This window comes from Mustela putorius, unplaced genomic scaffold (assembly GCF_011764305.1).
Source record: "Mustela putorius furo isolate JIRA1106 unplaced genomic scaffold, ASM1176430v1.1 tig00003909_pilon_pilon_pilon, whole genome shotgun sequence".
NCBI lineage: Eukaryota > Metazoa > Chordata > Mammalia > Carnivora > Mustelidae > Mustela > Mustela putorius.
Window position 1 is genome coordinate 9,727,303 of NW_025422057.1, and position 141,543 is coordinate 9,868,845.

General features: G+C 49.4%; 1 protein-coding gene and 1 long non-coding RNA gene across 17 annotated transcripts; one reads left to right on the forward strand and one right to left on the reverse strand.

Annotated features, from left to right (window-relative positions):
* Positions 1 to 1,536: 1,536 nt before the first annotated feature.
* On the forward strand, positions 1,537 to 104,748 carry FGFR2 (fibroblast growth factor receptor 2). 16 transcript variants are annotated; one of them, XM_004751806.3, is made up of 18 exons: positions 1,537 to 2,001; positions 5,951 to 6,242; positions 29,111 to 29,377; positions 30,294 to 30,371; positions 40,497 to 40,666; positions 51,735 to 51,858; positions 67,246 to 67,436; positions 68,760 to 68,907; positions 72,379 to 72,575; positions 81,609 to 81,760; positions 84,649 to 84,770; positions 87,044 to 87,154; positions 88,849 to 89,039; positions 95,552 to 95,674; positions 96,213 to 96,283; positions 98,044 to 98,181; positions 99,741 to 99,846; positions 103,055 to 104,748. In XM_004751806.3, exons 2-18 carry the CDS (start codon positions 6,074 to 6,076, stop codon positions 103,217 to 103,219), a joined length of 2,523 nt encoding a protein of 840 aa, XP_004751863.1. In that variant the 5' UTR covers positions 1,537 to 2,001; positions 5,951 to 6,073; the 3' UTR covers positions 103,220 to 104,748. The 16 variants fall into 16 exon arrangements, with proteins under 16 accessions (XP_004751863.1, XP_004751862.1, XP_004751864.1 ...); XM_004751805.3 differs by lacking the exon at positions 68,760 to 68,907 and adding an exon at positions 70,139 to 70,283 and having other exon boundaries at positions 72,379 to 72,581; XM_004751807.3 differs by lacking the exon at positions 68,760 to 68,907 and adding an exon at positions 70,139 to 70,283.
* A 19,570-nt stretch (positions 104,749 to 124,318) lies between these two features.
* LOC101685493 lies at positions 124,319 to 130,092 on the reverse strand. Its single transcript, XR_199351.3, has 3 exons — positions 129,827 to 130,092; positions 129,139 to 129,252; positions 124,319 to 127,093 (listed from the first exon to the last, which is right to left on the reverse strand). It is a non-coding gene; the product is annotated as an uncharacterized LOC101685493 (long non-coding RNA).
* Positions 130,093 to 141,543: the final 11,451 nt, after the last annotated feature.

The window sequence follows — 141,543 nt, forward strand, 5'->3', positions numbered from 1 at the left end:
CTCTTTTTGTGACCCCAGGTCTGACAACTTGAATAAGGTATTGGTATGTTCAGAACCATCCGGGTATATGAGCGGATCCGGCTGTGTGGCTGTGTGAGCAGACTGGTAAGATGTCAGTTCATGAAAAGACCTCTGGACCGATCCAGGTGAAAAGACTTGACCAAAAACATACGCCAGCACTTGGACCGATAATTTTGGTTGAGAATCTATTCTTTTTGCTGTCAGATTTCCAAAATAGAATTTCACAGCCATTTGCCTGAAGCATGTCAATGGATTTGATACTTCCAGCATGTAAGTCATTTCATGAAAGTTTTCTGTGATGTATCGTGAAGAAAAATTATTTTCTCATGATGCGTGGCACCTTCAAAAAAAATTTTTTTTTGTAAATGTTATTGAAGTGTGCTACGTCGGTGACCCAGGAGCAACTGCATTTCTCAGTGCTGGAAAAGTCGATTTTCCAGGTCAGTTTTGTACTCACTACTCCATCTATCTTCAGGCCTCAAAAGCATTCTGAAGCACTTTGGGGTTTAATGACCTTTTCTAAAGAAAAATAATTAAGGTTTTTATCTATATTGTCTTGGACTTAAGCACAAAAGCTTAGGAGCTGGATGAGTGGGGAGGAGAGAAAGTGTATTAAAAAATAAATTACCCCATTGCCACAGCCTCCCGAGAAAGGTAAATGGAAAACATGAACTTAAACCAGGTGCAGCCTGGCATTTAGTTGAAGAATCTGATTTTGCGGTTGAAGAATCTGAGATTCAGGAGGAGGAACTGCTTTGCTCAAGGCCACACAGCTATTTATAGCAGAGTCATCTTTAGAATCTTTCTAATTTCTTTGGATTACTCCAGATATATATTACTAAACAACACTTTTTTTTTTTCCCCTTTGTCGTTGCTGTTTTTGACTTTCTTGAGGGGAGGCCGGATTCAAAGTCAGGCTGTGCCCATAAGCGGCTGTGTGGCCCTGGGCCAATGACTTAACCTCTCTGCTCCTGTTTCCTTACCAGAAAGTGGGAATAGGACTTTCTGCGGGGCGTTGGGGCCAGGAAAAAAATAACCTGCTCAGCGTGTCCTGCCCAGAGGAGGACCTCCAGAGATGTTGGTTTCTTCCCTCACCGCGGCTGTTTTGCAGGACAGAGAAGTGCAATGTCCTGCAGACCTTCTCATCCACAAGTTTCAGTTGCATTAACCCCCACCCCCCCCACCGCCCCGCCGCCCCCACCGCGCAGCCGGCAGGCAGGTCGTCATTTGTTTTCTGCCTGGAACTGAAACAACCAACGCGATCAGCCGGCGCGCCGTCGGTCTGGGTCCCCGGGGAAGGAGGGGGCGGTGGCGCGGGGCGAGGCCGTCGCCGCACCTCTCGGGGCCGGCGGTGGCCGCGGTCTCGGGCGGCTCGCGGGCGTCGGGAGCCGCGCCGAGTCGGGGCGGCCGGGCGCGCGGCGCTGATTGGCAGAGCGGGCGCCGCCGTCCAGGAAACGGCTCGGGTTTCAGCGGGGGCGTGACCCGCGGGGAGGGGGCGGCGGCGGCGGCGGCGGCGGCGGCGGCGGAGAGCGCAGCCGAGAGCCGAGCGGGCGGGCGGCGGGTGCGGAGCGGGCGAGCGAGCGAGCGCGGCCGCCACAAAGCTCGGGCGCCGCGGGGTCTGCGCGCGGCGTAGCTGGCCCGGCGCGGCGACTCTTCCCGGGCTGGCGGGGCCCGGGCGCCCCGAGGCCGCGGCTTTCCAGGGCGCCCCGAGCGTTCGCAAGTTGCGAGCAAAGTTTGGGGGAGGAGACGCCGAGCCTGAGTCCTTTCTTCCTCTCGCTCCCCAAACCCGAGGGCAGCCGGCGGGCGTCATGCCCGCGCTCCTCCGCAGCCTGGGCTGCGCCTGAAGCCTCGGAGCCTGGGCGCAGGCAGGACCCGAGGACCGCTCGGTTTCGGAGTTTGCCCCGAGTTCGTCGCTTGCTGCATCCCGACTCGCGCCGGGCGCGGGGACAGACCGGCGGCCGAGGAGCGTTGCCATTCAAGGTAATCGCCGCGTCGGGTGCCTCGGGGAGCCTCGCCCGCCGGGGAAGCTGGCGCCGTGGGAGCGCGGGACGCCGGGTGCACCGTCCCCCGAGCGGAGGGCGCGGGGGACTGGCACCGTGGAGCCTGTTCCCCCTCCTCCCTCTTTGGCTGCGTAGGTGATGGGGGAGCCGGGTGCGTGCTGACCGCGGCCCCTCGGGAAGGTCTGCCTCTACTTACACCCCATCCAGATGCTGACATCTGCCTTTGGCGCTGACACCCCCTCCCTGTCAAACTCCGGCCGGCGCCGTTCCACGGGCCGGCGCGATCCTCCGACCCCAGGGCGGTCAGGCGAGTGGCGGGGCTACCTCGCTGGTGGTTCGACCCCGCGGGTCCGGGGTTCGGAGGGGCATCGTCGGGGTGCCTCATTCCGGGGTCTGGGGGGCGCTCGCCTGTCCCATCCAGGCCGGGGGTGGGCGGATGGAGACCCTTCCCGGGGAGGGAGCCGCTGGATGGGACCGGCGCCCTCTCCATATAGGGCTGGCTATGCTCGGGGGGTGGCACCTTGGGCGGGTAGGCCGCTGGGGTTCCCCGGTTTCAGTAACCGGCGCCCCTCTCCCGCTGCCGCCGTCGGTGCTGGAGGGAGCGCCCCGCGCCTGGGGCTAGGGGGCGAACTGGACCGACTTTTCCTAGCTCGCCGCCTGCTCAGCCGGCAGCAGCTCGGGGGTGTCGAAAGCGCCGGCGAGTTCTAACTTGCGCGCCCATTCTTTCAGCGCCGGGGCCGCGCCGGGGAGTCAGCCGAGGGCCCTGCCAGGCGCTGGCTCCCACCCTCGCGGCCACAGGGCCAGGCTTCGGGGTCCCGGCCGGGCGCGCCGAGTCGCCGCCGCTTCCTTCGAAGCTCCGCTCCCGCCAGACCCTTCTCCGGGCCTGCCTTCCTCCGGCCCAATTCAATAAAACCTGCCCTTAAAAGCAAACCTGCTTTCACACTCGGGGCACCCATTATGTGTTTGGTGTGAAACGCTATCAACATTTAAAACCCCATTGTCCCCCTGGTCCCAAATCCCTGTAAATCTTCCACTGGCCGCGACTCATTTTCATCTGAAAAGCCTGTTTAGTTTGAATAGAAAAGCAATCAGGCGCCCCTCTCCCTCTCCCTGGAATGTCAATTAAAATGCAGATTTCTCTGAGCTCTTTAGCGCCCCAAGAAGGGGGAGAAAAACAGGATATTCCAGGCAAGCAAATGAAAGAAATGCTACAATGGAACAGGGGCTGGTGGTGCTCAGGAGTTCCCCAAAGCTGCGGCAAGTTCTCACTGGCTTGCTAACATTTACCAGGGCATGGATTGTCGTCCTGGATCAGCCTGTATTTTGAGTTTTTTGAGATTTCTGTATGTTGAAGAATCTCTTCTCCATCCCCCCTTCCCTCACCCGCCCAGATTTGACCCCTGATAGCTTCCTCCATTACTCAGCTCAGAAGACAAGGAGAACAGTGGGGAGGCTTTGAGCTCACTGATAGGTCTGCCCCCTGGGGGGACCCAGGCATCCCAACCTTGCCTGGCACTGTTGACTTTTCTGATGTAGAATCCACCAGAAACAAAGCACCCAAGTGCTCAGCATGGGTTAGGCGGCCGAGGACAGATAAGCGCTCAGCGATAGAAGCTCCGTTAAGGTAGGACTGTGTTGGTTTGTCTTCTTGGAGTGTAGGGGGGGTTGGGGAGTATTTTGGTTAATTGAGCTCAACATGAACCTGGCATAGGGGCCACTCGCCAGCCAGGCCCCCTTGCTTGTCAGTTTGCCCGTCTATGGGGGCAGGCTTGTGTCCAGGTGAAAACGGACCAGGGGAGCGGGTGGCCACGGAGAGCCGTCCATCATAGGGAGGGTGACAACTCCTCCCTGGGCCCAGGCTGAGAAGAGAGTTCCCTTTCAAGGGGAAAAATAAACACGCTGGGGCTTTCACTGAGGCTCAGACTCCAGGAAGGATTATGGTATTGAAGGCAGGAAGCCGGGATTGTGGCCGCCAGAAGCCTGCTGGGCCTGTGTTCCCAACACCGAGCCTCGGGACCTAATTATCCTGCCTAGGAGGTCCCTCCACACTTGTGTCCACTCTAGTGAGGAGCTGTGCAGACCTGCTGCCTTAGGCCTCCGCCTTCCAGAGATTCGGGCAGGGGGCGGCCTGGGGCCTCGAGCTGGTAATGGCTAAAATTCGAGTTTCTCCTACAAGCCGATGGGATGAATGAATGGTGTGAGATTTAGCTGGTTTAGGTCACTGGCCTGTTTTCTCTGCTTGCAGCAAAGGAGGCCCCTCTGCGCCGGGACAGGTGTGTGATGAGGCCAGGGAAGCAGCCCAGGATGAAATCTCCTGCTAGGATTTAAGATTGTTTAATGAAGTTGTATCAGAGGCAGAACATTCCCATGCATTCTGGAAATGCTTAGTAAATCGATGAGAATGCTTGTGTACTTTCCTCCCACACGTGTGTAGAAATAGATACGGAGTTATCTTTTGAGGCTCTTAACTTCAAGAGGAAAGAAAATTGAGGGGGGGGGAACATCCTTCAAGCAAGCCTAAAATAGAGGGTGTGCTCACAGGCACACGCTTTTCCTTGCTTTTGCCCTGAATCACACCGTTTCATATGTGCTTTCTTTTGAAGCGGAGGTTTTCTTCTTTCCTTCCCAGGAACTAGTGCAGCATTCTCTTTTCCCATTTTAATCCTTAGTCAAGGCTAGCAGGAACAGTTTTTCTGATGTAGCTTTGGAGAGACTCAGGCAATGTTGAAGTCTCACATGGCAGTATTTGGAAACATCGAGTTGGCATGCCAAAAATCCAGGCTTTGGAGATTTTTATATTAAAGTTCTCACCCTTACAACTCCTTCCCGCCCCCCCAAAGTGAGGTTCGTTTGTTTCACCCAATCTGTGATTGTTTCAAATGTTCTCAAGTTTGTATATTTCGGTTGTGCACTTAGTCATGGAGGATAATGAATGCACTTAAAGTTATTTGGAATAGTTAAGCTTGGACAATTCTCTTTGCTTTTGGGTCACATGGGTGGCCAGACCAATGAGTGGAGCACCCTCTGTAATTTTTGAAGTCTTAACTAATAGGTTAGCCTATTGGAAGTTATTGGCCCAATCACATACCAGGGCAGTAATTTGCACATCACCTTCGTTCTTAATAAACACCTGCCTTCGCAGCCCCTCCCTTCCGTCACGAACCCCTGTGGGCTGAAGACAGTTACGGGGGGGGGGGGGGCTGTTGCGCGTAGTGGCAGTGGAGGGGGATTCAGGCTTTGAATGTATTGGCGGCTCCGTTCATTCTCCTGTAAGTGGCTGCTTGGTGAAAGATGGAAATACATTTCCGTATTGGAAAATGAATCCTGACAAGTGTAAACTGGTGGGGGCTTTCTGGTCGCCTTCCTGGGGTTCCCTTTATTTTGCTGGTCTCCTTTCTGGTCCAGTGCTACAGGGAGCCTGGGGCCAGCCACTCTGCTGCAGCCCCCGCAGAAATTCTGCACGTAGACACCTCCACCGTCCAGCTGTCTGAAGCCCCGTTGGCCTAAGAGAAGTTAACAAGGCGGGTTCTGCCAACCTGAGCACTGGTTAACTTGCTTTTGTAGTTGCCCTTGAAACTAAGGTCGTGTTGCTTCTGCGTTTTGAGGGCTGCAGAGGTGACAGTGGATGGCAGAAGAGAGTGCGCCTTGCCTAACCCGAGTGGCCGCCGGGAGCTGTGTCCTGGAGCTACTCCTTCATCTCCGTTTTTTAAAAGTCTGCTTTCTTTCGATCAGCCCGACATGGCCCGCGGGGCACTGGTCTGGCGGGAGCACCTGGGACCCTGAGGCGTGCGGCCCAGGCGTTTGCAGATAATGCCGAGGAACTGCTGGCACCCGTCCGAAGAGGCTGAGACACTGTTGTAGCCCACTTGGGTTTGCACCCGTTGGCCCTGGGGAGGATTTCACTGACTCGCCGACTCTGTCTCCCCTAGAGGCTGCAGCAGCTGCGGGAGCAGCGGCCAGACCGGCAGAGGCTGCGGGAGCACCTCGGCTCCGGAGCCCACCGCAGGCTGGAGGCGTTGCTGGCAGTCCATGCTCGCCGGCGACGTGTGCAGATGGGAGTGACGTCCACATGGAGATATGGAAGAGGACGGGGGATTGGCACCGCCGCAGCCATGGTCAGCTGGGCCCGCTTCGGCTGCCTGGTCGCGGTCACCATGGCAACCGTGTCCCTGGCCCGGCCCTCCTTCAATTTCGTGGAGGATACCACATTAGAGCCGGAAGGTAAGTTGTTTCCTCTCACCCTTCAGGTCACCAAGTTTGTTTGGAGATGTGTCTGGGGAAGTGGCCCTGAGGTCAAGGCCTGCATTGTAAGTGAGTCTTTAAGAGCAAGGCGCATGGGCTCTCTGCTCCCCGGCAGGTCAGAGATTGGCAACTCCCACCTCCCCCAAAGTCAGAGATGGCGGGAGACGCTTCCTTGCTGTGACACTGTGGTCAGAAGGGTCCAGTTTGGTGGCTTCTCGGTGTGTGCGTCTGTTTTCCTGCGCGGGCTGAGGGAGGCAGCCGGCCCTTCCCCTTTCTCCCCCGCCCCGGGGAGCTGTGGGAGGGGGACGTCTAGGTGAAGGCCATCTAGAGCCTTCCCGGCAGGAGCAGTCTTACTGGAGGGAGAGTCTTGCTTCGGATGTAAAGAACTGGCTATTTTCTGACAAAAGGAGCCGCAAAGGGAGATTGCCAACATCTGAAATGCTGACATTTTATTTTCATTGTCTAAGGAGAAAAAGAAGCTTCTGGAGCTCACAGAGATGCTTGATGGTTAAGTTTTTTTTTTTTTTTAAAGCCACTGTAAGTCCTAATACCTCAGCAATACGTCACAGAAGCTGCAAATTCTGTTTGAGGTGAATTTGTAAGTGATGGTACCTGGGTGTCTCCCACATCTGTGACAACTTCCAGGTCGACCAGGCCACACACTGGTGTTTCAGCTTTGGAAATTGAATTCTCAAGGGAGAAAGCCAGTTGCGAACACTAAGTGGGAGCGAATTACTCAGCCGGGCAGGTCTGGAACCTCTTTCCTGGGTCTTTCCGAGACGACAGTAGCCAAGCCCTCACTTGGGGCGGCATTGAAATCTGTCATCAGCCGAGAATATTGGTAGCTGAGTTATTTTTCGAGTGGTAATCCGAGAATAAAATGGCAGATCCCAGCACTCATCGCCACTTAATGAACCTGTTTGCTGAGAGCCCACCTGGTGCTTGCTTCGCTTTGGGGGCCTGCCGGGGTCCTGAGTGGTCTGGGGTCAGTTCAGCTGTTCTGGAAAAGCACCCGGGGCCACAGGCTGGCCGAGGACAGAGAGCCTGGTCAGGACAACACGGGGCGGAGGGCTGCATTCCTGCCTGAGGTGACCGCACTGAGAGAGGGGCTCCCAGTGGGACCCTCATGGAGGGATAGGAAAGAGCAACGGCTTTTCTAAAACGGCCCTGATTTTACCCAGAGCAGTCGCGCTCTGCCCAGATGCTGTGTCTCACACAGAGGCACAGAGGCCTCGTGAGAACAGGTGCGGTGACGTCACAGTAGCTTCTCGGGGAGAGGAGTCTGGCAAGAGTCTGTGTCTGTGGCACTTACAGGCTCTAGCTACGGTGATGAGGGGACAGCCTCCTTGTGACCTGTGCTGGAACGTAAGCACACGTGTGATTTGCAAAGGCAGTACCTTTCTCCAGGGCTTAAAGGGAGAGAAAAAGGTCCTGCTTTCTGAACGTCAGGGCTGTACTTCTTTAATTTTGCTAATAATTAAAATCGATGTGTTTCCTAATTGCTGGTTTTCCCTTGAGTACGAGGCTCAGCACGCAGCCAGGCAGCTGAGCCAGGATTTCCCACCCGATGTGCCCGGAATGGCCCAGGTTAGGAAGAAACTGTCATTTTTCATTTCGATTCTCAGGGCAGCATATTCTTGGGAGTTTATCTCAGCAGAAAGTGTAAAACGGTCCTGGAGGACTTCTTTTCTCCTCCTTAATTACTGAGGAAAGTTTAAAATATGCAGGAAGAATGAGGTGGGGGAGAGAGGGGCAGAAACCATGGACAGCGATAAAATGCCCCCAAAGGTTCTTTGTGTAAAAATTTGTCGCCAACAATGGGAGTATTGTTGAAAGCAGGTCTTCCCAACCAGGGTTCTGGGGCTGTTCTTGGGGGTTGGGGGTGGGGTAGTTCGCCAGTTCCCCCAAATTATAGGAAATACTTCGCCAAAGATGTTTGATGCATTTTTCTGGGCTCACAGCTTCTGTGAAGTTTGTGTCCAGGGTTGTGAGACGTTTTAAATGGAAGGCGCAGACCCGCAGAGGACTGGCTTTGGGAAAGCATGGGAACCCCCGCCCCTCTGTTTTCCTTCCTGCCCTCCCATGGTTTGATAAGGTGACCTTGAAAGGTCTTCATTAACGTTGTGTATGTTAACGTCGTCAGGAGGCTTCTGGTTCCTTACGTTAAGAGATCACCAGGACGTTTCAGCATCCCTGGGAGCAGAGTGTGGACAGTGTGTGGCCTGGTGTCTGCGGGGGACCCAGGACATGTCAGCCTCCTTGTGGCCCGAGAGATGGGCTCACGTGTCTGCTCTGTCCTGTGTGGGCTGGTCCTGCCAGTTGCCATAATGTCAGGAATCGTGGAGGCTCTTGGGGACAGTTGGGAAGAAAGTCACTCTGTCATGGAGAAGGCCCTTTGTGACTCCAGGCAGCCGTGTTTGCTTTCTGGAGCATCTGGGCCGCCCTGGTCTGTCCTGGTCTGTCAGTACCATGTCGGCAACCGATTTGAGTTCTTCCATTGCAGGTAGTTTTGCTTTAGGGTCAGAGGTTATTAGGAAGGTTATCTAATTCTAGATGAAAAAAGAGTTAGCTGGAAGCCAGTCGACTGACTGGGACAGCTCTAGTTTAGGCCATGGAGCCAGTCCCAGCCTGTCCCCTGTGGTTAGTGTGACTATACCTTTGGTTAATATAAGTTTAAGCTTAACCTTTTATTGCACCAGACCCCACCTTGGAAGACTTTCCAGTTTGTTAATTCGGAGGCTGAGATTAGATGAGGTCTGTTAGGCTGGACTGGAGGAAATCGCACCCAGGGAAAAAAGCGAGTGAGTTCCAGCAAGGAGCCTGAGCCCTAAGACGGGAGGATCCTTTGTACAACATGATCCTTTATCATCGTATCCTATCGTCCATCACGGGCCATTTGTCTTCTGGACACGATGAAGTAGAAACAAACAGTAGGGTTGGATCTACTCAGCTGGCTTGAGCAGCAAATAATCTCTAGGAGATTTTAGTTAATATCCCTGATTAAAAAAGAATATTTCCAGTGGGTCATTCATTGTTGTGGAGGAATGGCTGAAGGCTATAAATTCAGTTATTGATGCAAGGGGGGGGGCAGTCCTCAATGCCAAGTCCTGTTCTGTTCATTAATATTCCCATTATTTAAAGTAGAGTCAAGCTTGATTATCCCGGGGAGGAGGTGGCTCTTTCGAGTTCTTGTCACCTACTCTGGTTAATTAAGTCATTGTTGACATTAATGATATCTTTGTTTACAGCAGCCCAGTAGGAGCTAAAATAAAAGGGCTTTTCCAACCCCAAACCCCTAATTACTTTCCCACCCTCCAGAAAGTGTGATTCTGGAGAGCAACAACCTGGGAAGAATGTAGTTTTTCTTTTCTTTTCTTTTCTTTTTTTTTAAACCAGGTTTTTTTGGCCACCTTCTAAGAGGTGATGCTGTCCTGGACTGATGTGAGTTGGTCCAAAACTCAGTAGCAGAGTGGGCGAGTGTAGGACGCACATGGAGAACTTTCGAAGTTCAGATTTTTCCAGCATGGTTTAAGTTCTTTATTAGAAGTGTTGCAGATGCCACAACGCCAGCCACACGCATTTAATTGCAAGTTAAAAGAAGAGAAAAAAAAGAATGTGTCCGCATACCAAGAGTGATTGATTTAAAATAATCTTCTGTTTTGTATTATCTGCGTCTTTGTTCCTCAATGCAAGTGTTAATATTCAAGAGTCCACTGGACCTGGAGAGTTAGCTCAGGAACAAGGACTTAACTCTGGGTCAGTTAAACCAAATGCAGGCTTATGCAGTTAAACACACAATGAAGTACACACTCTTTATTAGTATATAAAGTATTTCACAATTCAGAGACAGAGAACTATGCTTAATATTACTTTGAGAGTGACAATTTGGCAAGCTGAGTTTCTATACTCGCTCACTCTGATCCAGATTCAGTGTGTGTGTGTGTGTGTGTGTGTGTGTGTGTTCTGCCCGTTTATTCTAACCAGCCAGAACACTTTGAGTACCTACTATGGGATGAACTCCCTGGCGAGAAGCCAGAAGCGTTTCTTTCCAAGTCCTTCTGACCCAGCTGAGGGTGAGAATTCAGATAACCAGAACAATCCAGCAGGTGATGTTTCCAGTATGAGACGGAAGGGCGTTGAGTCAGGAAGAGTCCTGTTCCCTGTTCATATTCTCCATAAAATGTATCCAGTAGCCTTGCAACCTGACGTCTTGTTTGGATGTTGACTTATCCAGGGTAATTGTTAAAAGGCTACCACCCCAGGGGCGCCTGGTGGCTCAGTGGGTTAAGCCTCTGCCTTCGGCTCAGGTCATGATCTCAGGGTCCTGGGATCGAGCCCCACATTGGGCTCTCTGCTCGGCGGGGAGCCTGCTTCTCCCCTCTCTCTCTGCCTGCCTCTCTGCCTACTTGTGATCTCTTTTTCTCCGTCAAATAAATAAATAAAATCTTTAAAAAAAAAAAAAAAGGCTACCACCCTTTCTCAGCACAGTCTGGCCTGATTTTCCATTTCCATGGAAGCTGCCTGATTTTAGTCTTTCAGGGAGAATGTGGGGAATCAGATTTTGGCCCCAGGCAGGAAGTAAAACTGGTGTGCTACTTGCCACGGTCCTGACTGGAGTCCTACTATGGTGACTTGGCTCGGTAGGCAACTCCGAAATTCTTTGGGGAAGTGTTTCAGGTGATCCCACAAATGATTCTGATGCAGGGCGTTTTCTGCTGCTGTACAGAAATTCCTGTGATCTTTATTATTTGTTTTCCTTGAGGAGGGTTGACTTTAGCCTTGGGTTTTTCTTTTCTTCTTCTTCTTTTTTTTTTTTTTATGATTTTATTTATTTGTCAGAGAGAGAGTGAACAGAAGCGGGAGGCGGGTAGCGGCAGGTAGAGGGAGAAGCAGGCTCCCCGCTGAGCAGGGAGCCCGATGTGGGACTCGATCCCAGGACCCTGGGATCATGCCCTGAGCGTCCCATGGCTCTGTATTCCTTTTTATCCATTTGCAGTGTCCACTTACTGAGGTTTAGCAGTGGCTGTGTTTTTTTCAGCTTTAATGGCATGGCTTGAAGCTGCTCATCATGCCTTTGCCTCAAGGCCTCTGACCTGCCCTCTCAGTGAGTTTCTTTTAACTGATGGTGACTACGTTAGAGGCTGTATGTGGCTGAACAGTGAGCCTGACGTAGGGGCTGAAACTTTGGCCTTAGCTGAAGGGGGGTGAGGGGAGTCTTGGTAATCATCCTTCAGCATCGTCATATCCAAGATGAGTAAATGCCTAAGAACACAGCCTGGACTTGTTAGAGGCTCTTGGACTTGAGATTTTAGTATTTTTATTTATCTTATTATTTTCCTATGTAAGTTCTGTTCCCGTCGTGGGGCTTGGACTCATGATGCTGAGATCAAGAGTCACATGCTCTACAGACTGAGCCCACTAAGGGCCCCGGACATGAGATTTTAAAGCTCGGTAAAACTCGTGTTCCATTTTGGGGCAACTCTTTTTTATCTTCCTGTGGAGGCTTGAGGCTTTCTGGCTGCTGTAGAGTCTCCACAAAATGGCCTCTTCCTTCTGCTTACCCAGGTAACCTGGAGTGACCCAGCTGGTTTAGCTCTGGCCTTCTTGAATTAGGGAATGTGTAAAGAAGGAGGTAGGGAAGGGAGCCTGAGGCCAGGCTCTTTAATGAGTCTGGTTGAACAAGCTGTTGGCCTCTTTGCTATAATGATCCTGTGTGTCTTGGAGATGCCTTCTGGAATGAACAAAGGTTACACTTTTCCCAAGTGTTTTTTTTTTCCTTTTCTCTACCCCTTCCTTGCTCTGATTTGTGACTACCTCCCACTTTTTAAAAAATGTTTTATTTATTTATTTGATAGAGAGAGAGATCACAGGTAGGCAGAGAGGCAGGCAGAGAGAGAGAGGCTGGGGAAGCAGGCTCCCTGCTGAGCAAAGAGCCCAGTGTGGGCCCCGATCCCAGGACCCTGAGACCATGACCTGAGCAGAAGGCAGAGACCAAACCCACTGAGCCACTCAGGTGCCCCCGTGACTACCCCTTTTAACAGGACATGATAGAGAACCCAAAATGGGTTTCACTGGGCTTCATTTATGTAACTTCAAGCTTTTACCTCTTCTATATTTGTGCAAAAGGGTATTTAATTCTCTGGACAGACTGGCTGCCCTTGGAGAGAGTATGTTATGTAAAATGGGCATGCTGTAGGTTTTCGGTGATTATGGTTTTGGGAAACTTGCACCAGGACAGAGTTGTAAGATGTTGGGTGTGAACTGTTGTCATTTATTCCACTTTGGAATACATAAGTAATTACGCCCCATTCTGGATTTTTGCCACTTCATGGGAATATTGTAAATTTCAGATTCTTTTTGTACTGAGTCAGGGACCTAGGCTGTGACATATTCTTTCCTTTAACCCCTTGTTCAGCTAAAGAATGGTAAATTCTAAGTCCTGTACGAATGGAATACATATATGAAATTTCAGGTTACAGTGAATATGTTTTATGAGGAGGTCAAAAAACCAACGTATAGGAAAGTTCTGATATATTCAGGATGAGGACAAGGTACATATTTATTTGTTTGACTTATGTATCACATTCCCTGGAAAGAAGGAAACTCAGGCCTGACCTCTGACACCAAGAAGTCCTATATGAATTGTCATATTTATTTTCTTTTTTTTTTTTTTTTGTCATATTTATTTTCTAACACCAGAGCTCCTGCTTTGTGGTACTAGGGTCTCTCTTTTCCACATGATTGTTCACTGTTAAGGATTTCCATACATGACCAGGTGCCAGGTGTCCTGCTTTAAGAATATGTAGACATCATGAAGGCCGTCTTGGCCTGTTGGGTGCAGAGCAGGGTGGAGAGGGGCCTTAGAGTGAAAATAAGGGTCATTGCAGCTCCTAAAGTTTTGGATTTAGCCTTTTTTGAAAACCCTGAAGCTTCAGATTCTCAGTTGATGGTGAGATTGCCTCATAGGAGTGTGGCTGGCGGTGTTCAAGGGCTTCCTCTTTGTTCGCCAAAGCTTCCTGGGTTTCCGCCAAAACGTGTTGCATTCTTAGCTGACAGGAGGTAGGTGTACAATTGAATTTGGATCCTAAATGTTCTTAATGTTTCAAAGTTAATATCACTCAAATCTTTAAAGACCAAAAAGCCCCTCTAAAATTAACTTAAAATTTTTCATCTATTCCCCCCCTCCCATAGAAACGAATAAAATACTGAATGGCCTGTGTTGTGTTTTCTGGAGACAGAAGGAACTTAGCCTTGGGAGTTCGGCAAGTCAGGCTTGAATCACTCTCCTCTACCTTCTGGGGCTGTGACCTTGGATAAGATAGATAATCTCTCCGAGCCTCCCTTTATCTAAAACGGGGCTGATAATGTCTCCGGGAAAGGGGGTAATATGAAGATTAAATGCAAATGGAGGTAGAGCCCTTACTGGAGTTCTTGGCCTAGGAGAGGTGCTCAGTAAATGCTACTTTTCTCTCTACCCATCCCTACTTCTTGTATATGTAAAAATATGATAAAGGATTTTTAAACATTTTTCAATTTTTTATTTTTTAAAGTTAGGCCAGTGGAAGTAGAGGGAGAGAATCTTTTTTTTTTTTTTTTTTAAGATTTTATTTATTTATTTGACAGAGAGAGAACACAAGTAGGCAGAGAGGCAGGCAGAGAGAGAGAGAGAGAGAGAGGAGGAAGCAGGCTCCCTGCTGAGCAGAGAGCCTGATGCGGGACTCGATCCCAGGACCCTGAGATCATGACCTGAGCCGAAGGCAGCGGCTTAACCCACTGAGCAACCCAGGCGCCCCTGGAGGGAGAGAATCTTAAGCAAGCTCCTTGCCCAGCACGGAGCCGGATGATTTGGGGATTGATCTCATGACCCTGAGATCATGACCCTGAAATCAGGACCTGAGCCGAGACCAAGAGTCAGACGGTTAACATCTGACTGAGCCACCCAGGCAACTCGGTAGAGGATTTAAAACCAATATTTCAGGTATATTTACCCTACCACGTATAATGATAAATCTTCTGATGAGAGGCATTTACGTTAATTAAAATAGAATGGGTGCTCTAAGCTATCCGACCCTTTTTATTTTTGTACGGTCTTTCCAAGTCTGGACTTCAGGAGTGTGCTCTGATCACCTTGCTGGTTGTAGTCCAGATGGTTCAGGGTTGACCTGTTTTTCCCCATTGAATATATGGGTGGCAGCTCTGCAGTCATGGTGGGACACACACTTCGTGGAGAGCCGTATATTTGGGCAAGGAAAGAGTTTTTCTTTTTCTTGTTGGAGGCTTTCAAAGGGTTGTCATCAGGCCCTGTGAAGAATGGTGGAGACCGGGGGTGGAGGTTGGGAGCGGGGTTGGGGTGTAGCAGGCTCTGCTTCTGTCCGGGCCATAGTATGTTACGGACATCCCGGCCAAGTCTGCCCAGTGATTTCCCCTGGGCAGCCTGCTGGGCTTTCCTTGGGGCTCAAGTAGTTAGGCTTCCAGAATTTAGGGAAGGGAGGGAAATTGTGAGGGGACACACATGACTGAGGGCACGGTGCTGAGCAGTCCTTAGCATGTTATACCCTTGTGGGGTCACTTGATAGGACCATTGGAAGTGAGAGGGGGAGGGGTCAAGATGGGTGGATGGGGTCATATTCTTTAGCCCATTCCTTGAGAGGATGTGGACGAAGATGGTACCAGGAGCTCATTACCATTTACTAAGTGCCTGCCATGTGTTAGATATGGTGCTACAACATACCTTGACCTGTATTATCTCTATCTAATCTTCCCCTTCCCCCCCCATTAATTGAGATACGATAGGCATAGAGCATTGTGTAAGTGTAGGGTATATAGCACGATGATTTGACTTATTTATATTATGAAATGATTATCGTAGTAACTTTAATATCCATTTTCTCCTATAGATGCAAATATAAATATAAATATATGTATGGGTCTCCTTGTGATGAGAGCTCTTAGGATCTATTCCCTCAACAACTGTCCCGTACACGACACCGCAGTAGTAATTGTAGCCCTCCTACTGTGAGTTACATGCCTGGTCCTTGTTTATGAACAAATGGAAGTTTGTCCCTTAGGACCACCTTCCTCTGGTTCCGCTCTCCTGCCATCTCTAATCTTAAGGACCCAGCTGATCCCAGGTGTTAACGCGTTGTCCCATTTTATGGAGGAGACTCTTGGCTGAGGCTCTTGGAGATGAAATGTTTCATCCAAGTTAGCATTCCTCCAGTTTAGCGTTGGCCCAGGCGTTTGGGTGAATTTATTGGTATGACAAAGATGTATCAGTTGATTCCTTCTCTTTCCTGAGTGGGAGGGTATTTTGTGGAATACTGTGCCGGCCCCTCGTTCTTTCCTAAATCTGTCATTGGACTCTTAAACATGTAAGGATGCTGCTGGGTGATTCTCTCTTCCCCACATAGCCACACCTATTTTCCTAAAGCTCCATGAAGAGAAGTCATGGGCAATAAAACCACTCCAAGAATGACCCCTTTGTGTTTCTTCTAGAATGGCCTTTGGCAGTATGTAGCGTATTAGTAAGGAGCTAACCCTTCTGCTCATTAGGGAGATGCTGTGAGTCCCAGTGAGCGACCCAGGCTCAGTCACCCAGCAGGTGTCTAGGCAGGTAGGGATGGCTGGCCTGGTATTTGCCCATTTTCTGGCAGTTTGCTCTGGCACCACGAAATGTTTGCCTTGTTGGTTGTCACTCTGATAGCATGTCAAGCTTTCCCTCAGCATGTCTGATTTTCCGTGGGGTCAAGACCCACCCGCACAGACCAGTGTGCCTGGGGCTCCTGCCGCCTGTGGTCATGGCAATGACAGATGCCATAGAAATGAAAGATACCTGGCCCTTATGATGTCAGAGACCAGAGAAGAAAAAAAATAGTGGGGAAGGAAAAAAATTAAAGAATGAAAGGTCAGGGGCGCCGGAGTGCCTCAGTGGGTTAAAGCCTCTGCCTTCGGCTCAGGTCATGATCCCAGCTCCTGGGATCAAGCCCCACATCGGGCTCTCTGCTTGGCGGGGAGCCTGCTTCCTCCTCTCTCTCTGCCTCTGCCTGCCTCTCTGCTTACTTGTGATCTCTGTCTGTCAAATAAATAAATTAAAAAAACAAAAAAAAGAATGAAAGGTCAGAAGGAACAATACCTAGGCGGCCTCTTGGCTAGGAGGGGCATCCCAAGGGGAGGAAAAGGCTGGGGAGTAGAGCATTTTGCAAGCAAACAAAGTTCATTTTGGGTGGTTAAAAGTAATTTCTGGGGCGCCTGGGTGGCTCAGTGGGTTAAAGCCTCTGGCCTTCTGCTCAGGTCATGATCCCAGGGTCCTGGGATGGAGCCTTGCATCGGGGCTCTGTGCTCAGCGGGGAGCCTGCTTCCCCCTCCCCTCTCTGCCTGCCTCTCTGCCTACTTGTGATCTCTGTCAAATAAATAAATAAAAAATCTCAGGAAAAAAAAAAAGTACTTTCTGAGCGGAGCTGCTGGTCCTGGAGTTCTGAATCAGGGCCGGTTTAGTCTTTCGGGCTCTGCACGGAACTTGGATGGCGACTGCAGAACGCATGCCTAGGGGTTGCGGGCGTTGAGAAGGGGGCGCTCGGTGCCGGAAGGAAGGTGTTGGCCCGAGGAGACCCTGCACTTTCCCTCTAAGCCTGGAGGCCCTGGTGGGGTGACCACTTGCAGAGCTCGGCAGAGACAGACAATCGTCTGCACGCTCTCCACACTGCAGCACAATCGACTTTGACTTTGTCCCCCCAGATATGGTTTTTGAAACCCCACTATGTCCTAGGCTCTGTGAGGATAGCGTTTCAAGCCAGAATCAGCCTCAAGTGAGGATTTTTCTGGCTACTCCCGATGAGGCAGCTTCCCAGGCCGCGCGTCGAAGGGAGGTGGGCAGCCACCCACCGCATCGGCCCTAGTGGGTACCCGCCAGATGTGCTGGCCAGGTGGCTTCCTGTACCCCTTGGGAACTGTCCAGGGCTTGGTCCCTCTGCTGGCCTCTGTCCATGTTCACTTGTCACCCAGAGGTGCCTGCCCGTAAAGGCGGGGCCTGTGGATGGGTGGGCAGGGGGAGCTCTCGGCTGCCCGCCTGAGGGTCTCTTTTCCATACCTGTAGTTGTTTATCAGGCCACTGGGGAGGCGGGGGTACCTGGCCTGGGTAGTGAACACCAATGGTGGGGCCTCCCCCGAAGACCTGGGAGTTCACATAAGACTCCCTCCTTTTCTTGGAGCGGGGTGGGGCACAGTCTTGTGTTCCAAAGGACAGATATGCCCTCCACAGCAAGCCAGGATGCTTGGGGGCCCAGCACAGCCCTTTCCAAGAGGAGATGTTCTGGTGGGTTTTGCAAGGGGCTTTGTCTAGAGAAGCAGGATCTCTTGAGTTTGTTTTCGGGAAGGTTTTTTATCTATGCAAAGACGTGGCTTAGGGCCTAGGAGAAAGGTTAGGGTCTAACCCTGCTGTCACCTTTCTTAATTTGGAATTTCCTGAATGGCTGTGGTTTCAGTCCTGGGGCACAGGATCGCCCAAGGGAGAATTGTGACACACACACGCGCGTGCACACACACACACACACACACACACCCACCCACCCACCCACTCCCGGGCTTGGACCTTCCTTTCACCATCCTGCCTTTCTTGGCTTGAGGGGCAAAGCCGGCTGGGGACGTGCCCCACCCACCACAGAGGCTCCCTTCCCCCACTGACTTAAGGAAACCTCTCCAAGAGGTCATTCCTACCCAGCTGCTTGCTAAAGACCCCTCAGGCTATGAATCTGTGCCTTCAGCCTGAGCGTGATTTCTGCCCCGGCCGGCCTGAACTTGCTGAGGCCTGTGTTGCTAGATCAAACCCATTCAAATGAGGAGGGCCATCTGTTTCCCAGTATCCAGCTGCTGTCCCTTCACTTGTAAATGGCCGAGATGCTGCTGGGTTGGGGCGGGGGACCAGTCCTGGGACACAGCTGCAGACTGAACAAGTGTTGGAGCTGGGGTCCTGCTGAGAGGAGAGAGGTCCAGCCCTTTAAGTCAACTTGCCATTGGTGCGGCAAAGGGCCCCGAGCTGAAGTGCAGGCGTGCAGGCGGCGGCTTGCCCTAGAGGAGTCACTCTTAGCCCGCCCTCTTTCCCTTTTCTTTTGTCCCTGGGGGCACTATTTCACTGGTTCTGAAAGTTCTTACTGCAGGATAGGCTGGGGGAAAATGTCACAGAGGATCTGGATGTGATCTGACCTTTCAGGGACTTGTCAGGCAGATGTATCCACTTGAGTATGTCCCTGTCCGGGGGGGGGGGTGGTGATCTGGTCTCAGAGCAGCGGTAACACTAAGTATGGAAAGGTGACTTGCGGCCCCTGAAAACGTGCTTCTGGCCTGTAGTTGGAAGGCCGGCTGTGGGACGTGGTCTCTGGAAAGGCCAGTTTCCCCCTTGCTGTAGCTTGGCCCCTCAAGCTTGGGGGATGTGCAGGGCATGGGTTGGGCCCCGTGCCCCAGGGGTTTGGTGTTCAGGGTTACTTCTGGCATGCTGTGGGATTGTGGTAAGACATCCTGTCAAGAGAACTCTGCTGGGGTTTCTGTGCCCTGCATATAAATATCAGGGACCCCTGATTTGTGGGATGAATGAACAGTAGATGCTATCTTAATAAGCCACAGGCCTCTTCCCTCACTGAAGTCATCAAACAGGTGTCATCGGTGTTGGTAACAACACTCTCAGGACGTTTAGTTCCATTTACAAACATTCCAGAGATCCCCACTTAGGTAACTTACACAGATGCAATGTGACAGATCTGCGCATTTGTAAGAAAACCCTGTCTTAAAGTCAGAGGAATGCAAATCAAGGTTCCCATGTGGTTGGGGAAAAAGAAAATCTGCTGCTCAGGTAGGATCAAGCTACAGCCCACAGGTAGGAGCCCAGGTCAGTCCTGGCTGGAGCTGCGGTAAGGGGCGCTTTTTCTCAGGTGTGCCCCCCACTTCAGGGCTTACAAAGGCCTTCCTAGGCAGCGTCCTGGTTTGTCCTCATGGTGACCTTGATCAGCAGCAGGCTAGCCCGGAGGTGTTTTTCCTGTTCTATAAACCAGGACTCAGGCTCCACAATGGGATGGGGCTGCCCACGTCAGTGTGGGTTCATCACAGCAAAACCGGGTCTCAGACTCTTACCCTTGGACACTGGTGCTGAAGTTCTTCCAGTGTGGGCTCTGGACCAGCAGCATGACCATGATCTGGGAGCTTGTGGGAAATTCAGATTCTCAGACCCCACTCCCTGAGGAGCTGTGTCTTAATAAACTGTCCAGGTGGTCTTTATGCAAAAGAAAGTCTGAGAAGTGGCGTGCTGATCCCCTCTTAAGGAAGGTCTGTGGGAGAGGGCGGGTGGGTGAGGGAGTGGACTGTACCCGGCTGTGTACGTACTGGGTGCACAGACAGAGGCTGTGGTGCCTTGGAGATGAGAGAGCAGTGTGGGCTGTGTTGATGGGAATCAGGAATTTCCACAGAGATGATGTCTGAGCTGGGCTTTGAAGCCTGAGTAGGAGTTTGCCAGGCAGAGCAGTGGAACAGGGTTTCCAGGTAGCGGAATGAGTGCCCATGAGAACAAACAAGTCTCGGGTGTGAGGGAGAAGGTGGAAAGCGTTCTGGGGCCAGGAACAACCAAGGCCTTAATGTGGGTGTTGTTCTCTGGGGTTTTCCCTGTCAGAGTGGGGAGTGGTCTTTGCTTTTTTTTTTTTTTTTCTTTTTAAGTCAGGGTCAGATTTGCTTTTCAGAAGCTTGCTCTGGTGGTCTGTGGTGGATAATCATAGGGCGGGCTGTGGCGGTGGGTTGGGGCCCTCGTAGAGGTCTTCTTGAGAAAAGGCTTGCCGTGAACCTGCCCGTGAGGTCTTGCCCTTGCTCTTTTCAGAGCCGTTTCAGAGGGAATTGGCCGCGGTGCAGGTGCGGGGCCCCATCGGATGGGAGGCAGGAGGGAGAAGCCGGGCTTCAGGGCGGACTTGGAGCTGAGTCACGTTGCGGGGTGATTCTATTCAGCAAGGAAGGGCACGTGCTGGTTTTGGGTGGCACGTCTGTAGCAGGGCAGCTGGAAATGGGAGCCCGAGAGCAGGGAGTTGAGCGGCGTTGACCTGGAGCGGGTGGGAAGAGCTGCCGAGATGGAGGGGAACAGAGGGCAGGGCAGGGAGCCCCGGTGCCGGGGTGGGATTTGGCACCTATTCGCAGACACGGGGTGTGTGGAAGGAGGAAGAGGTCCCAGGAAGCCAGGAACACCGCGGGGCTCTGTGGTTAGGAACTCACACATGCGCACGAGCAGAAAACAGAATGACACTGTAGGGGCGCCTGGGGGGCTCAGTGGGTTAAAGCCTCTGCCTTTGGCTCAGGTCATGATCCCAGGGTCCTGGGATCGAGCCCCGCATCGGGCTCTCTGCTCAGGGGGGAGCCTGCCCCCCCCCCCGCCTGTCTCTCTGCCTGCTTGTGATCTCTATCATATAAATAAATAAAATCTTAAAAAAAGAAAAAAAGAATGCCACTATAGACAAATAACACTAAACCACATGTTAGGGCGCCCGGAATATAGTAGGAGGCTCCCCTCTGCTGCGTTACGTCCCCAGCCTTCCATGCGGAGAACACCGGGTTAGGTGGCTTTCCTTGCTCTTGTGCTTTGTCCGCTGCCGCCGAGGAGCCGAGTTTCGGCTGGAAGGTCTGCCTTCCTACTGGCGCATCCATTCGTGTTTCTGCGGAGGGCCAGCCTGAGCTTGATGCTTTCCGCCCGCTCTCCGTTTTATTCTGTTCCTGGTTTGCAGGAGAAGAGACAGGAAGTGATGACAAAAGCTGAGAGGTTTGTTTCCGGGCGCACAGGTTTTAAGTGGCAGACTGGGTCTTGGGTCTGTTCTCAGTGTGTTCGCGTCTCCGGCGTGTCCTTTTCCGAAGAGTCACTGGGGCGGGGACCGAGATGGGATCAGAGCCTGAATGCCAGGACACCAGGAAGGGCCTCGGGGACCAGCTGTGGGAGTCCCAGGAGCATCTGATTAGGAAGGTGGCTTCACCCCTTTATACGAGGAAGAGGGCTGTGCCATAGTCAGGACTGGGAGGTGCTGAAAACATTTTGGGGGCTGATGGGGTTTTCAGAACCAGATGATGTGTTGATTTTAGAGGCGGTGCCCCTGCAAGGCCACTCCTGATCTTAAAGATTGTGTCGATAAACGTCCGGCAAATCCTGAGGATTCCTTCCTTCCTTTACCTCCTCGTGAAGCTTTGCGCCCCGGCCCCCAGTTCCCTTCCTGATACAGTGAGTGCGAAGCCTTCCCGTGGGGAGAGAGTTCCCAGGAGTCTGGGTCAGCCGGCAGGGACACCAGCAGTATGTCTAAGGAAGCCCTGAAGATCTTGAGAAGTGCCCCTTCCTCTTGTGTCTGACAAATGTGTTTCCAGAAGGCAGGGGGCTCTGGCGGCCAAGAGAATGGACTCCTTGTTGTATACTAGACCGGGGCTGTGGGCTACTGCGACAGAACTTGTGGGGCTGGTTTCTGCTTCGGATAATTTAATGGCTTGCTTGGGATATGCTTTTTGAGCAGAGGGGGCTGAGTTTGGAGGTTCTTACTCAAGCAGAGCTCCCAGGGAGTTGAGGCAGAGGGGCCTGTTTGGTGCCTGTGTCCTGGGGGTCCGGTGGACATTCTGCTGTCCTGAACGTGAGGGTTTGATGCAGGTATCGTGACCAGGGAGTAAAAACCCTCCTTTTGGTGTCCCCCTCCCTTTTGGAGAACGTGATGGGTAATATCCCGGAACGTCAGGATCAAAAGGAGGAGGAGATACAGTAAGACAGGGAGCGAATATTTCCACCTTTGGTCCAAATCTTGGGGGATAGTAATGACCCCTCAGATGGGCCTTCCTTGGCACTTGGCGGTTTCTCCAGTTTGATTTTCTCAGGGGCAACAGCATCATTTCTTTTCAAACTTGGAAAGCTGTTCACCATGGTTCTCAGCGATAGACCGAAATTATATGAGGGGTGTGCCTAAATATATAATTTTTAATGGTTACCATATTGAGACCATATGCCATTATCCCATCCGATCATGAAGCATGTGAGCCAGTCCAGAATTTCTGGAACAGGCGAGCTACTGTGGCAGAGGTAGCTATTAGCCGTTGTTACGGGCCCTGTGGAACCGACAAGGGGAGTTTGAAGCGCTGACGTGTGTCTATAAGACACCCCGACAAAGATTTCTCTTTCCGACCCTCTCTGGTCGGAAAGAGAAATCTGCAGCCTTTCAGCCTGGTTACGTATCTGCGTTCCGTAGCTTTGACTTCTGTGTGTCCCCCGTTTTCCTGCTGGCAGCATCTCTCGAGGGAGGGAGCTTTCGTCTTTGTGCTGTGCGGCCTATTTGCCTCTCCCTCCTGCCTCTTAAAGAACAAGTAGTGCCCCTGCCTTATAAGGTCTCCGTTTGATGTCAGGCTTTTCGTCTTCTGCAAGTCTGATCTTGTAGAGGGGAAGCTTGGAGGATGGCTCAGCCGAAACAGCCAGGTCTGCCGCCGCCGCCGCCTTCACCGGCTGTGTGTCTGCAGAGCTCCCGTAGTAGGGCCCACGGGGGCCGTCGTTTCTGATGTCACTGGGGGGTGGGGACCCTGGTGCCTTTATGTCTTCCCGGTGGTGAGTGTCGGTGCCAGGAGGGCCGATCTGGTGCCATCAGCCTCTGTAGTTACAGGAAAGTGGGCCATGATGCCCAGGTCTCCACTGTCCCGACTCCCTCTGGTCCTGCTTGTGAAAATGCTTCAGGAGTCCTGTGTGAGACGAGGGGGCTTAGTCGTCCATTCCTGTGGACAGAAAATTGGGTACCGGCCAGTTAAAACTTCGTACCCAGACCATGGTGTGGCGGCTTCAGGCCGTCTCCAAGACCAGGAGGGCGAGTGGAGGCTTACCAGAACGGACAGGATCAGCCGCCACTTACTTCCATGTGTGGCCCGCACTGTGACGCTGCAGTGTTCTGTGGCTGCTTCTGTCCCGACGCTGGCAGCCGCACGGCGGTGATGTTTATTTCTCTTGTATGGGGTGGTGCCGTATCTGGGAGGGCACCAGGAAACCCAGGCTGTTTTACTACTCCTGCCCCCGGGGCTGGTGCGACAGTTCCCGTGGGAGCCCCGAGCTGTGCCGAGGGGCGCGGGTTTGTCCCCGCACCCTGCCACCCGCCGGGCCTCCGCTCCAGGTCCACACCTGGGGGTCGAGAGTGGGGGATCTGTTTCCCCAGTTCTTGCTCTTTCTACCTTTTTAAAACCCTTTCTGGAGGAATATGTTTGGGGCTTGGGTGCCCCTGGGTATCTGAGAGGGAGGAGTGCGGGGGGCTGCCTTCCGGGGGCCACCCCACCGCATCCTCGAAGCCGGGGTTCCTGTTTCTTAGCCGTGATCACCTCGGCTCGTGAAAAGCCACCGTCCCGAGGAAACCCCAGCAGAGGCTGACTCTGTGCCGTGTGACGTCGTCGTCCTGCTGGCATAAGCCGCTTTGTTCGCCCGGAACAGTTTAAATCTGTCGTCCGCGCTCCGCAAGCGATTGGACGGGGCGAGATGTGGGCTTCCCATCTGTTCTCTGTTTGCACTTGGGCGCCATTTCAAAAACCACACGGGAGAGTTTATAGGCAAACGTTATAAAAAGTGACAGTCTGAATTGCTGCTATGGCTGGTTTGGCAACATACAGCGTTACCTGAAATAGCTTACTGTTCCAAACGCCCGCCCCGCTTCGGTTGTCCCCAGGCGGTCCTGCTGGTGACACTGGCAAGGGACCAGGAACAGGCGCGGTGAAGGCGTGTAAGTCATGGCCCTTTGCTGACTTTAGCGGGATGTCCCCCCCCACCCTCCCTAGCCCTCCCCAGGCCGCTGGGCACAGTCAGCCAGGATTTGCTTCCCTCGGCTTGTTTACCCAGAGGTCAACACTGGTCTGCGGCCAGTGACATCAGTGCAGTGTCACTCCGACGGTTCATGACCCCTGCCTCAGTTTCCTTCTCTGCCCCGATGAGGCCCCTCCGCTCCCCAGGGGTGAGGGCGCGAGGCCTTCCTGAGGGCAGTGGGGGGTGGCCCACGGCGGGGATCGCACAGACGGCATTCGGGGAACACCGCTGCGGGCGTGCCCGCTCTTCCAGTTCCTAACCTCCCAGTGGTCACTTTATAGAGAAGCAGTGAGACCTCCTGCCGCTGGCACTTCTCAGGGTTTGGAACTTCTGGGGAGAAAGTTGAAATTCACTGTGTGCGGGCGGGTCATAGAAAGCAGCACGGAGAGCCCTCCCCGGACGTCACCTCGCCCGCCTACCTGCTTAGCGGTTTTAGGTCACAGCGACAGTGCCCAACGCTAGTGTGTGTGTGCTCGCTTTCTCACTTCTTTGTGAACTTACATTATGAAAGACAGGCGGGGACATTCTGTGTCTGTCTGGGGACATCCCTGAAAGAGTATTTGGTGTGCAGCACAGTGGCTTCTGGAGCCTACCCCCATTCTGATTTGGCGGGATCAGATGAGGAACAGCGTTGGACTGTGCGTTCCACGGGGATGTCAGCCCCTGCTCTGCACAAGAAAGGTCAAAAGTAAGCTGTGGCACCCGAAAAACAAAACAAAACAAAACCCCAAATCCAGGAAATGTTAATATGACTATAAAAGGTATTGTTTAAATCTCCCCCGGGGAATACTTTGCCCTGTGTGGACGGTCATGTGTTAGAGAGTGGACCGAGCCACGGTTGGAGTCCGGGGACGGCCCTGGCTGTGTCCGTGGAAGTGGACCGACCTCAGAGAGGCTGCTGGAGCATCACTGCCGCGTCGTCACTGGTGTCCGAGGACTGGGGTGAGAGAGATACCAGTGCAGGTGTGGGCAGAGCACTCGGGGAGCGTTTTTGCCTGGCATGGGCAAGAAAGCCACCTGTAGGATTCAGGCACAGAAGAGAAACCAGCCCGGATTGGCCTCTTGGGGATGGGTGGGGACAGAGTGGCCCCCATGGAGCCAGCTGTTGGGGTTCCAGACAAAGCACCCATGTCCTTGGCACCTTGTCCCGAGGTGTCCGATGCCCGAACCCACAGGTGGGCAGGGTTGCTCCTGGGAGCAGTGGACCGGTACGGCATCCCTTCTCTCCCCTGCTCACCCCCCATCTCAGTCCTTCTGACATGCACCCCGGTCTTGCTGGGCCTCACACAGCCCGGGTGAGCTTTGTGTGAACGGATCGCTCCGGTGAGGGAGAAGCACGTGCTTTCTGAATGTCCCACTCGGTAGTCACGGTCAGACTCATGGTCAGTGAGGTGGCTTCATCTGATGGATGGACATCATTATTGATATCTTTGGGGGAGTTATTTTACGATCTTGGAGCTTATCACCTAACTGGGACACTGGGTGACAGTTTTGACCTGGTTTCAATGGGAAGAAAAACCACTTTTAGTGTAAGTCCTCTTCTGTGGAGATGGGAGCCCGTCTGTAAAACCGTCCTGTGTCCTGCGGAGATCCGCCAATCCAGGTTTTGTCTGAGCATCCTCTGGCAGGAGCGGAAGGAAGGCAGCAGCAGTGCCTGTCAGGGGCCCAGCGAGTTACAGGCGGGAGGATGAGGTTCCTGCTGGTCGGCTCACTGGGCCCTCCCAGGGGACACTGTGTTATCTGGGCCTTCTCGCTCGTCAGTGGATGAGGGGCCGGGGATGCGGAGGTAAGCAGGAATGGAGTGGACTTGGGCCTCAGGGCTCCATCCTCTTCTCGGGCAGGATGGTCCCCATTTATCAAGCAGCCCCTGTGTGTCCAGCCCCAAACAGGACACGGTCCCTGCCCTTGAGGCCTCCTGTGCCCTGTCCCTTCTACGACCGGAAGGATACTTGTGTCTTTGGTCACATGGTCCATGCCCCTGTGGTTTTGGTGAGCCTTAGTGGTTTCCATATTTCAGGTGAGGCAAAGGATTCTCAGTGAAAATGCTTTCCTTTAAAAACAGGGAAATCCTGGCTCTACCTTGGTCAGGGGAGAGATTTTTCTGTATCATAAATGCAAGTATCTTGCTTACCTTTTTTTTTTTTTTTTTTAAAGCAGTGTGCGTGCATCTCCCTGCCTGCCTGTATTAGGGACATCATTCTGACCTGAGGGGCAGGGTAGAGGCAGGCTGGCTGCATGGGTCCCATCTTTCCTGAAGAGAGAGGGGAACATCATGGTTTGGGTCCAGCTCCCCCTCGTCCGTCGTCTCTGGATGACCAGCTCTGACTCAGAGGAATATGCTGAGTGATGTGCGCATGAGGCCATGTGGGCCTCACCGATACTGATCATTTCATGACCCAGGCTGATCCCGTGTAAATTCACTCTAACGTTGCGGGTGCTTTTCAGTAATTATTGGTCGGTTATAGGGAACCAAAGGGCATCTGATCCTTGCTCTGACCAGCTGTGGAAGGGGTGGGCCAGCCGTCCTTTGGGACACTGTGGGCCCTGAGGGGCTCCAGGCTGCTGCAAGTGGGGCAGAGGCTGAGATTTGTGGCCAAACCAAAATAGTTTTTCTCCTCCTCTCCGCTCTCCTCTCGCCTACATGTTTCCTCCTTCCCCTTTTCTGCCCAGGCTTCAGAGTTCAAGGTCTCTCTCTTTGTCCTGCAGTTCAGTTGCATTAGGACTTGACCAGCCTCAGGAAGTGTGGCCTGAGGACCTCCCAGCTACGTTCCTAGCGGCATTTTTCAAAAGCCACTTTGCCCTTCACTCCCCAGGGAAGCCTTCCTCGAACAGCCCATTCAACGGGGCTTGGCAAACGTTTTGTAAAGGGCAAGGCTTTGCGGGACGGAGGGCATCTGTTGGGACTCGTCCGCTCTGCCATTGTAACAACTGCGGCCCCAGACAATACTTCAGGAACGAGCGTGGCCGCGAGCCAGCAAAACTCTGTTTACAATAACGGGCGATGGCTGGCTTTGGCCTGGGGGCCGCAGTCTGCCAACTCCCGCTCTGGGACGAGTTCCCCCCCCCCCCCCCCCCCCCCCCGTCTGTGCTGGTGCTGCTGTCTTGCTGGCTTGGGCTTCCTGGCCCTTGAGACCACCTCCCGTACTTTCTATTTTTGGCCGATTTTCTCTTTATTGCCGGTCGCCTCTGCTGTAATTAAGGTCCCACCCGTGTTGCAAAGGATTTCTTGCGCCCCCTTGCTTCCCAAGCATCCAGGCTAAAGTGTGGCCCGTGGTACGTGTTCAGCACGTGTTGAATGAGGAAAACAGATTTACTTGGGAGATGTAATGTGCCTGCGAGTTGGGGTTTTCTGCCCTTGCTGCCGGCTAGGTTTGTCCATGGTAAACCTGACTTCTATTTTCTTCTGTTTTGTTGCGGCTGTCCCTTTATGTCCACATCCTCTTCGGCGTCTGGGCCCGTCTCGGCACGTGTGCTTTTGGAGGTGCCCCTTTGGGGAGCCCTGGGCCTCCCATGTTGGCTGTTGATGGAGGTGCTGTGGAGAATTTCTAGAAGCAGAGGCACGCGGTCTTCCCTCCTCCTTCAACAATGGAACGAAGGCATGAAGTGACTCTATTCCCTTGTTACATGGGAGTTTGGTCCCGACTTTGCTCAGAAGGGCAAAACAGCTGCCTCGTGATGCCCAGATTTGGAGCCATCCCAGAGCTGGGAGGTTTGGGTTCCTGGGCCTGGGACTCTGGGTACCATTCACAGTTCCCATTGTGAGGGATGAAAGCCCATTCATGGGTCCTCGTGGGTCCCAGCCAGCAGCTCCGGCCTGTGGCTCCATCTCCCCTCTCCTTGCGCACGTTGTACCGGCCCCTCTTGCCCTGCACATCTGGTGCCGGCAGTCCTGGTCAGCACGGGCCCCTTCCATGTGTATGCCTGGAGGCAGGGCGGGACCCTCAGGCAGGACCTGAGGCCTCCGTCTAGACCTCGCTGTCTCCCCAGAAGACAGGACGCGGCCATGGCATCCGTGGTGCTTCCCCAGAAGTGGGCGAAGCAGGCAGGTGAACAGGGAGGGGAGATCCACGTCACCCCAGGCCTGGGGGACGGATGACAAGCTCCCACCCAACAGGATGGTTTGGGCCTTGAAGCATGAATTGGGTAAATGGGGAGGGGAGGGAGGAAGGACCCCTAAAGGGACATAAAGTTAGAGGCCTGAGGGGGCTGGAACCCAGGATGTGTCGGGGGAGCTGGCGGGTGGGGACGGGTCCTGCAGTGTCCGAGGCACGAGGCTCGGGTGCGCAACGCTCAGTAGGTTTGTTTCCAGATCGATTTGAGTGCGATATGGAGACCGCCTCTCGGACGGGCATTTTGATCTTTTCGGTGTGAAGAAAAACAGCGTGTTCCAGCTTATCCAGCACAGAGTTAGGTCTCCAGACCAGCAAAGCAATCTGAGCCTGAGAGTTTTGTAGAAGGACTCCCTTGTCTCCCTTGAGTTTGAGGCTATTTCATTGTAAGAAGCTCAGCTTTGTGACAACAGAGTCTAGCAAAAATAAATACAGGGGTGTGTGTGTGTGTGTACTTGTGTATGTGTGTGTAGGTATAGACACACAGCTGTGCAGTTGCCCTGAATGAAAAAAATGATAAAACACACATCCCTACGAATGAAAAAATGCCACAGGAATAGAATTGCCAGGTGTGGCAGTTGCAGGCAGACTTGGGACTGGCAATCGACTGAAAAGTTTTCTTATGATATCGTTCCATGCTGGGTTTCGGGTGTGTGTTTACAGCCGTCCAGCTCGCACAGACCCAGCAGGGCCGCTTCTGCTGGGCGCTTCCTGTGGTCCCCGTCTCGGACCCTCAGTCTGCTCTGTGCACCAGGCTGTCTCCTGGGTTCCCGGGCGTGGGCAGCGGTGAATGCCTGCCCGGGCCATTTGCAAACCAACAACAGCCTCTCCTGGGAATAAACGGGCCGCCACTGACCTTTGTTGGACGTTCACTCCTTTTCCTCCTTCCCATCTGTCTCCGTCTTCTCTCTCCTACCTTTCTGCAGAGCCGCCAACCAAATACCAAATCTCCCAACCTGAAGTTTACGTGGCCGCGCCCGGGGAGTCGCTAGAGTTGCGCTGTCCGTTGAGAGATGCCGCCACGATCAGTTGGACTAAGGATGGGGTACACTTGGGGCCCAACAATAGGACAGTGCTTACTGGGGAATACTTGCAGATAAAAGGTGCCACGCCTAGAGACTCCGGCCTCTATGCATGCACGGCGGCTAGGCCGGTAGACAGCGAGGCTGTCTACTTCATGGTGAATGTCACAGGTGAGTTGGCCCGCGGGACCTCCGCTCTCTCTCCTTTGTAGCTGTTTTGTGGGTCAAATCATATTGGATGAGCAAAGTCATAGCGGGAGCCGCTAATTGGATGCCACGCACAGAGCTTTATAGTTTGCTGTTGATCTGTTTCTGAAGTGCTTCCACGGGACCAGCTCGATCACAGAGGCTGGTCGTTAAAAATGACGGGATTCTCGTGTGCAAAGTAACATTTCCCTTCTAAGACAGTCCGCTCTTGTAGAAGTAAAAACGCATCTTCAACTCCCATTCCCCGCCTACCCTACCCCCCACCCCTGCCATGCGACTGGCATCCTTGGCATGTAGAACCCAAGATTGAAATTTGATGGGGGAAGATTTCTGATTCCTTTTATTAAAATGTGAGTTTCTCTCCTTCTTGATTTTTCCTCCATGCAGTTAAGGGGAACCGCATGGTCCCCCTTTGTGGCCGAGTTTAAAGGTTTGCTTTGAGAAGTCAGTGGATGGATGGAAGGCCACACAGGGGCTAAGTTGGGCTTGGGACTAAATACAGATTCCCTTCTTGAAGGGGATCCTGAGAACTGAAAGGTGGTGTTGGGAAGACTCTTTGGACGCATCACAACACAATCAGTCAATCTGTTGGGGACCTGAATGCTGTTTGAAGCTTAAAAATCTAGCTTCGATATATATCCAGCTTGACAGCATGTTTAAATAACGTGAAAGCAGAAAGCTTTGCGAATCATAATGCAGATCAACTGTCATCACGGAGAGAACATTTAAGCCATTAAAACCATCTTCGCTAAGCACGGTCTCGGACTCTTGCGTGGGCTCCCGGGTTGAGGAAGGCCCTCTCTAGAAGGACCGAGTTGTACGTGATTACAGCCTTTTGCTTCGCACAAACACAACCATGGCTATATTCTTTTGAATACAGATGCCATCTCATCTGGAGATGACGAGGACGACACAGACGGCTCCGAGGATTTTGTCAGTGAGAACAGTAACAACAAGAGTAAGTAGTGGCCGCCTCAGAAGGTTCCGGAGTGAGCAGAGCCTGGTGGGAAGTCCGGACTCTAACCTGTCATCTCGTCCGTTCTTCCGGATGCCGTGTCTGTCCTGCAGCCTCGCCTTTGCTCTGCTGTGTCTGCTCTCCCGACTTTCGAATTCTGAGAATAAACCATTGCTCCTGTACACCTTTCTCTACCGTTTGTTCTTTCTTACTGTGTCAGAAAGCCGCTCTCTCTGGAAAGCCGTCACGATTTTCCTTTCCTTGAGTTTCTTTTTCTCTTTGGTTTCTTACCATTTGGGGACATCACCCGAGTAGAACCGAATACCATCTTCTGGTGTCCTGGGACTGTGCAGGGCTTCACTCGGGGGTTCTCCGCTGGGGGGCTTCTCCTCCTCCTCCCTTCCCTGGGGACACTGGGCAGTGTTTGGTTGTCCCAACAGGGGGAGGAGGGATGCCAGTGCATCCAGTGGATGGAAGCCAGGGGGGTTCTGCAGTGTCCTGGACCGCCCGTGACCAAGAGGGATCTGGTCCAGGATGTCCGTAGGGCTGAGGTTGGGAAACCAGGGCCTTTTTAAACATTACTGCGTGCCGAGCGGAAGTAAGGGGAGTAGTGTGCCTTACTCTGCAGACCGATAGAGAAGGGGGCCGGCACGTGCCGTTTGCTTTGTGAAGGCAGTTAATGCTAGCAGTGACACGTGGGTGGCCTTGGTGTAGAAGCACGTGGCCTCTCTACCTCTGTCCCTCGGGCAAGTAATTTACCTCTGTGCCTCAGTTTCTTCAACTGTAAAACGGGAATAGACCCAGTGTCCATTGGGGTTAATGAGGATTTTGTTTGTATTTGAGTTTGTATTTGTACAGCGCTCAGAAGAGTGTCTGCGTTTGTTCAAGAAAGAAGGTAAAATAGAGCCTTTGTTGTCTTTCCGATAACACGGCTTGCGTGTTCCCAGAGTGATTTTAGACGGGTCCCCGGCATTCTTCCCTCGGGTGTTACATTCTACATTTTTCCAAAAGGATTTTCGTCAGTTTCATAAATTTAAAACAAGTCCTAAATAATACGACACTTATTAAAAGAGGCCCAGGGCTGTTTCAGGGAAGATGAGAAAAATTGAAACTGTCAGGGACCCGGAAGAATGTGTTAAGTGGGGAATTGCACTTGTCCCTGAGTCTCCTAGCAGCTTAGGCAAAAAGGAAAATATTTTGGTCTATAGTTTTCCCTGTTTCGGAAAAAGGCTTAGGGCCTGGACCACTAACATCAGCGTCATCTCTAACAACTTACCAGAAATGAAAATGGCAAGGCCCCACCCCAGACGCACTGAATTAGAAACTCCTGGAGTGATTCTCCTGTCCCGTGAAGAATGATAAGCTCTGACTTAGGGATTCTTACATGTCGATGTGCCTTGAGCAGGAGTTTGCCGTTAGAGCTCTTGTTTATAAAACAGTGGGTGAGTGAAACTGTCTTCTGCTGTGATTTGTACCAACCCTTTAACAAAGTTATTATTACCATTTAATAATGAAACTCTGGTGCATCAGAAGACATCACTCATTCCCTGTTATTAGTTCTTTGGCTCTACAGGGGAGGATACAAAAGAACCTGCTTTGGAGGTCCTGCTTTGGGCAGACTCTCTGCTGGTTGCTGGCTCGGGCAGAGCATCCCCCCCTCTGCCCCCACCGCATCCCACAAGGTAGAGAAAGGCATTATTCCTGTGTTATTGATTGGAAGTTAACGATTCAGCGAGCAAAAGGCAAAACTGCCATTTACTTGTAGATCAGTTGCATGTCGAGTCACAGTGCCCCTCTCCCAGTCCCCAGGGTGATGAAGGGGGCGCGGTGTTGTTTATAGCCCCAAGTGGGGCCCACTCTTGGGATATCGTCCCTGGCGGCAGCTGGGTTATGTTAGCATGATTGCCCGCTGCACTGTCCCGCTGAACCAAGTCTGATGGAGGTTACCTGCAATCCTTGGGACGTGGTACAATGTAACAGCAAGGTATAGGTTACGTAACAAGTAGACCGACTGCACCGACCCTCTTTCTGACGATTGGGAAGGATTACCTGTCTCGGAGCTCCAGGCTTTCCTCCTGAACACTAGTCCCAACTGCCCGGTGCCTGTGCAGACAGGCCAGAGAGTGGAACGCACTGAAGGGACGCCATGCCTTCACCCTGGGACCAGGCTTCTTTGTAATTAGCTCTCGAATGACACCAAGTCTGCCCCGCGATGGGTGCTGTGCAGTGATTAAGGGCCGGTGTTAGCTGTACCAGGGAGATAGTGCTGTCGGGAGCTGCCTGTGTTTGGTGCCTGTGAAACATTAGATGCGATTTAAAGTGATAGCAGTTCTTAGCTGGCTACTTGGCCTCTGCCATCTGTTAGTGTGATTAGGCTGGTCTGATTCACAGGCGCAGCCTGGGGCGGCGGAGATTAAGCAGCTGTGGCCTGTGTGGACAGAGGAATGCCATGGCCAGGGTAATTGGCAAGGCGGGGAAGGGGATGTTGCCATTAAAACAATTTTTTGCCACCTCCAGTGTCAAATGCCTGACCTGATTAATAGGGAAAATTGTCGAAGCACCGAATTCCATGCATTTTCAGCCACCTGGAAAACACCCGTGTGTCCAAACTGATTCCTCTGGTGCCTTTTGATTGTCTGGAAATGCCACTGGGGTGTGTTTGAAAGTTCCTCTTCAGTGAAGTTAACAAATGATGTTCCAGGGACCCTGGGCTGGCAGTCCCATTTCTGGGCTTGTCTCAGAGATTTTTTTTCCTCTCCCATTTTTGGGGTTGGTAGTTGTTCTGCAGTCGATGGCTTGAAAAATATATTGCAGGTCATTCCCTCTGCTGGTATGCTAGATTTTGTTTATCTAATTTGGGTGGTTAGCTGTAAGAAGGCGAGCTTATCTGCCTGGTGGAGTTCTTAACTTTTGTATGGAGTACAAAAAGCATGGTAGTCAGGGACAGTGGCAAAGATAAGCTCCAAATTAAGGCAGGATTGTTGAATTTTGGCCATGCAAGTAGGTCTGATTTTTTTATAGGGATATTTTGCAATATTTAGGTTGACCTTAACTCTCACAGCATCGTACAAGACCCAGCTCAGCTCAGAAGTGGGCTTCCCTATAGAGATTTCCTTGCTTACACAAGCAGACCGAGTGGCTCGATCTTGAAAGTTCATGTGTCCTGTTTTCTGGCATCATGGGCAGCATCGCATCGTGTCTCAGACCCGCCTTTCCTGCTAGACCACTTTGGGAGGCAAGGACTCGCCTGGATGTTCAGGGAATAGTTTGTGAAATTACAGTCCTCACATACGTCTTTTACGGGTTACAAGTGGTAATGCTCAGGTCTGGTCTGTGCCTTAAGAGGACAAGCTGGTGTTTCCCAAAGTATATCCCTTTGGAACCCTAGTCCAGAATAATTCTGTGCCAAGAAGGAGTTGGATTTTGAAATGAATTTGAAAAATACCTTCTCCTATGACCCTTTCTCAGAGACTTACAGTGTCTATCCGTAAGCATAATACAAACTCTGCAGCATTCAGTGATAAAACATCTGTTTAATTTTGGCTTTTCCCAGGGTTTTCCAAACTCACTGACCATACGACCCTTTTTAAAATCCAGCATTTATTCGCATCCTGTTGCCCACGCTTTGAAAATCCCTGCAATGGGCTGATCTGGTTGACCTGACTTTTCTCTTGCCTTTTAAGTCAAGTCCTTCCATCGCAGATGGGAAGGGCATTCTCAGGTCATATTTTAGCAGCTGACTAGCTGATGACCTCACACTTTACCATCCCTAGACGTTTCCCCGAGCGGAGCAATCCTGTGATGTCATTACAAGCTTGGCTGCCAGGAAATAACGCTGCTTACGTATGCCCTGTAGTGAAACAGATTTTCTCGCTCTGAAAGTTGTAATTTCAAATGCTGATTTTTGAAATGGATCCAGGTTGAGGGTTTTGAAAGGTTCAGAGTTTCTACTTCAGCAGGGAAAGCATAACTTAATTAGTCCTTGCCTCCTCTAGGTGCAGGTATCTTAATGGGTTATCTGGCAGCTAATAAGTAGACGTGCATGTCCATTTTTTTTCCTCGAGTGATTTTTATTACCTCAAGCAGGTGTTTAAGTGATTAATGTTTCTGAAGAGCTAGAGACTTAGTTCTCGGGAAGATCAGGATTGACAAAGTTCAGGTTAACTGCTGAACTAGAGAGAAGTGATAGCGAAGCATCTCGATCAAGATTTTTGCTCCTGGAGTGGTTTTTTTCTCTTGAGTGCAGAGAGACACAAGGCAATGTTCTTTCTTTCTTTTTTAAAGACTGTATTTATTTATTTGACAGACAGAGATCACAAGTAGGTAGAGAGGCAGGTGGGGGGAGAAGCAGGCTCCCCACTGAGCAGAGAGCCGGATGGGGGACTCGATCCCAGGACCCTGAGATCATGACCTGAGCCGAAGGCAGAGGCTTTAACCCACTGAGCCACCCAGGCGCCCTGACAAGGCAGTTTCCTATTTCAGTTTCATTCCTGTTGAGAGCCGCAGGTTCTCAGACTCTGTGTCAGGGAGAAAGGCAATGTTTTTGGAACCGGCCGGGGAAAATGAAGGAACTCGGCCTGAGATTCCATACTCCTTTCGTGCTTAACCTGCTGATAATTAACAGTTCACCGTCACCTTTGCTCTGAGTTTTTTACTTGGTAGAGATTATATCTAAGTTGGTAAATGTTGTGTTGCAGTTTCCAGGAATTGAAAATAATAGTAATAATAATAATAATAATAATACCCAGAGCACACAGCCTTCCTGAATTTTTTGACATTCTTTCATAATGAAAACCTCACCCTAAATTGGTTTGGGTGTTTTATCACAAAAACCAGGGATGGTGTTCTGTTTCGGAAGGTTGGGTTGAATTATCTCTTTCTTGGCCTCCCCTGTGGTCATCCAGCACAGCCAGTAAGTGGAGGGTTTTCTTTTGAAGGCAGATCCTAGAACTCCCATGGGGCAGCTGGTCTCCCAGTAGACTCAGGCATTTCAAAGGAGGGTCACTTGCCTGGCGAGTTCTAATGTGTTTCTTATCAAATGTGTCACTGGTCAGCAAGTTGTTGTTTTTAATGAGATTCTCCAATAAAGCCTGCCGACCCCATAACCACACGCTCACTTATGTCTCTGTATTTTGTTGTATTTGTTTTCTTCGAGTTTATTCAAAACTGAAAACAGATGAACCCCAGTCTCCTGGAGGACGGGGTTGGCGCTCAGAGACCTCCTCCCACCCCCACCCCGGTCAGGGTCAAAGCATTCAAATGTCCTGATTAGTGATATTTTTAAAGGCCCTAATTATAGACTTAAGACAGAGGCCTTAGTGGGGCTTTAGGGAGTTTGTGAGACTTAATCTAGGAGCTGAAACAGGCTGTGTTTTTTTATTTTTGCATCAATAAAAATACAGTTGGCAGTCATCAGCATCCATAGCTCACATAAATCTTGAACTTTTGACTTAATTACCATGGGAGAGTTCAAAGGGCAGCCTGGAGGGGTTGAAAGAGCTTTGTCCAGGGAGCTGGAGGCCTGGGTCTTGCCTCAGCCCGGCCTTGGCCATGCAACCTAGATCGGATCACTTGACCTTTCTGGGTGACATTGATCAGACCTGCCGTTGGACCAGACGGTCACTGAGGCCTCTTGGTACAGTGGTAATATGACTCCATGTTTTTCCTTTAAACTGCTGGACTGACTGTGTTCTCTTTTTGATTTCAGAAAGAAAGGAGACCATAAACTAGATGTCCATGTTGGCATACATTCTGGGGCATGTGAGGGCTTCTTGGGGAGCAGCCCATGTTTTCAATGGCACGGTCACAAGAAACCCTCTAATCCTACCGTGTGTTGACACGATCGTTATCTGCCTGGAATACCTGCACAGAATGTTAGGACGGGGAGGGACCTTACCAGAACATTCAGTTCAGCTCCTTCATTTTGTAGCTCAAGCTTTTAGCAGTTGTCCATCTTGTACATTTATCCATCTGTCTGTCAGTCCCTCCGTCTGTCCGTCCATCCATCCATCCATCCATCCATCTGTCCATTCAATAAACCCTTGAGTGCCTACTCCATGCGCTGAAGACGACTCAGGCTGCACCCTCCAGGTGCTGTACTGTGGCTGGTCAGCAGACCCTGAAGGGGATACATTTCAGTATGGAGCCATTCCGGTGACAGAACCACGTAAATGACAGAGAAGAGGCCTAGCGAAGGATATGATGGATCTTCAGTGCGGGATGGAGGTGGTGGGTGGAAGGAACGTTGAAGGAAGTTTCTGCGGGATTCTACATCTCTGTTTAACCAGCACATCTTAAGAGGATACTGCCCTATTAAAGTAAAATTCGAGTAGCATTTTCACTAATATACAATAACTGTTTCAGGGTGGAAAATAATATCGAGTATAGGTATCATATTCCTTGATGGAATGCCAAGCCTTGATTCCTTTACTTAGTTTTTTCCATGGGTTTCACTCTTCCTTTAAGCTCATTGTTCGTTTTTCTTTCATGACTAAGAGAGCATCATTCTTTTGCTACATGTTACATCAGAAGATCTGAGAATGTCAGAGCAGAAGGGACCCACCTGTCCTATAGGTCAACTTATTCACCTCTGACTTAGTGGAATTTGTTTCTCTGTGCCGTCCGAGATTTGTATCACCATTCCTTTTCTATGGATTGACTTTAAACTCACTCCTACACAAGTTTCATCTTTTATAAAGTTGTTGAGGCGATGTTTGCACTGAACACCTACTACATGCAAGGGCCATCTCGCTTTTGTAAACTGTTAATTCGTTCGGTGAGTTCCTTCTGCAAATGAGAGTTAACACGGTTCACCAGCCATGGTTTGAAAAAAGGAGCCTGGTCCTGGTCTCTCACCAGCTGCATTGTTGTTCTTGGGGTGTGTGTGTGTTGGGGAGTGGGGTGGGAGGAGATGGCTAGCATTCCCACGTATCCAGACTGCAAAAATGGCAGAAAACACCGAGTACAAAGTTCGCGGAGGACACGAGGCCGCTGATCAAGAAAGCGCAGTGAGGCCTAATTCTACAGTCTCAGTATTTTTCTAGACCTTCCACGTTCTTCAGTCTTCACATAAAACTAGTTTATTTCAGGAGGAACCATTATAAAATAATAACTCCTCCCCTCCAACATCATGCTCATTAAAAAAGTTTTTTTAATGTGTAAGCTGAAAATCTTAGAAGAAAGCCTTGTCACAGAAGCGTGTTGTCCTGTGTGATGTGAGTGGGACTGGGCAGAGTGTTGGGGTGGCCCAGCACTGCCCCCACAGAGAACCCGGAAAACTTGGCTCGACAGCTTTTCCGTCAAGTCACGGTTTTCAGGCATTTGCCGATGGAGCCCGAGACGTGTAGGTGATGGGTTTTGACTTGGTTGATTAGATTTTACAGTGCCCCGCCCACCTGGCATCTCTGTGACTTCAGGTGACAAGCCGGCTGCCCCTACCCTGCTTCATGGCCCTGCGTTTCTATTGCACGAGCAGATTTTATAGGTGCAGTTTTAACGATTGAAATTTTACCCCAGGGAAGTGGCTTCTTGCCAGAAATTCCAGCAAAATTCTTTGCACTCTTGTCCTTAAATTGTTCCTTAGGTGCCAAGACAAAGGTGCTGGCTGCCAGGGTGCTGTTGCCACAGGCCAGGCCCGTACGGGCTCATGTGGTCTGGGGCGATCCCTGTGTAAGTTCTTGCCTCCCGGACAGCTTTGCTCCGTGATTGGGGAACACAGCAACATTCCCAGGTCCTTCCACTGAATCCTACTTTTTAGCATTTTAGGGAACATAAAAATCCTGCCTCATAGAATTGAAACACATATCTGTTGGTTCCTTTTATATGGAAAAAAAAATAAAAAGACATTCCAGAGGACCAGCTCAGCCCTAATTGATGCTATCTCAAAGAGTTACTACATTAATATTTAGCTAATTCATATGAATAGGCCATTGTGTTTACTTAAATGACACGAGTATGGACACCTGACAGCATGAGGTATGCTTTTCATTTCGGTCAGATTTATAAAAGTCTTTGTGTAGTGACAAAGCTCATTATTTATTTTGTGCTCTTAATGGTTTCTTTTTAGTGGCTGTGGCTGTGGATGGATTTTTCTAAGTAAAGCTTTTAAAATGAAAGATTATTGAAATTGTTCCAGTAGATGCCAGGCCCTGGGAGTCTTGTGATGAATAGCAATCAAGTAGTCCCTGGTGAGCCCTCAAAAGAATGGGTGTGTTTATGGGCATTTGACACCCAAAGCCAAATGGCTACCGAGTTGCCTACTTATTGCAGATACAACTGGTTTCAAGAGGAAAGTGCGCAGCCCCGTTGTTCTTCCCTTGGCTCTCCCCCTGCCCCTGCTCTGGCCTTTCTTTCTCTGGCACACGGGACCGACCACCTCGGCTCTGCCTTGCCTGCGCGGTCTTGGCATTGTGTAGACACCATCCACACCGACGCTGATGCTTAGATAAACAAGGATAAAGAAGACTCGGCATGCCCTTGTTAAGAAATCTCAGCTCCACCTTTTATAGTCAGGTTTTAAGAGCAAGGGTGAGGCAAACAGGGGTAGGTGTTTTGAATGCACTGTTTCCCATTCCTCATTCTGTTTCCCATTTCCCATTCCTCATCCCCATGGAGTCTGGCTGTTAAGGGCAGGGGATTGTGACCCCCTCCCGGGAGCAGGCTGTGCCATCCACCGAATAGAGGAGACTTCTAAATCCGCATCAGAGACAAAACCCCTGCCTGGACGTGTTTGTTTCTGGTTTGTGAAATGTGTGTGCTGCTGCTCAGGCTGACCCTCATCAGCAGTAAACATGTTATGAATCAGGCTTCTAGCATTTCACTGTTCTAGAATGTTCTAGAATGTACAAGGCCCCCTGTTGATAGATGCTTTAGGGAGATTTCGGCTACCAGTTTGCTAAGACAGAAACACACACGTGAAAAGTTGAATAGCTATACGAGATTTCAGTGGAACTTTTGGGCCGTCATCGAGAAGGCAGCACGCCTCTGGCAAGGGCTGGCTGTACTGGACTCCGGTCTTGAACATCGGAGTGGTTGAAAGTATGGATTTTGACCCCTTGGAGAAGCTGGTTCTTACCAGCCTTGGAGAGTAGGGGCAAAGACAGTGGGCTCTGGAATCAGAGTGCCTTGCCTCAAACCTGCCTGTACCTCTTCCTAACTTTGTAGCTTCTCTGTGCCTCAGTTTCCCTGTCTGTGCACAAGGATTATAATAATGCCTTCTTATCAGATTCGTGTCAGGATTAATATGCTAAACATGTAAGAGTTTTTAGAGCTCTGGTTTTCAAATAAGCCCTCAGTCAGCAGTGCTGACTGTTGGCAGGCATGAAGAATTTACGATGGTATTCTGGGTCAATGCTGCGGTTCTTACTTAGATAAAATGTCCTTCGTTTGGGAATTTAAAAAGTTATCTTGTGAGTTTAAAGAATCACTTGTATCCATAACTTTGCAGGTCATTTAGAGGGCTCACCTTCATAGAACATGAAATCGATAGCCTTCTGTTAAGATTTTCCTGTTTAGAGACAGCGGTAGAATTATGGCATTCACAACCACTGAAAAATCATTGCTCATTTAAAAAAAATTAAAACGTAATTAGTGATAGGGCTTTTTGGTTTGTCAATAAAGTCCTGGGAAATTAATGATACCTTCCTGAATGATTTCTCATGTTAGAATGGTAAATTCTATTATTGATTGTCCCTTACAGCTTCCGTGGCTGAGTTGGCTTCGAGCACACCTTGTGTGTGTATGCGATCACTTGCTAGGTGTGGTGATTTAAAAGGATACATTTTGGAGGACTCAGCTGTTGTTAGTTACCTATGTGTTGACACTGTCCATGTAAAGTCGCATTTGAAAACATGATTCGCTGTGAATTTATACTCTGGGACTGGGAACAAGGGGGAGAAGTTACCTCAGATACTTTTCCCCTGTTAAGAGACACAAACTACCAAGCAGTCTCTCTCCAGGGACTTCTGCTAGGCCATCTGCTAGACTTCAGAAAATTTTTTTCCTAATGTAAATATTACCAGGAGATTTTTGAGCATGTCAGCTCACTCACATACAAAGTAACATTATCTTCCCTGTTATGGAAATGAAGCTCTCCTTCTCTGTACATCGTAATCTTGTTTTCCACCCCAGGAGCTCCGTACTGGACCAACACAGAAAAGATGGAAAAGCGACTTCATGCTGTCCCTGCGGCCAATACCGTCAAGTTCCGCTGTCCGGCTGGGGGGAATCCAACACCAGCGATGCGCTGGCTGAAGAACGGAAAGGAGTTTAAGCAGGAACATCGCATCGGAGGCTATAAGGTAGAATTTCAAAATGCTCTGTTTCTTAAGTTTTTATGAATCTCTATCTCTTTCTTTTTTTTTTTAAAGATTTTATTTATTTATTTGACACAGAGAGAGAGACCGCGGGAGAGGGAACCCAAACAGGGGGAGTGGGAGAGGGAGAAGCAGGCTCCCCGCCGAACAGGGAGCCCAGTGCGGGGCTCGATCCCAGGACCCATGTAGATCATGACCTGAGCCGAAGGCAGATGCTTAACTGACTGAGCCACCCAGGTGCCCCTCACGGTGGATATTTTAAAACCGTTTTCCTGGACTCGAGTGTACTTTTAAAAGCATAGTCCCGTTTGCATTGTTCTTTATGCGAGAAGAGTTTAATAATGGAAGAGTAGGAAGTTGGGTCCGTAAAACTGAAGGTGAAGCAGAATCGGAGAAGCGTGAGTATACTTGCCCCGTTTGAATGGGATGTGTGAGTATGGATGGACTTGGCCTAGACCCTGGGTATGAAATAGTGCGTATGCGGACAGGATGCTTCCGTGGTGACAGGATCTCTTTCCTCTGTCTGCCAGGCTCTGGAGAGCCCATCACAGAAGCTGTAGTCTCCTCACACCGGGGGAGGTGAACCTTGACAGCCACCTTCCTAAAGAGGCTTGGAAATGCCTGTTCAAGCTCTTGTTCATCCAGTCAGTGATGGGGATGACATCCTTGGGGGCAGGCCCATCTGAGGTGCTGGGCAGAGCACAACCCCAGCTCACCTCACAGGGGTTCCTCGTGCGGTAGGGAAGGTAGACCAGAAAGCCGTGATCTGAGTAGGCCGAAGTCAGAAGAGCATGTTGTCCTGTGGGTGTGCGGGGAGAGAGGGTGTTGGCTCTTCTGGAGGCGACGGATATCAGAGGTCAGGAAGGGATCCTGGGCTGAGTTTGAAGGAAGGATGTCTCAGGAAGAGAAATGGAGTCTCTACATCATTTACCCTGGAAAGGGAGGCCTTGAGGAACGTAGCATGTGAGGAAGGCATAAGAAATTTGACTGTGACATTCTTTGATGCGTATGGAAAACATGAGTCGGTGTATTAGTTACCTATTACTGTGTAACAAATTCCCCCAAGGCACAGTCGCTTTAAACAACATATTATCTCACAGTTTCCAGGTGTGGCTTAGTTGGGCCTTCCACGGGGATGTCTCTCATAGTACTAAGATTTCAGTTTTGTCTGGAGTCTCATTTGTGGGGTCGGTTGGGGGGAAGGACCTGCTCCCGGTCTCATGCCCGTGGTTGTCGGACTCACTTCTTTGTAGGCTGTTGGGCTGAGGGCTTCAGTTCCTCGCTGGCTGTGGGCTGGAGGCTATCCTCAGTTGCTTGTCCCATGGGCCTCTTTATGTGGTAGCTGTCACCCCTCCGGGAGGGGAGACCAGAAGAGGTAGCACTTAAAGAAGGCAGGAGTCCCAGCCTTTGGTAACCTAATGGAAGTGACCTCCAAGCACTTTGGCTGTTTTCTGTTATTCAGCAGATCATTAGGGAGGAGATGAATTCCCCAAGGTCACGGACATCGGGAGACCTGGGATCAGCCGGAGCCGGCTGAGCAGCCTGCAGGGGGGCGCTCTCGCGCGGACCCCGGGTTCCAAAGAACCAGGTCAAAGAGGATTTCTTGGTGGATGGACTTTCCTGCTATAGATGTGTCCACAGCACTGATGACACGTGAGAGGGCATGTGAGCCCTCACCTCAGCGCTGCTGTGGTTCAGGGGCCTCCTCTCCACCAAAACGTACCCTAGAGCCCTTTTCTGAAATACTCTACCCAGTTCTCATCTTTATTATTATTATTATTATTTTTTAAAGATTTTATTTATTTATTTGACAGACAGAGATCACAAGTAGGCAGACAGGCAGGCAGAGAAAAGAGGAAGCAGGCTCCCCACTAAGTAGAGAGCCTGATGTGGGGCTCGATCCCAGGACTCTGGGATCACGACCTGGGCCGAAGGCAGAGGCTTTAACCCACTGAGCCACCCAGACGCCCCCGGTTCTCATCTTTAAAAGGGTTGTTTTCTTCTTCTAAAATGGCTGACTTGGGGCGCCTACCTCTGCCTTCGGCTCGGGTCATGATCTCGGGGTCCTGGGATCGAGCCCCACATCGGGCTCTCTGCTCGGCAGGGAGCCTGCTTCCTCCTCTCTGCCTGTGTCTCTGCCTACTTGTGATCTCTGTCTGTCAAATAAATAAATTAAAAAAAAATGGCTGACTTCTGTTCTACCATTTAAAAACATTCAGAAGCCAAAACCCAGAGGGCAACGGGGAAAGCCAGGAGTAAATTTCTAAGCGCAGACATGGGGCAGTTGGCGTGTGTGACAGGTGTGAGGTACGTTTGCTGCCAGGTGGGTGCCTCGGACGCTGTGGAAAGAGACACACGTGGCCCTTCTTCCACGACTCCTTGTTGGTGGGAGCAGGAGGCAGGAGGCTGCTTTGTCTCTTTGCTCTGAGATTGGTGCTTACCCCAGGTTAAGGAGGTCGGCTGGCTTTCTTTGTAAAAGACGGTAAGACCCGAGATTTACAGGTGGTTGCTGCTTGGAAAGGAGGACTTAAAACCACTCCAGTTGTGGCCCTAGGGATGGTTCTAACCACCAGATGCTTCTCGGGAACATAATCGATGTCTTTCCGATGATTTCATTTCAATACAACCGGAGTGTCAGAGCGGTGGTCAGAATCCTGGCCGTTAACAAGTTTCCTCACTTAAGTCAGCCTTGGAAAAAAGTAGAAAGAATTGATGAGCCTCCAGAAACTCCTGGTCTTAAAATAAATAGGACCAACATCATTAGTAAGGAGCTTTTTGCAAATCTGAATTAGTGATTATAAATGCGCTTAAAGACTAAGGGCGCCTGATGAGGAAATGCTGCTTGATTTTCAGCAGGTGCAGTTCAGTGTAAATTACCGAGGGCCGCATTCTGCTAACTGGAGAGCGCCCCGGTTCCAAAAGCAAAGTGGGGGACCTTGCGTAGGGGACCTTTCTTTTGCCTGTGCGCGCGGAGGCACAGATGACCAAAGGATTTTTGTTGTTTTGAGCTGGAACCATTTCTGGAGTGAAAGAGAATGGGAATTTGAGTGCAGGGGAACGAAAATATGAAGTATATTTTGCTATAGGCGTGCCTGGCTGGGCGTGTCGGCACGGCGTGTAACTCTTGATCTTGGGGGTGTGAGTTCTAGTCTCATACTGAGTGTAGAGATTAATGAAAAAAGAGGATCTGAAAAAAAGATAAAGTGAATTTTGTTATAAAAAAAAGGGCAAAGAAGGGAGAGTATTGTACCTTTGGGACGTGGTTTGCTAGCTGATGGTGATGAGTGCGTGTTTCTGGTCCTGTTGGGACTCTCTCCGGAGAAGAGTCTGTGGCCGTGCCTGGGTATCCTGGGGTATGGCAGGGGTGTCACTCTGTCAAAAACGAAGGTGGTCTACCTGGATTTAGTAAGGAGTTTTCACAGCAGTTGTGGTGCTGGACATTGATTTGGGGGAGACCGTTTTAGCTCAGGAATTCCTTCCAGCCAGCCCCAGGGGCTTCTGGGACTTGAAAGGAAAAGAGATCTCTCATCTCCTGGGAAGACATAGTTACCTACAGCATAAGCCTTGCTAATTATGTGTGAGGCTCACCCCAGGCCCCAGGTCATGAAGTCCTGGGGGGGGGGGTCACAGATTCCGACAGCCCCACGTCTACCACGAGTCCAAGCACTCTGGCTGGTGCAGGCCTTCTCAGGGCCCTGAAAAGGGCAGAGTCAGGAGCATGGTTGCTACGGATGGGTTTTCTTTCTTACCTGCAGAGACTTTTAAAAGAATTCTTCAACATTTGGCATGAGGGAACCCTCCACCCCCAAAGCAGAGATCCGCGTGGATAGCCTGATGTCCAAATGTCCCTCTCCGACTCCCATCCCTTTGCTACTTTATTTAACGAAGATGCAAAGTGTCAAGTTTTCCAAGATGTATTTTTCCAGAAAGCAAGACTTGAAAGTTTCCGCAAACAAATGTCTGTTATTTCTGTGATTTTTTTTTTTTTTCCCCCTTCATAAATCTCATTCCATAAACCATGGTTGCTCTGTCTGCCTCGCTCAGCTGTCGGTTTAGCTCTTTCTACCTGTTTATGGATCAGGCATTTTGGCCCTTGTCCACTGTGTTCTAGCTTGTTTTGAAATGGTGGCCAGTGAAGGGAGAAGGAAAAAAACCCAAAACAAAATCAAAGAGACTTATGAAATGGGACAGAAAGCTCATTTTAATTAAAATGACCAACAAAGCCCTTCGGTATTCTGTGGGTCGGTCTTACTTACCAAAGAACTCATGCTGAGCCTTCCTTAGGTGATTTAAGAGTCATGTTACTGTTTTTCTTAGTATGTGGGCACAGGCTGGGTGGATGTTATTATTTATGGTGATAAAGGTTGACTTGAAGCGTAACTGCATCTCCCTAATTGTCCTCACGCCTGGGGTTTTTCATCAGTCTTGCCTGCGGGCAAGTTGTTGAAACTCTTCTTTTAGGTCATCTGTCCTTAAAATGGAGTTTGGGTGTATAGTCTTGAACATCTGATTCCTTCCAAAAACAATAGCACAGATTTTTTTTTTTTTTTTTTTAGAACGAGGTTACCTATAAGGCTAGATATTTCAAAGGGCTCTGAACAGTAATTACAATTTAATGCAGAAAAGCAAGAAGATTGAGGTAATTAGTAGACCACCTCAGTTCCTGACTCATTCCTAGGTAATGACTCAGGCATAGAGGGGAAGAGTATTCTTAAAAACTGCCTTTCATGCCACTTAATAACTGCCTAAGAACCAAGAGAGATCACAGGATCCAGCCCTCCCTCAATCTGGGCCTGGGACTGGCACAAGAGGGCGTGGCTTCAGGCCTCCTGAGGGTGAGAACGCCCGCGGACCCCAGGCAGGGTGAAGTGTCCCCGGATCTGGACTGTCCGTTTCCTTGTATGTTTCAGGTCCAAGAAAACCTGAGGAAAAATCTGTTTTCTCATAATACCGACTAAACTGGTGGTTTTGCTGGGTAGGTTCACTTTCCAGGTTGCTTAGCTGTCCTGTTAGCGATGTTTGATTAAAATGTTATGCCTAATCCCAAAGTACGTTTCTTGGGAAAAATCACGACTAATGTCCTTATGTTTATATTTATATTTGGTTGAGCTCTTTCTCAGCCCAGGCATTGCAGCGTTCAGCCCAGATCGGGCCATCTGGGATGAGGAAGCAGGTGTAGGTCAGCCAACCTGTGTCGTGACTGCGCTGGGCACCTCCCGCCCGCCATGACGCCGAGTCCCCTGCACCACCTGAAGAGGGGGACGCTGTTATTTTGCCCCCTTTACAGATGACACTTGTCATGGGGCTCTTGGCGAAGCTGCCGTATTTGAACCTAGGTAGTTTTCGTCCAAGGTTCGTGCTCTTCCTAAACGGCTTTCTTCAAAGGGGGTTCCATGTCTTTATAAAAAACACTGTGATGACTTGGAAACATGGAGGTAGTAGAGGCATCCCAGGAAGAGGTAAGTATCAGTCGGCCCAGGGTATACTGTTGAGAACAAAGTTGGCCGTATGATCCATGACCAGTGTGGGATTTTTCAAATTGTGGTAAAATATACAGAATATAACATATGTCATTTATTTTTCCTCACTGTGTATCTGTTAAGCAATAATTTTCCTGTCCTCTTCCCCCTCCTCCCACGCCCTGGTAACCTCCAGTCTTTCTATTTCTGAATTTGCCTGTTGCAGGCATTTCGTGTAAGTGGAATCACAGGATAATTGTCCTTCTTCCTGGGTGCAGGTGTGCTGTAGCAAGAATCAGACCTTTATGGCTTTTTAGGGCTGGATACTATTCCATTATGTGGATTGGGCCCATTTTGTGTAGCTGCTCATCTGTCGATGGGCCCTTGGGATGTTTCCACCTTTTGGCTCTTGTGCATGAAACAGCTTTGAACATGCATGAGCAAGTATTTAAGTCCTTGCTTGCGGCTCCTTAGGGCATATACCTGGCAGTGCGATTGCTGGGTCATCTGATGGTTCTTCATTCGGCTTTTTGCGGAAGGTCATGAGATTTTTAAAAAAGAGTGAAATTCAGAAGGCAGTGATCCTGCTGGCAGTCTGCCCCCAGAGCACCTTTCTGAGCCCCTTCGGGCATCTGAGGACGGCTTTCCATGTTGTAACCCTCTCCTCCCTGCTCTGGGAGATCCACGCATCATTCACGGAGTGGAGGAAAGAGTTGTAGTTGTGCGCTAGATGGGATCAGAGCTCGCCTCGCCCTGTTCTCTGGACACCTCCTGCAAAGCAAACTTCAGGAGTTTAAGCATTAATCAGGCATTTGCCTCCACATCTGTGTGGTGATAAGCAGCAGTGAGTGCCACAGCCCTCGACAAGGGTGCGCTCTCTTTGTGCACACCTCCAGGGGTCTGGCTTAGAGACCCCAGGAACCTGCTGGAAAGTGGGGTCTGGAATGGGATTGTAAGGCTCTGTGTGTCCCAGTGGCAGCTGGGTTATGGCGTGTTGTAGGTCACGGGCTGCCTTTATGAAGGCCAGGGTTCGATGGGGTTGCTGCCTTTGTCCATAAACTAGGCCTGACACGGGTGGAAGGAAGTGCTGGGGTATTTGCCATCACACGGACACAGTATTCATTGCCTTGGCATCGAGCAAAACTTTCCATCCAGCTTCTGGATGTTTATTCTGCTTGTTATCGAACACCTAGGTGTTTGGAAATGTCCAGAATTTTTTTTTTTTTTTCTTTCTGCAATGTGGAAACCAAACATCCAGGTGACAGCCTGGGTCTTTGGCCTTTCACCTTTCCCCTGGGTGTTCTGGTATCCTAACAAACGAAATCTGCATTCCCAGTTGTCACCTGAAGATAGCTGAGGGTTTCCACATGCCTCTCGGAAGACTAAGGTAGCAGAGGAATTCTGAGAAAACCTGTCTGGGCCACCTTTGGTCTTTGTGACCAGGGGTGTGGAATGTTTGTGGAATCCACCTTTTTTGTAGTAAGAGTAAAAGAGTCCAGGCCATTAACTTCAACCTGCTTTGTTTCAGTATTGAAATGTTATTTTTACAAGTCTTCAGTGAACATAGTTTTGAAGCCTCGTGCTCTCTAATTCTGTTCCTTGGCAGATGAAAAAATCATGATGAATTCCGCAAAGATTTGGCCACAGGCAGGAATGAGGAGAAAGGGTGATGCGTGTGTCTGCTGGTGCAGGATTTCTGTTCTCCCCGGCCCTGTCGCTCAGTCTGCCAGAGGCTTACAGTCCCCGTGGTTTTGCCACAGAGCCGCTCCCGCTGAAGGGGGAGGCAGGGGGAGTAGGTTTTACTTCAGTTTTTGGGTGCCATGTCTGTGATTTCGGGTTAAATTTGAAAAGTGAAAATGAGAAAAAAGTCAGCAACATGCATAACCCCAGTACCTAATTATATATAGTGGACTGCTAACAATTTAGTACAGTTTTGTTCTGATTTTAGTTATGTTTATACAGTCGTGCTTACAGATTCAGGGTGATGCCATAGGCACCTGCAGGGCTGTGTGTGTGTGTGTGTGTGCGCGTGCGCGCGTTTGTATTTCTGTACAACGGAATCCTGAATATAAATATTTTTATCTCACCTACTCCCCCCCCCCCATTTATCAGTAACTATTCATAGTATCTTACCAGGTCTGAACGTAAGAATACCTCTTTCTTTTTAATGGCTGTGTGTTATTTTGTTGGAATGAATTAACCATCTGTTAGTTCATATAGGACAAAGTATATTTTAGTAATGATTTTATCCCCAGTGGATTGATTTTTGCCGTTACAAACGGTGCTGGAAACCTCAGTCTTTCTTGTTCATGTGCCTTGAAGTCATCCTGCTGTTTTCTGTGTAGGTCTCATTGCTAGCGGTGGAATTAACTGGGTAAAAAAAAAAAAAAAATGGATTGCTGATTTTAATAGGCCCTGCCAAATTATTGTACAGAAAGGCTTCTCTCTATGTTCCTGTTCTCAGTTTGAGCCTCTCTTGCCCTCCACCCTCGCTAAGTACTCAGTGACGTGGCTCTTCCTAATTTTTGTTAATCAGCAGGTGAATAACAGGGTCTCATTATTGTTTTAATTTGCATTTCCCTGATTGTTAATGAGGTTAAGTATCTTTTCATATGTTTATTGGGTATTTACATTCCCTCTTCTGTGAAAGCAAAGATGTGCATTCGCTCTAACTGGCAGAAGAATGATAGCGCGAAAAAGATGAGGAATATAAAAAAAAAAAACAACCCACAAAGAGGACATCTGACATTTTTGTGGGAAGGGCAGTGTCTTTAGGTTGACCCTGAATCGGGGTATGGTAGAGGAGTGCTTAGAAAAGAAACACAAAAGTCTTTGTGTCTTTGCCCCGTCATCTTGATAGAGTCACTCTCTTAGCTTGTCATTAAGCAACCACTAATTAATGGTAGGATATCCCCTAGGAGAGTGTCAAACGTTCCCACTGTTGGCAGCTTCTAAGGGCGTCCGTTTGGAAAGTGCCACAGCTCATAAAATTTGGGATTGGTGGTATGTCAAGGAATCAAATACTGGAGCAGTGGTGTAAGAAAATAAATATTAACAGCACGGCATGGGGCAGTATTGACTGAGTACCAAGGTCTCGGGAAGGGCAGAAGCACCTTGTTTGGTAAGTGGGTTTCTCATTGTGAAAGCATTTTATAAATGTTAACTTATTAATATTTGTAGTGCATCTCTAGGAAGGAAACATTTCGGGGAGCACACGCTGTCGACGAGGGGTTTTACGTGGAATGCCATTGCCCCGATGAGAGCCCGGGTCTGACCATATGCCCCGGGGTTAAACACGGCAGTGGTATGCCGGGCTGCCCATGCCAAGATTTAATGTCTTGGGCAGAGGCAGACGATGCCCTCCCTGTGCAGTTCAGGTTCAGCTCCGTTTGGAATGTACCATGTGCCAAATCTGGATCCAGGCGCAAGAAAGACATTGACAGTTTGGACGAGGTCCAGAGACAGGCACTAGTCATGATTAAGGGCTTATGGGCATGACATTTGAGCAGGGGCTCAAAGAACTGAATATTTACAGCAGGGCTGAATGCTGGATTACGTGGCTTGGTGACGTTAGGCCCTGTGGCTTCATCCCCAAGTCACCCTCTGTGTGATTAGTCCTTCAGAGCCCAGGAAAGTCCCATTTCTGATACCGCCGAGAGCTTGGGGAGAGGGAGGGTCTCTGCGTGGGCCCATCTGAAGGAGTTGGTCTCTGAGTCGCCCATGCTCTACAACACATGGCTCCACGGTGACACCCCGGGGGGCCAGGATTTCAGTAGAGAATTAGCAACCGCTTCTTCTTGGTGTTCCCTCTACACATTGCACTGAAGGCTTATCCCTCCTGATAGGAGACCTCCCCTCTTGCTTGGGTTCTCCTAGAAGCCTCCAGCCCAGCCAAGAGCAGGAGGGAGGTCTTGGTTACCAGTGGAGGGGACACACTCTCTCCACTGGGGTCTGATGCCTTCAGGTTCATTTTACCACCAGACTCTTTGCCTGTGACACTGAGAATGAGTGTTCTCTCATCAGCTCCGTGACAGGAGGTGGAAGCAGTCCAGGGTTGTGGAGGGGAGCAGTGAGAGGACAGCAGCCTGAGCAAAGGGCCTGTCTGCCCAGAACTCACTCTCCCTTCCCTGATCGTCCTTGGTGAAGAAGAGTCCAGCCCTTACCCCCGGGATCCTTACCCCCGGGATCCTTCATGGGACTGTGCGTGACGAGCAGTGCTCTCATTTTTGAGCTAGCATCGGTCACTGCTGTTTGTGACAGCGGCTCACACTCAGCCTGTGACACGACATACGTTGGGGGTAATGGGCTCCGATAACCTCTTACCTCTGTGGGTGCTGCTTTTCGAAGTGGACAGCTGCTCTGCCCTCCCGTTTTTATAATGGAGGGTTCATGAGATGAGTTTCTTTATTCTCTAGTTCCTTGACTCACTCGTGTGCTCACAGAGGCTCGGCTGGTATTATCGGTTTTTATGTGATTAAGGCAGAAAACACTTGCAGTGCTCAGGGAATCATTCAGAAGGTCAATTGAAATTCCCGAAATCATAGTTAAGACCGGTAGGGCCCAGGCTTTTAATTTATTTTTTTTTATTTTCTCCTCGCCATGTCTTTAGAGTGCCTTGTCCAAAATACTTTTACAGCATGATTTGGATTTGGAGAGAAAGGGTAGAGCCTTGCGCCTGCAAGAGAAGATCTGCATTTTGGTCTTAGTGAGGAAAAGTCATGCTTGCTTGAAAGTTTGAGTCGGTGGAAATATTTTAAAAGCAAGGTGGGAATGTCAGAGTCTAGCTTGTTTGCGTGTTGACAGAACTGGGGGTGGCAGTCCCAATACCTTATTGTCACATGTGCTGCTTATCTTTGAAAAAGTCTCAAGGAGCCTGTGAGCAGACGGATATGCAGCTTAGGTTTCCTGAGGATTCATTGCTCCCATATTTGGAATTCTGAGTGTGTCTCACAGGAATATGTAGCATCTATTCGACCACTGCCAGAGATGGGAGGGGCAGACCTGTGTTCCCAGTTGAAACTTCTGGAGGCTTCCAGACAGCCTCTGAGGGCCGTGGGAAAAGAAACTGGAAGGTTCCAGAACAATACAGAATATAGCTTGTGGGCTTCTTGAGAGATTCACCTTAGCTAAGGCCGGATGGAGTGCTCAGATCAGTGACTGGCATACCGTAAGTGCTCATTGGAGCTGGCCCTAAGTGGTCCATGGGTGCCCTGGGGCCTGAAGGTTCCTAGTGGATGAGCAACCTTTCAGCCTCTCTGCTCTGGGGCACTGGTAGGGTCGCAGGCTAAAGGGCAGGCTCCCCTGGCCATTTGGCAGCTCCTGGAGGAACCGTCAAACCATGACAGCGAGAGATCCAGTCCGCACACTTGCATATCTGAACGTGTCTGTATCCCCTTGTGAGACATTCACCTTGATGACAATATTGTTTTCGCTTGTCTCTATTCTGAATCCTTTGTATGAGGGAAATGTAAAATTCAGGGGATATTTCTCTACTTTTCTTGTCTCCCCCAACTGCTTTTTAGATCAAGAAAGCAAAGTATCTAGTATTCTGTGCTAAGCATGTTAAATAAGCACCTTTACTTTGATCTTTTCAGGTGCGAAACCAGCACTGGAGCCTTATTATGGAGAGTGTGGTCCCGTCCGACAAAGGAAATTACACCTGTGTGGTAGAGAATGAGTATGGCTCCATCAATCACACGTACCACCTCGATGTTGTTGGTGAGTTTGCTTCTCCCAAAGGGGCGGCTGTACGCCAGCTTGACTCCTGTGACATCGTGAAAGTGAGTCTTGTTTCTTTCCCATGGTTTAAGGAGAGTTGGTCCATTTCCTTCTTCCTCAACACACGCTGTCATTAGAGAAGGATTCTTTTGTCAGTTGACAGTGTTCTGTTTCCCAAGGAGCCATGCTTTATGTATTTTGTGTGATCCTCTTGGTTCCCTCGCATCTTGTGGAAAATGCGCATAGTGTGAAAGGTGCTGACATTCTGGAAGCTGAAAATGGATGAACATAGAGAATGAAAATAACATTCTGGAGAATGTTAGTGTGTTCAGGGAAGGGGCACAGATATGCTCTAAGAGAACTTTTAAAGATTTCTTTATTTGTTTTAGAGGGAGAACAAGAGCAAGTGCAGGGGGTGGGGAGGGGCAGAGGGAGAGGGAGAGGGAGAATCTTGAGCAGACTCCACACTGAGCGTGGAGCCCGACATGGGGCTCGATCCCGCGACCATGAGATCGTGACCTGAGCTGAAATCAAGAGTCGGATGTTTAACTGACTGAGCCACCCAGGAGCCCATAGACCTTTGCTCTTAAAAGAGAGGAAGCACAATCAAAAGAAGGGCTATTGTATTGTATTGTATTGTACTGTATTGTGTATTGTGTATTGTGTATTGTGTATTGAATTGCCTGCGAAAGAGTAAAGGAAAAGGTATCAGTATGACTGAGCTGCTACCTGGCTGGGGCAGGTCAGGGTCAAGGCGCCCAAGTGAAAGTCATTCGAGATTGTAGGCTCAGCGTTTGTTCCTAGAAATGATTCCTTCTGTGGAAAGGGAACTGTATATATGGGCTTCTAAATATCTAAGTGCTCAGATAGATAGGGCATTTTAATTAAATATCTTAAGATGAAGTAGCCTGATGTGCTGGAACTCAGATTTTTTCCCATCTTGCCTGTTGTGATGGGTTGTGTTGTAACTGATAAGGAAAGAGGGTTTCTCTGTCCCGTGGGAGGATTGGAGATGCCGAGGTTGGGTCTCTCTGCAGCAGGGACGGTGGCCTAAGATCTTTGGATCCTTTGTACGATCCATCTTTTTTCTGTCTTGTCGTCTACCTGGACTCGCAGGCTCACCGCCTGACCTTGAGTTCTGGCTGAGGGTCAGCTAACCAGTTCACCCTTCTCTTGCGGATTGCCAGCTTCAGCTAAGGGACTCAACTCCAGGCTCTCCCCGATGGATTTTGCCTTAAGGTGACCCTGTGTAACTCCACAGACCATGCCTACCCTTCATGTCTATGAACAGCGGCTTTCCTCCATTTTTCCTGCGCATGTGTCCCTAGTATTATTTTATGTGTGGACATTTCTTCTCCTTCAAGAAGCTATAAACTCTCTGAAGAGAGGCTCCATAGTGATTTGAATTGCCCAAAGAACCATGCAAACACCTTCCAAATCTTGATTAACCAAATTACATAGATTTTGGTTAATTGAAGTTTGAGACTAACTGCAAATTGAACAAAACCATTTTGATTTTTTATCAAGTTGCCTTAAATTAAATCCATAAGAAGATCAGTTTTCAAAAGCATGGGGTAGTATTTATTTCTGAGCATGTGTTAAAATGCAGTGAAAAAAGTATTTGTGATGCTTTATCTTCGTTATAACAATGCCAAATTTGGTAGCTTTTACATAATGTAGATCCCATGGACATTCCTAAAAGACTGAGTTTCTTTGCTCACAAGGATATCGGGGAAAGTTTCTTAGTGGGAATCACTACGCACAGATATTTTACAGATCAAACCGAAAGAAGTAACACAAACACGAGAAGAGAATGGTGAACATTTATTTTGGCATTGATGGGCCATAAATAGGTTGATTAAGCACACAACATGGGTTCACATTGGGCCTCACATCACCTGAATTTGACATGAGAGCGTTTCTATTTAAGGAAAGAAAGATTTGGGGCTAGAAATTCTTCAATACTTAATTTTGAAACAAAGTAATTGATTGTGTGAATAAGATAATCATGTAGCTGTCCCCAGGGATTCTGGCTTTGCACGGTGGCTCGCTGGGATTGGCTGGGGATCCATCCAGGAATCTGGAGTCAGCTGGGCCACCTCAGCTCCTAGCAGATTTTGGGTTGAGTTGTTATGTAAAACATTCAAAGCCCCTCACCCCACCTCTCCTTTGAGCTTTCTGGCAGCTCATCTCTGTGAAGCCCTCTGCCGTCTCTCTTACCGTGTAGGGCTGGATTTGAATTGGGCTGCTGAATAATGGAATTGTGCTGTCTAATGTTAATCCCCTGGCAATCAGTCTTGTTGAAAAGAGCGTATGATTCAGTGGTGTAATGTAGAGGGAGCATAGAGCGTATGGAGTAATGCAGAGAAAGGCCTGATTATGTCACAAATTTGGGAGGTTGCCCAGCCAGGCGTGGGCCAATAATGACACAATGCTGGTTGGGAATAGCCATTAAAGCTCAGCCCCTGATAATTTTCCAAGCCTTGAACCTTCTTTATAAATAGAAGCCAAAAGTCAGTGGAGTATAAGACATTTTCAGGAAAGATGGAGGTGTGAAATACTGTCATCTTTGCTCAAAACCCCGGTAATTGCTTTGAGAAGCACTAATAAAATAAGAATTGAGTCGGCTCGAGAGTCTCATGCAGACTTACGGGGTTGGCAGGCGGGCGTTCTGAACATCTCAGCAAGTGGCAGCAGTGGATTCAGGCTTGAACACCGATTTTCTGGTGGCCCACAGTCCGAGCGTAATACACTGCCCCGTGATAACAGGCTTCCCAGCTACAACTGCATCTCCCAGAACATCGGAGACTTCCCCCGTGAAAGTGAAGTCCTGTCCTTGCTCAAGTTCCTCGAGAGTTTATTTTTGTTGCTATGATACATAGGTTTGGGGTTCAGATACTGCGAAGCATCAAAATGGGCAAGATCTTTTTATTGAAATTCTTCCTTGGGAAGGCATTCCCATAAGCACTTTAATGTAAAAGCCGTGTAATTTAAGTGACATTCTTGTGTTCTGGAATTAAACAGCCAGCCATTGTTGTGTGCGAGGGAAATGCTCTGGTGTACGGCAGCCCTTTTAGGAGCCTCGCTTGATCCTCATTAAAATTGACACCATTACTTTTCAGCCATTTACTGGCGAGGGAAAATTAGCGCGAAGCTCCACGTCCCAGTAATTGTGACTCTCCTAAACCAGGCTCCCCTCAGAGGGCTGGCTTTGGGAGGTGGCGAGTCTTGGCCCTTGTTCATCGGTGAAATGAGGCCAAAGCCCTGGGTTCTGATGGTTCTGCCACCACGAAGCCACAACCTGGGACACATCCTGTGACCTTGGGTTTCCCGAGCGAATGGCCACAAGTCCCTTCGCCTTTCCTGAGCCCTTCTGGCCTCACTGGGGGAGTTGGAATGTTGGTATTTAGCTCATTCCTATGATGGTGGGGTCTGTCTCCTAAGGGCTGCTGTGACAAGTGAGGGCAAACTGGGATGGGTTAAGACAACGGAGGTTGATTCTGTCTCCGTTCTAGAAGCCAGATGTTTGAAGTCAGGGTGTCAGCGGGGTTGGTTCCTTCTGCAGACTCTGACGGGGCGTCTGGTTCACGCTTTTCTCCCCAGCTGCTGCTGGCCGTCCTCGGCTTGTGGACATGTCACTTCCGTCTCAGCCTCTGACATCCCACGGCTTTCCTCTCTGTGTCTCAGATCTCCCTCTGTGTGTCTCCTACAGGGAAATGTGTCACTGGATGGTCTCATCTCAAGATCCTTAATTAGAACGACCTCATTTCCAAATAGAGTCACATGCATAGGTTCCAAGGGTGAGAACATGGACTTACCTTTTTTTGGTGGTGGTGGGGGGCTACAGTTCAACCCACTACAGTTGTTATGAGGAATCTGTTTGGGTTAACAGATTAAAAAAAACAAAAACAAAAACCCAAAACACCAAATTGGCATCAGGTGGCCAGCAATAAATGCTGGTTTTCTTTTCTTTTCTTTTTTTTTTTTTTTTAAAGATTTTATTTATTTATTTGACAGACAAAGATCACAAGTAGGCAGAAAGGCAGGCAGAGAGAGAGGAGGAAGCAGGCTCCCTGCTGAGCGAAGAGCCTGATATGGGGCTCGATCCCAGGACCCCAGGATCATGACCTGAGCTGAAGGCAGAGGCTTTAACCCACTGAGCCACCCAGCACCCCAAATGCTGGTTTTCTCCCTTCAAACCTGGACTCTCTGGAGAGTTAGAAGGCATTTTATTTGTTTTTATATATATTTTTAAAAGATTATATTTAGTTGAGAGAGAGAGGGAGGACATGAGAGAGAATAGAGGGAGAGGGAGAAGCAGATTGAGTGGGGAGCCTGATGCCGGGTTCGATCCCAGGTCCCCAGGGTCATTACCTGACCCAAAGGCAAATGCTTGACCTACTGAGCTACCCAGGTGCCCCTAGAAGGCATTTTTAATAGCTTTTATTAGACTCCATCAGAAGTTTTATTAAATAAACTGAATGCCATAATGGGACCAATGGAAAGGGCCAGGGGCTGCCATTCACGTCCTGCTGGGTTTACCCCTTCGGTTAATCCAGTTGTCAGGGCCGTCCCAGGACCGACCCAGTCACAGAAGAGGATCGTGGCGTGTTTTCGAGCCTCGGGTTCCTGAGGCTGGCCTCCACCCTCACCCCTCACACACTGATAGTTGAGGAACATCAGGTTTGGGTGTTGGGGGCTGGTAAGGGATTTATTTGCCAAGGACTTAAAAAACCTCCAGAGCCCGGGGCTCCATCTGGATGTTCTGGAAACCACGATTAATGCTCTGTCCAGCACTGCACATGTAGGTCTCGGTTTTAGGTGTCCCGTGGTGTGGAGCAGCAGGGACCGCTGCAAAACTCTGAAAACCCCCACCCTGTGTTCCAAACAACAAAGTGAGAGAGAGAGAGGGAGAGAAAGAGAGAGAGAGAAAGTGTTTAATGGACTAGTTTGTCCTCCTCACTCGCAGAGACCCTTTGGCTTTGATTTATGAGCTTTTTCTCCCTTTGGGTGTCCCAATTCGGGAATCCCAGAGACCATGATATAAGGTTTGAGCTTTTCACCTGGTGGTGGGTATTTGCAGGGCAGGGTGCAGGGGAGGTTGGAAGGAGTACCTCTGAATTTACTGGGCCGGCCATGCCTTGTCCTCTATCGATCTGACTTTCTAGAGATTTGTCTTCCCCCAGGACAAGAGGTGTAGGCGCCAGACGGGGTCTCAGTGGTTGGGAGCCAGTCAGCGGGCACATATGCCTCTGGCTGGGTGGGGGTCGCTCAGGCTCCTCACCAGCCCTGACTTGCTCAGCGGCAGAGCGCAGGGGTGCTGTCGACGAGTCCTTGACATAAATCTCCTCTAAGTGGGCTCCGGACATGATGGGTCGGAGCCCGAAAGCACGAAGGAATCTGTCCTGGTGCTCACCCCCTGCCCCCCCCGGTGTGTGTTCAGGAGGAACGAAGCGTCTTTTTTATTCCAGCACTGACGGACCGATAAGCCTGGCTGCGGGGTTGACACCTGGCACCCATCCCCAGTGGGAGAAGGAGAAATTGCGTAAATTGTTTACTGCCTGGGGTAGCCTCTGTCCCGGGAAGACAAAGCCTCCAGTGTGGTCCCTGAGCAGAAGGGGGACTTGGAAAAAAGTACTATTTAGGTAAATGAAGAAGTGGTGGCCTCATTAAATAACTGGTTGGTTTCTTACTGAAACTGTCAAAAATTGGGATCGTTCCTGATCGTTCTCCTCAGGGAAGAGCCCTCTCTGTCCTCATGTCTATCCTCCTGGGGCTTCTAGACAAATCTTTTGTTTCTCTGTCTGATGAGGGGTGGCTGTTGTAGTAGGTAACGTTGAACTACAGGAAACCGTGCGTCCACAGATTTTAACGCCTTGAACGCTGGACTCTCCCGTGCAGCAGTGGCTGTCCTGTGCATTTTCCTGGCGTCCACCAGCCTCAGCCTCACAGAGCCCCTGGCAGGTCTAAACTGGAGTCATCTTGACCTAGAAGCTTCCTGGCCAGGCCTCCTCTGATTTTCCATCTTCATCTTCTTGCTGCCAGCTAATTCTTTCCTTTTCTTGGTTTGGGTTTAAGACTCGGTGTGTTTCCCCTGATGAGGGTCCCACGTGCCAGCTCTGCGGTGGTGAAATCCTGCCCGGGGGGAGATAGGAAGTCCCTTGTTGACAGCGGGTTGGGGTGCCACGCTCGGTCATAGGTCACAGCCAGTGCCTTCGTAAGTAGGCTTGTGTAGTTACCGTAGGATCCTGGAGCGTGGGCAGGGTGGAATAGGACGCGAAGTCCTGCTGCTGCTCTCTGCTGTAGCTCCTGGAGCCATTTCCCCATTTTCTTCCCAACCGATCTACTGTGTCCGCCCTCATGGGACTCCACGCCTTCTGGAAGCGACTCGAGGTTCGTGTGGGAATTACGTGGTGGGGGGGTTCACGTTCCATTTCCAGCTTGGGCAGTGCTGTGGCCTTGGAAGGCGCGGAACCTCGGAGCCTCAAGTCCCTCGTCTGTAAAGCGGGGGGCAGTGACCTTGTCCCGTTGTCCGGATGCAGGGAGAGGTGAGGTGGTGGGAGTCGGTGCTTCTAAATAATAGCACCATGTGCTTGAGGCTTAGTTACTCAAATGAGGTGGTCCCCCAGCTCTTCTTGGATGGCCAGGTTGATCCACGTGCACTCGGCACAACCCTGGGTAAAGGAGTGGCCTGTCCTCTTTCCTCCAGGACAGAGATTTCAAAACTTCCCTTTGAGCTACTGTTTAAATGAGCTTTGGGTTATTGCAGAGCGGATTTTTATACCTGTTTCACAACAGGGATTCCAGGGGGTGAAAGCCAGTCAGTAGGTAGCCCCGGCACCCCAAAGGTACTGAGCCATAAATTGGTGCTCTCCTGCAGGACCAGGACCAGCCAGAAGACCCTCCTTCAGGTCCGTGGGCAGGTGGTCTCTCGTGTGCTGGCTCCTGAGGCTGGAGCAGGCACAGGCCAGTGTGGATGGGGCACGTTAGGACTTCGCAGCGTCAGCGTTCTTGCCGTGTTCTCTGCAAGCCATCAGTTGCCCTCTGCCCCACAGCTGAGGAAGGAAGCCTTATTGATTGCTTTCGATTCTGGCAGGGGTCCTGGCCGAGGTGGCTGGGGAGAAGGCTAGGCTAATACCTGATCTCTTGTCTCATCTTTGGCATTGAGTCTATGGTGTGGGCAAAGAGGATGTAGAAGTGTCAAAGATGAGTTACGGTCTTGCGGCTTTTTGTACGAAGACGGTCTCTTCCCCACACCTGGTGGTGGGATAGGTCGGGGCAGGGGGTGGGGAGAAAGCTGCTGCTGTCCGAGCGCGGGCGAGTGGTCTTGGCATGAGGATCTAAGTGCACTGCTGGCAATCGCAGTGCCCAGGAATGGGCTAGAACTTCATAACGGCTCCGTCAGTGCTTGCTGAACTGGAAAAATAGAGGAAAAGCAGTTTAATGCATGACTTTCTTTTCTTTTTTAAAGATTTTTATTTATTTATTTGAGAGAGCAAGAGAGAGAGAGAGAGAGTGCACATGAGCAGGGGGAGGGGGAGGGGCAGAGGGAGAGGGAGAAGCAGACTCCACACCGAGCAGGGAACCCGACATGGGCCTTGGTCCCAGGACCACGGAATCATGGCCTGAACCAAAGGCAAGCGCTTCACCTACTGAGCCACCCAGGCATCCCTGACCTGGGACTTTATATTTGGAGTTTGTGGTTCTTAACATGGCAAATTCTGAAGCGACTGCTTTTCAGAGTTGCCCGATGTCAGTCCCCTTTATAACCAGAAGATCTTGGTTGGGAAGTATTAGGTCAGCTGTCATCAAAACATCAATACAGAAATGCTGTGAGCTTTCTTCCCGTTTCAAATGATACCTTCACCAGAGCCTTTATGCCTTTGTGGGTGATGCCGCCCTTAGAATGGGGGTAGCACCCAGTTGACTGAGAGATCCTGTCGGACTTCTCACATCACAGCACAGAAGACCCCAAAGCTGCCACAGTGAGATGATGATAGATAGGGATGGAGATTTCTGGATCTTGATAGAACAACTTTTTCTTTCTTTCTCCCAGAGCCTCCCCCTCAGAGGGTTCTCTCACGAGGATTCCTCTGGGAATCCTTTCCATCACAAAGGAGTATACAAATTAACAGATCTGACTATGTGCCGGACCTGTTTCCCGTCACGTCAACTGGAAAGTGGTATTTCGCAAGACAGGTGTTGGATATTATTCTAGAAGGATCATTTGGCTGTGGCACTTTCTTTGACAAAGAAAGTCCCTTTTATTTATTTGAAAGAGTGAGAGAGAGTAAGAGAGAGAAAGAGAGCATGAGCAGGAGGAGTGAGAGAAGCAGACTCTCCTGCTGAGCAAGGTGCCCAACACGGGGCTTGACCCCAGGACCCTGGGATCATAACCCGAGCCAAAGGCAGACACGTAACTGACTGAGCCACCCAGGCACCCCAAGAAAGTCCTCATTTTATTGGGTTCAGTGTGCACTCAGGACTGGGGCTGACGTCCTTTGCATTTCGCATTTGGCCAATAGAAACAAAACCACTCTGGGTGTGAAACCATCAGTGAATGTTCGGCGGTGTTGCGGGGGGAGGGTGGCGCTGGTCTGCAGGCTGGCTTGAGGCTTCCCAGCCGGCTCAGACAGTGAGAAATGGGGCCTCTTGTGAGCTGGGTGACTCTCGGGACTCTTCTCTGTAGGCGACGCTGACAGCAAGGGGTATCGAGAAGCAGTTCTGTGTTCAGTTCTGAGTTTGCCTCTAAGAAAACAAATGAGGTTTTATCATTTAACTTCTCGTGTTGTTTGCACCAAAGGGAGGCATTTCTTGTTTGCTCAGATGGGCTGAAAGCTTTTCCTTCTGCTTGAATCACCCCAGGAGCAAAATACAGCATCGAAGATTTTTGGCATGGTCGATTTTTCTAGACTTCCTCTAGGGCGAAGGCCTTTCCATGGTGGAAGTTGATTAACCTGTGAACATTATTTTCGTAGACCTCTTCCCACATCGGTACGTGTTGTCTATTTCCTTCTTATTCGTGACCCCTATGCTCTTCTGGATCTCAGCTTATTTAATCATTTCCCTCTGGGTGGGTGTTTAGGCAGTTTCAAAAGAGGCAAGCTTTGTGCACACTGTAGTTGGCTGCCTGGGCGACTCTTTTTCTGGGCTGGATTTCTAGAGCAGGGCTCACTGATGTCAGTGAAACATCTCCAACCTAAAGAGGTCCGTTTTGAGTACTGCCGTCTCTGGGGACTCCCCAGTGATGTGATTTTTAGCTTCTCTGCAGGTCATTTGAGAGAAGTCATTCTGATCTGGAGTTCAGCAGGAAGGTATGTTTCATTCTGGGACTTTGGAAAAACATCTCCAGCATGTTCTTCCCATGGAGGGAACCCAGCTATGCAGACACCAGCTGATAATCTTACATTCCTGAGAGATGTCGCACCCCCTGTGGCAAGTAGCGGGGTGCTGAGGCTCTGGGACGTGGCTCCCAGCGTGACCGCTCTCAGCTGTGTTTACCCCAGCACCACTGGAGCGAGCGCGTGGAGACTGACGTCTGAGTTTTACATCAGCGTGAAAACCAAGCACAAGACAGGGAGGGCCCCTGTGCGGAGTCTTTGTGTCAGAACAGAGAAAAGCTCTCAGTAAACTGGGCAAGGTAAATACACTTAACTAATTGAGAAGGCAGGTTTTCCGTGACCCTAGAAATAGATCTTGTTCGCTCTGAGATAGAGTCACCTTTGCCATGTCTCCTTTAAAAAAAAAAAAAAAAAAAAAGGTGGCAAAGCATGTATAACAGAATGTCCCATTTTGGTCAATTTCGAATGTGCAGTTTAGTGGCATGAAATAGACATTTACACGGTTCTGCAACGATCACCACCATCTATGCCCAGAACTTTGCTTCGTCCCGAAGCCACGTCTCTCTTTAACCAGAGGACAGGCCTTTTTGACCCTCTCTTGGACGTAACTTCGTGGTCACCTAAGAGTCTTCAGTTCTGGTTTAACTTTTAAAGGCACAGAGCTCAGGTTATCGTAAACATTTGGGGGTGTGAATAACACACAGCTCTGCTCTGGTAATTTGCCCAAGAAGACCTAAATTGACACCCAGCTGGTAGAAGCCACTCAGCCCCCAGCCACATAATACAGTCGATGACATTAATTAGGGAAGGCACTTTGCCTCCACCTGTTTTGGTCTTCCCAGGCCACCTGACCACGGCCAGCACTTCGCCTCGTTCTCCACCTCATCGAGCAAGCACAAAGGAATTAGTGGTGTTTTGCTTCTAGCATTTCACATGGTGCAGCCTCCCTAAGTCCACTGAGGGTCTTTGACGCTGGAGGGAAGACACTGTGGCTCTCCCCAGACAGGCCTGGTCTGCAGACATTTTTGCTCTCTCTGTAGGAAAATTGTGTATGTTTTAGAGGAAGCTGGACCCCCACCCTGCCCAGTTCTGCAAGGCTTTCAGGATCAGATGTTCAGGCAGGGGGACAATGAGGCTCAGCTTAGCTCGGGACAGAGAGGCAGAGCAACACACCAGTGACCTTCTACAAAAAGGCATTTTTCCTTTTTTTAAATTTATTCCAGGTGCTCAATACCCCAGGCCACTCCGTCTCTTCTAGAAGATGACAAGTCGGAATGCCCGGTCTTGGTACTCAGACTCTTAATAAAAGAGATCAGTCCTACGAACCCTTTTTAGTTCTGACCTTCTTTTGTGCCCATCCCTAGAGGCTGGAGAAAACATAGGGAAAACAAAACTCAGAGCCCAACTCGATCTCTCTCGTGTGTGTGGAGTGTGTCAGGTAGAGGCTTGACAAGGCAATGAACTCGTTCTACTAATTGTAATTAGCGCGAGGTCTCTGGCAGGTTATTGGGCTCCTCGGACTTCAGAGGGCTTTGATCGCCTCTTGCTAACTGGGTTAGTGCGTTCTTTTATGCAGCAAAAGCAACTACTACCTGCTCTTTAGAAAATCATTCGAGGTTAGGCTTTAGAGAAAGAATTCTCCATTGTTTTCACTTGTCCTCCAAATCGCGTAGAACGTTCTTTCCCTATTCAGCACCTTGGAGTTGCTAAGAAACTACCATTTTAGAGGAAGGGTAATTAAATTTTGATTTCAATTTAAGGACAGAGCAGGCAAGGTTCTCTATGCTCCTTACGTGAATGGGTGCCCCAGAGCAGGAGACCTGCTGTTTCCAGATCAATACTGGCCACTTGGCGTGATTCGAGTCTCTGGGTGTTTTGCTGCCCAGAGAACAGATTTGAAATGGTTCTTTGTGACAAGCGCTGCTGAACTTTTGGGGGAGAAATACTCAGGAGACTAGTGTGTGCTGGGAAACCTGCAACTCTGGGCTTGATTAATTTATAGGTGTAATTTAAGAACCTGGTCTCCTTCTGATCCCCGGGATGCGTGTTTACTGAGCCTGTAGGCATGAGGCCTGTCTGCTCTGTGGACATTTTTTATGGCCTTTGCTATGTCAGAGCTGAAGTTGTAGATCTCTTATGAGCCAAGCATATTATTATGTCCAGAGGAGGACTGGCATGTTATAAAGTTTCAGTGGTCAATTAACAAAGATTTATTCTTTGTCACTCAGGTATTTTCTCTTTCTCAATAATTACCTCTTGGAACGAAGCAGGCTGTTTTCCGCCTGCTTTTTCTGGTTGTGGCCCCCAGTGTCAGAGCAGGACCCGAGAGGGTCAGTCTCGAAATTCAGACTCGGAGCAGCTGGGCCTTCCACTTGGGGAGCATGGACTGGCTTGGAGCTCCTGACCAAAGGGAGTGAGAGCGAGTGAACCCACGGGGGAGAGAACGTATTTTTTAAAGCACTTCAGTCTGTGTTTACTACGCATCGGTTTGGCGGAGCCTCATTCCAGCCGGGCAGCCAACTGCCCCACCGGCAGCAGCCGCACACCCTGGGCTTCGTTCCCTTCTGTCTCAAGCTGGAATTCGCACAGGGGCCCAAGAGCCGCTCCTTTAAAGGTGCACGACCGGGTTCGGGTCCGCACCCTGTCCACGTGCCACCCGCTGCACTCAGGATGTATCTTTTAAAAATCCCAGGAAGGACGCAGGGGTTGAGCTGCTCATCAGCCTTTCTGTTTTTCCTTCTATTTATGTCACTGCCCCTGGAAAGAGAAAAGTCTGTTTTCTGTAAGATCTGAGAGTTAAACACGCAGTAAGAGAACCTTGCCTAAAACCGTCAAACCTTCCTGGTAGAGGCTGTCATTTTTTGTTATCCCATAGAGAGATGGACCAGCTCTGAGTGTTAGTGTGCAACCCAGAGAGAATTCATTGACTTCTTCTTTTCGTATCAGCCTGTTGCCCCAGGCGTTGGAAACCTGAGGGGTTTGCTGTGCCCGGGGCCTTGTGAGGTTCTGGGGAGAGCATGTTAACCTTTGTGGGGGGATGGTTTTTGTGCCCACCATCACTGCCCTGTTCCGGGGCGCTGGCCATGGAAGTCCCCTCTCTGCAGGAGCTACTGCCCGCACCCTGCTCTCCCCCCCCCCCCCCGCCGTGTTTCAGAAGCTGGAACTTCTGTCATCCCCTTGCTGCTGATCACTGCTCTTTCGGGTCTAACAGACACCAGAAAAGAGTGATCGCTGAAGGTTTTGAGAAGAGGCACAGCCCTCTGCAGATCCTGGCATCCTGGGACCTCTTCCAAGATGTTTGGGGCCTGGTCTCAGACTTGTTTAAGGGCAGAGAATAAGGTTGCAAAGGAAATCAAAGCCTGATGTGGAGAAACGAAACATGAGGCCTACTGACTTTTTAAAAACATTTTAAATAACATTCTCTAAGGTTTCATTTTATACCGAAGGCAGCTGTAATAAGTTTTGGAAGACGGTGTAAGGTTTCGATTACAGAGCGATCCCGACTTGCAGTTTCTGTACCAAAAGTGAGAAAGGGCGGAGGGAAGCCGGGCTGCTTGAGAGGTTATTTTGTAGAAGGTGAGAAAATGTGAAAGGATACATTCAGGACTGCAAGCGGCAACTTTGGGTGCCCTGTAATTTGCAAACGCAATAACATTAAACCATTGCAAGGACCCCCCCCCCCCCGGTGGAAATAGTCCGGATAGCGATGGAATAACTTAATAAGTGGAACAAGGCAGCGCGCTGACCACAAGTGAACAAGGCTGCGGCTCTGCGTGGGCCCTGCCAGTGCTGTCCCAGGGACTGCATTCCCTGCTGAAGGCTGGCGCAGGCCAGAGATGCCGGCCTTATGAAAGCACTCATTGTTCCCAGGACATCGTTATTTGGTATTACAAGCACAGTGTTTGCTTGTGAAACGATTTATTGGAAACAAGTATGTTTAAGAAGGAGAACTTGGTTTGAAATTCAGTTGATCTGGCTTATGACATTTAAGGTTTTATAGGGCCTTTGTTTCTAAGAATAAATATTTAGGTCCATTGTAAATATTTATCTCGAAACACACAAACACGGGCACACAAAACTGGAAAACTGAGCCAGGGAACGAAAGGGTACCTAAAATGCACTTCTCTGCGGGAAAGGGCAAACTACCTCAATATGAGGTATGTGTGAAGGAGGGGGTTTTGTGAGCTTGGCTGGCAGTGTCTAGCCCAGAGGACAGATTCCCCTCTCACGAGGCGTCATGGGAGGAGGCCTGGTGAGGACAGAGTGTGTGTGTGTGTATACACTTGACTCTGTTCTCCTCTTGTGGCTGGGGCTCGCTGGGATTAAACCAACCTTGCCCCTGCCGGCTCCAAGCCTGGTGCCACATGACCGGGAGGCTTGCCGTGGCCCATTGCAGAGATGGCATGTCCGCCAAAGGGTGAGGCTTCCGGTCATGTTTCTGGTCATCCATGGTCGTGAAAATATCATAGCTTTGAGATTTTCTGCCCACAAAAGTAGGCTTTCTGGGTTCTTTGTTCAGCCTCCAGGGTAATGTCCCGCAAATGAATGACTTTTTTGGAGGCTCTGAAATCCTTATCTTTTTAATCTGAAAGTGTAGATGTCTCTGAAGTGATGGGAGATACTGGAATGAAATGTGCTAAGAGTAACCCACTAGCATTTCTTTCTTTTCTTTTCCTTTTTTAAAAAAGTTTTTAAAGACCAACAGGCTTGTGCAGTAAAATCAATTTACATGTGGTTTGGTTTGTGTCCAACAAATTCCACCAAATACTATTTTAAGGCCCAAATATAGAAGGGTTTCAATATCTATCATTGTCATTTGCTGTTTCCAGTCCAGCACACGGGGACACTCAGGTACAGGGTGGAGGCATCTTTGGTGTGTTGGGTTGGCTGGGATCTCTTCCTGCCCGCGGCCATTTCTTAAGCCGGGGGTGAAAGGCAGAGGCCTCTGCAGTGCGGGGAGACAGGTAGGCTGGCTTGTAGGTAAGGTAAGAGGCTTACGTGCAGGTAAGGTGGGGCAGGACGATGTGTGTGTGGACGGCTGGACGGGCGATTGGGTATGTGCCGCCCTTGACCAAACTGCCTTGTAGGAAGCTGGCCGTCGGCTTGTGATTCTAGAGCTTTTGTGGACGGGATCACGCAGTGGGCGGCTCGGTTACCAGTTTCTTAAGGACACTTGTGTGCAGTTTCTCATGGACCTTGAACTACAGGATTTCTCTAGAGATCCCCTTGAAACCGGAGAAGGACTTTTGCAGAACTTTTTGCTTCGGCAAGGCACGTGAGGGTGGGAAGTGATGGCTACCATGCCCTCTGTGGGGCTTCCTTAAACGTGGCCTAGAACGTCACCAGGATTGGGGGACTGGGGTCTGTCTGTGTTTCTTTTGGTGCCACATCTAAATGAGGAACGTCTCCTTGTGCACCTAGCATTGAGCAGACGGTAACACTCAGTATATATCGAGAAAATGAAGGGGTGAATGGGGACTAAAAGGGGTGAAGTCCACAGTCAAGAGATGAAACCCATTGTTCATCCAGTCTGTTTATCACCTTGAATTCGTGCTTTTGGTTTCTCTTTCCAAACAAGAAACGGAGGTCTTCTCAGAGCACCTTAGTGATGTTTTGGGAGACACTGAGTCCAGGAGCCATTTTGGTGTTCTAGGTGACCTTGGGCTTGTCCCTTGCCCGTGACCTTAATCTTAGGATCAAAGTGAGTCTCCACTATTATCCCAAGGGGGACAAGTGAAGAGGTCCCCGTCCCCCTGCTGTTTTTTCCCATTGTCAAAGAAAACCTTTCCCCTTGTTTGGTGAGCGGCCACAGACAACCATACCTTGACATATCAGAAGATCTTCTGTGTGTTTTCTAAGTAAGTATTCTTTTTACAAGGGTCGCGCTCTAGCAGTCTCCTTTGAAGTCGGTTTTGTTATACATTGGGCCGCGGTGATATTTCAAAGGAGTCAGCCAGCAGACTTGAGGCCTCTTAGGCTTGTGTTCACGAACACCTACCTTCTGGACAACACAACTTATTTATTCGTCTCCCTCCCCGCTCCCCAGAGCGATCGCCACACCGGCCCATCCTCCAAGCTGGACTGCCGGCCAACGCCTCCACCGTGGTGGGAGGTGACGTCGAGTTCGTCTGCAAAGTGTACAGCGACGCGCAGCCCCACATTCAGTGGATCAAACACGTAGAAAAGAACGGCAGCAAATACGGGCCCGACGGGCTGCCTTACCTCAAGGTGCTGAAGGTGAGGACTTTCTGGATCTCAAGGGACCCGCGGGGGTCTCCGTCGTGGACGTCGGGGGCAGTTTCTCCGATTTCCTGTTGGATCTGGGAGAGGACCAGTCTCCCATTTGACCAGCCAGGGGAGAGTGTGTTAGGGGATTAGCAGATTATTAGACTCGCTAGTAAAATTGCAGAAGGGAACTGGGGGCAGGGTGGGGTGGGGAGGAAGGGCTATTCGAGTGGGAGCTGGAATAATTCAGCTATTTATCAGCCCCGAGATCTCCGACGGGGCATTGAGGCTTAGCTGCATGTCCATAAAAGTGGGGGTCGCAATGCCGCTGCCTCTAGCAGAGTCCACGGGATGGTGTGCGTTGAGAGAGCTCTGTAAACTCGAGGCGAGGTACCAGCACTTACCGTGATGCTGATGTCTCCGTCTCTTAGTATGACATGAGGATCGAATTGGCATAGCCATCTGTCCAAAGCAATTCACGTTTTATTTTCAGAAGAGGGCTTTTAGCCTTGGAAGCTCGTTCACCTGCGGCTTAGACAATAAACTTTATTTTTATTTTTATTTTTTTAAAGATTTTATTTATTTACTTGACAGACAGAGATCACAAGTAGGCAGAGAGGCAGGCAGAGAGAGAGAGAGGGAGAAGCAGGCTCCCTGCTGAGCAGAGAGCCCGCTGTGGGGCTCGATCCCAGGACCCTGGAATCATGACCTGAGCCGAAGGTAGAGGCTTTAACCCTTTGAGCCACCCAGTTGCCCCGACAGTCAACTTTAGAAAATGGTTTTGCACCAGTGAAATGTTGAACAAGGAAACTTTCTCCTTGCCTTTCGCATTTGGCTCCTTGAAAGTCCCCAGTGAAGCCAGCATCAGCCTCTTTAATGTTTAGGTCTGTCTTGTTCTCCAGGGCGGTGATGGCAGGCGGCAGCTAAGTCTACAGCCTTTTCTTAGCCACCACCTACCACGTCTCCTGCATGTAGGTGCTCAAAGAGATCGTCCTTAGAAAAGGACAGTCTTCCCGTAGACCCATAGGTAGCCCCACTCAGAACTCTCAACCGGTGAGCTACTCTCCCCAGCTGAGAATCCCAGTGATCAAAAGAGCTGGAAGAAGCTGAGCAGCCCGGGGAGCCGCGGGTCGGTTCTGCTTGGTCTTGATCACACGTCCCTCCCTCCCTCTCCACGGTCGAAGCCCACGACTCAGCTCGTTAAGGCAGCCGCTTAGACCTCATGGAAGTTGTTTTCTATGCGAGTTGTTTTGGTGGTGTATTGGTGGTGGGACCATAGACAGCACAAAGTCCTTCCTGGTTGGCCGTTATATTGTTCTCCTGTGTCTGTTCCAGCACTCGGGGATTAATAGTTCCAATGCAGAAGTGCTGGCTCTGTTCAATGTGACGGAGGCGGATGCTGGGGAGTATATATGTAAGGTCTCCAATTATATAGGGCAGGCCAACCAGTCCGCCTGGCTCACTGTCCTGCCAAAACAGCAAGGTAACAATGTTTTGTGTTTTTTTTGTTTTTTGTTTTTTGTTTTTAAAAGAAGTCTGGATGTAGAAGCTGAAAAGACTTGGTGCTTTGGGAAACTGCAGGCAGCTTCTAGGATGACTCTGTGGCCTTGGTATATTCATAATCATCTTTCTTCGGTGATGCAGCTGGTAGGATGCCAGCAGCCATGGAAAAATGCCCACGATGCTCAAAGTGCTTGCTCTCCTCTCTTCTAAAGACCGCCCTCCACCCCCTCCCCCAACCCAGATTTGAAGTCGTTCCTTCTGGCTTGTCTTGTCCGGGCTGCACATTCCCCATCATGACTGTCCACCGTCAGCATTTTAAACACACGCAGGCATGCCTGTTGAATTTGGGACATTGGCGTATCAGCAGAATTCCTACCTCCTTCTGCCCCAAATTGGTAGAGAAGTGTTGGCACGCAATAATTTTTCCAACAGAATATCACTCCCTTGGTTACCCGTAATGGGTGCTTAGGAGACCCTGTCCTTGACCTTGCTGTCCCAATTGGGAGCATAATCCACCTCATGGGTGTGGACGCTGTTGAAGGCAGCCGCTGCCCTTCTCGGTTTGTCACAACTCACACTCAAATGTCTATATTGAAGGAAAAAAAAAACCCTGCAGTGTCTTTGCTACCAAGATTGTACTTTCTTCTGTTTTTTTTTTTTTTTTTTTTTTTTTACCCAACGTGAGTCAAAGTGGTGACACGTGAAAATCAGACACAATAGCCCACCCTGATTAGTGCCCCCAGGGCTGGAAGGACGTGCCAGGTGTCCACTTGGGCGCGTCTCCAGGGTTTTGCTCCCTACTGCAATAAATTTAAGACCGCACCATCCCTTCCTCAAGGTGGGAGTCTGCAGCCAACAGGACCAGAACCCAGCTGGGACTTTTGGGGTGTTCATGCTTTTGGAAAACCATCCCTCAATCCAAAGCAACACAAAGGCCAAGAGAAGGGATCTCTGTGGGTTGATTTTTCCATGCGTCTGATTGCATGCATGTCTAGGTGGTGAAGCCGGTGTGGTGACGGGCCTGTGGCGGCGAGCTGCTCAGTGTCGCTCAGTGTCTCTCGGTTGTGGGCTTTGTGGATGGGCTGCGATCGGAATCTTCTGCTGGCCAGCACCTGCCGGAGCCCCCTGGTGCAATGCCTCATGGTTCCACGGCCCCCTCCACGGTCATCCCTGTGTTGTCTAGCCTTTTCTCTTGCCTCCCTGTTTTCTAGGCCGCCGGTGTTAATACCACGGACAAAGAGATTGAGGTTCTCTATATCCGGAATGTAACTTTTGAGGATGCTGGGGAGTATACGTGCTTGGCGGGTAATTCTATTGGGATATCCTTTCACTCTGCATGGTTGACCGTTCTGCCAGGTACATACTGCTCTTTCTCTCCATGGTTTTTTCCCTTTTCTGGGTTGATTGCTATAAAATTAACACAGCTTCTGTTCTCAGAAACAGCCCCTTTAATGCCGGCATAAAGATTTTGCAAAATGTTGAAAATTATCCCCCGGGGATAAGAATGTTGCCTTTGGAAATTCACTTACAATGAGATCCCACACTCACATTTATGATCAAGTGAAATTTCATCCTTAAAACCCAAAGGGATCTTAACATTTTCAGTGAGTCAATGTATAAATTCACCCATCCGCAGTTCTCTGAAAGAAGACATGGCAATTACTTTGTAAAATTCAAAGTAATTTTTTCTCATTTCAAATTCCATTTCACTAAAATCCCATATGTACTTTGATCACGTGGTTCCACTCTCTCTTTTCAATGGTACGTGACTAGAGGGATGTACGTTGGGGTGCCTGGGGAGAAGCACCCTGGCATGTAGGACGTACAGAAGCAGTGTGTTACCTACCTTGGGAATCGGTGGCTTGCTGCATGTTGCAATGAAATGGACCCTCCGTTTGCTTTTCCTGCAAAGCATGCTCGCGCCGACGTGGGCTTGATGTGATTTCCGCCCTTCGGAGAAATCAACATCAGCGAAGCCCTGTTGCTACATGCTGCTGTGGTCTGGGTCTTCGACCAGCATCTCTGTCCTAGTTGAACCTCTCCTGATAACCACGGTCTACTTTGATGCATCTGTCTCTGTCATTTCCTTTGTGAAGCTGCCTAGACTGGTTTGCTAGCTCGTGATGTTCCACTCCAGTTCCTAATGCCTTATTTCTAGAGTAAAGTGCCTACCTGCATGCTTGTTTTTATATCTAGTAAAAAGAAATTGATCATTTCATTTTGTGCTGTGCTGCTGGGAGTTTTGACTATCTTGCAAGTATTTTTTTCTGATTAAAATGGATAAGCTTTAAATAATACCATTGCATCCATTTTGCCTTTTGTTTTGAGTCTGCTCTGTGAATATTTGCTTTGAAACAATGAGATGCCTTTTACTTTGAGCTTGCTTTTACTTGTAGTACTGCATTCTACAGGGGCCTAATTGGCCCTTCTTAACGATTTGCCTGACAGTACTAGCACATTAACTAAGGATGCAGTCCGAGAAAAATACCGTTTGGAAATACACTGCTTGTAGCTCCATGACCACTGAGGACGGAGGAGGGAGCAGATAGTATTTTAAGTCGATCTAAGAACGTGTTACCTTAAGTAATTCCATGGATATGCACACGTCATACCGTTTCTATTTTTTCTTTGAGAGAAAAGTTGTAGTGACCTCAATCTAACCAGAAAACACAAATCTTAAATGGTAATTGAAATTGATTAAGGGATATTAGAAACATCCCATGGTACGGATGGAATGATTGTGTATCAAAGGCGATTCGGTCTTTAAATTCAGTGCTTTCCTTTGTTCCGTTAAATAATATGCTGGACTGTGGTAAGACATTGGAAACCTTTCCGGACCAGCCTACTAGATGAATATTTACTTCATTTCATATGGAAGTGTGTTCATCGGGGGGAAGTCACCCCGTCGCATCCTCCTTTGGAAGGACTTACCCAAATAAGGGGGACGTTCCATCTGGTCACATGCGAAAGTGGGCGTTGTTTATATTTAGGAATTTTTAATTTGGTTTGCATCAGAGATCCCCTCGGAAGACAGCTTTTTTCTTTTTCTTTCTTTCTTTCTTTCTTTTTTTTTTTTTTTAACAAGTATGGATAACTGTCCTATTCTGTCCACATATGTGACAGAATGTGGCCCCGTAGCCTGCCCTTCGTGGCTTGGAGCCAGCCAGTCTGTGACAATCACTGGATTGTAGAGGCCCGTTGCGGCGAGAGATAGTGGCTGCTCGGGCCCTGGTGGTCCATCGGGCAGGCCTTGGTCACTCACCCTCATTTGGGAGTGGTGCAGGGCAGGCCCATAGCCCGTGCCATTCTGCAGCACGGAGGCAATGGGAAGCCTGTCGTTGGGAATGGTCATCACCATGTGTTTCGTTTAGCTGTCCGGGATGCGTCATCAACCCCGTGTCCTAACTCTGTGGCCTGCTTATCTGTTCCTCCCCTGTGGTGTCCACTCCAGCTCCTGTAAGAGAGAAGGAGATCACGGCTTCCCCAGACTACCTGGAGATAGCCATTTACTGCATAGGGGTCTTCCTAATTGCCTGTATGGTGGTGACGGTCATCTTGTGCCGAATGAAGACCACGACCAAGAAGCCAGACTTCGGCAGCCAGCCAGCCGTGCACAAGCTGACGAAGCGGATCCCCCTGCGGAGACAGGTAACAGAAAGTAGATAAAGAGTTTAAAGAAATGTACTCCTCCCTGCACGCTCCAGCCAGCGCCCCGCTCTCTTTCTGGGCTACGGTATCATCTACTTCTGCGAGCTTCAGTGCGCCACGTGCCTCTCAGTGGCTCTCCAGTTAGTGTTTGGGGCTCAGAGAGTCCAATTCTGGTGCAGCAGTGGGGTCTGCTGGGTCAAGTTCCAAGGGCAAGAAAGTGGGTCGGTGTGAGACTCTGGGAGCTAACTGGCAGGACTGGAAAGAACACAGGGAGGCCATGCCCTTGTGTGTTCGAGGCTCAAGTGTAACCGTCTTTTGGAATCATAGGCCACTTTTGTCCCCTGTGATCTAATGCTGTTTTTGAGACAGGCTTGTGCCACTAGTTGGAAAGGGAGGGACTCTAGTTCTCTTTCACTTATTATTATTTTTTTTAATCAAGGTCAGAAACTTACGCCCTGGAGATGAAACTGAACTACTGCTTGATTTAAACCAGACTATGATGTCTCTAGTAACTGGGTTTTGGCTCGACCTCTCTGATTCTTAAAATAGACGTGTACACATATATTATGTGTTATTGTTAATCGTTCGCAAGTGCGGCTGTGGATTTGGTGGTAGAAAGATTTTTATACTGAATGAGCAACAGATTGTTCTTAACCCTGTGTCTGGCCTTTGGTGGTTACTTTTCACTCGTGTGTCCCTCCTGATGGGTGTCGTCTTGCTGTGGAGAGGCAGGGCAAGATAGAGCCTCTGCTGCCTCTGCTGCCTCTGCTGTAACCCACAGCTGCAAAGCTGAGTGGGACAGGATGTGCTTTGACTCCTTCCTCTGTGTTCCTGAACATGCAAGGGGAAAGGCAGATGTGAATGACAAGGGTTTACAAGTCAATATTGGGAACTTTGTTCCGATCAAGGAATTTCTTTGGCGGAAGCAAGTGAAATGCCTAACGCATGGCTCTGTGGCAGCGTGTGCGTTAGTGGAATGTACGGGGGCCTCTGTTAAAAATTGCAGATTCCCTGGTCTTCACCCCAGAGGCGTGTCATCCAGCAGATGTAGACTGGGGCCAGGAATCTGTATTTTAAGTGGATCCTTAGGTGATTCTGAAATGCACTCTGAGAAACTCTGGGTGAATCCCAGCCCGGCCCCTGCCGCCACCCCCTCCCACCCCCCCGGGACTTCAGGTGACGATGACATTTTCTGGGGCAGGCATTAGCACGGATTAGGAACCGGTCGGCCAGCCGCAGCTTTGGCATGGCTCTGGCTGTTCCCAACCCGGCTCCATACTCCTGGCTGAATGGGTCCCTGTTGACTTCTCTGGAGCCATGAATCAAGCAGCTCTTTATTCTTCTTAGAGGCTGAGCGTGGCATTCGAAGTGTGTGTCAAGTGCTGGTGGTTGCCCAGACTGTTAAGAGCAAGGGAAGTAAAGGTGCCCATTGGGTGACTCCTGCCACCAAGATTGCTATTGTTATTAAAATGACGCCACCATCATTCTTGGGGCCTTCCAGAGCAGCAATGATGGGGCCGCTTGCCTGACTTTGGGAGAATCCAGTCTGAAGGTGACTCTCAACATGGCCAGGTGGTGCCTTCAGTGACCTTCAGGGGCTATGGCCACCCCTCTCCCTCCCTCCTCCTTTCCAGTCACCTCTGGGCCATTCTTCCAGCCACCATCTTGAGAACCTGACCTCAGGGAGTTGCAAAAGGGAGTGGTGTTCCCATCTCTATTATTAATTTTTTTTCTAATAGGGGAAAAATGCTACCTTCTGGAGGAAACCTGCAATTTGGTGTCGCTAGACCATTGGCCCGTAATGATGTCATCATCTTTTTCTGCCACTGCGACAGTGCTCTTCTCTTTACTTAAATATAAAAGACCCAGTTGCCCTTAAAATCTCCTTGACTCAGCCCTAGTCATTGTATTTCCGCTGCTCTTTGGCTGACTGGCCTTTTTGCTTTGTCTGCACTTTGGCTCGTCATTCTTTCTGCACTCGCCCCTGCATAGCCAAAGGGAACATTAGCTTTTCTCTTTTTCTTCTCCTTCTTCTTCCTTTATTTATCATAGTTTTCTGAGTGCTTGATCTAACCCAGGTTCCATGCAAGATAAGACCTGTCACCTTCCAGTGTTATTGGCCATCATCGTTTAGGATGTAGCTGTCTTGGGTTGTAGCAGCGTCAAGGAGAATAAGAGAAGCAGAGGAAGGTGAGCAAATAGCCATGCCCTGGAGAGGGGGAGGGGAACCAGCAGATCTCGGGGAGATTAATTGATTTGGGGGAGTGTTGATTATTCATTTGGGGGAAGGTTGACACCCCTCACCAACTCTTATGTGTTAAAATGGGTGTGTGATTCTTGACAACGAGCACGGCCCCTTTGGTGGGGAAGGAGATGCCTATCAGGTATCTGGATAAAAGAGGGTTATTGGGCTGTAGCTGGAATGAAAACCCCATAAAGGCTGGCAGATATGTTGATGACAGCGAAAATACCACAGGGATGCCAAGCATGCCTTTACCTGGCGACAGGTGAGCCTGTAATCAGATGTCTTGAGGATGGGTTCTTTCTAGTTACTTGCAAGGCCACTTTTCAGGCTGTATCTGCCCAAGCTCCTCTACCACACAGGGAACACTGAGTGTCTTCATGGTGGAGTCCGAGTGTTATCTTCTTGGCCCTGACCCTCGCCCTCCCCCAACACACATACACACAACGTCTCCCTCAGCTCAGTCCATCATTGTTCTCTGTTTAGAACAAGAGGAGTGGTGTTCTTATTTTTCCTTCTCTCTCTCTCTCTCTCTCTTTTTTTAAATCCCTCTCTGAGTTTTTCCTTCGTGACATTTACTCATTGGTCCTGGACTTAACTGTTATAAGACCGACATTTCAGTTTGTTATTTTATTTGAGTCAAAAATACTTTTTCCTCGGGTAGCTCAGAAGAAATTCCTTGTGTTCCTGTCCCAGTAAGCAGGAGTTTTTTGAGGTTCTTTATGCATTTTGAAGCTTGAGGAAAGGGGGGAACTTTCTGGTTGTGGGGGAGGTGGGTGGCACACAGCATCTCCCCGTGTCCCTCGACCGGGGTTCACCCTGCTTTCAGCGCTGGGGCTTGGACGCCGTGCCCAGCCCCTGGCTCGCCCGCTCTCACTCCTCTGGAATCGGCATGATCAAGGTGGAGGCCAGCCCGGAGAGTGTGTCCTCGTGCGCTTGTCAGTGCTAATGCAGGTATCGGGGGCTGCCCGTGGACGGCTGTAGTCATTAGGAGGCAGCCTCTGCATGGCCACGCGTGCAAGAGAGGGCTCCGCGTTCCCTGGACGCACGCATCACTTGGGCATCGCTGGAGGGGGCTGCGAGGAAATTGCGGAGGTTTCTTTAGGAAGCATGAGCTACTTTGCTGAGTTTGGTCAATCCGGTTTTCAGTGAGTACCTCGACTTTCTTCTCTGGAGCCAGAAGTCTCCAGAGGGCAGGATGAAGATTTCCCTTTTGCCATAAACAGGTAAACCCATCTCCTAGGTGGGGAGGGACACACGTGCATGCAGCGCACACTCGCACTCCTACTGGCCTCTGAGAAGGGCCTATGGGGTACTTTTTGTGAGACTTTAGTTTTGCCATCTTGGTTGCTGATACAGGTGGATCAGGGGCATCTTTTGTAACAGTATCTTTGAGGTGAGTGGCATAATCCCAGAGACCTCCTGAACGGGACAGAAGATGTGGGGGTCGGGGAGGCCTGGCTGGGTAGCAGGGGATTCAGGAGCCAGTTCTTGGGGCTGCGCACTAATGGGTATTAAACGCACTGAGCCCTGTGAAGGCGGGTTGCACTCTTAGAAGCTCATTCATTGTCTAGCAGCCAGATACCATGATCTTGGCATATTCTCCATGGTTTGGTCAGTCATGGGGTCTAATGAGACCTCCCTGGTTCCAGAACACACATGGGTAATGAGATTGGCCATGGGTGGCTCCCTGCACTCTGCCCTTCCATGTGGGCGCCCCCATTGGGCTGCTCTCCCCCCTCAGCCTTCCAGAGACAGGGCGGCGTGAGATCTGGTTTGGATTTTGGCTCCTGGGATCTTCTAGAAGAACCAGCCCATCCAGGACTGGGGAGCCATTGCTCCGATGGGTTGAGTCATGGAGTCCAGGGAGCAGCATGGGGGAGGCAGAGACCTAGTGAAGGAGACGAGTGACAAAAACACCTCGTCTGATGACTTAAATTTTGTTATGGAGGGAAACAGAATCCAAACCCCGAACTCCCTTGAACCTTTAACCCAGCCACCTGGTTTGAGGTGGTGAAAGCATTTTGTTTGGACATTGGGGAACGGCGGGCAGGGCTTAGAGCAAAAAGTATGTTAACTTGAAGCCTTCTGTTCTGGCTTGGGACCGTGGACCCACAGCTTCAGAGTCAGGAATTAGCGTGCACATTCGTCACTGCCTCCCCCCCTTCCTCCTTTGCTTCTGCCTGCCTGGTTCTCTGTGCGGTCCCCTGCCTTGGTTCTCATCTAGTCTAATCTCGTGTGCAGAGAGAACACGATTTCTTGGTGGCGCTTTAAAAAGAAAAAAAAGGATCACTTCCTTTCTTAATCTCTCCCCTATAGACTGTAGAAATATACAAAAGGTACATTTCGTTAAAAGCCTGATTTATGGCACGTGTTAAAGAGATTCCGGAAAGTGAGGAGTTGCGTAGAGACTGAAAATACATGCTAGAACGTGCCTATGGGGACTGAGGATGGCGAAGGAGGTTTATTTTAGGGTGTTTCCATTTATGGCTTGTCTGTCACTTAATGGTCGCCACCCATGGAATATTTTCAAATTAGATAGGCTATCCAATGAGGGGAGATCATGGTTTTGTGCAAAAAAAGAGCAGTTTGTAATTGAATAGTGCTGCGTTAGGAGATTCACAGGTGGGCAGTGGGAATGACTTGAGGGGTGTGTTTGGAAGGAGAGAAGCGCCAGCGAGATGCTGTGTTTCGTGGAAGCATTGACAAGCCAGCGGGGGAGTGCGCCAAGCCCCGGAAGCGTGTCCGCTCACGGCAGAAATGGAGTGAGGACAAAGCCAGCCATAGGTACAGTCCCAGAGGGGATTTTCAAATCTTAGTAAAAATGCATGGAGGTAAAATTAAGATAACACCTCGACGGACAGAGTGACCAAATTCTAGTTTCTCATATTGCTGGCATTTTCTTACCCTTTTCCCCTCCGCTTGGTGCTTTGTACAGAAGTATTTTCCAGATTTATACATTGAATTTAACCTCCACCCTTGATCTGGACAGAACTTTCCTAAGTAATCCTTTTTGTAAACACGATTTTCAGGTTTTTAGTAGTCACGATAACAACCAAGTTTGCCAAGGGTTTCCGTTTTGAAAACTTTCACAGGAAAACCTCGTTGAGATTGTTTGGAGGAAGATGCCTACGTATGTGAACTTCTGCTGTGGGTTTGTGGGCGAAGGTTGCTCTGGGGTCATAGGTGAGCCGCAGAGCAGTCAGCCTCTGACGGAGCGTTAGGTTTTTCTGCTCTTAAGCCCCCTCTGAGCCGTATTTGTCACGAGGATGTTTTTATGCTCCAGCTTTTCTCCTGCTCTGGGACCGACCCCTGACTCCCGGATCCTTTGTTTCTTGGTTTTGCTTTTTCCCTGCTGGAGCCCCAGCCCAGCCTGGCTATGAGCAGAGGGTCTCATCTTCCAGGCCAGTAAGGCAGTTAGCCCTTAATGCCACTGCGTTTCATTCTTCACAGGGCACACAGGACACTAACATCTCCCACTCGAAACCACCAAAGGCTCCAGATCTTCTGGGTTCCCCAGAGGAAGGTGCCGGTCATAAGCTCCCTTAGATCTGGGCAGCTCAGGATTCTGCAAAGGTGCTAGGAAAAACTGCTGTGGTCTTGGCAAATATTAACTGAGCTTTTAGCAAGCGCCAGGCTCAGCACTAAATGTCTTATGGGCGTGACTTCATGGTGCTCCTGTGGGGTGGGAGCTTCCCTGGTTTCCTTCTAATAGGTAGGAGAGTCTAGTTTGGGATGGGTTCTCACAGTTGGCCAGCATGGGAATTGGCACATGGCCCCCACCTGATTGGGCCCCCATGTCGTAGATAGTTAGCAGGGGAAGGGGACCAGCTAGGGTGGGCTGCTTGGCCAGGGCTGGTCAGTGGGGTGCTCATGTGGGAGGGTGCAGAGACGTTGCAGCACCCAGCACAGGGAAAGGAGAAGGGCAGTGTTCTCGTCATTTCCACCTCGTGTTGGAAATCAAGTCATTGTGTTTCAAACGTGTTTTTCTTGTTACAGAAAGTGCTATTTCTAAAACATCAGAGAAATACATAGGCAAGGTAATAAAATTCAAATGGCTTAAAAGTTCTGAGGTAGAACAAGTTCTGCCCCATCCCTCAGCTGTTTGAGTCTCTCTCTGAAGGGGGCCGCTCTGAAATCTATATCCTTCCTGAACGTTTGGAAGTAATGCTGTGTTCTCACACCCACAAGGGAAGAAATTCTGGAGGACCTCTTCACTCAGAACCACATCCCCCTGTTATTTCCCCATTGGGTTTCCCCTCCTCTCTACCAATGCCGGCACACCAGGCACCGGTGGTGGAATTCTGGAAATCCTTGCAGGGCCGGTGGCAACAGTCTACCTGGCTGGCCTTGCAGAGAGCGTCATGATGGCCGAAACGGTTGGGCCGCGGCCTTGTGAGGCCTGCATCATCTCCTCATGAGGCTGACTCTTACTAGTGCGGTTGGTATTCGTTACTTGTGACCTTTTTACTACAAGTTCCCGTTGTAGTAAATGGTGATTTTTTTTTCCTCTTCATGAGGAAGAACTTTCCAGAAAACCCCAGCCTCTTGGTATCCATAGCACATGGCCTTGAGTCAGCGTAGTGCACTGAGTGGGGCCCCCCACACTGGAGGGGTGTTCCAGGTTTTCGGTTCGGCCAGGGTGGGGTTGCTGCCTCAGCCCCGGCATTAGTGGGGGGCAGGGGTGGATTCTGGGGGAGTCGCCACGGTTACGACTGTGCTTTCTTCCTTGCTTCTGCCGTTCGAGTGTGTGGACACTTGGTGTGAGGTCGCAGCCTTTTGGAGCCCAGTCTATTCATGGGGTTCTCTCAACTCCAAAATTAATGATTCTTCAACTCCTTTTGAAAGAAGAAAAATATTTACGCGCTCACAAGAACACGGCTTGTACTGTCTGCATAGTAAAATTTAGGAGGGAGTCCCCTGTCAAAAGATTGCTTAGAAGGGTTAGAAATGTTCTCTTGTATGTTTTATTTTTATTTTTTAAAGATTAATATATTTAGGGGTGCCTGGGTGGCTCAGTGGGTTAAGCCTCTGCCTTCGGCTCAGGTCATGATCTCAGGGTCCTGAGATTGAGCCCCGCATCGGGCTCACTGCTCAGCAGGGAGCCTGCTTCCCCTCTCTCTCTGCCTGCCTCTCTGCCTACTTGTGCTTTCTGTCTGTCAAATAAATAAATAAAGTCTTAAAAAAAAAAGATTAATATATTTACAGGGAGAGTGAGTGGGGGGACAGAGAGAGAGGGAGAATCCTCAAGCAGACTGTGCTGAGTGGAGAACCCAGCATGGGGCTCGACCCCACAGCCCTGGGATTGTGACCTGAGCTGAAATCAGGAGTCTGATGCTCAACCGACTGAGTCACCCAGGTGCCCGTTCTCTTGTACATTTTAAAAGATAATAGAAATTCTGGCTTAAAAATCCCATGCAACTTGATTTTAATACTGAAACCAACTTCCTGTTCCTAAAAATGATTTCCCTCTCCCAGTCCATTCTTGGGTGTCTCTAGGGATTCTGTCTGCACTAAGGGCAGTTTGGGCTTACCAAGAAGAGAATAAAGGTTTTCCAAATAGGATGTGCTCCAGGAAGTACAGATCTTCTGGTTCCCAGTGGGGATGGTTCAGGTTCTACTTTGTGAACACTCATCCCAAGTAAGTTTGCTCACCTGCATTCCGTCTTTGGCATCTTAATTTGAAAATTACGCTTCGGCACAGCTGAGGCGTGCAGTTGACCTGGACAGTCGTGCAGGGGATAGAACTGGGTGGGGGGGACGGCGGGCTGCTTTGTTGGACCATGTTAAACCTCATGGTCTGACTTTCTTGACCCCAGGGTTGGCTCATTCATGGTTTAGAATAAGGTGGTGGTCAAGCAGCCCATGATTGTATCAGGACAGTTCAGTAACTGTCAAAACTGGTCTTCAGGTGGGCTCTGCACATGTTTTCCTTTACAGAAACCAGCCCAGGGAGGACGCTATGTTTAAGAAGTAACCCTTTAATCAGACGCAGCCCGAAAAGGATGATGGTGAATGACAAAACTCGGGGAAACCCTTGCCTACCTCAGGTGGGAGAGGAGCTTTGCCATGTGATTATGAATCGAGGACGTAGTTTTTTTTCTCTTTGACTCTTCATCCCTTGTGTTCAATCCACTCGTTTCTGAAAGCGAAGTTGACAAGAGTCTCGATTTTCACCGAATGGTCGGCGTCAGCAGAGAACGGCCCCAGGGCCTGGGCTTCAGGTTTCCTGGCATTATGGCACTGGGAGCGAATAGAACGCCCTTCACCTTCAAATCCTAGAGCTAGCTCCTGGAGACATCCGGCTTTTCTTTCCAAAAGGCAGATGAAATATCGAAGAGCGGATTTTCTAAGACGGTTCCATGGAGTTGCATAGGCAGAGAATTGATTCATGGTCTGAGCTGGTCCGCAGGGAGACTGATCGTGCGGGGCTCTGGGACAGATCTAGACCAAAAGGCAATTGCGAAGCCCGTGGGGTGGTTGCCCTGTGCTCAGGTGCTTATTTGGAGGAATTAGGTCAGAAAGCTGACTTAGATGTTGCTCAGGTACCATCTAAAAATGTTTGCAAATCTGGTCTTAGGAACCTTGGATGTGGGTGAAATCTGGTACTGCAGAGATGGGAGCACAGAGGAGCTGGAATCCAGTGGTTTGGGGCTTAAATTCTTGACTTTAGCCAGTGCTCCCACTTGTCTTCCTTTCTACGGATTGAACATCTGGCTGGGCTCTGGCCGGCTGCCAGGCCTCCCAGGTAGAGCCAGGATTACATCTGGGGCTTTGCATTTTGTATCCAGGTTTCTGCCGAGTCCAGCTCCTCCATGAACTCCAACACCCCACTGGTGAGGATAACCACACGCCTATCCTCGACGGCAGACACCCCCATGCTGGCAGGGGTCTCCGAGTATGAATTGCCAGAAGATCCAAAGTGGGAGTTCCCAAGAGATAAGTGAGTATTTCTATTGGCTGCCGCCCCGAATGGAATCGTAGGTAAAAATGGGGATGCTGGATTGACACGTTCTTTTCCTGATCTTAACTGCAAAGGTCATGTGTGACGGTGTCGGTAGGAACGAGTGAGATTGTAATTCTAAATAACCAACTTCTGAAAAAGAAAAGAATGGATTTTCTCTCTCTCTTTCTATTTCACTGGTTCTTTTAAAACAGGTGCTAGGCATGGCTGGTCCCCAACCAAGATAATACTTTCTTAGCACTTTTTTTACTTTTGAGATAATTCAAACCCAGTCACATGGACTACACGTAAGGCCGTATCCCATTTGTAAAACAGATACGGTGTTCCAACTTCTGGTTATTAGAACATGACTCTTCTATAGTTCATTTCTTTGGGGGAAATTAGGTATAAGACATAAATTGTCTGAAAAATCTTCAGTCCATGTTGTTCCTTTTAAGTATTGTTAATGTGATATGTGGCTGTGAAGGTTTGAATATGGTACCTGATGTCACATTTCCTCTGGTCCGTAGTATTTTCTCTATCGGATGATGTGGAGGTGTTCCAATCCAATGTTTAGTCAGAGCACGGCCACCTGGGCTCTGTTGAAGGCATTACTGGGGAGTCTTTATGTCTTGATTTGTTGTCAGGCCTGTGTATTTGGGCTGTCTTGGGTGGGATTTGAACCCTTGCTCAGCTAGCCAGTGGCTGGGCAAACTTGACTCTCTGAACTTCATGTTTATAAAATGATGACCATGCTATAGCCTTCACAGGACTGAGTACGGTTCTGGGCTCATGAGTTTCCCCGTCTTGCTCTCTTCTTCATGTAGTAAGCTAGGGGCTCTGAACCGTAGACCCCAACAATATGGCGGTGCTAGGTAGAGAGTGCGGGAGGCAGACCCTGTGCTCCCAGCCCTCTGTCTTCTGGGCGGGACCAGCTTCTAGACCTACCTTCTACAGTACGGTCTGATGGTCCTTCAAGGCCCTCAGCTCACTTCTGGGTACCACTTGTAGTCCTTCTAGTCTGAACCGTGGTACTAGTGGAAGGTGGAAATCTCCATCTACATCATGTCAACTGGGACAAGCTCTTGCCTTGCTTCTATAGAGCTCCTACTCACCGTTGGTCTTGACATTGGCAGTATCTCCCTGAGATTAGGTCAGAGAGGTGTTTAATTAAAACAGAAGAAACTCATCCACCAATGTAGAGGTACCAAGATAAGCTTTTCCAGAGCCTGGGTCTGACGAGCTCTGTTTGGAAGGAGAGGGAGCTTATAGGGCACCGTGATTTTGATTCCCACAACTCCACGCCACTTTTGCTTCCCAGGAGCCAATCTGGAGATACTAATGTGCATCATAAGCTAGAATCAAATAACTGCCCAGGTCTCACTCTGTCAGGAGGGTTAATGGAGGTCATTTCCAGTGTGTTCGTGTGTTGTAGTAGAGAGACCATTCACTTGGTTTTTGAACAATAACTAGGAGACATCAGAGAGAAACACAAAGAATGGTGTCCTTACCTGGGGAGTGTGGAAAGAGAACAGGGCTGTTTCTCACGAAGCCACCTCGCTCCCTCCTTTGGGCGTATAAGCAGGAGGGCTCATGCGCACGTTCCTGTGCTCCTGTGCGTAGCGGACTGACCTGGGCGGCTGTGATCGCACGTTAAGAAATGACGGCTCCCGGGTTCGGGCCACAGTGCTTGCCGCCCGTGACGCCGTCAACAGTGGACGTCTGTGTGTGCCTAACCATCCACTCCCACCTGGGCGGGGGAGGGGGGGTCGTCCTGAGTGGAAAATGTGAGTGCTAAGCGTTTCAGAACAGAGTTGAGCACAAATGTAGGTGGGGCAGATTTCCAGTGAATGAAGGCTATTTAGAAGCGGTTTATTAGATTGGAGACAGAGGTGGCACAAAGAAAGGATTGTTGTGCTTGTACTAACAGGGCAGTGGGACATAAATTAGCCATTTTTCCAATGCAAATGTTTATTTTCTGCCAAGATATTAAATTTAAGTTTAGTTCAGGAGAGAAACAGAATGACCTCAGCCTAGTGTACGCTGCCCTCAGTCTTTGCTTAGCTTTTGTAAACCATTGTGTACTTAACCATAAATACAGTATATTTACTAAGAGCTGCTAAATACTTTGCTTTTTTGTGCTTAAGTGAAATCCACACACACACTCATAAGCATTCCAAGGATTTCACCGTTCTGTCGGCTTTTAGAATGTCCAAAGACAATATGTGGCCATTAGTTGGACAGGCACCGAGCTTCTGAGCTTAGAAATTAGAAAAATCGTTTATCGTGTTCACTCTGGATTTTCTTCATTAACAATTTGGGTAGTCAAGGATTTCTAAACTGTTAGGTCAAGAAAGATTTCCCTCAATTTCTAGAAATGTCTTTGTCCTTTAGGGAAAAATTAGAGATTCCTTGAAATGCATTTAAGATTCATATCATGTAACTTGGCCAGGAATGTGACCGTAAAATCCACTGGTATTTGAATAATAGTGATTTTAAAGACATCACTTCACGGAGACCAAAAAAGAAGAACAGCTTTAACAGTTTTTCTTTAGGACATTTTAAATTACGAATATTCAGTTGGCCCGAGATCAGAAGCTCCTCCTGGTTAGCACTTAGGAGCGCTGACCGCCTCACTAGCAAGGATACCTTCCACAAAGAAAATAAATCGTGAACACAAATGTGAAACTTAATAGCTGTCCCGCCCGTAATTGACATTCTCTACAACGTCACTAAGAAAATACTCAAGCGTGTGTATACTCCGGCCTCATTAGTTCCATATGATAAATGCTCCATGCTTTTGCAAGCCGCTGAAAGATTTTTATATTTCGTTCTGGAATTTCCCCTTCACCAGATGCTCTGCGCTAATCCCCTATTTACACATTTAGGCTGACGCTGGGCAAACCTCTAGGGGAAGGTTGCTTTGGGCAAGTGGTCATGGCTGAGGCGGTGGGGATTGACAAAGAGAAGCCCAAGGAAGCAGTCACTGTGGCCGTGAAGATGTTGAAAGGTACGTGGGGAGGGGGACGGGCGGGGGGTTGGGGAGAAGCCTTATCAAGAATGTTCCTTTTGTGGCATGTGAACTCTATCACGGCAGGGGGTCAGAGAGCACATAGTTGACCCAGGGGTTGAGAAGTTTTCAGTATAAATCAGCGTCCTGGACAGACGATTTATCTTGAGCTGCGTGCACTTCCAAGAAAGAAAAGCCAGTTTTGTTAGAAAGGGGCGGCTTCCCGTCCCCGATTGTTCTTGGTCAGCTCCTTGTGGAGGACCGTGATTTTTTTTTTTTTTTTTTTATTCCCACTATATCTGTGTGTGCTTAGAAAAATCAACTCACCTGTGATTGGTTCCTTTAGATGAGTCTGGGGATGCGGAATTTAACTTGCAAACGAAGGAAGGTTGGCCTCTGGGAGGGAGTGAGGAGGCGTAGGGAGAGGAGGACCTACCTCTTTTGTAAGAGGAACAACGCAGAATAGACACTGGTCTGGGAGAAGCCCTTGGAGAGCTGAAAGGGAAGGAGCGGGATTGGTGGCCCGGCAGAACCTTCTGGAACATGTGAACAGTTACTGTGTGATGTGGATGTCCCATGGCGTTCGTGGGATGACCGCCCGGCCCTGCTTCATGCTCACGGCCAAGGAGCTTACAGCACCTCCAACTGTCAGCTCCGTGGTATTCTCTTAGGACAGGAGTTCCAGGGAATGGTTCTCTTATAAACCCTATTGTTGGGGGCTGAGAAAGGACGGAGCTTTTCCCGTGTGTCCAGGCAGAGATGCCTGTTCTTGGATGTGGGTGCCTGTCCCATCGTGGATGCTCCCGGAGTTAGGCTTTTTCTTTCTTTTGTGGGCTGTCTGTGATGGTCATCCTGTCCTTCCCCAAGAGGGGAGGTAGCAGGGTGGAAATGGTATTTAAAAAAAAACAACTTTTTTTTTTTAAGCTGTTGATCTGAATGGCTCCTTGGGAAGCCTGGGTGTTTTGAGCCCTTCCACTTTGGGATTTGATACGAGGGAGGCCGGTGCTCAGCAGCCCCACGTGCCTCGGCTTAGCTGCACCAGCAGAGGTGGCCCTCTGGCTTTTGTCCTGCATGGCTGGGGTCCGCCCCTGTGCCCTCGCCCCCCTGTGTGGCAGGTGTAGGTAGCTGTGTGCCCCCAACAGCCAGCCTCAGCAGCCCCTGACCACCGACCATGGCCAACGTGGGGAAGGCCTAGGCTTCCAGTCTCTCTCGGCTGAACTTTTGTTTGGTTTTTGGAGCTCAGAATTAGAGATCTGAGTGTTTGTTTCTCTGGGTATAATCAGGCTGGCCTTCCCTTTAAGGATGGAGGCGGGCATTGGCCCCAGAGCCCTGTGGGGACCCTGGGGACTCTTAAAGGCAGTGGGTGGCTCTCATCAGGACAGCCCTCCCCGTGCTCCAACCCAATGCGTTGCTCATTCATTTGTGAAGTTAAAAAACCTTTGGACACGTGGCTCCTATGCATTTCTTTATCTCTCTCTCTCTCTCCCTTTTTTCTTTTAAGTAAATGCAGAGTTTTTCATATCAAATGAACTTGAAGGGAGGCCCATGGGGAAGAGTCTTGCCACTCTCCAGAAGCTATGAGCCCATGAACATGGGACCGAAGGTGTTTTTCTTGAAATTGGGGAGCAGAGGTTTATAAAACTTCTATTTTTTTAGGTTGGGACTCAGAGACCCCTTTGGAAGGCATGAAACTTTGCCTGCTCAAAATGCACACACACACACACACACACACACACACACTTTTGTAAACACTTCCAAGGTGCCCTCTGAACCTGTCTGTGACTTCTGTAAGGGCTCGGATCAGTGGCATTTGGTCTGGAGAAAGTCTGTTGATTTGGGGAGCCCCATTCCCCTCGCCCTCCTCTTCTTTCTGTCGGCCTCCCAGTTGCTTTCAGGCACCTTGAAGTTCGATACGGTGTTTTGGAGGCACCGTAGATCTGCCAGAAGGTGGACTTGCTTCAGGATAAAGTGAAACACCCCCACACTCGGGAGGGTTGCTAGAAAAGAATTGGTCTTAGCATCAGAGGCCTATATTCTCATCCTGACTTTTGACCCCACTGACCCCAAATTAGCTGTTGGACACGGATCAGGGCAGTTCCCTGTCTGGGCCTTTGCCCCCTTACCAATAAAATGAGGGAGATGATTTAGAAAGTGTTTTCTGGTCCTAAAATTCAATTTCACGCTGTTTCCACTAAGTTTCTGGCAACTAGCCGCAGCTGTCGATGGGTTAGAGGAAACTACTAACTGGGTTTTAATTTACCTAATGTTTGTAGATGATGCCACAGAGAAAGATCTTTCTGATCTAGTGTCAGAGATGGAGATGATGAAGATGATCGGAAAACACAAAAATATCATAAATCTCCTTGGAGCCTGTACTCAGGATGGTGAGTAGGAGGAAAAAATGCTTTCATCCAAATAATTTGAGCTTCAGTGTTAACATCATTTTAGAAACGGTTGGACTTTTGGATCTTGCTGCTAGGCACCTCAAGGGCATGTTTAAAGTTCTCTTTCAAATCCCCTTAGGAAGATGTTCCTGGCCATGAACACAAAGGGGACTTTGTGACCGTACAGGGGGACGGGGGAAAGGTAGGCGTTGAGAGGCTTTGAATGGGAGGGCCTTCTAGAGTCCTGCTGGTTTTAGGGCATAACCTGGAGGGTGTTTAGAAATGACAGTCTCCTTATGTTTTTGTTCTGTAGTGCTAAGAGGGATTTTTCAAAATAAGACCCTATGGGGGGCGTCTAGGGGGCTCAGTGGGTTAACAGTCTGCCTTCGGCTCAGGTCATGATCCTGGGGTCCTGGGATCGAGCCCCATATTGGGTTCCCTGCTCAGGGGGGAGTCTGTCTGTCCCTCCCTCTCTGCCTCTCCTCCTGCTGATGCTGTGTCTCCCTTTCTTTCAAATAAACAAAATCTTAGGAGGAAAAAAAAAAAAAGAAAAAAGACCCAGTGTTATGGTTAGCAAATCCCTTAAAATGGGGATTGAAGAAGTCCTGTCTTGCTGTGGGCCTCGCTGGCTGAGCTCCAAGTAGTGCGGGACAGGGACCGAGTCGGACGAAGGGACACATCACCTTCCTTAGAGGAGAGAGGGCTCTGCCTTCCCTCACTGGAGAGCTGACACTTTGGAAATCAGTTTGACGATAATTTGTAAACTTGAAGATGGCTATCTGTGCCTCAGCCTTTTCTCTTCTAGGTCTATACCAGGAGTTGGGAGACTTTCTGGGAAGGGTGATTGTAAATATTTTCGGTTTTGTGGCCGTTAGGATCTTTGTGGCAACTCCTCACCTTTACCAGTGCAGCGAGAAAGCAGCCACAGACAGTACAGAAATGAATGGGCCTGGCTGTGTGCCAGTACGCTTCAATCACAGAAAGAGGCCGTGGGCAGGATTCGGCCTGCGGGCTGTAGTTTGCCGGCCTCTGGTCCATGCCTCGGAGAGAGGGTGGCACGTGTGTGTCGGGAAGCAGACACAGAAAGGCGCGCTGTGTGTTATAGCCGGAACCTGGAAGCAATGTCAGTGCCCACAAATGTAGGAAAATAGTGTTTGTGTGATGGAATGTAGATAGGAATAGAAAAGGAACGATCTAGATTTATTTTTATCAGCCTGATTGGGTTCCATGCGGATAAAGGTGTAAGGGAAAAATGTTAGCTGTAGCTCTATTATACACACACACACACACACACACACACACACACACACACACACGATTAAAAATAATAACATTGTTTCTTGATCAAAAATAACAACATTGTTTCTTGATCCGTATCTGTATGTCAGATGGTTAAAGTGAACTGGAAGGGGCAAATTTATGATAAGCGTTGCTCTGCAGGGGGATGGCAGGGAAGGATGCTCCCTGTGTCTCTGTCTCTTCTACTCGGACTTCTGAGGCTGTCTTGACCCAAGTCTCAGTGATCTCTGGGGGAAGATGTGGTTGCAGGTGTTGTGTTTGTGTGTGTGCTTTTCTGTATGATTCAATTAAAAAAAAAAAAAAAAGTGCTGGGTTATCAGAAACAAAACTGGGCTGAGCTTTCCAAGGCGGGTCTGGGTGCGTCGTCTCAGCGAGCTTGCCCTGTCCGTCCGCAGGGCCTCTCTACGTCATCGTCGAGTATGCCTCGAAAGGCAACCTCCGGGAATACCTCCGAGCCCGCAGGCCGCCCGGGATGGAGTACTCCTATGACATCAACCGCGTTCCCGAGGAGCAGATGACCTTCAAGGACTTGGTGTCCTGCACCTACCAGCTGGCGAGGGGCATGGAGTACTTGGCTTCCCAGAAAGTGAGTCTTTCACATTCTCCTCAGTTGGGTGGATTCCAGTGAGAAAGGTCTGTGAAGAAAACAGGCGATTTGGACGTGCTCATTTGCTGAATCAAGCCCTTGCATGTCTTGTACAACCTGGAAAATATTTATCGCGTTATTCACGTTGGGGTTTGGTGAGCTCTTTAAAAGCCAAAGCAGCCTCAGACGTGACATGGCAGAGATGAGCAAAAAAGATGTCTCTTCCCCTGGGATTCTGCTCTCCGCACAGAACAGCTAGGTTAGGGGGCGCTGCCTTTAATTCTGATGAGTTTTTTGGGCTTTATTTGTTTTGGGATAAGTTTTTGGACATAGACTTTGGGTGTCGTGTTTATAGTTTTAAGCTTGGAAGGGCCTTGAATATTCTACGACTAAAGATCACGCAAGGGGACATTTTAGGAACACGGGGTTCTGGGTGTCATCTGGGTTTATTTTGTCTCATTTAGCGGGGTGACCCTCTGGTTCGAAATTGGCCAGGTCCCCTGAGGTGAACCGTCTGCATTCCAAGCATGCCACTTGGCAGTGGAACTTTAAACATCTGAGTTATTCTGGAAGCAGTTAGACAGGTGCCCCGATGTCCTCTGGGGCATTTTGGATGACCCAGGACCCCCTGCCTTAGCTCACACTTTGGCAGGGAGGGAGGGTTGCAGAACTTGCCCCTTGGGCAGAAGTGGGGTTCCTTCCTACCTGTGGTGGGGCTTGATGCTGCTCTTTGGGTCCCCAAAGAAGTGAGGTTCTCTTGTGAGCGTGGCCCCCATGTCATTGGGGACCTGGGCTCGGTCATGGCTCTGCCCAGTCACAGCAGTGAGGGATGCGGCCACGGGGAGAAGGGAGGGGCGGCTGTCCCTCAGCCGCTGCTTCTGTGGCTGTGTTGGAACGTGGCCAGAGCTCCCACATGTTCTGTTTTTTTGGTTTGTTTTTTATTTTCTTTTTTGTTTGTGTTTTATTTTCGAGGGAGTCCAGAGTTGGAGACTTCCTCAGATTTCTTTTTTTTCTGGGAAAAGCTCTTAACCTGTAGATTTTAGGGAACTGTTCTGTGCCCGCGATTGCGCACGTGTGTGGGAATACAGGCCCCACTGAAAAGTCTTCGACATGAGGAAATGGGTCATATCCAGAACGGGGGACATGTGACAAGACATCACTTCCACATGTCCAAGTCGTGAGAGACAAAAACTACTGGGAGGGAAGTTCAGATTAAGGGAGGCTTAATGGCCAGGATAACCGTGTGTGCATGTGTGACCCTGGACTGGGCCTTGGGCAGGGTAGGAAAGGGGAGCAGCCTTTATAGAGAACATTTAGGAACGGTGGAACCTGAATTGGGTCTACATTGTATAATACGATCGGATTGATACGCAATCTGGGGGTGGTGAGAGTGGTCCTGGATTAAGGTGGGAGATATTGTTGACGTGTTAGGGTGTGAGGTGCGCAGTCACTTTTAAATGGTTCAGGCGTACAAAGCTGTGTGTTGGGGGGACATTGTGAAGGGAGAGAGCCGGCGTGACAAGCCATCCCCGCACACATGGACCATCGTTGTCCTCTTCCACCTTGGCTGTAGCTTTCAAATGTTCCTCACTAAACCCTGGGGAGCGTGACCCCCCAGGTCTGGGGGCCGGGCCACTCTGTACCCTTCCCCGCCTGGGGTGGGGGAAGCAGTTCTTGGATATAGCGTGGCTCTGCTATTAATACAAAGGCAGTAGGAAGGCTGGTTCGGTCATTTTATTATCCCTCAAGCGAACATTCCCGAGCACTCCTGACTCCTGCCTCGCGCCCTAGGTCAGGCTCCCGTAGTGGGTGGCTGCTATGGGTGGAGTCCTTGGACCTCTTGCTGCAGGAACCTCCGGTGACAGCAGGAGAATCAACAATAAGTGTGGGAAGACAAATATGGATGGGAAAGGTGGAGAGGTGTGCCGAGTAGGAGACCGATTGTGGGAGGTCCGTGGGGGGTTGGTGGGGGAAGGTGGCTGGGGAGCGCCCCCGCGGGGGGACAGCCGGGAGCCAGGGGCCGAGTGTGAGATGTGGCTGGAGACAGGCAGGCCCAGCTCATTCCTGGCCTCACGGCCCCGGGCCAGGCCTCCAGACTGCACCCTAGGCAGGGGTAATGGGGGCGGGTCTGTGCTCTGAGGGTGGCTCGCTGGGACGCTGCTCACAACGGATGGGTCGCAAGCCTGGTGCTGGTGTGTTGGGCTCGAGTTTCTTGGCTCCTGCAGGTACAGGAGAAGAAGGTGGATTTTGGATAGCTGTTGCTCTTGGGATACTTCGTGATTTCCAGCCTGAGAGATCAGACGGTAGGACCAGGAGGAGGAAGACTCCGAGGCGAGAGGTCGGGGAAGACGGTGGGCAGAGGTCCTGGTGGGCCCTTGGGCAGGTGCTCTGAACACCAGGGAGAGCCAGTCAAGGGCTGGTGCCGGGAGGAAGCTGCGGGCTGAAGCTCAGCCCTGGGGCCTGGGCTGAGACCTTGGGAGCCAGCAGAGGAAGTGTGGTTCCCAGGCATGGGCGGTCCTCTAGCCGGGGAGAGTTAGAGCAGAGGGGGAGTAGGAAGAGCTCTCAGTTTCTCGAGCTTGGCTCAAAGCACCTGATGGCAGTGGAGGCCAGGATATGGTTCACGGAGGCCACAGGACGGGTTTCTGGAAGGCAGAGTGTTGTTCCGCCCAGAACGGGGCAAAACAATGTGTCTTCTTGCACCTGGCTGGTAGAGCCCGGGTGCTCCCCTCATTGCTCCCCAGCCCTGAGGACTCTGAGATCCTTCCTCTTTGGAACTGTTGAATATAGGGAAGAAGGGATTTTGTGAAAGGGGGCAGTTCTCATTATTAATCAGTACCAGGTTTTGAGAGCTCAGCATCTGCTAGGCACAGGACGAGCATTTTCCGAACAGTATCCTCCATAACCCCAGAACATGTCTGAAATAGGGGCGATTTTAGGAGAAGGATTCTGAGGACTGTTCGGAGATGCCAGGACCCCTTCGAAACCAGGTGTGCCTAAGTCATTGTCCTTATTTCCGAGATGGGGACTCCTAGGTCCACAGAGCAGAGAAAAGTCACTGGTCCTGGGCTTGGCCCTTTGGCCAAGTACCCACCATGCCCCCCAGCCTCCCCCGCTGCTCTCTGGTAATCCCTGCCTCACTCTGGTTGGTGGGGGGTGTGTGGATGGGACTGATAAGACGCCCTGTGTCAGGGCTTTGCTCGCAGACACAGAATGGACTAGAAGGGATGGAGTTGTATGTCATTACGGCCTTGGAGGGTTCCAGAGCCCTTCGTAGAAGATTGCCTGTAGTTAAGGACCTAGAGCCGGTGGTAAGCCAGCGGTAGCTGAAGATCTTAAGAATGGTCCCCTCGAGTGGAGACTGCCTGCAAAGATGGAGGCTTATTCCTGGCGGGGGAGGGTGAAGAAGCAGGGAAGGGGCCAGATTCCGGTCTGCGCGTCCGCACGCCTCCTAGCCCCCAGCCAGGACCTTGCTGGCGGCCCGCTTAAGGAACTGTTGAGTGAGCTCTCTGGCTCATTACTGATGGAATGCAATACTGAATTCGGCTCAGTAAACATTTACTGGGTCAGGCTCCGCGGTCGGTGCTGGGAATGTAGACATGAACATGCAGGGTCTGTCCTTGAGCCGTTAAAGTACGCGCACGCGTGTGCATGTGTGCGCGTGTGTTGGTGGCGAGCTAGGGGTGGGCAAGTAAAGAGACTGCCAGGAGTATACAGACTACAACAAGGTAATGTGGAGTATTTGAACATTGTACAAATTATGAAAGCTTTGCTTTCTAGTTCAAAGCACACTAATTTTGCTTTTTACCAAATCCCAAAGCCAGTTCGACTTGCTTCAAAGTGTTAAACCTGAGTAGGTGGTGTTTTTGTTACTCCAAGCAGGGCCAGCTTCCCCATCTGTAAAATGGGTACAATCATACCCATCTCATGGGGAGCCCTGGGAATTTAAGTCAGTCAGCCGTGCAGTGGCCCCCGTCACACCGTCTGGGCCCCAGGGATGTTAGTCTTCCTTTCCTTCGTGACCTGTGGCTCTCTGCTTCCTTAGGAAATGGATGCCAAATGGTCTGAGGGCCTTAGTTACGTAAATGGTCAGCTCTGCCCTGGAAAACAGCTCCAATTTCTGCAGATGATGGGAATTTGGCTTAATGTTAATTATTTTCTTTTTCTTGTATGTTGGTTCCAAGTCTCTTACCGTCCAGCCCAGAGGGTGGGCGTTGGTATCTGCTAGCACCGTGGGATGTGGGACTTCGGTGCTCGATCCTGCCTCTCGCCAAGACAATGATGGAGGTCACTGTTGTGGTGTCTCTTGAGTTGAGCCCTCATGTGTGGTGGGAGCCCAGCGTGTGGGAATCCAGAGTCTTCTGACCACACAGCTTGCCAAATGCACAGAGCTCATGTCGGCCGGGAGCACGCCGCCGGGAGAGTTTGGCCGAGGCCTTGGAAGTTCAATCTGAGGAGGCCTCCAAACTAGAACATGGCTCCCGCCCCGGCCGGATCCCCAGGCGGCTTCTGGGAGCGCTCACGTTTCCTGCTTCCGTTCTGGCCAGGCTCAGGCACACTTACTTGCGGGCTTTTCCTGCTCTCCCTTTCCCGGTCTTCGCCCATCCAGGGGACCACAGAAGCATCTAAAATCAAGGAATTGTTGGGCGGTGGGTAGGAAAAAGTAATTCCTAATTTATTCTTCAGTGAGAGTGTGGCTTGTTCCTTTTTATTGGCCATTTCTTGGCATCCCTAACGACAAGCAGCCCCGTCTGACCCTTGTCAAGTGGCTGGGTTAAACCTTCCTTCATCCACTAGTTAACTTTGCCAGGAGCCCTTGTCCAAACATTTGGTAGAACTTTTGTTCATTTCCTTAGACTTTGCCTTTTCCAAAAATAGGGGATGGTGATGGGCGAGTCTCCTTACCGTGTGCCATGATGAAGCTTTGTGATACTGAAGTGTAACACTTTACCAAAGCCTGTCATTTGCAGAAAGGAGAAATGGAAGTTATCATGACCAGACCTTTCTGAGACCGAAGAATAGGTATCAGAACTGTGAATTAGCTGCCCTATAGGGAGCATGTCTGCATTCTTCCCCCCTTTCCCTAGCCACACCCCCCCCCCGGGTGTTTCGCAGACCTAGGTGGCGCCCGGTGTCCTCCAGACCTGGGCGTGGACAGACAGGCTTGGGTCATGATACAAGCCTGAAAAGGACGTGGTGGGTTCTTTGAGAACCACAGCTTGTGGCGAGCATAGCAGGGGCGGCCAGGCTGGGTCTGGAAGCGTGGAGACCAGTCCGTCAGGCCGGCCGTGTGGCTCTCCGTGGGGCTGGGGGTGGGCAGTGGTGATGTCCTGGGCTAAGTGTGGCTAGAAGTGGGGACAGAGCGGGGTGGACAGACTGCAGAGGCCTGTGGGAGTCCGCGTCTGCAGAGCGGGGGAGGGGTGTGCCGAGAATTCTGGTGTGTACCTCTTGGACTGAGAGAGACCCAAGATGAGAATGAGGGGAAGCAGAGGCCTTGAATTTGGGATGCTGACAGGATGTCACAGTGGAAATGTCCCGTAGCCTGTGGAAGACGACAGTTAGGGTCCCAGGAGAAAGGTTAGGAGAGAGGTAGGAATTTGCAGATCTTTTGTGTGTATCTAAGACTAGAAGCCCTGCGGATATGTAGAAGTATACAAAATTAATGGGCTATTTCTTCCATTTTAAGGGACAGGGGAAGAGAGGAGCTAGACTGGGAGAGGGTGAACCAAGAGAAGGGATGGCATAGAACTCAAGATAGGGGGCGGGGACTGTTTTTTAAAAGGAGTGTCCAGAGTTTCAGAAGGAAACACCGAGGGGTTAGAAGAGCTCCCTTGGGTCTGACTGGAGGTTCCACATAACCTTTTGGGAGGTGCAGGGATGGAAAGAGAGTGTTTGCAGACCTACCAGGAGGTAAAGACGATGTGGTATTGGAATTTAAACAGCTCTTCTGAAAGTCTGGCTGTAAAGGCTGTGTAAGGCTGAGTAAGAAGGGATGGCATAGAACTCAAGATAGGGGGCGGGGACTGTTTTTTAAAAGGAGTGTCCAGAGTTTCAGAAGGAAACACCGAGGGGTTAGAAGAGCTCCCTTGGGTCTGACTGGAGGTTCCACATAACCTTTTGGGAGGTGCAGGGATGGAAAGAGAGTGTTTGCAGACCTACCAGGAGGTAAAGACGATGTGGTATTGGAATTTAAACAGCTCTTCTGAAAGTCTGGCTGTAAAGGCTGTGTAAGGCTGAGTAAGTGTAGAGATAAAAGGTTTTTAGAATAATCTAGTACAGATCTCCTGGGAAGGGTGACAGTGTTGTTGGTCCTTTGCAAGTAAAAGAGAATCGGCAGCTTGGTGTATCTTAGCTCTTCAAAATTATTGGGGCCTTGGTTTTTTAAGTTACCTTTAATTAGAAAAGAAATACCATTTTTTGACCCAAGATGTATTTTTCTGTCTGCATTGTAAGAAGTGAGAATGATTTCTCTTTATTCTTGAAATAGTTTGAAACGAGTTCTTTCTTGATTTCAGTGTATTCATCGGGATTTAGCAGCCAGAAATGTTTTGGTAACAGAAAACAATGTCATGAAAATAGCAGACTTTGGACTGGCCAGAGATATCAACAATATAGACTATTACAAAAAGACCACAAACGTAAGTCTACGGTGGTTCTGTGGTGGAAGGGAGGGGGCTGGTGGTGGCACGGAATGTTCCAGATGAGAGATAATAGGCCTTCATTCCTCTGCCCTTTATCCCTGTTCCTGGGCCACACTCTTGACAAACTTCTCAATAAGCACATTTCAGCTGCCTTTCAGATACTTGGAGTAAATGTGAAACAGCCTTGTCCACAGAAGCATCATCAGGCTCTTTGTCAAGAACTTCCCCAGCCTAAACTAGAGCCTGGGAGTTTCTGGATTGATTTTTGCCCAGGAGATGGTCAGAGTGTGTCTCTGTGTGAGGGAGATCAAGCATCGTGAGAGTCCAAAGAAATGGCATTTTACTCGTGTGCCCAGATCTGTGCATTTTGCATGTTACACACGGGCCCCGCGGGGACCAACTTCTGCTCTGGGAACGCACCCGTCACAATCAGTGTCGGCTCTCAGATAGGACACAGCCTGCTGAGCAAGCAAAAGTAAACTGGTTGTAATCTAGCAGTTTTTACCTTTTTTTTTTTTTTTACCCACACCCGCAGGGGCGACTTCCAGTCAAGTGGATGGCCCCAGAAGCCCTTTTTGACCGCGTGTACACCCACCAGAGTGACGTGTAAGTAACTCCCTGCTCCCCAGCTTCTTTGCCAGGTTGGGTTGCAAAAATACTGTATTCACCCTTCTTCATTCTTTGGCGCCTGCCGTATTTCACACATCGATGGAAGGTGCAGGAGCCAGCCTCAGAAAGGGCGGATTTTCTGGTAGGCTGGTCACCAGTGCGCTGTTGCTAATCTGCCCAGCTTCAAAGTGCACAGGGTCCGGGTGTGTGTGTGTGTGTGTGTGTGTGTGTGTGTGTAACTTTGAACCTCCTCCTGCCAGGGCGGAAGTGCTCCCCCCTCCCCCCAACTTACTCATGGATCTACGACTACAGAGCTGCTGTGTCATTTGCCAGGCCCACAGCGTGTTCTTTGCTCCCTGAAAGAAGGAATTCTGAAACTTTTTTTTACTGAGGCCGGTGTGTCCTACTCCCCCACCGACCCTGCATCCTGGGCTCGTCCTTGTAGGGAGAAGCCAAGGGGGGCGGGTGATTTCCACGGGGCCCACTTGTTCTGTTTGTCCTCGGAAAAAATCTGACCTCGTCCTGCCATCCTTGATGAGATTAGAGAAATAGAGTGAAAACTGCATAACGTTTCCATTATGATACACTTAAAAATACCATCAGGGTCAGGCTTCAACTGATATTTCAGAATTTCAGGTTTGGAAATTAGGTTGGAAGAAGTTATCCTGGTGGGAAACCAGGGGGAAGGTACAGAGCATCTCTCTGTACTGTTTTTTCCAAGTTCCTGCGAGTCTATAATTAGCCCAAAATAAAAAGTTAAAAAAAAAAATCAGTTGAGCTATTTTTATTTACGGGACCAAGAGGCTCCCTGGGGTAGGCCTGGTGTCGCTGCTGGTCCCCTTTAGCAGTCCTAGAAGAAAGGCTTTCTGAAACCCGTTTTTGTAGGCAGTCAGCTGCCTGCATTTTGCTCCCACTTTTGCTCTAGACAACACTGGGGAGAGTTTCATTGCTCACCCCAAACCTGAAGGGAACCAGGAAGGGTGTGTGTTTTGAGCCTCGGGGACGTAGGTAAATGCAGGAGTCTTGGCTTGATGATCCCCGGAATGGCGAGCATCCTGAATGAGGCTCAGGAAGGCCACTGGGCCTCCACGAGGTCAGGTACCCAGGGTACCCTGTGAGATGCTTTCAGTTTCTGTTGTAGGAAACCCTTCGGGCTCTGGGATTCCTTCATTGTCACCCCAGCCCGGTGCCCGCTCCCTTCCTGACCTTCGTGGTGAAACCTTTGTGCTCTCAGATGTTCCAACTGCCACAGCAGGCAGCTGTTTACCTCACAGGAGGGCTTGCTGGCCTTATTCAGTCAGCAGCCCCTACTGGTGGGTCCCAGCGCCCCTCCCCCCGGGGGGGGAGGGTGGGTGTCAGGCGCAGAGGCTGATGGAAAAGCTGGACGAGAGCATGAAGAATTTTGCAGCTTAGGAGCTGAGATCCTCCCATGGCTAACGCTGCATTTAAGAACGTCAGAATAAAAGAGCAACCGCTCCAGATCTCCACTAACAAAAACCAGAAAAATGGAGGGATGGTTTCCCAGCCCTACTCTGTTGTCTGTTGCCGGAAAATTCCAAGGGAACGTCCCTCACGTCCTCATTCGGGAAGGATGCTCCTTCGGGGCAGGGAGGGGCCTGTGGGATGAACTGGAGCAGGGCTCGGGCCATTCGTCTCTGAACAGGAGAAGTGAGTGGGCGCTGACATTATCCACTGGGTACGTTTGGGTTTTGGGGATTCAGGTGGGTCGGTAACACTGTTTTCTCTCTTCCTTGCAGTTGGTCCTTCGGGGTGTTAATGTGGGAGATCTTCACGTTGGGGGGCTCCCCCTACCCAGGGATCCCGGTGGAGGAACTTTTTAAGCTGCTGAAGGACGGACACAGGATGGATAAGCCGGCAAACTGCACCAGCGACCTGTAAGGACCCTGTTCTCTCCTGACACCGAGCGGACGCGTGATACCATTCACTCTCTCCCAACTTATTTCGGGTTTCCTAAGGCCCCTGGTTTTCCGTACAGGCCCTAGGAAGAATTCCTGCTGAAGCTTTCTGGGCTTAATCCCAGGACTGGGGAGGATGGATGGCTACACCCATGGCCCTAACTGTCCAAAAGAGAAAACGTCCTTCCGAGGTGTATGGAGTGACCTCTAAGTCAGGGCTTTGGGCTTCCCGGCTGAGGGCGTCTGAATTTCTTAGAGAGCGAGCCTCGGTGGTCTTCCTGGGCCACTGGGCCGTGCTTTGCTCTTGTCTCTTCTCCGAGGGTCAGGGAGATGGAACTGGCCTTCTCTCATACGCAGGCTAGAAAGCACAGCCTTTCCTCATGACCTGTGTCTGTCCCCGATGCAGCCAATGGTGTGGGCGACTGCTGAGAATGGCTCTTATGGATTGAAGTTGACCACATTTCTTCAGAGCACACCGGTGTCTGGTTACCTCTGTTCTACCCATAGTCTAGCACAGAAAATTAAGAATGTGTCCAGGTGCCACCCTTGGAGTCCCAGATCTGACTATAAAACCATGAGCTGGTTCCGAGAAAAGCCTGGCCCACACTTCAAGTGGAATTACGTTGTGTTTGTGACATGCGTCTTGTGCAGTAGAATCAGTGCTTTGAAAGGGAGTCTCTCTTCCCAACCCCCCTAGGATTAACTAAGAAGAGTGATTGTCCCGGAGACTGTGGTCTATTGTGTATCGTTTCATGGGGATTTTATATCCATAATCCCATGAGTGCTTTTCACTGTACAGTGGACATCTGATGAATGGCCACATTTTTATAGTATATTATATAAAGGTATTTATTGTGCTGCCTGTCATTCCTATTGCTTTTTCTAATATAGAGGGTCTGTCGAAACCCATGATCAAGATAAGGCCTGGGACCCTAGGCCTGTCCAAGAGTTAATCAGGAAGTTAATGTGCAGCCCTGGGATGGCAGCTTAATTCATGAAAACCTTACGTTAAAGTTGTGGTTTTCAAACTTCATTTTTTTAAAACTGAGGAAGCTTTGTCCTCTGTAATCATTAAAATAAAACCTGAAGTGTCTGGGAGAAGAATGTGTAGCAGCTTTGGTCTGGAGCAGCGGCTGGGGGGCAGGGGGCCGGGTGTGCCGGGAAGAGACTGGAGAGCCCGTGGGTCCTGGAAGGCTTTTCCCCGCAGCGTCTGAAAGTGCCCGAAAGGTGTGATAACCACCGTGCTGTGTCACTGTCACAGGAACGCACAAGTCCGCCCCAAAGATGTCTCTCCTGAGGGCATAGACACTATCCTAAAACATTTGGGGTGTAAAGTGATGTGTTTGTAGCTCAAAGTGCCTTCTAAGACAAATTAAGCAGTGAATATTTTTGGAAAGCAGATAACTGCTTTCTAATTTGGAAAGTTCTGATAGATCTTCATAGTTCAGGACGCATCTCCCTAGCGACGGTTAACACTGGCTGGTAGCCGTGCACCTCGTCCTTAACAGAGTTAATTCACCAGGAAATCTGTTTCCCAGGTATATGATGATGAGGGACTGTTGGCATGCGGTGCCCTCCCAGAGGCCGACGTTCAAACAGTTGGTAGAAGACTTGGATCGGATTCTCACTCTCACAACCAACGAGGTAAGAACCCGTTCTGGGAGCCTGGGGTCCTTTCTTGGGAGGCCCGTGGGCTTTTCCAATTCAACCTCCCCCATCGGAGTCTGTGGTATGGGTGATTGTTTTCCCGCAGGGGTCAGGCAGAGTTAAAATGTGTGTTCCTCCTCTAAATCCTGGTTTCTCTCAGGACTGTGATTCGAGAGTTCTGACTCAGGAAACCAGACCGAGGGCCCTAGTTGAGGCTGCCGCTCTCTGTGGCCTTCAGGGGTGGGTCCAGGCTGTGGTAGGCTGGACAGTGAGGAGTCGAAAGAAGTGTCCCAACAGCAGCATTTGGGTTTGTGTGTCAGGAGCTTGGGTTTCTGTGCCCTAGAAATGAACGTAGGAGCTGCTGACCTGATGGTCAGCACCAGAAGCAGTGACATCCTGCCATTCTAGCTTCCCGCGCACGGCGCAGTCCTCCGTGACCATCTGGTAGTGGCGAGGGGCATGTGGTCTCCATCCGTGTGCATGTGAATGTATACACAGTTTCATATAATGAGGGGCTTGTGATTTTTTTAAAGATTTATTTATTTGAGAAAGAGCGAGAGAGTGAACAGGGGAGGGGCAGAGGAAGAGGGAGAGAGAGAGAATCTCCAGCAGACTCCCTGCCAAGCCCAGAGCCTGACGTGGGGCTCGATCTCATGACCCTGAGATCCTGGACTGAGCCAAAATTAAGAGTCAGATGCTTAACTGACTCAGCCAGCCAGGTGCCCCTGGGATTTATGATTTTTAAGTGAAAACTTGTACCCTTTTGTTAAAATATTTATCTGGAAAATATTTATAATCTCTACCAATGAAGCAAACACTCGTCTGTCCCTGACTGTCAGAATCCAGTCACGGTAGTGCTCAGCATGCAGACAGAGTGGTCTCTAGGGTTGTGGAGAGTGTCTGATCTGAGCAGGGAAGATGATAAACCCACCAAGGTCAGAAGAATCCCATGAAAAATGGTTAATGAATCAATTTGTGATATTTAATGAGGATACAGCAAACAGTCTTCCTTCAAACGGGAAAAAAAAGTCCCAAAACCCATTTCTCTTGACAACAACAAAAAGAGGTTAAAATTGTTTGAATAAAAATATACACTTAATGTATTTTAGAATACATTTAATAGTTTTAGAATGATTTTTTAAAAATCAGATGTTGTGATATGAAGCCTTAAGCCAGCAACATTATCTTGTGCGTCTAACTGTAGCTGATAAAAGGGGAGATTGCATTTAAATGAATACAGCTGACCTTCAGAAGTTGAAAGGAAAGGAACAGTTCAAGGGGGAAAAAAGCAACTTTCTTCTCCTGCCAAAATTGTTGTTTCTAGTGTAAGTTCCTTTAACCCTAGACTTGGAATCCACTGATACCCCTCTCTGTCCTCTATCAGATCTGAACATTTATGGCTGCATTTAAAAACTGGGAAAGCACTGATATTCCATTTTAATGGTCCTAAGTCCAGGCGCGATGCTCTGTATTTAAATATTTGTATTTAAAGTGGGCCCATTCATACTGAAATTTCCATCTAGCATCCTAAAATAAAAAAGCAGAATGCCATATTGTCTAACGGATATAAAAATCGAAGTTTCTTTCCTTCTGAAAATCATTACCATATGCTTGAGAAAAATGGTTCCATTTAGGACAAAATTTCATTTTTATCATTGTAAGCAAAAAGTTCTCTTTTGATGTGGTGGGTGTGTTTGTTTCCAGTTGTGCGGTTAATGCTGATGTTGTTGGAACTGACACATTCCCCATTCTGGGATGGGGACTCTTTCCCTTGCCAGCCCTGGTGATGAATTATAGTGGGGTATTTTTTGGGGGGTGGGGCGGAGGGGTCTTTTACAATGTAGAGTCGCCAACATTCTGCGGCTTCTTCTCTGATAACACCAGGGCCGGTTGTGCTGTGGTCTGCGCTTTCTGCCTCCCCTCTCAGCAAAACCACACATCCTGGAATGTGACTGGCTTCAGGGTGTGGGAGCAAAACCACCCCAGCGTGTGAGCCCAGTGGAGGCAACAAAACCCAGAAGTTCCTCAGTTTAGAAATCTTTCCATAGTTTCTGAGCAAGGGTCTGCGAATCTGTTCAGTAAAGGGCCGGATAGTGAACGTTTCTTTATCTCTGTGAGCCCAACTGTTCAGTTCAGCCGTCAAGGCAAGAAAGCAGTTACGGACAACACGTCAATGAGCGTGTTTGTGTTCGGAGTAAAACTTGATGGACCCCAGCATTTAAATTCTATATGGATTTTATGTCCTTTGATGTCATTTTAATGCCACGAGATATTATTCTTCCTTGGATTTTTTCCCCCCCTCCAACCTTTGAAAAATGTTAAGAACATTTTAGCTCATGTTTCAAAACATGTTTTTAGCTCTCAGACCATACAAGACCTGGCATGGGCTCTCACCCTGCCATAAGTTGGAGGAAATGTTATCCTGGGTCATCCAGTGGGTTCTCTTCTCAGCAACCCCAGCAGAGGCTGGAGCGAGCAGAAGAGCCCCTTTCGAATTTCAAACTTTTCTTTAACAGTCCATTATGGATTTAACATACACGAGAACATCCGAGCCTTTTCTGAACCTGTTTACGTTTTCAAACTCAGAGAGCTTCTGAGAGTAATGAATTCCATCTGTGAAATTACTCGCTGAATGGAGACAGAGTCCCCCTAAATTATCCTAGAAACTGCAATAGTAAAGCGTAATTCCTAAAATAAATATTCACAGTCTCCACTATTTTAAGGGGTCCCCGGAAACCATAACACATTGCGTTTTTTTCATTTTTTGTGGGGCCTCAGATTTCAACTGTGTGCTCGCTCTCTCTCTCTCTCTCTCTCTCTCTCGACGAGGCATGTAGCAAGCCACTTGTTGGGATCTGTGCAAGTGGACTGGAGGGCCCAGAATTTTCCCATTCCCTCCTTGCCACTCGTTTCTTGATGATGGATTGTAAGAGTTCAAGGCAGCCTCGGGTCGATCAAGTGGGGGAGGGGTCTCGAGGAGGTCTTTGTGGGAGCGGGGGGGAGGGGGGACTGGGTCCCTGAATCCTCCAGGGGTGCCCCGTCCCGTCTCTGCTCCGGTAGAGCATCTCAAGAGCCTGCATTTGAAATAAAAGTCTTCTCTTCCCTTCTTTCAGGAATACTTGGACCTCAGTCAGCCTCTCGAACCGTATTCACCTAGTTACCCTGACCCGAGATGAAATAAAAGTCTTCTCTTCCCTTCTTTCAGGAGTACTTGGACCTCAGTCAGCCTCTCGAACAGTATTCACCTAGTTACCCTGACACAAGGAGTTCTTGTTCTTCGGGAGATGATTCTGTTTTCTCTCCGGACCCCATGCCTTACGAGCCCTGCCTTCCTCAGTATCCACACGTAAACGGCAGTGTTAAAACATGAATGAGCTTGTCCTTCTGTCCTCTGTCCCCACACGGGACGGCGCCAGGAGCCCAGCCACACTGAGCAGGGAGGCCATGCCTCCAGGAGCCGCTTGGCTCCGCTTGTATATATGGATCAGAGGAGTAAATAATTGGAAAAGTAATCGGCACACGTGTAAAGAATTTATACAGTTGGAAACTTGTAATCTTCAGCAGGAGAAGAAGAATGTTTCTGGGGCTGTGGACTGCCGTGCGCCGCCACATGCCCGTGACCCACTGTCGGTCCTGGCTGTGGGCCCTCCGAACTCAAGGCAGACTTACGTTCTGCCTTCCTTGTGAATTTTGTAATAATTGGAGAAAATATATGTCAGCACACACTTACAGAGCACAATGGCAGTATATAGGTGCTGGAAGTATGTAAATATATTCAAATTATGTATAAATATATATTATATATTTACAAGGAATTATTTTTTGTATTGATTTTAAAATGGATGTCCCAATGCACCTAGAAAATTGGTCTCTCTTTTTTTAATAGCTCTTTGCTAAATGCTGTTCTTACACAGAATTTCTTAATTTTCACCGAGCAGAGGTGGAAGAATACTTTTGCTTTCAGGGAAAATGGTATAACATTAATTTATTAATGAATTGGTAATATACAAAACAATTAATCATTTATAGTTTTGTGTTTTGTTTTGTTTTGTTGTTTGGTAATTTAAGTGGCATTTCTATGCAGGCAGCACATCGGACTAGTGGATCTATGGCTTGGACTTAACTAGTTATCAGATTCTTTGAAAAGAGAAATATTTACAGAGTATGGCTAATTTGGGGAAGGTGAAGTTTTGATTTATCTGTTTAAACTCTGCTGTCAAATGATTATTCTTACACCTCCAAACCGCCGATAGGAAACAAACCCGTTAGGAAGAGAGTGTTTTTGTTTGCTGTGCAGCTCTGTCATTGGGCCCCTGGAACATTCAACTACACTTCCCGAGACAAATGGTACCAACGTTCTCTTAAAAAGATGCCTTAATCCATTCCTTGAGGATGGACCTTAGTTGACGACTGTACTCCTCTGCCCTGAGTTGCACGTTAATCAGATTAGCCTGTATTCTCTTCAGTGGATTTTGATAATGGCTTCCAGATTCCCTGGTGTTAGAGAAGCCTTTTAGAATCTTCACGTCCCATCGTAGAAATTGAAACACTGAGCTGTTCTGCTGATAGTTTTGGAGATACTTCCATCTTTTTAAGGGATTGCTTCTGCCTAAGTCTGGCAGGACCTCACCAAAAGATCAGGCCTCATACCAACGTCATACACAATGTTGCCGTGTTGTGCGTTCTATATGAAAGTATCGTGTTTTGCTTTGGAAACAAACACCTACTCACTTTGCTATAGCCATGCAACATGAGTGCAGATTACACTGATTCTACTTGTTACAAAATTGGAGAAAGTATTTAATAAAACCTGTTAATTTTTATACTGACAATAAAAATGTTTCTACAGATATTAATGTTAACAAGACAAAATAAATGTCACGCAACTTATTTTTTTAAGACTCGTGTCTCACCAAATGGTTTCCTGTGCTCGGAGGTGTTGACTCAGTGCTGTTTGGTGTGATCGCATGAAAAGCGCAGCTGGGAAGGCTCGTGGTTGGCTACAAACCGGTGACTTGCGACAGGAGCTGGCCAGGACCAGCGGTACCGGGGACAGGTGCATTGGGTGAAAATCAGGGGAGTTGGTTTAAGCTCTGGCTCAGTTGCTTCCTGAGGCCCCGAAGGTGTCGTCGTATCTTTCTGGGCTTTAACTTCTAGAAAAGCAAACAAGGGATGGTGCGGGCGAAGCTTTGCAAATGGGGAGGTGTCCTGCTCGTGGCAGGTGCTGTGAGAGGAGAGGTTCAGGCGATCTGGATCCTGGGGAGGAATCCTTGAAACCTCCTAGGCTGGCTTCCTCCTGATGTACAGGGAGCAGAACTGGCTTCAACCTTTCAAGAGAGCTTGAACAAATGTTAAAATACTTTGACCTATTTCCAGGCCACCACGACTCTGAAGAGGGAAATGGTGTTTTGCCTGCTAACGAGGTGAATTTATGATTCAAGGTCCCATTATTTCTGCTCGCCAGCCTGCCTGTTGGGAAAGGGAGACAGAAATAGCCCAGATTCATGCAGATTTCAGCCCTGCTCTCAGAACCGTATGGTTGAAAAAGGGCCATGTTAAGGCTGTTCACTGGGTTTGAGGCCAGTGGTAGTGGAGCGAGGGTCTGGCCAGTCATCTGGAGGCTGGCTCACTGTCCTGGGGTTCTGTGTCGATCTGCTGTTTACCCATCATCTATTATCGGTGGAGCCCAGTTATGTGAGCCCAGAATTCTGGAGCCCAGAATGTGACTTTAGAAATACTTGAAAGCAGCTTTGACAAGCAGAATGCCGATTCTGCGGCACACTGGTCATCTTCCCTGGTGGGAGAACTTGGTGCCGGTGCCGTGTTTGAAGCCAGGCCCCGCCTCTGTGCACCGACTCTGGGAAGACCACTGGTGCGCATTTTATGCTTTGGAGACTGAAGGGGTAGTTTTATGGCTTTCTAGGAGACTGTGTAGACTAGAGCCCTGTACTGGCTGTTGGCCACTTGGATTTTTTGGATTACTTTGGAAGACTTTACATCCAGGAGAAGAAGTCAGTAGGGTGCATGAAAAGAATGAGAAATACTTTATTTTTTTGAGCCCTGCCCCCACATAAACAGATGGAAGTAGGGTGTGGTAGGATCCTGGAGCTTTTGGCTTTCCAGTTCTCCCACCACCAGACCTAAGGAAACTAGTTAGACCACGGGGTGATTGGCAACGTAATGGGAGTGAGTTCATTTACAAAGAACCAAAAGTGTCCGGCATCTCGCTGAGAAATAAGTAGGGCCTACTCTGTCTCCAGCTGGAAAGGGGTAGTCGAGAGGCTAACAGAGGCTGGTGATGGGCTCGGGCGGGCTGGGGAGGACAGAGGAGCAGGGCAGAGAAGTGGGGCCTTCCAGAGAGTTCTATGGATTCCTTTGGGACGGAGTACCTTTCTCCACTGCTCAGCCTCTCAATGCCTCTTTACCTCAGGAAGCTTTCCTTCACTGGATCTTGGGGAAAGGTCCTTGATCGCACATACAGAGAAGTAAACCATGCAGTTACAGTCAAACACCTGGCAGACCTGAATGGCCACGGAATGAGGACCCAACCGCCCATCTGGAAACAGGAAGCAGGTCCGCTAGCTTGTACTGCACAGTTGAGGCTCCAGAAGGGCAGAGAACAGAGGTCTCCGCTCTTCCAGATCAGGAACTGGAGGTTCTCGGAGGGTCACATGGCTGTAGATGGTCTAAAGAAGGCTGCAGCCTTAGACAGGAGAGGACTGTGGGTTGAGACAGATTTGGATTGGTTCATTTCTTAACGTTGGACAAGTCACGGATTCTGTCTGGACTGTCCCTTCCTCAGCTGCAAAACTAGTTCTCACCAGCCTTGTGATCTTAACAGTGAGGTCTAGGAGTAGGACCTTAGCTCAGCTCTGGCGTAGCATCCTTAATAAATAGTGTTCTAAGAATTTGTTTTTGGACACTTGTGATTTTTTTTTTAAAGTATATTCACAAGGTTATGCAACCATTGCCACCATGTAATTCCAGAACATTTTCATAACTCCAAAAGGAAGCCCTGTACCAATTAGCAATCACTTCCCATTTTCCTTTTCCCCTCAAGCCTTGAGAACCATCGGTCTGCTTCCTGTCTATGGATTTGCCCGTTCTAGCCATTTTATAGAAATGGAATGGTGCTATGCATGGTCTTTTGTGTTTGGCCATGCTTTCACTTAGCATAATGTCTTCGAGATTCACCCATTTAATAGTATCTCTCAGTACTTGATTCCTCTTTTAAAAAAAAAGATCTTGTTTATTTGAGAGAGAGTGAGAGCAGGAGGTGGGGACGTGGAGGCAGAGGAAGAGGGAGATGGTTTCTCTTGGGTGCAGGCCTGGCGGGGGAATTGCTGGGACATATGGTAACTGTGTTCAGCCTTTCAAGGAACTGCCACATGGTTTCCAAAGTGGTTGCCCTGGTGTATATTTTCACGAGCACTGTAGGTTGCAATTTCTACATATCCTTGCGGACCTTTGTTATTGTCCGTATTTTTTATGATAGCCATCCTACTGGGTGTGAAGTGTCTTCCTAAGAATTTAATAGCTGAAGAGATACCACCCCCATCATGAATCAAAGATGCAGAATGCCTTACTGGGTTTTCTAGAACAAAATACTTAACTTCAAACAATGGGCCGGCTTTTGCGGTTAGATAGTGGCCAGAATAGCTGAGGGGCTTCGGTGGAGCCTCCTGGAGTGGAGGGGCTGAGAAATTGATCATTTCCTCTTGGCTGAGAAAGGAAGGAAGCACTGACATGTGATGCAACGGAATAGACCTGCTTTCTGGCTGGAATCCTTGAGTATATCTCTGTCCCGTGTCCCCAGGTTTAGGGAGTCTGGTGAGCTTCAGCAATCCGCTGGGACTGATTAATGCACCATTACTTATGCATGCACATCAGAGCCCTCCTTATCCAGCCTGCGTTTTGATGTTATTTATTTTCTGATGTTTTTTAAAGATGAAAGCCAAGTTTATCTTCTCTCACATTTCATCCCCAGGAAGCCTTGAAATGACTTGGCGGGGCACGGACTGCAGCAGTCTTCCACGGCTTAAGTGACATTCTGGACAGGGGCCCCTCTTGTGTCCTTTCTCCCTCAGGGTTCCGGGGGTTTTGATGGACTCAAAATTGCCTCTGAAGTCCTGGCTCAGAGGTCACACGAGGTGCTATAGAAAGAAGACAGTGGCTATGAGAACGATCAGTGTTGACCACCTTGTCATTATCTAGAGACTTGGAAATACAAGGCTGTGGAAAGCAAATTAGAGTATGTAGCAGCTGAGTGGCAGAATTGGGCTTAAAATACCTATGTAGGTACGTGATCCTTCCTCCTGTGTCTCAGAACACTGCCTCCTTCTGGGCCGTGTCTTTTTAGTTTCTTTCTCTCTTCTAATTCCCTAGTTGAGGGCACTCAACAAAACCTTGCCTGATTCCCTTTCAAGTCAAAGTACACAGCACAATGGATTTGGAAAGGGACAGAGAACGCTTATGGATTTGTAAATTAAGAATAGAGGAGGAAATGTATTCTTATTCTGTAAGTGGATGACAAATGATCTCTTTCTCAGATGATTGTTGAATTAAATGAGATTTTTACCCGGGAAGTGCTGAACACAGTGCCTGCTACATAGCCCTCAAATACTAACAGCAGTTTATTTTTTAAAGCTATTTTTATTGATCAGAAAGAGAGGGAGGGGCAGAGGGAGAGAGAGTGTCAAGCAGATTGCCCCCGGAGCCCGACACAGGGCTCCATCCCACATCCCTGAGATCATGAACTGAGCAGAAACCAAGAGTCGCACGCTTAACTGACTGAACCCCCCCAGGAGTCCCTTAGCTGCTATTTATATCTATCATTTTTTAAAAATAGATACAGATGTAAACATACACATAGATATAGACCTAAAGACAGAAAGGAAAACATACCTGGGTATATGTTTATAATCCCTATTGAAGAAACTGATTCCTGAAATTGCTAGACAGTTGTGAATTTCATGAGGGTGATTGTTTCTCCTCACTTTTGTAAACAAAAATCCTTTAAGTTTTAAAAGAAAATGATCAAAAATTTTTAAAATGAAATTATGCTTACGACATTCAACATGTTATGTTTCCCTTTTATTTTTTTAAAATATTTTATTTATTTATTTGACAGAGATCACAAGTAGGCAGAGAGGCAGGCAGAGAGAGAGGAGGAAGCAGACTCCCCACAGAGCCGAGAGCCCGATGTGGGGCTCGATCTCAGGACCCTGGGATCATGACCTGAGCTGAAGGCAGAGGCTTTAACCCACTGAGCCACCCAGGCACCCTATGTTTCCCTTTTAAATAAGAATTTGCTCTACGAACACTGCCAGGCAATGCCCTGTCTGTGCTTTAAGGGATAATTCAACATGTTTGAACTGTATGGACCCAGCTGCTGAGTGGTTGAAGTACAACGGTCTAAAAGGCAGACCAGAACAGAGCAGTTCAGGAGGGTTTTTGCAAGGGAAGCTCCTTCCCAGCTCCGCGTGTGATGTTGTTACAAGCAAATCCAAACGGGTTCTGTGACAAAAGGAAGTATCACACGGAAAAATCAGAGAAAGCCTGATGCAGTGTTTTCCCCGGGTTAGGGTTGTGTATTGCTTGGGGGCTGTCCCACTGACTCCTTGGGAATTGTGAAATGAACGTAAGTTACCCAACAGGGCTGGAGAGGCTGAAAGACACTGTGTTCTGTGGGGAAGTTCATTAAGGGTTCTGGTCCACCACCGGCTTATCTCGTTGCTGCAGTGAGTACTGCAAGAGTGGAAACGGGAGAAGATGGCTCGAGAGTTTATGCAGACTGAGAACTGCCCTTTCAAATTATGCTGTGACTTGACCGGCTGCCTCTTCTGGAAAAAAAGGCTAAGTGTATTTGTGCATATACTCACCCAGTGGGAGAGGGAGTGAGAACCCATTTTCCTTCTTGGCATCATTGTTACTCCCCATGAAACTAGCTAGCCCTTTGGTTGCTTTGTAATGAATTTGGATTTAACCAAAATGCAGAAGTTCCTGGTTTATTGCTGGCCATCACCCAGTAGTTGCCAGAAGGTGTGAAGGAAAAAGGCAATGTCAAAGCATTAAATCGCAGCCTGGGCAGTGACATCACTGGGGTTGCCAGTGTGGTCGATGAGAGAGCTTCCCGCTCTTGAGGAGATCAGATTAGACAAACGGTGGCCCACAGAGCTGATCTGGCCAACCACCTGCTTTTGTACTGCTTGTGAGCTGGAAGGAAGGGTTTTACATTATTTATTTATTAAAGATTTATTTATTTTAGACGGAGGGCAGGAGCTGGGGGGGTAGAGAGAGAGGGGGAGAGAGAATCTCAAGCCGACTCCCCACTGAGCAGGGAGCCCAATGTGGGGCTCCATCTCACAACCCATGAGATCAGGACCTGAGCCAAAACCAAGAGTCAGATGCTTCGCCAAACGAGCTCTAGTTTTTACGTTTTTAAGTGGTTGCAAGAAAAGAAAAAAACATGTATCTTGTGATGTATGAAAATTGCATAAAACTTCAATTTCAGCATCCATACAGAAAGTTTTATGGGCAAACAGCCACGCACGTTCACTGACGCGTTGCGCTCTGCGCTTTAGCCCTGTTACCGTGACGGAAGAGTCGCAGAAGCTGCATGGCCCAGCGGACTGAACACATTTGCTATCTGTTGCCCTCTACGAAAAAGTTTGCTGAGCCCTGGTTTAGACACAACAGTTGGAGCCCAGGCTTCATGCAGGTGGCTTGTAGGCAAGGACACCAGCAGATAAAGAGGTCCTGACGACGGGTGATGCGTTAGAGAAGGGGTCCACCTGGAAGAGAGGCCTGCGAGTGTGGATGAAAGTCGTGAGCAACACCCTTGGGCCCGGCAGGGTGTTTTAAGTTCCTTTGGAGACGGTTAGTGGCCGACGTGCTGTGTCTGAACGAGCCTTCCTGGCGCCGTCTCTCGCTCGGAGCGCTGTGTAGCAACGTGCCTGGGGCTCTTCCAAACAAGGTTGCCACAGAGATCCGCGAACCCAAGGCTAAATAAATAATAGTGTGGCCCTTCCAGAAGCAGGGAAGGTGAGAGGTGGATGTTCGGGTTTGAACGATGCTCGTTTGGCAGGAAGTAAACCTGCTCTCTTCCAGGGAAGGGGCACGTCTGTACCATCACACTCTCTTCCTCGGCGGGGCTGGGAACACTGAGTTCAGGGGTCAGGTTGGCCCCTAATCTCTTTGGCCGGGTTTTATTTTCCATCACTCGGGTGTTCTTGTGTGCAGTAGGATTTTCATGGACGAGATGGGAGGCACACATCCTTGTCCAAACTCTGAACACAAAGGCCATCGCTGGACAGATGGTATTGGGGCTGCTTTAGTTCACCTGCCCTCACCACCAAGTACGACCTCTATTTGCTTCCCAAGAACTGGAGCTCAAAACATTTCCGAAAGCCAGACTTGACCTGACGGGGCCGCTCGCCCCGTACGGCAGCAGCACGCAGCTCCCTCACGTAAGCAGATAGGGGAAAAGTCTACATACGCGACCCGTGCGTGTAGGTAATGGAGATTTGGAATAAAAATCCGTGGATCTGGTTTCAGCTTTTCCCTTGTCTTCGGGATGAGGGTTAAAGCAAATCAAACACTAAGCCGTTATTTTTCTGACTGGATAGCAGGTGAGTTTAGTCAAGTGCAGGAGAGGGAAGATCGGGGGAAAGGAAGCGTGGGTGTGCAGAGCTGCTTTGAACAAGCCGAGCCTCTGGCAGATCCCCAGGGTGAAAGCCTAGACCCTTTTCCAACACCCGGACAAGCGTGAGGGAGAAGGCAAGGGTGTAAGTGGTGCTCCTTGAAAGGTACACATTGTTGGCCTGGCCTGATTTACATGGCACCTGCAGAACCGAGGAGAAGCGGAGAAGGTACCCCTGGGCAGCGGCCAGGCGGGGACGTGTGGTGGCGTGTGTGTGCACAGGCACCCTGGTCGACTTGGCTTTTACAATTTGCAGAACAACAGCAACATTCAGAGTTGCCCCTGGTTATTTAAGATCGCCAACACGACTCAAGAGCATCTTTGAAGAAGAGTTCAGATCAGCCCCTCACCTACAAGAGACCGTGCCTGACAGAAGGGGCTGGCTTGGGTGGTTCCAGAATTTCTTGTCATCGGATGAGTTGAGGGTCTGGGGTTGGCATGGAAGGGAGCTTGGGGACTTGCAGCTGCTTGTGCAGAGCAAGTACCTTGCTTTTATGCAAATCCAGTGGTTTGGGTATTTTTGCTGCATTTGAGGGGTTGGAGGTTGGTGGGGAGTGTCCCAAAGTACCAAGCCAGCCCACCCTGGCCCACCACCACCAAGAATTCTATTAGCTCGAGCAGTTTCCTTCCCAAGCCCTTCTCCCCGGCAGTCCACGGGACACCCCCACCCCCCCACTAACCTCTCCTGACCACCCTGCCTCCCCCACCCTCACAGGGAGGAAGGAACATGGAGCATCTTTCCCCCTCCCTTAAGAAGTCATGTCTTGCTGCCTGGATCTGTGGCTGCTGGATCTAGCTCTCGAGATGAACACAGAGCACTGTCTGTCTTTAAAGCCAAAGGTCTATCAGAAGTGTTTAACTTAGTTTCCGTGAGGTAGGTGTTTTGACAGAGCCGAGGGTCACGGTGCATTCTGGAAGTGTGTAGTCACACCCTGCTTCTGGGTAGAGTTGGCATTAGGTAAGGAGAAAGTGGGACAGTACCTTCAGAAATGGCTCTGTAAGCCAGTGTGGGAAGTCACTTTGTCTTTACAATTCGCGAATTTGGACGATTTCTAGGCTCATTCTTCCATTCGCAATGGAACCAGCCAGTCTCAAGTTGTGTACTGTGGGCCCAGTCCTGCCCTAGGGATTGGAGGGTGTGTTAGTTATCAGGCGTTGTTGACACAGTCCTCTTCGGAGTTCTATTTTCCTGTGGCTGCTGAAAGAAATTGCCACAAGCCTGGGGGCTTAAAGCACCAGAAGTATGTTCCGCTGCCATTCTGGAGACCAGAGTCCCACATCAAGTTCTCAGCAAGGCAAGAATCTATCTTTGCTTCTTCTAGCATCTGGTACCTCCAGGAATTCCTTGGCTGGTGGCATGTGTCTCTCTCTGTCTTCACGTGGCCTTTCCTCTCCTCCACGATGGCGCTCCTCCTCTGCATGTCTCTGATAAGGACTCTCGTCATCAGATGTAGGGACCACCAGTTGATTTAAGAGGATCTCGTCTTGAGACCCTTAGTTGAATGATATCTGCAAAGGCCCCGTTTCCCCTCAAATTCACATTCACGGGGTTCAGGGGTTAGGACATGGACTTATTTCTGTGGGGGGCATGACTCAACCTGTTAACTTAGTGGAGGGTGGGGTATTTGAGATTCACCAGTCCTCTCAAATAATGCTACATCCAGTTGGCAGAGAACAAGGCTGAAACCCATGAAATAATTTGCTGGGAGCTTCCATTTTATTGAAGAGCTTTCTGGTGTGCCAGTTACTGGCTAGATGAGAGCTCTAAGACCCATTCCCTCCCTGGCCCTGATGAGAAGGGAACTCAGCTGTGGGATGGGGGCAGGGAGACGGGTCTCCAAAGCATCTTCTCACGCTTTGCTTTCGCGACATTCCTCTGAGGCAGATGCACGGGGTCACTCAACACGTCCACAATCACACAGTTGCCACAGGGGGAGCTGGGATCCGCACCCAGCTGGCCGGATTCTAGATCTGGAAGTCTGCTTCATACCTGCATCTCTGGTAACTGCCCCACAGTCAGTCCCTCCCTAATGGGTGAGAGTTGTGTGAGGGGGTGACCCACACCTGACTTTCTCAAAGGTTAGAACCCACTGAGGAAAGTGATCTCAGGTCAGAGGAACACTGGAGGGTTGTTCTCCAGAGGGCAACAGCCATAGGACGTCCTCCGCACATACTCACAGGAGGGAAACAGTGAGCATATCTGCCCGTGGGAAGGTCAGTTTTTAAGGGAAAGTGGTCACCTGAGCTGACTCAGCCCAGGTCTCCGTGGGGGATGGAAACAGGATCCCCTGGGGTTCCCTGCAGGTGGGAGAGATTGGTGGGGGGAAGGGGTGAGGCACGAAAGCTGAGGGTTGAGGCCAACATCATGCATCCTGAGTGGTGACCAGCCATAGTGAGTTGTTTTTTCTCCCTCGTCTCCTGAGTTGGTGCCTGTCTTAGCTCCAGTGCCTGCAACAAAACACCACAGGCTGCGCGGCTTAAACAACAGGAACTTCCCGTAGTTCTGGGGGCTGGAACTCCAAAATCAGGACTTCAGCTGATTTGGTTTCTGGTGAGAGCTCCCTTGCTGGCTTGTTGATGGGGCCTTCTCACTACGATCTTCTATGACCTTCCCTCAGTGCCGGTGCAGAGTGTGGGGAGAGGGAGGGCAGGAGGGAGCTGGGGCGAGAGGGTGGATGGAGAGGGGAAGAGAGCTGGGGAGAGGCAAGGGGAGAGCGGGAGGGACTGGGGGAGACTGGGAAGAAGGAGACGGAAGGAGGGAGAGACAGAGAGGGAGGAAGCACACTTTCTTTCCTCCTTCCCTTCATATGAGCCCACCAGTCCTATAGGAAGAGGTCCTTACCCTTATGACTTCATTTACCTGTAATTATTTCCCTAAACGTCCCATTTCCACGCACAGTCACGTGAGGGACCAAGGCATCAACACACGAGTCAGGGAGGGACCCGGTCCAGGCCATAGCAGCGCTTGTCTGCCCCTGCCTTGTCTTCCTGGCCTCACGGCCAGCCCCCAAACATTGTCCAGCAGAGAGACAAGGGCTGGATTTCTCCTCAGACCATGCCAGCGTTGTCTTTCCAAGCTGGTGCCGTGGCCACCGACTGGCCAGGGCTGCTCAAAGCCAGGACACCCTCGCTGTCCAGAGCACAGGGAGACCCCCTGGCCTTCAGGGGGGTGGTGAGAAGAGGTCCCAGTGTGGCTAGGCAGCCTGCCCAGTGGAGATCGGAAGCTAAACTTCAAAGCCAGCGCAGCCGTCTAGCCAGATGGCCCCGGGCAAGTGACTAGGTCCCTTTGAATGTCAGGTTGTCCTCTCCCGCATCAAGACAGTGTTCTAAGCCTGGGCCCCGCCTCCCTGGCACAACAGTGGTCAGGTAGCTTTGGGAATGCCCTGGAAAGGGACAAAACACAGTACGGGAGTGTAAATCAATAAGGAACCCCCAGATTGGGGCCACAGAAGAGATGCCTGCGCCCAGACCCCGCCGTGGGCTGTGGCTCTCTGTGGCAGACGTGGCTCCGGCAGCCCCTCCGGCTCCTTCCGGTTGCTCGAGGCATGTGGTTCTGGAGAAGAAGCCGCTTGTCTCAACACGGGGGACTTCCGTTTCCCCTGGGGACACAGGTAGGCTTGCTCTGCCTTCTGTGATCCCAGGGCGCCGCAGGGACGGGGGCGGGGAGGCCCTGCCACAGACCGTATTCTGCCTTCTCCCACATCCGGGCTTCTGAAAGAAAATGCCATCAAAGAGAAAGGAGGAAAACTCACTTTCCTTCCAGGTATTGAGTCTAACTTGTATTTAAGCGGAGTTACGCAGGAGACGGGCTACTTGGCTGAAGGAAGTCCTTCGACGTTGTAGAATGTGGTCCAGGATTGGGACAACGGCGCTGCGCTGTCCTCCTGCGCCGGGATGCATGTAGAAGGCACGGGCAATGATGATGGCCTGGTTTTTAACACAGATGCTCATGCCCTCCTGAACTGTTTGGGTTCCTAGTGCCTAGAACAGGGTGGCTTCTCCTTACAGAGACCAGTCTCAGTTGAGCCTGACCTCCTCCTTGCTGTGTGACCTTGGGGAAGTTGCTTAATACCTCTGAACCTCCCTCTCCTCATCTTTAAAATGTAGACCAAGAACTGGACCAGGATTTGCTGTCAGGAGGAGGAGTGGCGACAGACCAGAGGGCCTCGATGCCTGTAGAAGCCCCTGTGGTCTCCGTGGGGTGGGAAAACAGGTCACCGGGCCCCTGACACCTCAGTGTGACTTCGGCAGGTCGGCTTTTTCCTTTCGCACAAGAAACCACCGGAAACCTGAGGGTCAGGAGGAGGGCCCCATCTACCTGAATTCACTGTCAGCTCAAGGTTGACTCTGCATCCCAGAAAAATACCTCTTATTCGTGGAATGGTTTCTGTCAGCCGAGGGCTCAGATGTAGGAGGGTGTAGCAGGGTGTAGCAGGGTGAGCCCTGGGAGTGCATGTCGTCTGCCCCCCTCACTTCGGAGATTGTGGCGTCAAGGCCCAGAGAAGGCAGGCAGCTGGCCCCATGACACACAGCGGAGCTGATCAACGACCTAAGACAGAGACCCGAGTTTCCTGACTTCGGGCATCAGGATAGTGAGTAACACATGTGTCCTCTCGTCTCTTTCCTTCTCTTGATGTTGAAATTCTGCCTTGAGAGTGATCAGGCATAGCAGAACACGGGGCTCCAACGGCATCGGGGGGGGGGGGGGTTGTGCACAGTGGGAGGCCTATGCTGTGTTGAAAACTTTCTGGAATTGTTTCTCCACTTACAGTTCAGAAGATTTCACACAAATGTGCATACCTCAAGCTTCTCTTGGAAGGTCAGGTACTGGCGACATCGGCATTGCGTGGCCACAGGCACTGGAGCGGATTTGCTCTCACTCCCTTCAGGCCAGGCCCGTCGGCTCTGCCTGGTGTCCCTTGGTCTGGCCAGCTTGCTACCCGCTGCCTCTGCCAGGACTCAGTGGGGACCCGAGGCCCTGTCATCTGGACAGAAGTTGCTGATCTGACATCATTAATTCTCCCCGCTCGTCAGACATCATGTCTGGATAACAGGTGGATCCGGTTTTTCTGCCTCTGTTCTCTCGACCGGTTAACCTGGCTGCAGGTAGACGCGAAGGCACTGAGACGTCCCGTTCCGCAATGGAGTTATTTTTCCAATGTCCATCTGCAAATGGCAAACTTTCCAGAAGAGATTCTTGCTCTCCTTTCCAGTTGTCCTAGTTGTATAGGAAAGTCTTATTTTCTTCAGGAACAGAGGTCTTGCTGGGGTGGCCGAGTGTGGACAGGCTGGTCAGCATTTCCATTAGGAACACTTTCCTGGGTTTTAAAACTCAGCCATAAAGATGTGTTTTGGGCAAACCTGGGAGTCTTTATTTCAAGGACACTTTCAAAAGAGCGTTCACTCTTGGTACAAATATGTGTGGTTTGCGGCTCGGTTTGGATTTTGCTGTATGACATTTTTCCAACCTTTAAGTTTCAAGCCATCCTGTCCTATATTTATTTCCATGGTTAGAGTCGGTATTTTCTCTCTCTCTCTCTCTTTTCTAGTGGAGGAGGGTAACATGAAAGGGGACTTTGTCTCTCCTTCCCAGTTGGGGTGCGCACGGCCGCGAGGCCTTGGCAGAGTCTGAGGGTGGATGTCTCCTAAGTGTGCTAATTTACGTTAACCGGCAGAAGTACAGGACATGATTCAATTACGAATCGAGAGGAGTGCTGCCTTCCCAGCAGGGCTTTGCTTGTTGCTCTCGTTTTGATGCCTGCCCGGCCTCTGACAGAATGTTAGGGTCCTCTTGATTGTTTTCATTATCGGGAAATGGGGCTCCAGACTCTATACGACTGTTCTCAGGCGAGTTTTGCAACTCACTCTGTACCACTGGGTTGTTTTCTTTTTTTAAGGATTACTTGATGTTTTAAGCATGGAGAGGAGGCCTCCGTAGGTAACTCACCCCAGATGTATCCGTTTGCCCCATTTGCACTCATCTACTCAAGGCTGTTCCTCTTCTCGGTTCCTTGCCTTGGTCCAGAACATCTAGCCAATCTCCCAAGCTAGAGACAAGATGCTGGCTTGATTTCTCCCACCTCCACCTCCCAACACCCAGTTAGCCACCACTTCCCAGCTCTTGTCCCCATAAAAATACCCCAAGTTTGTCTCCCTCCTTCCCACTTCCACAGCACCCCCTTATTCCCGTCCTCACCATGTCCTGCCTGGGCTCTGCCTCCCGAGAGCCTGGCCGTACCAGTCTCTGGCCAGCCAGACCAACCTCCACCCTGCGACCAGCTTTAGTCCTAAAAAAGTCACATCTCATCCCATTCCATTCTCTTGTTTAAAAAGTTATGCTGGCTCCTGCTGTCTCAGGATAAAGTCCAAGCAGCACCATGATGTACTAACCGACTTTCCGGGCTCCTTTCTTAGGAACCTTATGTTCCTAGCACTGTGAACCCATCATTCCGTGGACAACCAGGCCCTTTGCTAGAACCAGCACCCTGTTCTCTGTATCTAGCACGGCGTCCCCCAGATGCTTTTCCTTCGGCAGATTCATTCAAGGCCGGGGTCAAATGTCACATCCCTTGGAAATCTCTCTGGCTTCTTCCAGGTGGAGTTAGTATTTTATTCAAGGATCAGTAACAGCATTTGTCATAATGTGCTGTGGTTTAACTTTCTTTGGGTCTTATCTTCGCCTAGTCTGTGAGCACTTGGAAGATAATGTTCCGGATCTTTATTGATCTCTGTATTTCTGCCACTTAATAGTGTCTGGCCTAGAGGAGGTGCTCCTTCGGTGTCTTGTGAATTGAATGATTGGAGCTAATATTGACGGAGAGCTTGGCGTGCACCAGGTCCCATTTCAAGTGCTTCACACATTTTAATTTTCACAGCCACTTTTGAGGTATAGGCACTTCTGCAATTCTGATTGCTGACGAGAAGCCTGGGGCACATAGAGGTTATGTGAGTTAACCAAGTCACACAGCCTGGATTGAATTCAGGCCAACCTGCGCGTGGCCGAGTCCTGGCGTTATTCTGTTTTCTGGTAAATGAGCGCCAAGTCAAAGGACCTGACCAACCACTGGACAGATTCGAGGAGAAGGCCACAGGGTGCGCTCACACCCAAGATCCGTTTCTGGTTCTGAGATTCGCATCTCGGACTGTGGCTGGAAGGCGCCATCTCTATGCTCTTCATCTCGTCAGTCTCCAGACTAGGGTAAGCCTGAGGGCCTCAGGAGGTTGGGTAGGAAAGCTGAAAAATCTCTGGCCCGCCTGAAATCCTGATCTGAACAAATATCTCCTTGGGAGTGTCAGAACTTCAAGGATGAAGGCAGAGACACACTGACCCGTTTGTCATCGTCTTCGTCATGGTCGTCATTGTTGGGGCGTCTTTCTGAGGTCAGAAAATAAACTCGGTGCCAGTCTGCCTGCCCAAGTGTGAATGACAGCTTTCTGTATGTTTCTCCGGGACACAGGTTCATACATGAATGACCCAGCGTGACGGTACGGTGTGGTCGAAGTTTCCCCAGGAACACCGGTCTGGAGGACCAAGGTAATTGCCTCCTTCCCAGAAGGGTTTGGATGGGATTCATCAGCCTGGAATGCTTAGGTACAGTTTTCCCTGGAGGTGGAGACCTGAACTTGGACTCTTCCCAGATCCATCTCACCCGGACAGAGAAGCCTGGATCCAGCATCAATGCCAAGTGCTAGCCTCTTAAATAGAGGGCCTTGTGGTAAAGAGCCCGGTGTACTGGAACAGACTTGGGAGCAGGTCTCACTTGGGCTCCAGGGCTGGCTCCAGGACCAAGGTAGGTGTCTCTCTGGTCTAATTCCCACTTCTCATCCCTCTCAAAGAGCCCTACCTTCTGTCCTGATGATCTGTGTGATTCCAGGGAAATGGATTCACCTCTTGGCCCCAGAGACTGAACCCAAGGTCTAGGCAGGCCAATCGGTGCATTCTGGCTCTCCCAGGGGCAGTGTCTGGTCAACTCATTGGACGTGAGACTTTAGTAAGTCCGACTGGCGCGCCTTTGCTGGAACGCAGGACAGTGGGACCCCCTTTCCCCTCCGAATATACTTGAGGAATCCTGTAACCCCAGGGGCTTGCTAGAAATGCAACTTCTTAGGCCCTACCCCTGACCTGTGTCTGAGTGTCTGAGTGTCTGAGCCAGAGCCCGGGAAACAAGCCTTCCAGGTAATTCTGATGAACATTCCCATTAGAGAACCACTTCTCTACTTCATTCAATGTACAGATGATTAAATTAAAACAAGCAAACAAAAAACAGGTTCAAAGCGGTGAGGTGACTTTCCCAAATTCTTCGCTGGTGAGGCTATAAGCCCAGGACAGGAATTCAGGTTTGGTTTCCACCCCCCACCACGTAAGAGGCATTTGTGTTTTCTTTAAGTTGTGAAGCTACTGGAGCACCGGAAAGCACTCCTCACCTTTTGAAGGTCCTCCCCTACCCGGTCCCTCTCTGCAGAGATGAGAATAAATTCCATGCAGTCCGAGGTTACGTGGGGTGAAGCCTCCCTCTTACTCACATGTTTATGTGCCATATCGCAGACTCGACGTTGGCTGCACTTAGGAGACATTAGAGCCAGCAAGGACCACATCCAGCCAAAGAGATGGGCCCACCTTTGGCCCAAGACCGAGGGCGTGCTGGGAGAAAGGCATGGTTGCTGTCATTTCTGGGGTCAAGCTGCTGGATCCTTGGCTGGCTCCTTCCGGCCTGCTCTGGCCTCCCCCTGCTGCTTTGCCACCCAAGGCTCCGCTCCATGTGTGTGTGAGGGTGAGTGGGGGTGGGGGCGCGGCTGGTCCCAGGCCAGAGTCGTGGCTCCGGTCTGAAAGTCCAGGCATACCTAAGGCGTCTCTCATGGCTCCCCAATGCCATATTAGGCTGCCCCCTCTGAAGGGCGGAATCTCTGACTCATCCTCCCCCTCCCCCACACCCCCTTACTCTTGCCAGTTTGGGCCAAGATTAGAATTCACTCAAATCTGTGGGTTCTAAGGTTTATGTGCTATTTCAGTTTGGCAAATGACTCTTTTTTTTTTTTTTTTTTTTTTAATGTTTCGAGTCAGAAGAAGAAGCACTTTCACGAAAGGGGATCGGGGAGGCTTTTCTTTGTGTCCCCACGGCTCAGTGTGTCCGAAAATGGGATGATTTCAGTGCATCTGTGCACGTGAATCAGAAAGAAGTTGACTGTCCTTACATCCTGGGCTGGGAAGAGTGGCAAGGAGACTTTGTCATCAGAACGACAGGGATGACAACAATCCCCCCGCCCTGAGTGTCCTGCTGGTCTCCAGTCCCAAGCTAGACACGCTGTGCGTTTTGCTAACCCATGCCCAGGTCCCTCCAGGTAGGCAAAGTTCCCCATCTTCGAGATGAGGAAACCAAGCTTCCGAGAAGTGCAGCCTGGAGCTCCAGGCCACACAGCCGAGCGGTGGCAGCAGGATGGCAGCTCTGGGCTGACCGATGGTCTTGCCACACTGCGGGTCTGGTTCCTGGAAGAGGTGGGGGTCTTGCTCTGCTGCCCCGTGATAAGTGGGAGGTGTGTGGCCTCTGTCCTTTTGCCTTGGGGACTGGAGGGTGAACCAGGCAGGGCTGTTTGGATGGAGGCATCAGAAGAGGACACTGAAAATGAAGGGATAGAGCCAGACAGAAGATTAAGGAGTTAGGGCAAAGGATGGGGTCCTGGGTTGCCCGAGAGTCTTGTTGGAAGCCAGTAGATTTGTCTCGGTGCTGCCTCTGTGCCAAGGGCACCACTATGTCCTGCTTCGTGTCTCTCAGCCCGTGACTCGGAGTCCAACAAACACTGGGACGGTGGGCTCTGCTGGGCTCGGGGCCCTTCTCTTGGCTTGGGTGGGGTGGGCCATCTCCACTGAGATCTCATCAGACTGCCTCCAAGTTTCCAAAGTTAGGGGGACCCTGTCGCTGGAGGAAAGCAGGCGGGAGTGGGTGTTGGGTTGGATGCCAGAAAGGCAGAAAAGCACATAGCCTTGGGTGTTGGGGAGTCCCAAAGCCCTCTGATCCCTTGGCTGTGGGGTGAATCCTTCTCTTCTTCCTCTGGGGGGTCCGCATGCATTTGTTTTTAAGTAGGCAGACCTGAACACCTGGGTCTGTCAGAGGCTGTGCGGTCGCTCTGGAAGGTGGCACAGAGAGATGGGCCAGTGGTGGTGATGGCGCCGAGAGATGAGAGCCTCACAGAGCTCAGGCCCACCCCCTTCAGTGCAGAGCCTCTATCCTGCTGAGGCACAGCCCGTGGGGGCTCTGGGATTGTCTCGTGCCGATTCCAAGGGCCCCAGTGCACCATCCAAACTGCAGAGCTCTGGGGCAGAAAAGGCCAAGAGATGATGAGTAGGAGCCGAGCACAGCTCCTCTCCCCCAGCCCACAAGAAACATTCCTGCGATGAAGGAGGAAGAAGACACTTGACGGGTCTTGGGGGCCTGAGCTGATCTGGGTGTTAGAGGTGACCCAAGCCACATTTTTACTTTAAGAGGGAAGTTGAGGTCAGAGAGAAGAAGGCAAAGCCTGAGGCGGTCCTGTCAACTGACTCACGGGGTCCTCGCAGCCACCGCTCTGGCCGGCCACCCTTCCGCTCAGCCCCCCCCCCCCGCCTCCATTGTTAAGCCCTTGCTGTATGGCGGCGAGACACAGCAGCCCTCACGAAGCGACTCTCTGTACCGGGGAGTTCACAGCAGATGGGAGGGAGACGAGGACCCAAACTAGCACGACAGAGGCTGTAGGTGAAGTGACGGAGGTGGGCGCCTCTCCGACCTCCGGTAGACCCAAGGCCTTGTGATTTGAAAAAAAAGAAACCAGCCAAGCTAGAATATTCGAAAGAGGCGGAAACTGCAGAAGAGGGCTGAGGGAAGTGGGTGAGTGTGCACGCGTGCGTGTGTGAGCGCGTGTATGCAAGCATGGCCCAAGTCCCGAGTTCTTTCTCTTCCTCCTTGTCAGGTGTTGCTGGCAGCCGGGGTCATCAGCGGGGAGCCTGTTTCCAGGCTGAGGGGTAGATACTCGCAGAGCTTTCTGGGGTCACGTGTTCTCCTGTTCTTGGCTTGGCCAAAGTTTTGAAGAATGAAGAATTTTAACGTTCCCTGGCAATGCCATTCCCACCTGGGCCTTGGCGGCTGTCTGCCCAGCAGCTCAGTCGGCTTCCTCTATGTCTGTTGGAACCTTCATCCCGCCCCTCCAAAGTCCCAGCTCAAAGGCCTGACCTGCTCCTTTCCTGTGTCCCTGTCCCAGGAGCCCTCTCTCTGCAGGTGCAGAGGGAAGTGCCCAGGGCCCACTTGGGGGCTTAGCTCTTCAGGAAGGCCACTGTGCATGCAGTGAGGATAACCAGTGGAGCCCCTCATGTTTACCCAACTTTTAACCCTTCTAGGCTCACCCCCAAATAGCACTGGCCCAGAAATGCTTTGTATATCTCGTAAGAAAACACATTGCTTCCATCTAGGGCCACAAGATCATTGAAAGTGGGAATAAGGCTTCCTTGAAGGAGACTTTGGCAAGCCTAGTGACCGTGGCAACACGGTCGGTTGGAACTAGAGGTTCAAGCCCCAACTCTCCCGTGTAAAGGCTGTGTGACATCGGGCCAGCTTCTGAACATCTCTGAGCCTTAGTTTACTGATCTGGGCAATGGATAGAATTCTGATGGCTATTCTCACCAAGAGGATGTGAGAATAAAATAAAAGAGTATAAATATGAAAGCATGAGGAAACCTCAGAGCTTTGAGCCATGGCCCAGCCACACAGTCCATTTGAAAAAAGATGCAATAATTCAAGTCTCAGTGCCTGGGTCTAATCTTTATGATAAAAAGGAAGGAAGGAAAGAAAGAAAGAAAGAAAGAAAGAAAGAAGGGAAGGAAGGAAGGAAGGAAGGAAGGAAGGAAGGAAGGAAGGAGAGGAATCTAGTAACCTGTGGTGGGTGGCTATTTTCTCTTAAGGACAAAGTTACAGTCCCAGAAGAAAGATCTGGCAGACTTGAGCTGATTAGATAATTCTCCCTGTGTGTGTGTTGGTGGGGGGTCTGCAATCCTTTTCCAGGAGGGCAGGCACGTGTTATCACAGGGCTCCAACAGGGGTGTTGACCTTTTTAAGTGAGTGTTCCCACCCCACCCCACCCCCCCAAAAACCCAGCCTGGAGGGGTGGCCGGACTGATGTCATCTAGAGGTGGGGTGTGCCTGTCGCAAAGGACTGAAGCAGGGACCAGCCCAAGAGGCATCTGGGCAGTGGAGACAACCGCAGGGATGCCGGGAAAATGCCAGAACTTTGTGTTCCTTACAGAAACTCATTCTTTCCAGGAGCCGCATGGGGCCTTCAAAACATGGTCCCCTGATCTGATTCTATCCAAAGAACATGGTAACACTCTCCAGGACGGGGCGACAAAAGGCTCGATGCTGAGGACCGATGAGCTGTCCCCAGAGAGAAAAGTCCGGCCGCAGAGACTGCAAGGCCCCGGGGGAAGGAGGAGGAGGGGCTGCTGCAGAGAGCCCCCCGCCCCCATTAAATCGGTTGAAGGTGAGTTGGGGAGCATTTAGATTTGGGTTATTAGATTTGGGTTATTCTTTTTTTTTTTTTCAGCCTTGAGATTTGGGGTTCAAATCCTAATAGTGCCTTAAAGAGATAAAGCTCATAAGAACCCATGATCCTCCACACTATCTTTCTGCCCACGTGGAGCCGTTGGCTCTCTGGACCTCCACTGGGTCCTCGGTTCCTCCCCTGCAGGTCCCGCACGAATCCTTACTAGTGGTGATCTCTACGCCATCAGAGTCCAGTAGTGAAGTGTGTCAGACTGCTTGGATTCCAATTCATTCAAATTCAAATTCAGATTTCCTGCTCCCTGTGTGACCTTGGCAAATTACTCAACCTCTCTGTGCCTTGTGAAGTGGGGCTATAAATACGCTACCTCATTGGTCATGGAGTTCAAATGCCATGTATCACCGATCCTGCTCGACCCAATGCCGGCATGTGGTAAGACTCCACAGTGACCATGGAGGCAATCAGGACACTGTAGCCAGGAGGAGGGACACCTATGACACCCAGTGGGGCCATGTGACCGGCCGATAAAATATGTGTAGAAGTGACGTGCAGAACTCCGCAGGTAAGAGGTCCCCTGCCCCTTTCTGTAGGAGCTGTGGAAGCTTCCTGTTGGGATGGAGCCCTGGGCTCCCCCTGCCTCCCTGCACTAGACACCAGATGGGAGGGAGAATTCAAGTTTTGGGAGAGAAGCCTCTAGAACACTTGTTTTTTTTTTTTTTTTTTTTTTACCGCATCTTAGCCTAACTACCCCTGCTGACTATAGTCACTAACAATTGCACAGCAGTTGATCCTTCCATGACATGGTTCGAACCATGTAGTTCCATCCACTTACGTGTGGACTTTTTATAATACAAGCACTCTAAGTGTATTTTCTCTTTCTTACGATTTTCCTTCTTTTTTTTTTTTAAAGATTTATTTATTTATTTATTTTAGAGAGACTAAACTGGGGGGAGGGGCAGAAGAGAGAGAAACCCCCAACCAGACTCTGTGCCGAGTATGGAGCCCGATGTAGGTCAATCCCACAACCCTGAGATCACAACCTGAGCTGAAAGCAAGGTTTGGACACTTGACCGACTGTGCCTCCCAGGTGCCGTTCTTCTTTATGATTTTCTAGTAACAATTTCCTCTCTCCAGCTTACTTTATTGTAAGAATACAGTTTATCAAGCATAGAACATACAAAATATGTGTCAACAGTAAGCTTGTAGCATTTAAGTTTCGGGGGAGTCATCGGTTCTATGTGTATCCTTAACTATGTGTATCCTTAACTGCTCTGTGGTCACTGCACCTAATCCCTGTGTCGCTCGTGGAGCAAATGTATTTCTGCTTTAGGTTGCAGTGCCCGGGGAACAATCTCCTTATTCACACGCATGCCTTCCCTTCCAGGGGGAGGCAGGTGACAGGACGGACAGAGCCCGAGCTCTGGTGGTGTAGACCTGGGTTGGAATCCCTCCTGGTGGCTGTCCAGCTCAGCGTTTTCAGGCAGACCGTTGAATTCCTCAGAGCCTCGGTGTCTGCACAGGATGATTTCGGCTTGGTTGGGGCTGGGGAGGGGCTCCAGGTGGCTGGCACGGTCTTGCATGTTCTGCACTCAGGGGCTGTGATCAGGTTGGCTAATAGCCCTTTCAGCGTGGGCAGGAGCACACGGCTTCCTCCGGAGCCGGGCAAATGTGTGGTAGTTGTTCAGAATCCTTCTGACCGTTGGAGGGGGGCTGACAGCTCCCATTTCTCCCCAGGAACTGCTCCCCACGCTGTCCGCCTGTTTCTGCCTCAGAGGCTGACACGCATGGGTACACAAGCAGGCCGTTGGTTTCCACTGAGTTTGGGACCAGAGGAAGGGAAGAAAGAATTTAGGATCGTTAGTCCTTCCGCTTATATCCCTAGCTCGCTCCTTGTGAGGACACCTCAGGCTCGAATTGCCCCTTGACCCCAGGTTCCTGTTCCTCTCAAGGTGGCCTCAGCTGACCCCATGAGGCTCCCTTGAGGTACGGTAACTGCACTCGGGGTGGTAAGGGGTGCTGTTGCCATGTTCCTGTGCCACCCCTGGAGTTCCCCTCATGCCGCCCACAGATCTTCTGGAATGATCCTCTCTTAAGAGTGCCATCTTATTCCTGCTGAGCGATGCCTCAATGCACAGCCATCTCTTCTTCTCTCTCTCGCGTCCTAGGATTTTTCTGGCCCGTCTTGCTCCCTGTGGCTGTAGCCGTCTGTAGGCATACCGGAGTGGTGTGGCCTCCTCTCTCAATGCCTCATCTTTCCAGGGGTGTTACCGATGTGCTCCCGAAGCAGAAACTCTCAGGTCCTGACTGGGTGCCTGCTGGGATGCGTGGAGGGCTCTCCTCCAGCCGCACCCCTGGAGCCTGTATAAAAATACAGAAGCCTGGATTCTGCTCCAGACCTGTCGTATCCAGGTCTCCGGGTGGAACCGGGCATTCGGATGAGCAGACGAGGGTGGACAAGGAGTAGAGAGGGCGGTCAGCAGCCGTGCGCACCGGAGGCTGTGCTGCACCCAGTTCTTGTTAATTACTTCATGACTGTGCGAGAAGCTTGATTTTGGACATGATCGTGTTCATGGCCATCACCTCAGTCAGTGCGGACCTGTGTGCAAGGACGTGCCTGGGTGTGTGCGTGAGCCGGCTGGCTAGTCCGCTCAACGCATCCTGGAGTGGCTCTATTCACCCCTCCTTCCGAGGCTTTGTCAGACTATTCCCCCTGGGGTGAGGGGTGGAAGAGGAAGACCCTTCCCTTTGGCTCTTTAAGCCCCCCTGTCCTTCAAGGTCCCCCAGCTTCGGCCTGCCGGTGCTTGTAGCACCCAGAGGGGGAGAGGCCCCGCCTTGGTTCCATCTGACGCACAGTGTGAGTGGTACACGAACATCCCCACTGCGTGTGCATTCTGAGAATGAGAACTGAATTTCAAACTTTCTTCCTTCTGCTTCTCTTACTGCCTATCACCAGCCGCATCCGTGCCAGGGACCAGGCAGGGTGCCCCTTCGCGAGTCAGGTCATCCATCTTTGCAACCTCCCTGTGAAGTAGAACATTCCCATCACCATTTACAGAGAAAGCAGCCAAGGCTCTAGGTGGGGGGTGGGAGTGGGGTGCGGGGGAGGTTTGGGGGTAAATAAATCATCCAAATGGCAGAACTGGGTTTTCAGCCTGGGTCTGTCTGACTCCAAATCCTTTGCTGTAAATCAGTGGTTCTCAAACTCTGATCTCGGGACTCCTATATTCTCTCTCTCTCTTTTTTCTTCCAAGTTTTTGTTTAAATTCAAGTTAGTTAACATAGAGTGGAGTGGGGGATTCAGAAGTAGAATTTAGGGATTCATCACTGACATCTAACACCCCACAACAGTCCCTCTCCCCAACGCCTGTCACACATCTCCCCCGTCCCCTCACCCCCCTCCCCTGCAGCAGCCCTCATCTGTTCTCTGTCATTACGAGTCTCTTATGGTTTGCCTCCCTCTAAGTTTTTACCTCATTTTATTTTTCCTTCCCTTCCCCATGGTCATGCTTCAGTCTCACATATGCGGGAAATCATATGGCATTTGTCTTTTTCTGACCGACTTACCTCACTTGGGATTCCTATCCTCTCTTAAAAATTATTGAGGATTCCCAAAAAGGTCTTGTTAGTGTGGGTTATAGCTATCAATATCTATCACATTAGAAATTAAAGCCGAGAAAGACACCAGGCTATTTATGTCACATAAAAGAGCAATCATGAGGGGCGCCTGGGTGGCTCAGTGGGTTAAGCCTCTGCCTTCGGCTCAGGTCATAATCCCAGGATCCTGGAATCGAGTCCCGCATTGGGCTCTCTGCTCAGCGGGGAGCCTGCTTCCTCCTCTCTCTTTCCCTGCCTCTCTGCCTACTTGTGATCTCTGTCTGTCAAATAAATAAATAAATTCTTAAAAATAAAAGAGCAATCATGAATGTGTCACATAGAATACAAGTAACTTTTAAAGTGAATCTGAACGATGTTTTCCAAAACAAAAAGAGAGTGAAAAGTGGCATTAGTGAACATTGTACGGACTTTATCACAGCTGGGTTCTTGGACCTGCTTATGCCTTCAGTCTGTCCCAACACCACAACTCACAGAGCCTCTGGAAAACACCGTATACTTCTGAGACAATGAGCGTGAAGAAGGCAAATAGCTCGGAGTGTTGTTGGGGGAAATCGTGTTGAAGCCACGAACCCCGGGAAAGGTCTCTGGAACCCCCAGGGGTGCCTAGGCAGTATTTTGAGAACTACTGCTCTCAGCTGGGAAGCTCTGTCTTGCTGGCATGCTCACTCGTCTGGGTACTGCTTGTCTGCAACACAGTCTGGACGTCTTGCGTTCCTGTCTGGTGTTGGGTAACGTGAGGGGTAGCGCATGGGCAGTCACTGAGCTGGGCTCTGCCCCTGAGCTCCTAGAGAGAGGCAGTGCTGAGCCGGCGAGCAGCCTACATTCTCCACACTGTAGAGGGAACCCGGGAGGCCCTGGGCATCCTTGACCTGTATCACAAGAATTTGCCTGCTGGGCTTTATGACAGTCCTATGACCTGAATCACCAACATATATTTTCAAGAAAAAAGAAAGAAAAAGATATACATTTTCTCTAGTACATTTGGGATCCAGAAATATCCCTGTTGACTTGCAGGGGAGGAGGGATGGATAGGTGGAACACGGGATTTTTAGGGCACTAAAAGTATTCCGCGTGATTCTCTTATGGCGGACCTCGGTCGTGACACATTTGCCATTTCCAACACCAAGAGGGAGCCCTAAAGTGAATGAACTATGACTTAGTTAATCATGTTTCAATATCAGTGCATCAGTTATAACAAATGAACCACATTAATGCAAGATATTGATAACAGGAGGAAGTAAAGAGAGAGGGTCAGGGGTATGTGGAGCTCTGGACTTTGCGATCATTTTTCCGTCAAGTTAAAACTTCTCTTAAAAAACAGAACAGAAAACAGAACCTCGCTGCTGCTCTGGATTGCCGCCAGAGGCTCTGTGGTTTGGAGGCCGGGGTGGGGTCCCCCAGACGCCCCCGGGCTACCAGCCTGACTGTGGTTCCGTGTTGGGAAGCCGCACCCGCTCACGCATCCTGACCCCAGACGAGCTGTTCTCTTGGGATCTTTCTCCCGTCGTCTGCAGCTCCCACAAGTCTACGGCAGCGTCATCAGCTTGGCTTTGGAGGGTGTAATTCTGGTGGCAAGACTGGTAATTAGAGGATTGTGAAAAAGACTCCTGGCGTTGTTTAATTACTTGAGAACATCAACTCATCATCACGGGGCGTAATGGGCCTCCGAAGCACACTGAAGCGGGCACCCTGTGTCTGGGGCTGGGGGGCCTCCTGGAGGCGGGTCTGGACAGGGAGCCCCAGCTCTTCTCTCCAGACCACTTGGGGCGGGAATCAGCAGGAAGGTGTTGGGTGACGGCGGGATGGGTTGGAGGATGTGGCTGGTGGAAGTGTGAGAACTGCTAGTTTATCACCAACTCAGGCAGACAGGCCTGGGCTTGCTCTGCCCCCCTCCCCCCTCCCCCTATTCCCCCCTCCCCCACACCTCCCCAGTCTTCTTGTAGACAAGCCGTGTTTGGGAGATTGGCATCTTTCTGTCCTCAGTCCCTGGACATCTGAGGATCCAGGACAGGGACTAAGGGGAGGCCAGAGAGGTGCCCAGGCCCGGGTTTTGAGGAAGTGTGGCGAGGGCAGGCTTGCCATCTGCAGTGAAGGGGTCTTGGAGCCCAGGCCCGGCCCAGCCCCCACACCACGCCTTACCTTCTCCAAAGGCCGCACCTGACTTCCCCACACCTGAGTTGCTGAATCCTTCTGAGTGTGATCTCCGTTTCTTCCCCTGGCACCCATCTCCTTCCCCAGCTCCTTCCAGGCTGGCAGTCTCAGGAAATGCGCTGGGCTCTGGAAGGTTCTTTCCACGGTCCAATGAACACACAGGCTCTGAGGGGGGAAAATGTGCTTAGGAGACAATAAGAGGTTGTTCTGAGTTTGAAAGCGGAGACCCTAGTGACATGCATGGGGGAGGCTTTCTCAAAGGCTTTCAGGAAATTTTCTGCTTTCCCTGGGGGGGGGGGTGAGGGGGTGGGAGGTGCTCTTTGAGAGGACAGGTATTGCGGTGACCCTCTCAAAGAATTTGCTTGTTTGTTTGTGGGTTTTTTTTTTTTTTTTTTTGGTGTTCTCTTTGCTCCAACTTAATTAGTAATATTATAACTTTCAATTTAATCATTGACCTAAACGAGTTGCATTTTTATCTCAGCAGGAGTCTGGCTGGGCTGAAAGAAGTAGCCAGGGGAGGTGAGTGAGAGGGGAAAATCTTACTCGGAGTATTTGGGCCGGCAAGTGACACCACTTCTGCTCTGAGATAAGATGGAGACATTTTCAAGCTATGTTTTAAAATCATAAAAACCAGAGTCTCCTGCTGCAGATAAGCTATGTATGTCGGTGCAGAGCATCTGGGGGCAGTAAAAGAGGAAGGTTACACCAGCATTGCTGAGGTTATTGCTGAAACCAAGATTATAAGTAATTAAGGTTTTGAAAGTTTTGTCCAGGTGCACAATAGACGACTCAGTATCTTGGATGCCTGAGCTGGGGTCAGGTTAACTATTAAAAGAGGACAAAAGTATTTCTAACAAAACCTGCAGTTTACTAAAGCCTACCGTACCTGCTGCTTTAGCGTGTCCTGCTTTGAGCCTCCCCCCGCTTTCCCTGGCTCTTGGGAGATCCAATGTTGATTCATTCCATGCATAGATTAATGGTGTTTTGCTTCCGTGTGATGTTAAATTGGCCGCTCGTTCTTCCCACCAGCCGGGATGGATGTCCCTCACTGCAGTGTTCGCTATGGCCAATGGACTCCCAGCCCTAGGTTAAATGGGGAACAATAACCATTGCATTTCTTCTCCACCTTCAACTGCCTCTGCTAGAACTAAGTGCTGGGTCGTCACAGGAGATTCTTGTTTGCTTTCTCAGAAAGAACGGATTGTGGAAGCATGCGAACCGTAACTGTCATGTGCCTAAAATCTTCTTTATAGACATTCTTTTTTAGTAGCTTTGATCTGGAGGATGCAATCACATTTTCCCTGAAAGTAGACATCATCGAGAAAAACACAGAAGAGAAGAGCATGCCCTTAAATAACTCCTCAAACTGAATTTAAAATGTCATTTAATTATTTTGAATTACCCCCTAATTGCCCCTTCTCTATCTCCTGTTCTCGTCTTGAGCTGTAAATGGTATTAGCATCCTCTGTGCTGTGGCTCTTCTGTATCTCAGAGGAGACATTTCTTTTTCTTTCTTCTTCTTTTTTTTTTTTTTTAAGATTTTATTTATTTATTTGACAGAGATCACCAATAGGCAGAGAGGCAGGCAGAGAAGCAGGCTCCCTGCTGAGCAGAGAGCCTGATGTGGGGCTTGATCCCAGGACCCTGGGATCATGACCTGAGCCGAAGGCAGAGGCTTTAACCCACTGAACCACCCCAGCGCCCCATCTCAGAGGAGACATTTCATTCACAAAACAAAACTTTTCACTTGGTTTAAATTGGTGTGGAACAACTTTTCTCAGCATCAGAGGGTTTAAATATATATATTTTTTATTTTCCAAATGTCAGTTTACAAGAAGTTGAAGAAAATGTGATACACAGTAAAATATTATTTAGTCTTATAAAAGAAGGGAATCTTGCCATTTGTGACAACATGGATGATACTGGAAGACGTTACACTAAGTGACATCAACTAGACACAGAACAATGAATGTTTCATGACTTCACTCGTATGTAGAGTCCAAAGTAGCCAAACTTATAGAAGCCCAGAGGAGAAAGGTGGGTGCCCAGGGCTGCGTAATGGGGAAAATCGGGAGATGTTGGTCAAAGGGTATAAACTTTTTGTTATGTGAGATGAGGAAGTCCCAGGGATAGAGTGGAGGACATGGTGACTATAGTTAATACTTTTTGTGTATATTTTGTATTTGCTGAGAGGGTCGTGCTAACGTATTCTCACCACACACACACACACATAACTACATGCAGTGATGAATATTTTCATTCGCTTGATTGCGGTGATCATTTCACAATGTATATGTCTATCAAGCATCAAGTTGTACATCTTAAATATATACAATTTCCATTGGCCAATTATATCTCAATAAAGCTAACAGTTGTTTTACAAAAAGTCGTTTTAACACTCATTTGAGCAAAAGGGTACCACGGTGGTCAGGATTCCTATGTTGCAGGTGCCATACACCTGCTCCAAAAGGAGACACTGTCGAAGGAGTAAGGGGTAACTCCCAGAGCCGTGGGGCTGCGCAGCGCAGGGGCTCAGGAACAGGCTCACCGTGTCCCTTATGGGCCAAAATGCTCCCTGCCATTCTCTGTCTTAGCAAAATGAGCTAAGAGTAACATACAGGGATGCCATGACCAACTGGAACCCTCAATCAGCCAGAAAAATATTTTTCCTCTAACTTTAGGGGCAAGTGGAAGACAGTCTAGAGGCTTACTTCAGAGTTCTGCTTTTGATCTAAGTTCCCAGGGGGCATAAATACATGGTTTCACCTCCCATTGCTCCTGAATATCTTTTATATGCTTTTTTATTGTGATAAGATACACATCACATCAAATTTACCACTTTTAAGTGTAAAATTCAGTGGCACCAAGTACATTCACAGTGTTGCGTAACCATCACCACCACTCATGATCCTAAACAGAAACTTTGTGCCCAATAAGTAGTAACTCTCCATCTCCCCCCCCCCCCCGCCATTACCTCTCTGTCTATGCAGTTGCCCATTCTAGATACCTCTTAGGAGTGGAATCATATGATACTTGAACATTTGTGTCTGACTTACTTCCCTTAGCATAATGTCTTCAAGTTTCATCCATGTTATAGCATGTCTGAGAGTTTCATTCCTTTGTATGGAGGAATTATATATAATATATATACACAATATATACAATATGTATATATGGAGGAATTACATATATATAATATGCATAATATATATAATATGTATATATAACATGCATAATGTATATGTATATATACAATCTGTATATATACAATCTGTATATATATGTATAAGATAATACAAATTTCTTTATATGAAGGAATTATATATAATATATATAATATTTACTATGTAGGTATATATGTATATAATATATAATTATTATATTATATATTACATATATACATACACATATGCATTATATATATTACATATATATGTATTCCATTCATCTTGGGGCACTTGGTTTGTTTTGGGTTTTGGTTGTCATGAATAACACTGATATGAACATTAATGTACATCAGATATCTTTGGGCAGTGCTCAATAAACATTCACTTTCATAAAAATGAGACTGTTGTAACTCTAATTACAACTCAAAATTAAGTTTCTCATCCAGATGGAGGCTGTGTGGAATCATGGAGAGAGAATGGGCTCCAGAATCCTGCAGACTCATCTTTAATGTTGGGCTTTAATGTTCCTCATCTCTGATGTTGAGCAAATTATTTAAACTCTCTGGGTTTTAGTTTCCTCATTCAACAAATGACTGATGAATAGGCTCAAATGGACATTTCTGGGGTGCTTTGAGAATTTGGTGCTTCCCAAATTCACTTCATAATCAAGAAAGCGCTTATAACACTTTTGAAAAGCAGATTTCTGAGCCTCGGCCCAGAGCCACTGACTTGGAAAATCTGGGAGTGAGGTCTGGAGGGCTGCAGCTTTACCAAAGTCTTCGGCCGATGCTGATGAAGCCATGTTTCAAACATCCCTGAAGTCAAGCGTATGAAGCCAACCCTTCTCCCAGGACTTGATACAGAGGAGGGGCTGAGGAAATGCTCATCTCCCTTCTACCTCTTCACATCGGACCGATGAACAAAGGACAGAGGATGACTGCATATTATGCAACAGTGACCATTTCATGTGACAACAGCAAAATTCAAATGGTAAGTTGTTTCTAAAGAACTCACCCGTGACCTCCGGCTGTAAGTGCTGCCGGCAGCTCAGGTTATAAAATTATCCCCTTGATCCATGTATCTCTTTGGTTACACATTTGGGTACAGTTGTGTTGTGTGCAATTCAGATCCTCCGATGAGGGTGCTGGGTGACGAGGGCTGGAGGAAGATGCCACACCATGCTCTGCGGCCGAGGGAACTCCTTAGAGACGCTCACGCAAACCTGAGACTTCAATGAAAAGAAACAACCGGCCAAATCCTATCAAACAAACCAGATGGATTTTTTTGGTTTTGTTTTATTTTTGTATTCTTCAAATTATAAAAGGAATGGACAGAGGGAATGGAGTAGATGTAAATTTGTTCCAGGTTCGAAAAAGCATATTTGTGTCTTAGGAAATCTTATGAGAAAAATGTAATTCAAATTGGCTTGGAGATGAGGGCTGTCAAATAGATTGAAAGCTGGATTGTAAACCAAGACTAATGAGAGCTTGCAATGCGCACAAAGTTAGGGATGGAGTCCAAGAGAATCGCTACAAGTTCTTACAGGGGAGGTAAACAGCCTATTAATTAAGGTAGCAGATGGTAGTAAATTGGGAGATGTTTCAGATTCCAAGGACAGAGAAAGAAATGAAAGCATGGGATCTGTATTGGGTAGTTAGAAACTCCGGCACGAAATCAATGACAGGAAAATAATAAGAGCCACAGGTGGTCTTGGGAGTGAACAGTATTTGGAATACCATGGGAGTTAGAAAGAGACTAGAAATGTTAGTGGGATGGCTTAGAAGCTTCTGGAGAAAAGGATCCAGGCCGCGGTAACATCATTTCAGAGACCCTGCAGGTTGGCTTGGGTACATGTGGTAACGAGCTTCTGGGTAAGTGGGGTCTTAAGATCTCCCCAGTGAGCATTTGGAAACAGGGAAGTTGCTGAATAGAAAGAGCTAAATTGCATATAAATTGAAGAAGTAAATTAGCACTGGGAGGAAAAGCAGGCAAGTGAGATAATCAGTGTGATCTGACCAGCATAAGAAAGCCAAGTGGTGAAGTCGCTAGAAGGAGGGTTTTGGAACTCTTAGAGCAGGGACCATCATTGACTCCTTCATTTATTTTCAGTTAATGGCTTAGCCTCTTTGAGACTCTTTCCCCATTACTAAAATGAGGATGATATTTCTTCCCTCCAGTAGGTATTGTCATCTGGATGAGATTTGTCTATAGATAAGCAGGAACATCGTAAGTTTTGAACGCCCGTTACCTGCATGCGAATGTGATCAGTATGTACTTGTAGGAGGGGGTGTGACAGGTGTTCGGGGAAACTTTGGGAAGGAAATGTCCCCATTTCTCATCTTCCATATGCAGAGAAGTTGGTTGTACTTTGTTCTTACGACAGAGGAATCACATCTAACTCAGGGGTCCGATTTGAAAACCATTGCGTGAAGCTAGGATCACATGGCATCAAAATTATCCTTGAAAATACCCCCAAAGTGCCATAAGGTACAATACTATGCTGTCTGTTTCTCAAAAAGTTCCCTTCGGCCAGTTTCCCCCCAGTGTTGGAACTCGTTGAATTTTTTATCTTGCAGTTGAGCCTCAGGTAAAGTTGTCTTGCACTTTGGGTCATGCTATATGAAAGATGCTTCTCTCTTGACACGAAAATGATGCTTGGCATGGTAGGACACTCACACCAGAGGGACACGCAGGAATGGAGGGTAGAGCTGGGGCTCCCAGTTCATGCTGACTCCACACCTGTGATGGGCAGGTGCAACTTTGCACCTGGGCCACTCTTAGAGATTGTCTTGGTCCATGCAGGCTGATAGGCAATAGACCATAGACTGTGTGGCTTAAAAAACAGACATTTATTACTCACTGATCCGGAACCTAGACATCCAAGAATGGGGTGATGGCAGGTTCTGTATTTACTGTGGGCCTCTTTCCTGTGGCGTCTTCTCGCCATGTCCTCATGGGGTAGAGAGAGTAACTCTAGCTCCTTTCTCTTTATAAGGCCAGTAATCTCATCATGGGAACCCATCCTTGTGACCACATCTAAACCCAATCACCTCCCAAAGGCCCCACATTCCAAAACCACCCCCTTGTAGGTAAGGGCTTCCACATAGGAGTTTGGGGGTGGGGCGTGTACAGACACGCCGTCTATTAACAGAGCTGTATGCATACCTTTCCTGAACCGATGTGACCTGACTGTCCTCACTTAGACCGGCCATCTGGCTGTCAGCTTTGCTTGTGGAGGAAGAAAATGTACACAGCAAAGCTCCACGTTGGTCACCTTGCTTGGTCTCTTTGCTCAGCTGGTTATGCTGGATTCTCTGGGGCAGTATCAGAGGGCAGGGCCCCAGCCAGCACTGCCTGCTTCGACCCGGCATGAGTGTGGGTGACCAGCGTCAGCCTGACTATGCACCTGGGGAAACAAGGTCGACCAGCCTTGGCGAGGCCTATGCCTGCAGCATCATGGCCCTTGGAGGGGAGTGTGTTTCTCTCTGAAGCCTGGAGAGGGCCCACATGTGGGTCTGTTTCTCTGCCGCTACTGCCAGGAAGGTCAGTTAAAGTAAAGCTTGTTCACTGCGGGCACTTGGCTGGCTCAGCCAGTAGAGTATGGGACTCCCAATCTAGGGGTTGTGAGTTTAAGCCCCACACTGGGTATACAGCCTACTTAAAACAAACAAACAGACCAACATAACCTGGTCAATTAATGCATTTATTTATTTATTTATTTATTTATTTATTTGGCTCTGCATTCAGCATAGAGCCCAGTGCAGGGCTCAAACTCACAACGCTGAGATCATGACCTGAGCTGAGATCAAGAGTTGGACACTTAGCCAACTGAGCCACCCAGGCTCCTCAACTAATGGATTTAAAAGAAAGCAAATGACACTATGTATACCCACTGTTCTACAGTGGTGTATTTGTCTTTTTTTTTTTCTTTTTCCTTAAAAGTGCATCTTGGGGATTATTTCCATTGGTACATAACAGACTTCCTCATCCTTTTTTCGGTTGAGGTGAAATTTACAAAACCTAAAATGTCCTGCTTTAACCATTTAACAACGCACAATTTAGTGGCTTCTAGTACATTCACAGAGCTCTGCAACCAACACCACCATCTAATTCTAGAACATTTTTATCCCCTCTGAATGAAACTCCGTAATCGTTAAGCAGTCACTAGCCAGCTCCGCTCTGCCCAGCCCCCAACAACCCTTGATGTTCCTTCCTTCTCCACGAATTTACCTATTCTGGAAATTTCATATATGTGAAAGCATATACTATGTGGCCCTTTGTGTCTGGCTTCTTCACTTGTGTAATGTTTTCAAGCTTTACCCATGTTGTAGCAGGTATCTGAACTTCATTCCTTTTTAATGCCGAATTAACATGCCATTGTACAGATAGACCGCGTTTCATTTCCCCATTCATCTGTCGATTGACATTTGGATTATTGTCACTTTTTTGGCTATTATGAATAATGCTGCTATGAGAATGCATGCATAAAAGTTTATTTGAACACCTGTTTCCAGCTCTCTTGGGTACGCACCTAGGAGCGAAATTGCTGGATAGTAAGGTGATTCTTTTTTACTTTTTGAGGAACCATCAAACTGTTTTCCAAAGCAGTTGTATCAATTTTTAAAAAGGTTTTATTTATTTATTTGAGAGAGAGAGTAACTGTGGGGCGGGAGGACCGGCGGAAGGGGAAGCAGACTCCCTGCTGAGCAGGGAGCCCGATGCAGGCTTCCATCCCAGGACCCTGAGATCATGACCCTAGTTGAAGGCAGACACTTTGCTGACTGAGTCACCCGGGTGCCCCCCGGCAGTTATATCATTTCACCAGCAATGGAGGAGGGCTCCAAATTTTCCACAACCTTGCTCAACTGTTATTTTGTATTTTTATTATAGCCATCCTGGTGGGGTGTGAAGTAGATTCTTGTGGCTTTTATTTGCATGTCCCTAATGACTAATGATGCTGAATATCTTTCAGCATGCTTATTGGCCATCTGTGTTTCTTTTCGGAGAAATGGCTACTCAGATTCTTGTGCAAGTTTTTAATTGGGTTGTTGTTTTTGCTGTTGTTGAGTTGTAAGAGTTTTTATATATATATATTCTGCCTATGGGACCCTTATCAGATAGACGATTTGCAAATATATTTTTTTTCCCATTCTGTGGGTTATCTTTTCGCTTTCTAGATACTATACTTTGATGCACAAACATTTTTAATGTTGGTAAAGTCCAATTTATCTAGTTTTCTTGTTGTTGGTTGGGTTTTAGTGTCACTTCTGAGAATTCATTGCCAAATCCAAGACTGAAAGTTTACTTCTGTGTTGTCTTTTAAGGGATTGTTTTAGCTCTTACATTTAGGCCTTTGATCCACTTTGAGATAACTTTTACATATAGTGTGAGGTAAGGATCCAACTTCATTCTTTTGCTTCCTTTAAAATATCTGCATAGCAATCTCTTCCATAGTTTTTTGACCAAGTTTCTACTCAGATGTTTGGGTTACTTCCAATCTTTTACCACTAAAAACAATAATACAATAAGCATTCTTGTATTTAATTACTTCCTATATATCTGGACATATTTGTAGGCTAAATTCCTAAAAGTAGAATTGTAGGATCAAAGGTTGATTGCCTTATTGCTCTCCCTACAGGCTGAGTGGATGCCTTCTGGCACTGGGTGAGGATATGTTTCCCCACATCCTTGCTAATCTTTGTAGATCATTGCCAACCAGACGGGTAGTTTTAATTCGGAAAGTTCTTATTATGAACAATGTTGTACACCTTTTAATATATCTTAAAAGCCTCTTGTAATTTCCTTACTATGAATTTTTCATGCCCTTTGCCTTTTTTTTTTTCCTGTTGGATGATTGTTCTTTGTTTTGTAGGAGATATTTATAAAGCAAATGAGACCTGTGCCTGTAATATGCTTGTCATTTACCTTTTAGCTTCAGTAATGATGTTGTTTTTCTTCTCCTCAATCCTTTTAAGATTTTTGAGCTAAGTGACTTCTTATAACAGCCTTACCTATTCCAATATTGTAATATTATTTTGTGGGTTTTTCCTCTTTTTTTTTTTTTAAGATTTATTTATTTATTTGACAGAGATCACAAGTAGGCAGAGAAGCAGGTAGAGAGAGAGGGGGAAGCAGGATCCCGATCCCTGCTGAGCAGAGAGCCCGATGCGGGGCTCGATCCCAAGACCCCAGGATCACGACCTGAGCTGAAGGCAGAGGCTTTAACACACTGAGCCACCCAAGCGCCCCTTTCTCTGGTGTTTTTATGATTTCAGTATATTGTTTACTCACTCTTTGCTGTGGAATTTATTTAGTTATATGGTGTGAGGTAGGGATTCCTTTTCCCCTCTAGATAACTGAGGTAGCTGCTTTTGAGGTCAGAAGTCCTTAGTTCCCCACAACAAACAAAGCAATAAAAGTTAAGTAGTGGCCTAAGGAAGGCCCAAATCCAGTTCATTGTTTGGTCAAGGCTGGAAGGAGCATCTCTGTGCCCTGGAACCAGAGGGTGGCTCATTCTTGGCTTTACCTGCTTGAGGCAGCAAGACTCTAGAGGCAGGCAGGCAGTGTAAACATGCTGTTCTCTCAATACCTAGCTAGTTGTAAGACTCTGCTCAATACCTCGGTTGTGTGGCTCTGCTAAAACTTTTAATCTCTCTATTGCGTTTTTTTCCTTATCTGCAAAACAAGTATAGTAACAGTACCACCCCTGCAGTAGGGTGCTGAGAAGGAAACAAAGCTCTACACGGAAACTGCTCCGCCCAGTGCCGCGCAGGAAGCAAACACAGCAGAGCGTGTGTTGTCACCATCACCACTGTGGGCATCATCCTCTTATCTGAACACCTTCTGGTGGCTCCGACCACAGGGCTGCCCTTTCTGACACAGAGGGGCTGGCTGTGGATTCTTCCACCTGGAGTGGCGCCATCATTTCTCCAGGCTTCTCCCAGGGGAGCAGGTGGTAACCAAGGCCACCCTGGGCAGGGGGGGGTTCTGGGCTCTTTTGTACCTTAACAATTTCTCAGTCTTTAAAATTAGACAAAATCAAATGAAAAACAGAAATCAAGGGTAGCCCTGAATGGAGATGAGATTTCACAAAGGGTCAGCACCAAACTTGGTGATTTGTAGGTAGTAAACTGAGGTTGGGAGTGAGAAAGTGAATACATAACCCCAAATGGATGATTTTCTGCTGGGCCAGGACATGGGGTCCTGATTGGCTTGAACCCCACAAACGGGGCCCCTGACCCCACTGTCATCAGATTATGGTGGCAAGGAGACAGGGCCGCAGGGCTTCGGTCACTGCCCCCCACCTCACAATTTTTTAGAAAATTTTTATTTTTTTTAAAGATTTTATTTATTTACTTGACAGAGAGAGAGAGATCACAAGTAGGCAGAGAGGTAGGCAGAGAGAGGGGGAAGCAGGCTCCCTGCTGAGCAGGGAGCCCGATATGGGGCTTGATCCCAGGACCCTGAGATCATGACCTGAGCCCAAGGTAGAAGCTTACCCCACTGAGCCACCCAGGCACCACCCCCCCTCACAATTTTTTTTTAAAGGATTTTATTTATTTATTTGACAAAGAGAGACCACAAGTAGGCAGAGAGGCAGGCAGAGAGAGAGAGAGAGAGAGTGGGGAAGCAGGCTCCCTGCTGAGCAGAGAGCCCGATGTGGGGCTCGATCCCAGGACCCTGAGATCATGACCTGAGCCGAAGGCAGTGGCTTAACCCACTGAGCCACCCAGGTGTCCACCCCCCCCCCTCACAATTTTAAAGATAGATAATAAAGCCACCTCCTTGTTTGGGAGAGATGGCATCACTCTCAAGGAAGGTCCCTTGGTATCACCTGCTGCTGGGTCATTTGACATCCCCCTCAGCACTCCTCTGTTTCATTGTCTGAGCAGTGAGTGAGATCTAAGCTCTGTGTTTCCGATCAGGCCAGTAGTTGGATGAATGAACCCTGGTGAGTTTTGGTAACGATGACTATCTGTTATTTTGTGACCTTTGGTAAAGCCGGTAAGGCTTTCTCTTCCCAGCCTCAGGGAAGGGAGATACAATTCAGAGAACAAAAGAAGCAAATTCTTGCCTTTTGAGTTTAAAAGGAGAAATAGATGAACAGATAGGGCCCTGTGGTTCTCAGGCCTGGGAAGAGCCCCCAGGGAAGAAAAAAGAGTTTAGGCTCAGGTGGGTCTTTCTGAAGGGACTGCAGCCTCCCGGAACCCTCTGGGAAAGGGGTGGCCAACTTGAAAACCCCAGGCAGGGGTGCTGGTGGGGGGGGTGGTATCTGAGTTCCGGGGATCTCTGCCCCACCTCGTCAGTAGATCTGGTTTTGGAGTAGAGATTGTGAGTTTGCTTTGCAGGAGGTCTCTGATCTGGGGGTGGTTTAATTTTTATGGGGCATGAGGCTTAAGCAATGTGGGACCCTCTTTAGAACACAGAATTCAAAAGGATGAGTTCGCAGTTAGGTATAGGCGGAATTTCTTTGGGGGGGTGATGAAATGTTCTGGAATTCGATAGCAGAGATGGTTGCACAACTTTGCAAATACAACT

Coding starts and splice junctions, on each gene's coding strand:
- FGFR2 (XM_004751803.3), top strand. CDS start 6,074: ATGGGAGTGACGTCCACATGGAGATATGGAAGAGGACGGGGGATTGGC. Junction 6,243..29,110: donor TACCACATTAGAGCCGGAAG/GTAAGTTGTTTC, acceptor ACCTTTCTGCAG/AGCCGCCAACCAAATACCAA. Junction 40,667..51,734: donor ATCGCATCGGAGGCTATAAG/GTAGAATTTCAA, acceptor TGATCTTTTCAG/GTGCGAAACCAGCACTGGAG.